Below are 121,896 nucleotides of genomic sequence, written 5' to 3'. Positions count from 1 at the left end.
CGAGTGAGGCTGTGTTGTTTTTTTTCCCCCTTCCTTAGTTCTGTATCTTAAGATAAGTTTTACTTGGCACAGAATAAGGCCTCCTGATGAACTCATTGTTTATATAAATGAATAAGCAGGTCTGGATATGTGATGTAATGTATCTTTGTTTCTTTGTTCATTTGCTGTGAATCGATATTTATCTTCACAGTTCACAGTATGTGTTCACTAAATAAGAGATATATTTCCATTATATGTTCAAGTAGAAAACTTGCTGCAAGCATAGAAAAAAAATCTGAATTGGACAATAGATCTTTATGGAAGATCATCTATGTCTTGTCTCTTATTAATGCATAAGTGCCTTTAATTCATGTGCATCTCTTTAAGATGCTCAAACATTCCCTTAATAAAGATTTTATGTGAATACAACCTGCTGCACAAGCTGTATAGTGGATAAGTTGTTAGCACAGTTACCTCATTCCTTCAAGGTTGGGAGCTGGAATCTCACCCCTGGTCTGTGTGTGGAGTTTGCATGTTCTCCCCCATGCTTGGTGCGTTTCCTCCAGGTACTTCAGTTCCCTCTTACAATCCAAAAATATGTGGTGTAGGCTGATTGCTTTTTGAACGTACTACCTTTCAATCAGTAGTCCAACACCTTAGATACCCATATCACTGAGCTGAGAAACTGGTTAACCAGAGTAACTTCCCAGTGTGTCGCTTATAATGGAGACTTGAAGGGATGCTTAATATTTACTTTGTACATAGTGTAACGTACATAGAGAAGATTTCCACGCCATAAATAATCTGCACTGATCGTATTTTAAAAACTGCACTGTCAAGTGATCGATGATAGAGGGCGCATCATGACTAGTTCCTCTCAGTCACTGTTTTAACAAGACAGACCTTTTCTGGATCTCTTCCAAGAAATATAGTGAAAGTTTAAATAAGTATTTCTGTATTCGGTGTATTCATTTTATATGCACTAACTTTGGATTGTGCAGTTTAGCTTACATTAATTTAGGGTGAAATATGGCTTTTTTTCCCCCCATAAAAATCTCAACTGTTTCTTTTAAGAGCTAGCATGACATTACCTCATTTTGGGCTAGAACATAATGAATGTTAGTTTCAGCTTGTTCAGAATGACCTTGCATTTGTTTTCTACGAGTGGTGTTCGAGTCAAGCCAGGATTTTCATTGTGCAGAATAACAGAACACACTTAGGAGTAAAACCCCCTTTATTTCTCTATATAATCACCTGTTACAGTAATGCACTTATCCCATGAGTGCTTGAATACCATGAAGGTAGACAGAATTTTTCAGTACCATGACTGATTCTCGTGCCTGCTTCACGTCTGAATCACTGGCCTCCCAGGAATTCCTTTAATCGCCCAAACATGTGATAATGGTTTGGAGCGAGTTCAGGACTGTACGGGGGATGTGGTAATAACTCCCAGCCGAGTTCTTGTAACGTGCAACTGGTGTTGGTGAATGTGATGGTGTGTATACGACAAGTTATCTGTTGTCGAATGTTCACAGGAACAACTGCCTTGTTGTTCGTCATTCATGGACGTACAGTGTCTTTAAAATGTTTGAACCATTTAAATGTTTTGCTGCAGCTAAGAGTCTCATCACCGTACTGTGCTTGAATTCTTTTCTAAATATCAATCAATTTTACACCTTCATGAGAAAAATCACAGTCCTGGTTTGACTCGAACGCCTCTTGTAACATCATCTTGGATCGATTATCAGCCAGTATTTGTAAGGTCATACATTTATCCACAATGTAAGCTTTCATTAAATGGTTTTAAAAAGATAAGCATGCTGGTTCAAGATCCTGACCCCAGTAAATCCTGGGTTTGCAAATTCCTCACAAATTGGGTCATTTTTAACATTTTAATTATTACTTACAAATCTTTTTCTAACAGACATTTTATGTTTATAGCTTTATATAATGTTTCAGTGTGTAAAGATCCTGACTCCCATTTTTTTAAATAAGAGAAAAGAACTCTTATCTTTTATTGATCTTGTATGACATCATAATTGACCATGTGCTACTGGACACTAAAAGGCCACATCGATTACAATTCTGAACTTTCTCGTTATCATCAGTAGTTACATAAAGCACCATATAATCATAGTTGTATTCATTTTATATGCTGCTAATTTACTTTGTCTGAATACAGCAGACAGATCTATACAAGAACAACAAGTAGCCTGGGGATGAATTCTGGTAGCTGCAGGAATCCTTTTAGGGAACAACTGTTAATGAATGTTTAGATTTCCCGAGGCTAAGGAATTGAGACAATGTATGTTGAAGGCATGTCTGTACATGAAGCTCCAGTCTGTCTCAGACAGGAAAGGTGGAACCGGTAGATGACTGAGGGTGTTGACATGCCATGCGCATTTTGACACTGAATGACAGGTCAAATTTGTCGAGACAAAAGGTTGATTGATAGCGAGCTGCAATGATAGATGCCCGCATAAAGCAAAGCATTTGGAGGGCTGCGGAGAGAACTGTGTAGACAGAGAGATAAAAACCTCCAGTAAAGAGATGGTGGTTATTTATTTATTTATTTATTTATTACTTATTATTATTATTATGTTTTTGTAGGACATGCTTGAATCTCCTGAGTGATGCACGCTGATATAAAAGGTGTTCTGCATAAGAATTATAATGGTTCCAAGCTATTCGCATGAATCCTGCATGATTGAGTTAAATCAATAAGAGACTACACATATTGATTGTCAGCCTTTGATCATTTAAGACGGCTCTCAGGGAGCAAACAGATGCATAATGTAATTAGGATAACAAATGTGCCTTTCTGTGTAAAAGATAACCACTGGTTAGGAATAAGCTTTAAATGATAGCATTCTTACTGAGGATTATCAGCTCCTGGTTATCAGACTGTGAATATCACTTTCATGCCATAGATAATGACATTACATGTTATTTTTTTCTGTCTTAGTTAATAATAATAATTAAAAAAATACACACACACACACACACACACACAGAAAAAAAAAAAACTTTCACTCACTATGACACGTTCCGGTATTGTTGTTCATACCAAAGTCTTATCAAATTCTGCAAACTCCATGCACACAGAGGCGGGAATCGAACATGGCCGGGAATCAAGCACGAACCCTAAAGGTTCAAGACAAGGGGACAGAGCTATCACTATACCACCGAGTCAAATTCTAATATGGTATTTTTTTATGTTAATAGCTGATTCACATGTATTGTTTATGTATTGTTATTTAATAAAACTTTTGTTGAGATGATGACATATTCTGCATTTATGTAAGGAGTCTCCACTGTCAGGACCTTGTAACACTTTCCAGCACGTGGCAGTGTTCAGGACAAAAGAAACTGCACATTCTGGTTTTATGGTACAATGACAAGAGAAATATTAATGCGTTACACATACTCCTTAGTCCTGGGATATTTTCACCCAAAACTTTATCAGAGATTGATGACTCAACAGGGTAATGACTCCAAACATACAGTACAAGAGCCATCCCTCTTTTTTTTTTATTTTAAATAAAATTAAACAATGTAGATGAAATGAAAGAGATTGGAACAAATGTTTTACTGCAACAGGCTGCACAGTGCCTAAAGATACAATTTCAAAAATGGGTTGTTCATCTAGAAGCTTCAGCAGCAACCTCATTTGCCCTCTCGTCCGTTCCAACCACTCAGTATAATCATCACCGGTATAATCCTGGGCTGTCATCATCTTTCATCATCTGCACCTGTTTCTCACTAGTTCCTGCCTTATAGTTAGATGTTTTATGACTGAATGATTTATAGGTCACCGTGTGGCTTAACAAACAAGAAACATTTCTCTAAAACTGCTCACATTTGCTAAACTTGCTGAAAAAGGAGGGCCGAAAAAGTCCCTAAGGAAGCCTGAGGAATTATTCCTCCTGACTACATTAGAAATACAAGAAAGTTTGTTTCTTTGAAGGCGTCGCAACACTTTTGCACAGTACTTGTATGTCCAAATTGTGTTTAATTTTGCAACGATCAGGCTTTATTAAAAAGTCTGGAAAAAAAACACTATTTGAAAAGGGTGCCATTTTACTCCCATGACTTAAGATAAACTTGGAAATATGTTGTGTCAAATAAGTTTTAAAGCAAAATTGGTAATTGCAAGTGATTTTCTATTGACATTCTCTTATTCATTTTTTTAAAACGTTTGAATTATTCTGAAGTCCACCATGTGTTGTGTGAGAAGTTGAACAAAAGCTTCAGATGTTTACGTGGGGATGTGGAATTTAGCACTTAAACTGTAGTTAAAATGGTCTTCATTGAGAAATCACTCTAAATTGTCATTTAAACTCAAACCTATTCTAGAAGCTTCATAGTTAGTTATTTTTAACAGCACGTTCGGCTAACAGGATAACAGTTTTACTGCTCATAAGGAATAAAGCCTGAGTAAACTTAAAGAGTTCTTTATCCAAAGGAAAGAAACTTAAGCTGGTTCAGGAGTTTAACTGGAAATGAGTGAAATTGAATTCTGTTCTATCTGCTATCTTCTAATTCTATCTACCCTCTTTTGTATGACCTCAAAGATGGCTATGATTGGCCAGTGTCGTTATGATTAACAGGAGAGATGAGTAAGGGTATGCCGTTTCTCCCACTTAGAGAACATAACCCAATTTACTGCACTGACTTCATGCCACAGGTGGCTGTGGCCTCACTGGGATTTGAACATTCCATCTCCAAACACTTTTCTGTTGCATATTTAGGACCCTGTATTAGTTTCAAATTAGTTTTAAAAACACTAAAAGGTCTTGTTCCTTTAGGGCTTTTAGGCATTTTATTTAAAATAGTGCCAGTGACGAACGCGTAGGTCCTGTTCGGTATGTGCTGGTTTAAGAAAATGTTGCGCAAGTGTCAGTTATAGTAACGTAAGCCTGTACAGCTATAAATTCTTAACATCCACTGCTATTCTTGGTTTTCTGACCGAGGTATATTTAACCTGGCTTTTTGGCCCCTTTACACACACCATGTAATGGCTATCTTCTATTTTATTCATAGCACTAAAGATTCATCATCTTTACTGGTTAGGATGAGATCAGTAAAGGAGCTCTAAACATTTTGTTGAAAAATAAATAAATAAATGGGTTTAAGACTATGTATTCTCAGAGAGCAGAAAACTGAGAAAGGCAACTGAAGCCTTTGGGGTCTTAGATATAGTTGAAACAATATTTATCTCTTTACATGAAGACAAAAAAATACACACAACCCTATATGCATCTGAAGTTATAAAATTTCTTTCTTTTTTATTTAACTTTCACTTACATTATTTAATGTTATATATAAGAATAACATTGAATAGCTTAAGTGTAGCTTTGTGTGTGTGTGTATATATATATATATAAACAAAAATATAATAATATTAAAGCTGCTTCTTAATATATATTTTATAGTGTTTTAGCACACACACACACACACACAACATATGATTTCAACACTAATTTATAAAGTTTTCATACACGGTTTGAATTAATAAAGGTATTTTTAACATTTTAGATTGCTTTTGTTGTGATCAGGCTCTTATATAACGCACCAAACTGTTTTATTTCTCATCCTATAGATACAAAAAATAAATCTGGCCCTGCCTCCTGGCACGCCTTACTGACTGACGGGGAAACTGACCAATAAGAACACTGTGTCCTGTTACACCACGCCCATGTATGTCGTAGTGATCTGTAGTCGTCTTTTCATTGGCTCGGCGGAATATCAAAGACTTTCTCGACCGGAAGTAGACATGCAAACTTTTCTTTTTTTTTTTTTAACGCTGAAGTTCTCTGACTTGCGCACTAGCTGGCAGGGTGTAGCCTGGTCAGATGTAGGACTTTTCCTCTAAAAGTTTTTTTTCTCTTCCATGGCGCAGATCAGGAATAAATAAACCGAGCGAGTAGAGTGGAAGGAAGTAAAATCGAGACAGAAGAAGAAGAAAGAAAGGAAGCGACACCCGTATGGTTTTATTATTATTATTATTATTATTCTGACACCGCAGAAGTTTTGAGACGGCGCGCAGGTCGAAGAGGAGAGTGTTTTTAGGGGACAGGGCCAGGACGCACGGAGACAATAATGCGCTGCTGCGTGCCGCTTCTTCTGAGTTTACTGACTTTGTGCGTGACGCGCGCGCACGCAGCGATGGACGAGTGCGTGGACGACGTAACGCACCGGCCGCAGCGCTGCATGCCCGAGTTCGTGAACGCGGCGTTCAACGTGACCGTGGTGGCCACCAACACGTGCGGCTCTCCGCCTGAAGAGTACTGCGTGCAGACCGGCGTCACCGGAGTCACCAAGTCGTGCCACATCTGCGATGCCCGAGATCCGAGACAGCATCACAGCGCAGTCTACCTCACCGACTACAACACTCAAGCGGACACCACCTGGTGGCAGAGCCAGACCATGCTCGCAGGCGTCCAGTACCCCAGCTCCATCAACCTAACCCTGCACCTAGGTACGTGTGCATGCTCGTCTCTCTTCTTCCCATCTCAGTGCATCCTCTTCTTGGTCTCTGTGCATTGCATATGCATGCTCGTGCTCGTGCTCAAGAGACATCACGGTTATCCTGTTGGTCAGCGCTGTTGCCTCGCACCTCCAGGGTCAGGGTTCGAGTCCCATCTCTGGGTCTGTGTGCACGGAGTTTGCATGCTCTCCCACCAGTGTTGCGTGAGTCAGTTTTCTTTGGTTACCTGGAGCGGAAAAGTTTAAGGGCCCTGCCTTAATTTCCAGCAGGGACTCCAACCGGTCCTCCCATCTGGGTTTTTTTTTTATATTTTTTTGACTATCTATGTACAATTTCTACCATTTCACTAGATCTCTCCATGACACTGTCTATAGATTCTTTTCCAAGCTTATTCTAGAAGTGCTTGTTAAAACAGTGAAGTCCAGTGGAGAGCCTTCCCAGAAAAGTGAGTTTCATCTGGCACACCTGGGTTCCCAACAATGGGACTCGAACCCCAAATCCTTGATTGTTGAACCACTGTTTTCCCCTCTAGTACAATTTCTCATTAAGAGAATCCCCCTACCCGTCTTTATTTAGTCTGTACAGTTGTTGAATGTATGGGGCGTCACTGTGTCTCCTCGCACCTCCAGGTTGAGGGTTTGATTCCCCTTAAGTTTATAAGCTCTTTATAATTTTCTCAGGTTACCTGGCACACCTGGAGTAGGGCGCGTTAAAGGGCCTTGTTTAAGTTCCCAACTGTTCTTAACCGCAATGGGATTCGAACCCCAAATCCTAAATGGTTAAAGCACCATTCCCTCGCCCCTCTGGCTGTCTTTGAGTACCTATGTACAGTTTCTAGAGCTTCACAATATCTCAGCGTGATGATATCCATGTGCAGACCTGTAGATAGTTTTCCAAGTGGTGTTTGTTTTACATTTTACGCCATTTGGCAGACGATTTTATCTCCGTCCTCAGCTCGCATTTATCTTATTACACAGTTATAAGCAGTTTAGAGTTAAGGGCCTTGCTCAAGGGTTCTTGCTCTTGTTCCTAATGTTTTCACAGAAAAGGGGAACTCGATCTTGAATGAGCTGATCAGAAAGCACATGAATGTAACGTTTAACTTAGACGTGTGAAAAATACAGCGTTGTGCATCTCAATACATCAAGAATCGACTGAGACGACTGTCGTTAACACTGATCGATCACCCTTTCACAGTCTTGCTAAGATCAATGCAGGGTCTACTTTCTGACCCCCGCAACAGGTTGTTTGTTGTTTACGAATGATCGACCTTTGGTGTTTTTGTGGCAACAGGTTTTGAGAAAATGGGCCATAGTAAGAAAAAGTCTGAATTCTTTCCAGGCCAGAGTGTAGATTTGTGTAGTGTCAAGCTGGTCATGTCAGGTGGTGATCGCACTCATGTGAATGTGAACGAGAGGGGTTATTAAGTCAATCGTGATGTTTTCTGCAATAATACTTTTGGAGGAGAAACGAAAAATCGATAAATTTACAATTTAATTTGCACAAATCTAGAATAAAAGAGTTACAGCTTTACTAGAATAAAAAAAAAAAACGACAGTACAACAGTACCATGTGTTTTATATACATGAACAATAACTCGTACATTATTTTATCCTGGTTCATGTTTCTTGTGTCACACATGAGCCTCTAACTCTGAGTGTTAATGGTCTCTACTACAGCTGTTTAAACGGGAAGCTGCTGTGACGGCGATTGTCAGGCTTAACACGGCGTTAAGGACAGCTGGACGTGGTTTACAGAGTCATGTGTGGTTTACTCCTGATGAGAAGGCTTTGACGTGAACTTAAGTGCAAGAAAAATAGACCGTAATCACATCAAGCCTTATGTTTATGGACTTGAAAACAGTTAAACTGTCTTTTTTTGGCCTTTTTAAAAAAAAATCCGGCACAAAACAGGGATTTTTTTATTTATTCAGCCTGTTATTTTTACCAAAGACATTTTAAACACGTGTTTTTATAATTGCCATCAAAAAAGGCACATGGCACACTCTTCACTACTTTCACCATGTGTGGGAAACTACTCGAGCGACTACACTGATTACATTTGTTTACGCTGCACCAACCAGTTCATTACTGCCAGATTTAAATGATAGGCCAGAGGAATGCGAGAGTGAGGAGACATTAGAGAGTTAAGATGCAGGAGGACGACATGGTACGCTACCTGATCCAGAGTCAGCACACTGTCTGAGACTTGATCTGTTTTCCTGTAAAGTAGGAAGAGGATTTCCGGGGGTTATGAGGTTATGAGCTGTGGCGTCCAGGGAATACTAATGTGAGTAGAACGCCGTGTGGAGTTTCAAACAGTGAATTTCTAAATCAATCACAAGCTAAGATAAATCTAGGGATTGATCCTGAGGTGATTGCTTGTGATTAATCAGTCGTTTTCACTTTTTGTAGCTCCACCCACACGTCCATGTCCTGACGGCAGCTGTAATATTTTTAATCAATCTTTTATTGATCGATTCAGATGAATGAATCTTAGGGCCGGTGTTCACTTCAACATCTATTCACACTTAAACATAAACTTAAATCATAGCACTTGCAGGAAATAGAAATTGTGTGGATCTTCTTGTACTAAAATACTTGTGTTTTACAAGAGTATCGCTGCTTCTTTGGTTGAGTTTGAGAGCTGGGGTGTGGAGCAGACGCTTGGTGGCGGTAAAAAATACCTCGGTACGGGACATGACATTTATAAACCATCAGAAGCATATCTTGCACATCGGTTTAATGTTTATTAGTGTACCAACTGTAGGATTACAGAGGAACAGCAACATTTCTCCCAATATGTTGAATTTAATACTATAAAAGGTTTAAGAAATCAATCAGACAGTAAAACTGCAGTGTGTTTGAATCAAATGGAAATGAAAATCACATTGCTGGAAAATGTAATCATAAAGTTGGTCCAACTGTGATTCATGGTTTTAGTTAGTACTCAAGTTATTGCCGGACATTTTGGTGCCATTGTGACCAAAGGCAGTCACAAACTCTCATGGTGTGATAGTCGCTATGAAGGTCTTATTAACGCCACCGATACAAGAGCGCAAAACTCAACAAATACAGTAAGGGTAATGGCAAAACACGGACATAAATGTAATGGACAGAAAATGCCTTTGTTTATCTAGCTCATGCTGATTAATGATTTAAGCAGAATGTAGTCATGTTTTTAATCACCAGTCTATCGTCAAAGGATCTTTACTGTAAACCAGGCTGTCATCTGCATGTAATTCAGCCAAGATCTTGAACGGTTTTGTGTAGTAACGCTCTTAACAGACGGCTGTAGTTGTCTCAAGGTATAAAAAGCCTGTGTACATCACCTGCCAATGGAAATCATAACAAAATGTTGGCTTTCTGATTGGCTGTGAGCTTTGTAGCCCTCATTGCAATTTTGATTATTCTTTTTTCCTTGTTTTGTTTTAATGAATGATCTTTTTTTTTCTTTTACTCCCAAGTCTTTCCATGTGAAATCGATTTCATTTAATACATAGTTTTGGTTTCGGATGAGCCTAGTCCGCTTCATTTCGTGCCCTCAGGGACCTCATTGCATCTGAAAGGTTGCAAGGTCTTTCAAACGGATCAGCTGTCTCGTTTTAATGCTGGCATGGCCAGGGGCGCTAAAGAGACCCCCATCTGTAATTACAGCTGACTTAGCTGTTAATGACGGGCGGAAGTGGTCTCCCAGGCAGTTCCTCATACTTGGACTCAGACGCTGTAGCTTCCCTCCCCTCAAACCCCCCACCTCCACCACCCCCCAATCGTCCTGCATGGGAAGCCTTTTTTCGATAGGATGTTGTGTGTGCATCTCAGTAGGTGGGAAGCCACAAGAAGTCTGGGGCTTTGAGCCATAAGCTCTTATTTTTATATACTTTGCCTTTGATGGCTTTTTATCTCTATTCTGCCGGGTTTGGGCAGGAAGCAGACATGTCCCGACCTGACAGTTCCCTCAGTCTTCTCCGAACACTGGAGATGAGGCCTGATCTAGCAGCCAGACGGAGCGAGAGATGACTCTGTTCGATAAAAGGAAGTATTTTATATATAACGTGTGGTTTTAAATACGTTAGACATCAGATGTGTGAAAGCTTTCTGTATTGTCTCTTCCACACCGTTCGTTTGCGCAGGAGGAATGTATAACTGCTTTAAGTGTGAAATACGACACTCTGGCTCTTTGTCTATACGTTTATAGTGAAGTGATGCATATTGGATGCCAGTCAGGGAGACAACCCGACCTCCACCCCCACACACACAAACTCCATGAATGCTTCAACGCCAACATTTTTTTTCCCTTTTCTCTCTAACACAGACCAAAGTTTATATCCGTTAAATGACATTGTTTTTTTACTTCTTTTAGAAGTTTATTTTTTTTAAATTAGAAATGTTTTCTGAAAGCATCTGTACTTACTATGCTTCACAGTACTGTAAGAGCTGGGAGGTTTTACTGAGCGTGCTGGAGAATAAGTCCTTCTCGTAACTTTCTCACACTTTCTCCTTTCAATTTTCTTGCAAAATGCAGGAGCCTACAGCATACTTTTTCTCAATCCTCCCATGTTGCTTTCTTCACAGGCATGCAAATATTCTTCTATGTTATTTATTTATGCTTTTTTAAATTGTTTGGAAATAGCAAATAATTTTGAACATAATTACGCAGACATAATAAACATATAACATGTATAACATATATAAAACGGTAACATTGTGCATGCTTTGCAAGACATCGGCACAGCATTAATATTTATGCGTATATACTGGTAGTGTATTGTATTTCATAAGGTTTTGTTGAAACCTGGAGTTCTAATCTGTTTAAGCATCGTGCCCAAAAAAATTATGATAACGTACTTTAATTAACCAACACCATTGAAAAATCATTGTCTCCTCAGTGTGATCACAAAGACACACGTCTCATTAATCTCAGCTGCGATGAATGAATGTGTCCCAGTGGTGCCTTGGCATTCTCAGCTTATCGGGCTGTATTTCCTGGCGGCAGAGGACCGACAGAAAGGACTGTTTACTCCTAGATAACCACTATCTTTTCTCTAATCATGTGTCATTTGCCGTCAAATTACATCTACATACACCAGTTCTGCCCAAGGGAACGAGGACGCTAATGAGCTGAAATCCCTTTCTAACAGTCAAAAGTCAAGGGTTTGGACACACCTTTTAACTTCTGATTTCCATTTCTCTCTACATTGTAAAACAATATTAAAGGCGTCCAAAATATACAATAACCTTCCTTAAACCGTTGATATTGAGGTGTATCTGCTACGCACGCTCCATAAACCCTTTATAACGCCTCTAATCCGAGGTGCTGTTTGTTAATCGGTGATTTTTGAGGCTGGTGACTCTAAATGAACTTCTCCTCTGCAGCAGAGGTAAGTTTTGGTCTTGCTTTTCTGAGAAGGTCTTCAAATGTTGTGATGTAAAAAATAGATGTGGTATTGCACCAACCACCCATAAAATCAGAAGTAAATGTTTTTTTTATAAAACGTGCGTAGTTGTGAAAAACGCAAGCGGTTCATGTTTTCTGCAAAAGCTGAAGGATATTTTAATCATTTAAGATCCTTTAACTTTCTGTGTTTTCCTAGTTTGAAAATTATATAGTCCTAATTACCTTCAATTAAAACCAGACTGTCAGTACAGAGTGGAAAATATCAATCATCCTTGGCTTATTGCTGGCTACGTGAACAAAAAAACTAAATGAAAAACAGGATGTGATGTCAGTTGTGCGTTTTGAGTGATGCTTGGCAAAATCAGTGCAGATATTTTATGTACAAAACTCAAAAATGTGAGAAAACATAGTCTTGACTCTTTGACTTGGCTTAATCAAAAAACTATAATGAGTAATGAATGAAAATAGATTCAGATTTCCTACCTAACTTTTTATGTAGTTCTAGGTGTAACTTGTGATTACCACAAATTAATCTTAAGCTACCCTGATAATTCTCATAACTTTTACTGTCACACAAACGACAACAGTTAAACATTATGTATAAAATGATCAATATTAGTTTTGCTGATTAACTCTGATGGAGGCTTTCATAGTATAAATCTACTGTGTTGCCACACCTAGTCCTAAAAAAAATGTGTCAGAAGCAGAAATCTGTTTTTTGGTGGTCAATTTACCACAGAAGGTCGATTATGCAGCTGTTTTAAATTTTTGTCCAACATTTGTCTTGTAAACAATATCTGTCCTGTTTTCAGCTGTCTTAATTTAAAGAAGCTGGCCATACATCTGGCTAACAATGATCCAGATCTGGGAATGTCATGAGCCTCGTTTATACCAGTCACAGCACAAGCCATGCCTGTCAGGACTAAGCGTGTTTGTGTCGGTTTACTCCATAGGATTCCGGAGTGTCTCCTAGAGTACTTCACTAGGGTCAAGCATTTAGGAAGAGAGTTCTCTTCCTGTTCTCGAGCTTGCATCAGTACAGTACCCCCCTTTTCCCAACTGTCCTCTGCCACGGCTCCGCTTTTCTATTGGCCGGGTGTTTGGAGAGGGAGAAGCCCTACAGTGTGGGAAAGTAGATCTCAGAATGTTTCTTGGGCCCTAGGGTCCTTCTCCTTCTTCCCTTTTCCACCAAGCTCAAAGACCTTGTCATTTCCGAAGGGGACCAGCTGGGCCAAATTATACCAGTCGCACTTGAGAAGGTCGGCGTGAATGCGAGTTATCTGTTTAGTGCCTGGAAGGTATGATCTCACTGTGGGAAACTTGAGCAGATAAATTAAAGACTGAAGTTGTGCATTCTAAGTGTGCACTCAATTCTTTGAGTTACACGCAACTGATAGTGTTTGAAGAAATGGACAAATTGTTGCCAGAATGATTCACAGAGAATTTGGTTAGGACTTGATGTGCACGCCAGGGAACTGGGACTGGGATCTTGTGGGACACAATATAAAAAAACATTATCATGAAGGTTCTTCTTTCCATATTATCACGAGGTTAAATATGAAACAAAGAAAGATCTGCGAAATGCATTTACCCGGATTACTTTAAACCAGTAATAAGTTTATAACTAGTTAACAAATGTGAATTAGTTAGACGATATTATGGAAAGGAACAAACCCTATAACAGGCCGGTATTAGACTTGAACAAACTGCACTCTGTCAGGGTTTAAATCTTATAACTGTAACAGCGCTGAATGGATGCGGATACAGATAGGTGCATTTTCTAACCGCCCCATTCGGCAGGCAGTGTCGTCGTCTTTGGCAGTAAAAGAAGTCGAGGCTGCTAATTGCTTTTGTAATTGTGTTGCGGGAGGTGAAACTGGAGTATCAGACCACCCAGTGTGGCCAAAGTGCAAAGCGTTGCCCCATCTCCTGCTGATTCTGGCCAACATGGCCAAACACTTGAAGAATGAGCTCCTGCTGCTTTCAGATTGTACCTTGTATGAGCTGTCAAACACACTGCCCTTGCTATTGTCAGTGGACAGAGCTGTTTAACCATGAAAGGAGCGAACCCCGTGGCCAGACTATTTACCTACCATCTCTTATGACAGTTGTTTCGAAAGAATGGAAATAATATTGAGAAATTTTGACCCATACTTCAGGTCATTTTATTAAGAATTTTGTGGTAGCGGTGAGCGTGATTTATTCATAGATGACGAGATAAGCCTGTCCTAGAAATGACCCTGCCTTATTTCGTTCCCACCCTTTTGGCACACATGGCTGTGAAACGCACATGAAACCGCCGCACTCTTGCAAAAGTCTCTCACCTTCAATTAGTTTGTTTGAATTCAGCCTGTCTTTGTTTTAACTAACTCTTACTTCAACATGAAAAGGGTATATTAATGGGAAACTTCTAAATAATAAACTTCTGCCTCTAACGGTTAACTATTGGTGATTAGCCAACTTGTAGCAATAAACTAGTTTGAAAAGGTTTCATTGTGTTGTTTGGATGAATTTTTACCTCAGAAATTTGTCTCTTAGATTGTTTCTTTAATCTGACGCAACCATGCTATCAAAAACAAAAAAGTCAGACCATTTCCACCCACTAGATCTGTATTAGGCTAAGAACATTTCCAACATCACTGTTCACTGTTTTTCACAAAATATAAAACACATTAGTCATTTAAAACATTTCATTTTTGTGTTTTGTTTTATTATCCTTTTAAATTTGAGAAGTACCATTTGTTAATCTGTTAGCAAGCTTACTTTTTAGCTTAGGTTTTACTTTAGGTTACTTTTGAGTCATACTTCTACATTGTCTTTATGAAAAATCCCGCCTTCCATTATCTGATTGGCTACAAGAATTTGAACTCATCTGTGATTGGTTGGATCCTTAAGGAATGAAACGCGAGCCAATCCATGAATAACATGAAGGCGGGGCATAAACTGTGGTGTTTCTTTAGCAACTTTTAACTTTAGATAATGCTGTGTCATGAAAACTGCTTTATTATTACATTTTCATGTCAGTGTAAAATACTTTTACATATCTAAATAAGAAGTTTGGTTAATAACGAGGAATATATTCCAAAGTGAAAGACCCAATTTCTTTTTTTTTGACACATTTATTTCACAAAAAAACTATTTTTTTCTTTGGGTAATTTCTTTCTAATGTGGGGAAAATGGGGAAGAATAACCCTGTACCATTGCTATTCCTACCAAACTTTAAATAATCCCTATTATTTTTATCATATGTACTTTTTTCCTTTAGCTTGCACGATGATTTTATCTTTGCCCTCATGTCCTCGTCATGTCATCGTGCCGAGGCAGATGGTGTGGTGCGCTTTCTAATTTACTTGCGCATCTTCTGAGCAAAGGCACTCGCGTTTGAAAGCATATCCACCACCACTGGAGCTTTTCTTCTTTATTTCCCAACAAGCAGCTCTTCAAAGGCTTCAAAGTGAAGTGCTTGAAGTGTGAAACCGTGCGGGGTGTCAGTGGCCAAATACAGCTGTTTTTACACATTAATGAGGAAATGGGTAACCCTGAAAAATGAGAAGGTGTCAGGTTTTTCTTTTTGTTTGTGTTTTTTTTTTTTTCTGTGACTGTAACTGGTACAATGCTTGTAGTCAGTGTGACTGCTTCGTATTATGATAAAATGTCCACCCTTAGGCTGTGATGCTAACACCTGCTTTTACACTCCAATGTTTTTTTTTTCTTCTGCAAAGGTAGTGCTGCTAATGATGAGAGCCTTAATCTATATCCATGGAAAAAAATGTTTCCAGGAAAGGATATGTTTTCAGCATGCAGCAATAAAGCGTTTTTAGGATGTGTACTTTCCCCATGCCTAATTTTAAAGCATGTTGATGTTCAGCCAGTGTCACATCTTCATTTTAAATCAATCTCTTCACACCTCGTGCTTAGACATGCTTTGTCCTAACGAGCTCCTGTGTCGGCTTTGTTGCTTTCGGAGATGTTGTGCATTAATAAGTTTTAAGCGGGTCAGAGTCTGGAGTTATTGCAGTTTCCTTATGCGTTCCAACCTTTCATACTGATCCAAACATATAACCAACCTGAAAATGCAATATTAGATTATTTTAATATAACACAGCATCAGAAATGAAACATCAAGAAAATCTGAAAACAAAAAAGAGGTAGGTCCTAGACCAACATGGCATGTTTGCTGGAAAATGCGTTGGGTTGAGAGACAGAGGAAAAACAAGAAACTGAAAGATATTTATTTTTAAATAAGACTTTAATTGATGCTTTTTTTGCGGCTGTCTTTTATACAACAGCAATCATATGATGGTATTGATGGTCTTAATGAGTATATAATGGTGGAAAAAAAATACATTTGTTCCAAAGCTCAGTTGTTCAAAAGCTAAAAAAACTCTTAAAATAGCATGAGTAACTCCTCAAAAATTTCTTTTTGTAAGAGAAGCTGGATGACGGCAAATGTTTTTAAAAGAAAAAAAGCAATTTGTTTCTTGTTTTGCCTTTGCATCTTTTTTTATTTAGTTTGTTTTGCTGTTGTCTTTTGTTGTTGTTTTTTTGTTTGTTTTTGCAATACTGTTTTTTTCTCAGTAGCATTTTTTTGTGATTGCAGTGTTTTTTCTGTTTCAATGTTGCATTTTCTGTTCCATTGCTGCGTTTTCTGATCTGCTGTTGTCTTTTACAGTTGTTGCATTTTCTTTGAACCACCTTGTTTATTCAAAAAGGGGTCCAGCTTTCATTTTTTAGTCAAATTTGACTCTGCCTTCTACAGACCACTTTGTTTTTCTTGTCTTGTATCGTTCTTTCATATTGCTATTTTATCTTGTGTGCATTACAGTTAAAAGCTATTCTAAGCTGAGTGTTGCCAAACACAATTTTACTGTATGTAACAGTGTCATAAAGCGTTTTCTTTGATGTTGCTTTTCCCCCCCCCCTTTATTAGAAGTATAGTATACAGTATAGCTTTCTATGAAAGCTGCCTGTTGGGCCCCCAAGCTGTTCCTTTTTGCAGTCTAGATGTCTCTGGAAAAAAAAATACAACCTTGACTGCGAAAGTAATGTAGGCACCGTTGACATCTAAATGCATTTATCATAATCTTGTCTTCACCATTAGTCTGTGAAAGTGTTTTTGCCTGATTGCTGAGACTTTAAGGGCGAACACAGCTGTTTGTACACATTAACAAGGAAGACACTGAAATATGTATCTCTGAAAGATGGGTGTTTGGATTACGTTGGTGTAGGATGTCCTGAAGGAAGTGTTGAAACATGAACATGTGCAGCAGAAACACATCTACTGTTACTTATTATTTTCTGGATGACTAGCCAAACCTAGCAATACCTCAAGGACATTCATGGTCTAACAAGCTTCGATTTGTAAGAAACTCTTCTGATATAATAATAAAGTGTACCTAGCTTCATGAATGGGTGCAGTTTGGTCGGCCGGTCATTGTAGATTTGTGTGACATGAATTTATAAACTATGACTGGAAATATTTCCCAATGTTTGAGTAAAGCACTTCAGCTAACAAACAACCCAATGACAAATGGGTTTCCTCATGAGACAGGATGTCCACTTTTCCAGGGTTAAACTAATTTCACATGACCCTAACCCTCTCTCTTTTTTTTCATCTTCTCCACTGGATTCATTCACTTCATGTTCGCTTGGTCTTCAACTGGGAATTAGAAAATCAGTTTGATATTCATGCAGTGCACTGTTGGAGAACTTGCGTTCACATATTTTGGAACTTTAAAGTTCTGCTAAGAAAAGACAAATCAGTAATAGCGTATGATGTGAAACCCAGGGGATGTACCGTACTTAACAGCGCAGTTCCTATACTCGTCCCACGAGCTGCAATCTTAACTGGAATGGCTTGGATTTTAATTTTTAACAATTGCCCATTGAGTTATTAAATATTATTAGGTTCTGTTCTAGACTCTATAATCAGCAACTAACATTTCAGGATGCTTAAGTTACCAAAAAACGTATAATTTTTAAGAAGGCTGATGTTCCACCAATCAAATTACTGACAATTATTTCGATTGTTTTTACAAATCCTTCCTCTTCTGCATCAGGTACAGGTGATTTAAACTGTAATTAAACATGTAATTTAATAAGTATTTACATAATATTACTAGTTGTGGAGTCTTGTTTGAAACTTGTTTGCTGGCTGTTATTTATTTATTTTTTTTCTTCTAATTTTAAACTGCTCTATTGGACATTTTCAATTGAATACTTTTACAGATTTGTCCTTAACCTTTTTCGCTGTCTCTTGTTCAAGGTGTCCAGGAAAAAAAAAAAAAATCTGCCGAACAAACACAATGATCTGATGATCAGCCCCGTTATATGATTTGTATAATGTTTATTATAGGCCTGTTGAATTTATTGAAAATTGTTGAAAGGTCAAATGTGCCAGTTTCTAATGGTGACTATATATTTATTTAATGTTAGCTGTTCGAGATGCGTGAAAATCGAATCATTTCGTGTGCCAATTCATGTATCGCCACACTCACTTCAACATTTTTTTTTTTTTAATAGATTTTTAATTCATATATATTTGCATTTGAGGGGATAAAATGTTGCGGTTCCTCTATAATCCTGCAGGTGGTGCACTCTAAACTACTCACACTTTGGCAGGCAGCACATCATCCTGTCATTGAACAGAAATATTTGCAAAGTTTGTTTACATTTGTATTCATAAAAATTTTGATACTAACAGAATCGCAATACAGATTGAATCGTCACCGAGGTATCGCGATAATATCGTACGAGTCTCATCCCTGTTAGATTGGTCAGAAATACATGGATTGAATTTGTTTCACATGAATAATTTGAAAGCGATGTCCGTTTGCCTTTACAAAAGGGAGACAACAGAGATTGGGAGAAGAGGGCAGGGCCTTAAGGTGCACTCGAGTTTACCTGAGAGAACAACTGCTCTTTTGGTGTTTATGCAGCATTATTGTACGCTTACGTTAAATAGTTTGGAGAATATATCCGGATTAAACATGACTGGATATCAGAGATGGGGGGGGGGGGGGCATTCAGTTATGAATCGCGATTCTTTTGCGTGGAGATTCATGCATCGCCACACTGACTCCAAAAAAGGTTGTTATTATTATTTTGTATTTTTTTTACATTTATAATAGAGGTGACAGACGTATGCGCTGCTTTATTAAATGTTAAACTTTTGTATTTAAAGTTAAGTACGTTTGTATTGTGTTTACATGTTAAATGAGAAATTTAAAATACATTTAATTAATCATTACACTTTTTTAAAGGTTTAAAATTGTAACAATCAGGTGAAAATGTAATATCGAATCGGGATACGTATAAAAATCATCGAATCGGATATGATGATCTCGCATCGTATCCCATCCCTACTGGATATCCTAATAGCGTGATTTTGTGTAGAGACTAATTATCGCTATAATCACATCAGCCTGAAATAAACTCTGATGCAACCGAAGTTTGGTCTCCAGCGGTATTTTTATTTATTTGTTTTTGTTCAACTCCACCTTTACAGTCATCCCCCTCTTTCCTGTTGTCGAGCCAGAGGTCAATGGGGCTTCCGGTGCACCGGAGAAGTAGAGCCGGGCCTGTAATTGGATTCCCCTCGGTCGCTTCCTTTTGTCTGGCTTGACTAAACATGCTGTCCTTTTATATGTCAGCCAGGCAAATTCTACACTTTGTTGTGACATTCCAGCATGCTTTGTGCCCTGAGCGCACCGGGCTCATACGCTCGCCTTGACATGGCTCCTTTGGATTTTCTCCTGGTGTTTATTCAGTATCGCGCCTCAGGACCGTACACTCCTGTTTAAAGGTTCTCCCAGTGAAGCGGCTTCTCTTTTCAGTGGCGCAAAAGTTATTGGGAGTTGTGATGAGCTTAATCTGGATCCCAGAACTACACTGGAAATGTCTTTCTGCCAGGAAAGGGAGTGAATGTTGCAATGGCGAAGACGTGGAGGATGGTTGCAGCCGAGGTTCACGTCTGTGATTCAGTAAAGAACTATAAGATGTTAACTTTAAGGAATGTATACTTAACAGTTCCTGGAGAGGTGGCCAATGGATAACATTGAGAAGTCAATGGATAACTTAAAAAAATAGGTCTAGTCTGTCCGTTTTTCTTCTTTAAGCAAAAAAAAAAAAAAAACTTCCACATTGTGATGAGGAGAAATCAGAACAATTCGTTCGTTTAAAAATAGTTCTAAAGCCTGCAGAGTTTTATTAAGAGAAATATTCTACTCCGCTCCGTACACGCCTGAATAACGCCAGGATAATCACACACACTGTTAATCATCCATGCTCACATCAGTTTATAGCCCTCGAGCTAAAATTAATTTTATAAACTCTCAGATAAGCGCTTACCTTACCTGAAATGTTAAGTGACACTTCAAGAAGCTGTGTGTGTTTGTGTCTTTGTGTGTGTGTGTGTACGTAACGAGGGCGGCAGAAAGAGAGAGAGAGTACAGAGACAGAAAGAGATACAGAGTTGGAAAGAATACTGAGAAAGAGACACCCGTGGACATCGAGCAAGGGATGCATGAGCACAGAAGGAGACATGTATGGAGGAAGACACACACAGGCAGGGAGAAAGACATCCATACAGACACATGGACTGGGAGGCACAGAGACGCACAGTCGAAGAGAGACGCACATAAAAACAGAGAGAGAGAGAGAGAGACAGACATAAAGCCAAAGGGAGACTGGGACATGAGAACAGGGAGAGGGAGACATGAGGACAAAGATGGAGACATAAGAACAGACGGACAAGAATATGGAGAGAGATGCATCTGAGAGAACAGAGAGGGAGAGAGAGAGACGCACATGCGAGAGAGCAGATAGATAGAGGGAGACATGAGAATGAAGGACAAGAGAGACATGCTAAAACGCACAAGTACAGAGGGAGAGAGACAAGAGAACAGCAAGAGACAGACACGTGAAAACAGCAAGATGTAAGAAGAGAGAGAGAAAGACCGACACACACAAAGACGGAGAGAACGAGGGACGTAGGTGATGACGGGGAGACAGACGTGGTGGGACACAGGTAAACAGAAAGGGACATATAGAGTGAGGCGGGGGCTAAGACGTTAGGGTCCTATCTTTAGATCTGAGGTATGGCTTGTCTCTCCCCCTCTGTCTCTTGCCCACCTCTCTCAGCTCTATAACACCACAAAACCCCTTTGTCTTTTTCTCTGTGTGGGGGAGGGGACGTCCTCTCACTGAATTACTCTTTTTGTTTGCTCATTCCTACTCATCTGTCGACCTCTCGCTCTCTTTTTTCCTCTTGTCTTCTTTCATTTTACTGCTGTCCATCTCTCTCTCTCTCTCTCTCTCTCATGCACGCACACACACACACACACACACACACACACACACACGAGAGACACGGGTCAAGGCTTCATCTCCTCCAGATTTCTCCCGCTTAAGAGTTTTTCTGTCCATTCATCAGTATTTACTTTGAAGTTAAAACTTCACATTGTCTGGCACTTGAAGCTGAATGAACATTGCTTCTTTTAGACTCCGTAAAAAAAAGGTCCTGTGACACGCGTCCCGTTTAATTAATTATTGGATCTAGTCGTAGATCACTGCGTTCACGTCGAACCCCCTCTCTCGTACAACCACCTTTCCAGTTCAGAGTACTCCTGCGTGGTCACGCGCTATCACTATCCCGGTGTTCGTCTCGCACGATCATCCATGAAGGAAAAGAAAGAGCGCAAAGTCTGTATTATTTATTTATTTATTTATTTATTTGTGGACTAAAGGTGCTGACCCAAATCTAACCTGAGGGATTGCATCATGCAGGTAGACGGCCGGCGTGCTGAGACTCGTTAAACCGTGTGGTGTATTGCTGCCTTCAGGATCGAGTCGGCCAGCAGCCATTACCCGAAAGCTTTCAATTAACTCCTGACCTGTCTTTTGTTTTTTTTTTGTGCTGAGTACAACAGCTTTTGTTTACGATTATTACACGTTCTTTGTTTTAAAGCAAGACGGAGAAGACGAAAAAAGATTGATTATAGTAGCTAAAAGCTGTGCTGTGTTACTAGAGAATGTAAAGATGTTACATGTGGGGGAAAATCGATTCAGTTATGAATCACATTTTTTTTTTTTTCACGTGTGTGCCGGTTCATGTATCGTCACATTGACTCCAAAAACAAAACAAAAAACAATTTTTACATTTATAAGTCATTATAGTTAGTGATCAGAACTGGCTGATTTCTATATAAACGATTCTGTGCCGAGAGAAAAATCTTCCGAATGGCGCGACAAAAGCGCATTTTTATGGTTACGTTATCAAAAACTGTGAGAGTTAAAAACATCCAATCTGTCTCACCAGTCTCAAAACACTGTAAGGGCTAACGAGACGAAACTCGCTTGTGTGAGAAGCTTCGTGTGGTCGCGTAAGAACAGTCACACGCTCGCCTGCTCGCAGCCACTCACCTTTGAGTTCTGAGATTTTGGAGGCGTTTGAGGCGGGATTCTACATCCACCTAAGATCCTTTATAATCCTACAAGTAAAGTATTCGCACATTTTTGTCCCATGTGGAGTGTAGGCGTGAATTATTTTCCAAGTATTAATTATTATTAGAAATACAGAGACACGTGCTGGTCAGCAAAATGTTAAAGGCTCATATTAAATGATCAGGGCTACATTTAATTACTCACTAAACTTTTTTTGAAGGTGTTAAAATCGTGTAATAAAAATGTAATATCACATCGGGATATTTATAAAATCATGATACTTATAGAATCGCAGTTTTCATTGAGTCGGCACCGAGATATCGTGACACTATCGTACCGGGAAGTGACTGGTGAATCCCATCCCCAGTACAAACCATTTCCACACAGATGGACTAAAAGCTTTCCAAATGAAGCACCCGGTCTTGATTTGCCTGCTGAACTCTTAAAAAGAGTGAGTGAGTGAGTGAATGCGAGCTACCTGCCGTGCTCTCTCCTCATGTCATAATTACATGGATGGATATAAGCAGGATTTACAGGCTTTCCACAGCATGCAATATTATTGGCCCCGTACAGCACTGCGAGTCCCTTCTGGAGCGGAAATTTGCTCGGATTACAAGCCTGTGTAATGGTAGGGGAAGGCTGCCAGCTCATTCTCTTTTTTTTTTCCCCCTCTTTGCTCCACTCATGATGGAAACATGTCATGCCCAGCAGTGTATTATTACATTTGTCACTTGTAATAAAAGTGAAATTAGGGAGAGTTTTCTTTTTTATTAACGTTTTACTCCTTCTTGGCGCTTTCTTTTGTGCTTCCTTCCCCCCTTCAGGTGAGTTGAATAAAGGCTCATTATTGCTGATGAAGAACAGACCTTCATCTCAAGCCTGTTGGTCAAAGATAAGCCAGGCTCAGACATGAAACTAGTAGCACAAAGGTCTTCCAGCTCAGATTGCCTTGTCAGTGGTTACTGATTAAGATGGAAAGGCATGGCACATGGCTGCCATCGTGGTTTGGCAATGTTTGTCCGTGGAACCAGAGGATTTATTTCATGGGGCATCTGTTTCTATTGATCATGTTCTCAGACTTTCCACCAACTTTTAAGTCTACCCTACCAGGTGACAAAAATTTGTTGAGTCAATTTTGGCACCGAACAGAATTACTGACATTGGGACAACATCATTTCGCCAGCGATGGGAACTAGACTTTTAAATCCACTTTGACGATGTTGGCATAGTGTTGGCATCCAACAACAGTCCCAACAGAATGACTGACATTGGGCCAACATCATTTTGTCTTTGGGGCCATTGACGGGTACTAGACTAGACCTACTGAAGTTACTAGGCTTTTAAATCCTCCTTGCCAATGTAAATTCTTCATCTGCCATTCAATTAAGAAAGGTTTTGTTGGCGATGCTGGCTCACCAGAATTTTGTCTGTTGGGTAACAAGTGGCAAGGGATTTCATTCCACCTTTAAATTCACCTCGGCACACAACTTGGCACAAATGTATGACTTAGTAATTTTGTCCACTAATTAAAAATCAATTCAAACATTTACTTAAGAAATGTCTTATAAGAACCTCTATTCTTGGGAAGACTTTAAAACAATTTGAGATTTTCAGGCCCAACACTGTCAGAGCAGCTTTAAAATGAAGCAACGAGATACTAAATGATAATCTCAACATGTGTTGGAGATCATTTATCCCACTTTGGTTCACTATGATATATTGCCAAAGTTTTTTCCAAACATCTCAAGATAGAATTATGGCCCTGAATTATCATCTGAATGAAAACCAGACAATAGATCTTTGTGTGAACTTCGTCTCTGATCATATAAAGGGAATGTCAGTAGACGTTTTATAAATCACAGCATTACAAACTGTAAAAGAATGCAGTTGTACATGGCATTAGAGGTGATAATTATTGCTCTTTACATCTCGTGTGTGTAGTTACTGTATAGCAGTCAGGACCGAGAATGCAGTTTACTGTATTATTATCCGTCTGCCCTTTAGCCATCTCGCGTCCTGGAGTAGTGGAACAGCGGCTGATTTTTCCCCGTCGCTCCCTCAGCCTTGTGTTAGCGCTAACAGCTGTTCAATAGCAGCCTGTCCCCTTTGAGTCTTTTCAGAGCTGTATTTAGCACCAGCAGATAAGGCCACTCCAATTAACCTCGGAGTATTTGCTTTTGAGGGATTTTCAGGGCTCGTTTGTCCCGGGCTGAATCGCGCGCTCGGGTTGATGCTAATTAACATGCCTTGCGAACTTCAGCTAAGCCTTCACTAAGCTTTTCAAACTGGAAACGTGTCATCAAGGCAGTTCTTATAGACAGGAAAGTAATTAAAACAGATCTGTATATAGATTTAAGTAAAACACCTTGAATTTGAATTTATGCAGTTTCGTCAGACCAACACGTTGCTGTGAGCTATTCAAATAACAAAAATATTTCACGTCTAAATTGACTTTAATTCAAGGCAGTTTTGCAGGATTTATCTTGGTACTATAGGTTTATTTTAATGGATTATGAACCTGATTACTGAAATATACAGGCATGTTACTTCTTGAAAAATAAAAAAAAGCTGACCACTGTGTTGTGATATATATTTAATGCCGAAAAACTTCCTGTTTTTAATAAGAAACAAAATGCAAAATGCCACGTTTAAAAACTGAGCACTTCTTTACTCTTAAGGTGTGATTTTACCAGGTAGGATGGGAAGTTGATCCCTCCAATAATCGAAACTGTCTGATAACACATCCCCGCAAATAAAACTCCCTCAAAGTTATGGTCCCTTGAGCATGTCTGTTAGTTTAGTCCTTTTACCATTTGATATTTAATATCTTCAGTGCAAAGTAGTTTGTGTTGAGAAAAAAAGTTTAAAGGGCACCTATTACGTAAAAATCACTTTTTAGTCATTTTCAAACATCGCCAGTGTTTGTGTACAAAAACAAAAATGCTGCTTTTTGTCCTATTTTTATTTTTGCATTGATCATACTTTTCGATTTTCACCCCAATGTGACCTCATATAAGAAGAGCCCCTCCCCCGGCTTGTTGCTCAGCCCTCCAGTTCTCTGACTTCTTTACATAGACAATGAAACGGCACACCTCAGATGAGGTGTGAAAAATGCGAGAGAGTTTTTTTTCAGCTGGATCATTAACAAACGCACTTTGGGCCAGCTTGGATAACTTAAAGAAATAGCAGCATACGGGATCTTTAAGGTGGCCTAATGCAGGTTTTTGGTTGGCCGTCATTCCTGGCTATCATGTACATTTTTTTGGTGGAATTGTCTTCATACGATTTCTGATAATATTTTACAAATCTGGCTCATTTTTTACTTGTTTCTTTTGTATCGCAGTCCCCATGTCTAAAAGAAAAGAACGTCTCTGTAGGTCATACTTCCTGTTATACATTAAACTAAAGTTTGTATAGAATGTTTAAAACTTCATAGGGATAAATGCTGATCAGCTCGAGCCAGGTCCTTCTTTTAAATCAGTCCCATGCAGGTTCAGACTAAACACGTCTGAGTTTTATGATGGCAATCTTTAAACCCGAATACATTCAGCTGGTGCGCTTTATCTCGCGGCAGCAGGTAGCCTGAGCTCGTCTCTCACTTTAGATTGGTCAGGTGATAACGCTCCAATTATGGCTTTTCTTTTGGGCTAAGTGACTTGCCTTGTGGTTTTTTTTTTTGTTGTTTCCTCACCAACCTTGGGTCAATCCTTTTTCATGCTCTCAAGCTGCTCTTGATATGTATGCGCGCCTGATGATTTCAGGACACTCTTTCTTTTGTTAATCATGAAGAATTCAGCAAGGCTGAGCACAGAAACTGCTGGGTCTTGGTGTCCTCCTTCGTCCTCCTCCTCCTCCTCCTCTGTTGACCCTGACCCTCGTTCCGTCTGAGTCAGCCAAGGTTTCCAAAAGCGTAGGTAGAAAGAGCGGATGCTGTGTGTGTGTGTGTGTGTGTGTGTGTGTTTCTTGGCTTAGTTTGGCTTGGCTTGGCTTGGCTTGTATCCATGTTTGTATTTTTTTTTTTTTTCGTTTCACAGGAAATACTACATCGCTTCAGGGAGTGGAAAACTGTTGACTTGAGAAAAGTCAGACCCAGGCTGGAAGAATACTTGTGCACAAGCGTGTGTGTGTGTGTGTGTATGAAACATGAAGCAATAGTTGTACCCATGCTGGTTTAATGTATGATTTAATTTAAGCTCAGTAAACCAAGACATGAGAGGAAGAAGTGCAGAGAGTTTCACATCATCGTCACAGTTAATACTGGTCGACCTTCATCTCTTCTAATACGCAACCCAGCAAATGGAGGAATCCGTATTTCCAAATGCCGATCACGACATCGTAAAGCCTCTTATGTTTGCATCCTCAGCAAAACGCGATAACGAAAATGCCTTGTTATGTCTCTCATACTTCTTTGTCTTGAAATGAGGGTTGTTTGTGGAATTAAAATCTCATTGAAGTGTGATAACCCTGCAGCCCTGCAACCTAAACGCCGCTAGTCTTCACCCAGACTACGCTTATATCCTTATATGGAAACAGTTCTAAATAAAGCGTTTAGGTTCCTTCATTTTTGAACTTCAAAGGCAAAATTTGTTAGACGTATCAATGCGACAGAAAAACTCTGCAACAACAAAGTAATATTTCTAAAAACAAATAAAGAAAATCGCTGTTCGCTTTACCTCAGAAGGAGGAAGACCGAGTCTGGATTAGCCATTTCCTGCTCTCAAACTACTAAATAAGGAAACTCTTTTATATTCATGTATTGTTAGCAACAAGCTATCCTGTTAAACTCTGATAAAAGACGTCTGTTGATTTGAGGGTACAAGAGCAGGAAATCTGAGTAACGTCACGTTTTATACAGCAGTAGGAACCCGGTTTAAAATTCCCATCTTGGCTTCTTGCGTTTAGTTTTCTGGTAAACTACATGATGATACGACCTACCTTCTAAAATCAGTGTGTGTTTGTCAGATAAACCAGCAAAAAAAGTTAAGCAAAGATAGCTAAGAATAGAATAATCCAAAGCTTCACTAGTTAATATGATGGCATATTTTCTGAAATTCCCTGTCGTTTGTATGTATTTATTTCTTTTATTTTGGGGGGCGTTCGAATCAAACCGGGACTTGTCCTAAACTTTCTTGTGAAGAGGTAAAACCGACATTTACGGAAGACTTCAAGCAAAGTACGGTGATGAGACTCCTAGTCTCAGTAAAAGGTTTGAGTGGTGCAGATGTTTTGAAGAAGGCCGTACGTACAGTACGTGATCACGCAGTCGTTCCTGTGAACATTCAGCTAGTGGAACGTCTGATCCTTAAAAATCGACAAATAACTTGTCGCCAACTTGTGGAAGATAAAAAATGCATCTAGTCTGTGGGAACTGTACATACAATCACCACTTGCATATTATAGGAATTTAAGCCATTTTTTTTTTAGCTACTAAAGTAGTTCCTGGGAGGAACATGACGTCAGGAAGATAGTCCAATCAAGGCAATCAAAACTTTTTGCACTTGGGGGATAAGTGCATTACTGTAGCAGGGGATTATATCGAGAAATAAAGTAGGTTTTTACTCTCATAACCGTGTTCTGTTATTCTGCACAATGAAAAGTCCCGGTTTGACTTGTACTTGAAAAACAGTGACATCTTTTCCTCCTCTTCCTCACAACCAGAGCCTTAAAATACTTCATTCTCCTCCTCCCCCCACCCTCTCTACCCCAGAGCAGGTTGTGCTATGTTGGGATCTTCTCCTCATATGAAGTTTGACAGAACCTTACACTGTTTACGCAGCTGTTCCATGTTTATCACCGATGTTAAAATAAAAGTACGCAGGCTTGGATTTATAGCAGGAAAACTCGTCAAGTCAAAGAAACAATTTGTTTCTTCCTGTCCTCAGCATGCAATTTCAAATTCACACTGCTATCTGGAACGGGAGCCTTACGTGCGGAACGAGCTGGAGGTTAATAAGCAGCGAAGTAATAGCACTCCCTCCGGAGAGATTTCACTGCCGTGCCATTGCGGACGTGATTCGGAGTTGATAATTAACCGCTCAGATATAGGTTAAGCTGAACGCCGTTAGGAAGCTGGTCTCGGGTTGCAACACGTAGTATTTCAGGTTCTTTCTTAATGCCTTATCTGTATGGGCTAAACTGCATTCTGGATTTTGAATGTCTCGTTCCTGGTATTCACAAGAACTTCCAAAAGCATGTGCTAGCACGTCGGAACAGCTAACAATTAAGTGCAACTTAATGACACTTATTCAATCTTCCACAATCTTCGTTCTCATTGTAATCTTTGGATTCTTGGTTTCATTTAACAAAAAAGGAACCTGATGTTATCTGGTATTGTTGTAGGCCTCAAGGTTCGAAATGTTGCGGATCTGGGATGCTTTTCTTCTTATTTTGGTTGTAAAGACAATTTAATTCAACTTTATTTGTAGAGCGCTATTAGTAATAAACGTTGTCCCAAAACTCAAAGTTTTACAGAAATACTAAATCAAGATATATATTTATAAAAAAAAAAAAAAAACAATCTCTATAGCCGATGGTGGGAAGGAAAAACTCCCTGAGACAACATGAGAGAGAAACCTTGAGAGGAACCGGGTTTAAAAGTGATTTCATTTAACATCAAATCCATTTTGTAGACGTTAGCAACCGATGGAGATACAAAAGTTTTAATAATTAATCAGGATATTAAATTTTTATTGTTCTCTACAATTATTAATTATTAAGTTCCGGATATATGTAGGCTTTATGATTTCCTATTTGTTTTTGTCCAAACTTAATCAGTGTCTCAGTGCCCTGAGATGCTTTTCAGCTCACCACAGTTGTAAAGAGTAGCTGATATTACCAATTAAATAAAATCACAATATAAAATCGGAGGCCTTAAATTCTGACCTCACGGGCGTCATGAGAGTCGAGTATAGCTCGCCATTGATGTCAGCAGACCGGATGAGCTCAGACTCCCCACTGCTGGTGTCCTTCAGCTGTCTTCAACTCAACAAGTTACCAGCATGTGTGTAGCTGCATCAGGCCGAAAAGCCCATTGTTATGACTAGTCCATCACAAAGACTTGTCTGTGAATTGTCTCTGATGTGGTTCCTGAGTATATGCGGCACACGTATATACGTGTGTTTGTGTGTGTGTGTTTGCGTGGTGTAAAGACCAGCACTCCCTCCAGGCTGCCCTTTTAAAAATGAATGGGTTCAACATTGTGTTTGTACTAAACACTGAAACGCGGTGACGTTATACGATATCTGAAATAAAGGACGTTGCGGTTTGTTTTGAGAAACTGTTCGGGGTTTTAAAGTGTCTGAGTTCGAGTGTCTGTTCTTTTGAAATCAATAGTTGTAAATGTTAAAATATTCGTCCTGTTTTGAAAATGTTTCTGTGTTTAAGACATAAAAGATTTTCATTTTATTATAGAATGGCGGATGAAGTTTTTTGTCCGTTTATGGTTACGCATTGTGATTCGGATTACCCGTGAGAGTTAGTGAAAGTTAGTTTCTGGTAGTTAATATTATATAATCGTTCACACTGGAGCGATTTAATTGATTAAGAAATTGAATCAAGCGATTCAACAATTTTTCTTAAAATTTCTTAAAACAGACTTTTTACAAGAACATTGCTGCTTCATCTATCAAGTCAGTGAGTGTTCAATGGCAGGACATAAAACCCTGACACTGTAGACTCCTTCAACAAATGTTAATTAAACAACTTCTGTATGGAAAACGTCCACCCATCAAGTCCCTGTGAATGAGCTGCTGTTGGGAAATTAATCAACGCCTTCTGTCCAATGAGATCTGAGACTTCACCAGCACTCTGGTGTTAATTTTACCCCCTTGGTTTCCAGTAAAACCAAGGTGTAAAGGCCGATATGCATCCTGAGGTCTCAGTTGAAGAAAGGTTCAAATCTCATCAGCCACAGGATTAACACTGAATTCAGCACACAACAGGAAGTCTTTCAGTTGTGTTGTTTGTTCCTCTTGTTTTGTTAGCCGTCAGGGTGGGCTTCGGGTTCCATTGGCGCGCAGCTTTGTTCCCAAATTGCTCGAAGTGGAAGCAAATGAAGCCTCAAAAATGTGAACGGATTGAACTCGACTACGCTAGATGAGATCTTGTGTGGAATTCTTTAATCTAGGGGAAAAAAAAACCAAAAAACAACAGCTGTAATTATCGCCTGTTTGTTCCTTAATGCCCCCTTTATGCCACCCCGGGCCATTATCGATTCTCACCCCGGCGTTTTCTCAGTCTGTCTGCTCTCTAACAAGCATTCCTGTCAGTCATTAGCAGGCCTTTTAGTCGTCCTGTTTCTTCCCGCCCTGCCCAGAGAGCCACCCCAGGGGTCTGAGCACCCTCCCGGGCCCCGGGGCTCGGCACCCTAACGTTGTTGACTTCTCACCGAGTCAGTATGAAGCCCTGAATAGCCACCCGGGTGTCGGCTGAATAGAGGATGATGATTTAAGAGGATTTCTCCAGACGGAAGAAGTGAGGAGCTTAAGGTGCAGGCGCGAAGCCACACACACACACACAAAAACCATACACTCCGTTTTTTTTTGTGCTAATGCAAGTTGAATTTGTCCTTTAATTATCTTACCATAGTAATTAAAAGCATGCAACTCCCATATTCACCTCTGACCTCTTTGCATTTGCGCCGGATGTTCACGTGAACACCGAGACAGAAGACTTCGAGGACTGCACGCGAGCAGCCCGGAAGACAAATCTGGTCAAATGTGGAGATTAGAAGAGAGACAACGCTATCATTTTTCCCTCCATAATCCCACCCTCAGATGTTCTCTCTCATCCACGGCGTTTAGCAAAAGACTATCAGCTCGTCCTGAGCGATGTGTTTGAGCGCATTCCACGCATTCCTCCATTGTAAATGTGCGCCCTCCTCCTCTCGTCCTCCTCCTCCTCCTTCTTCTTGTCCTGCTCCACTTGTGATCTCCAAATAAAACCTCAGTGTTTGCTCACTGCTTAATCTAGACAAGACTTGCTTTATTCCTTTCATTCCTAATCGTAGCAAGTGAACATCGTAAGTGTCTATACTTTACAAATGGCCGACAGAGAAATCTTTTCTTTTTTTTTTCTTCCCTCAAACAGGCCATGGTGTATGAGCTGGAAGTTAAACCAGGCATGCACGTTGCTGGGAAGCTGTACAAGTCAAGTGGCTAATGTGCAAAGGTTTTTTTTTTTTTTTTTTTTTTTTTAAAAAGTATCCATGACTCCCAAGCTCCTCCAGCCAAAGGTACACCATAAGTGTACAACAAGGCATGGAGGGGAAAAATAATGTAGGAGATAAATGAATAATAATAAATAAAAAAAAACACGCAATCAGAATTGCAACAGTTCGCATAGTGTAAGCTTGGAACTTGAAAGGATGAAAATGTCTAAAAAATTTAAATATAAAAAAAATAATGTAAACAATGTCAAAAGTAAATTAATTGTCTTATTTTAAGTAATTGTTGTAAAAATGTAAATATAAAATCTTATTTTAAAATAGCACGTTTTCTAGTAACGAGCTCGTTTATAGTTTTGTTCTATAGTTTTTGTTTAATCAAATTATATTAAAAGAAAATACGTTTTTGTGCATTTGTTTATTAATTAATTATGAAAAATAATTAGTTTTCATAAATGAAATATGTCATATTTATTTTCAATTAAAACATTTCCAAAAATTTCCCCCCAAAATAATCGAAAATGTATTAATCTACTTAATAATTTGCTTGTTTTTTCTATTAATCTGTTTGAACTTTGATGAATTCCGAACCTCACTTTCCATTCATTTTTCATCATGACGGGACTTTCCAGTTTTAATCAGCTGGACATAAACAAACCAGTGATTAGCTGATCCTTGCAAATTCTCCCAACTTTCTTTTTATTCTTGGCTCACGGCGCTGACGAGGAGATCCTTGTACGCCGCCAACGTGGACAACTTCAGTGAAGTGAGGAGTTCATGCACATGTTTGCCGATCATGCTTACGTTTGACATGAGCGGTCGGATGTATATAGCTGTAGACAGGCTCATTTTTAAACGCTTAGTCTTGTTTATGTATCGGAGTACTGTATGCGTCAGTCTCCCGGTAGGTTCCGTGGGAGTGAAGAGTCAAGCAGATGTTCTGCATATCTCCCAGCTGGACAGCTGGTGCAAACTTTTGCACAGGGAAAGAGAGGACAGTCATGCCCACTCGTCAAGAAAGTCAAAGCTGCAATTGTTCGGAAGAATGTGATGAGGTCATGGGAGGAAATTTTAATCGAGGCAAAGCGTTGGACTGAGGCGTCCCTCTGAATTCTCACAGCGCCCCCTAATCCTGGCTTCTCTCAGGGGGTCTCTCTTTCTTTCTCTCTCTCTCTCTCTCTTTTTCTTGTGTGTGTGTACGTGCATGTGTGCACTCGTAGAGTTGCACTTGGGCCTCTGACGAGCGATGCTTCCCAATCACCTCCCTACTTCTAATCCAGCAAACACACATGACCAATCAAAGAGAGGAGTGTGTGAGCGGCAGGAGGTCCTACCGTCTTGAATTGAAAAATACTTGAGTTCATGCAACAAAACACAATGTTCACATCTGGGAGTATTTTGACAGGAAGTGTTTTTCTCGACTGAGACAAAGCGCATGGACGGAGTCTAGCTGAAGCGAAACACGTCACCCGCCGATGAGTCATCCGAGTGTGTGCTTTGGAGGTTTTTAGACATTTCTGTCTTTCCAAAGCCGATGGTGAAGTGTTTGAAGCTCGCTTTAATCTGTAGCTCACCTGTTCTGGTGAGTAATGACAGAGCACAGTGCTAAAGGATGAGCAGACTCTTGCCTGGCTTCAGCGGCCAGACTCGTGGTTGGAGGCGGGGCGAGGAGTGTTTCGTTTTGTTGTTCTCGCAGATTACCTTAGATCTGGTATCTTTTACTCACCAAAGATTTTGTCAATCTTCCATTGTTGTTTGAATAATATAAAATAAAACACTTGACATGAAAACAACTTACAGTTTAGATTTTTTTCACTCTTTATCATATTTTATTTATTTTTGATTGCTTTGCCAAATATTATAATATTATCAGCTTATGCCCCCTAAGTATTTACAGTTATATTACACTATAGCAGCTGTCAACAGTTGTTCTGTCAATCTTCCCCCCTACTCCACTGTACCTTGAAGTGAACAAAACACAGCTTGTCCTTTACCGAGAACCGTGAAGTTTTCATAAGACTTTCCCATGGTGAAAAATCTCAAACATCTACTTACAGAAAGCTTTACCATATACTGTGTGAGTGGTGTTCAAGTCAAACCAGGACTTTTGATTGTGCAGAATAACAGAACACAGTTATTTCTCTATATAATCCCCAGCTGCACTAATGCATTTATCCCCACTAGCGCTTGAAGCCCATCAAGGTAGAAAGTTTTCTAAGTATGCAGGAGGCATAATAAAACTGGCTGCTTTGGCCTCCCAGGAACTCCTTTAATGTGGAAATGATTTGGAGAGAGGTCCGGATGTGGCAATAGCTCCCAGCTGCGTTCCTGTAAAGCGCAGGTAATGCTGGTGAATGATTGTGTGTATAGTTCCCACAGTCTGATGCGTCTCTTCTGGGGGTTGGCGACAAGTTTTCTGTCGAAGGTTCAGACACCCCACTCGCTGAATGTTCTTGGGAACGACTGCAGTGGGCTCTGAGCCACCTCGGACAGATCGTCGTTCAGTGAAGTATGGCCTTTAAAAATGTTCGCACTGTTCAAATGTTTACTGCGGCTATGGGTATGTTCGCGATTCATTGTACCGTGGCCAAATAAACCAGATTTAGGGGTCAAGTGTTTTGGGAAATGATTCCAGGGCCTTTCCAAGAGTCTCATCACCGTACTGTGCTCCAAGTCTTCTGTAGATATGAATCTTTTCCTTTTAACAGAAATTTCTACCACAAGTCCCGGTTTGACTTGAACATCACTTGTATTGATTTGTTAAGCTTAGAATATGTGATTAGCTGTCAAGCCCTTGTTTATGAATTGTTGCTGTGGAAACAAATACCATAACAAGCTAAAGCTAGGAGATTTGAGAATTCATCTTCGCTGAGGTAAAAGTTGAAACAACAAACAAAATGAAGGATCTCTTTTAGATGTAAACAGGAAAGCAGAGCTCGCAGGTGCCAAAATGTCGACATCTACGTTTTAGCCATAACATTTATGATGGTTGATCCTTGATGTGGCAAAACACTGGCTTTTTTCAGTCAAAGCAAAACTCAAACCCAGCATGCGCTGTTTGGTCTGACGCTTCCGCTGTTAGCCTCAAGCACTCTTGTCCATCTTACGTTAGGGTTTTTGTGGTAAAAGTTCATTTATTTTTTACCCCAAGCAAGATTTTTTTTTCTCCCCTTCAGTAAACGTTCTAGATTTGTAATTCGTGTGAGGAATCTTCTGACGTCCTGTGAGGATTCTTGTGCGTTTGTTCTGTTCCGTTGATTCTGCTGGTTCGGCCAAGTTATCTCAGGAAAAGTTACCTGTCTATAGCCTTTGAAGGTCTCTGGCATGATTCTGAGGTGAACTGAAAAGGCGTGAAGTCTTTTGTCAAGTCTGGGAATGTCCACGCTCGAAGGAATTCCTGTAATGAAAAAGGCGGGATTGACCTTTAAACCTGAACGAGCAGGAGGGAAAGCGCTAACGGGAAAACACACTATTTTTAGTCAGGGCTAGTCATGGGTTTAAGTAGAAGATGGGATAACGATCCTTTAACCTCAGTGTTTAATCTAGCCTAAAAAACAGGCTTTAGTCAGGTCGGTACATTTCCTGTGTCGCACTCAAAACCAGCATGTCATCTGATCTTATCCTGCAAATAGCACCGCTTGTTAGCACCTTCTTCTGAGCGATGATTAGTGGACGTTCTGTCAGGACGGACTCTACACTGAGTCAGAGTCAAATGACTGAATGTCTCTGGCACGTTTTGTCTCCTTCGAAACTATCATGTCGAATTCAAGACTCGACTGAGGCTCTTATTGTTTGTTGAATCGTTTTCCTCAGACATTCTGTTAAACAGACAGTTTAAGGAGGAGCATCACAATTGAATACTCTGTTAATGAAAGGCAGGGAAACAAAAACCCAAGTGTGCAGAGCGTATAGTATGTTTCGGAAGCTGTCGTATTCTCAAAGTGTGTTGAAAATGGGTTGAGAAGCGTGGAAATGTTTGTATTTGTGGAAAGCAAAGCCGGTTTTTAGTTCTCCAGACACTCATGACAAGATTATTATTATTTTTTAAACTTGCATTATCATAAATGAAGGACTTTTTATCGGAGTTATTGTCATTCTTATATCTGTTTAATAGTAGATGGCATTGCTTTCTCACAACTTCAGGATTCCAAGGTTTGTCTTTCTGAATGTTCTATGCACCCCCCCCCCCCCCCAAACCCCCTCAGCACCACCTCCATGTCTTCATGGCTTTTACAAAAAAAAAAAAGAAAATGTCCCAGTGGGTAGACTGGCAAAGATAAATTGCTCCCAGGGTTAAATATGCACACAGGATGCCCTCCGACAACCTGGCGTCCCTGCCAGGCGGGGGTTCCCCCATCGTACCCGGCGTTCCTGAAATAGACTCCGGATCCACAGAAACTCTGATGGTTAGAATAAACACACTAAACGTTTCTAAGTGAGTTCCTGCATTAAATGGTTTTAATCCAAAACTCAAATAGCCTAAGTGCTCTGTTATGATCTGAAGTTATGAAGTTACATTGCTTAAATAAATACGGTATAATAAGTTTGTACTGAGGTGAATTTATCTTTACGTTGTCTACAACAATAAAAATCAGAAACTCTTGATGTTCCTATGCATAAGTTGAGCCAACCCCCCTGCCTCCACCAACCCATGCATAAATTGAACCCAACAAGAAAGATTTTTTTCTTCAAAGTAAAGGACAGTTTAATGTTTGCTGCTTTTCAGTTAAACCTATGCACAAAGTATGTAGAAATAATGTTGGAAAAATCAAAATTTTCAAAAAAATTACCTGTCAAAGTTATGGACGTTATGGCGATTTATTTAAAAATCCACCTGGTTGTCCATCAGGAATGGAAATCGATCTGTTTTTCAATTCCAGATTTACTTTTTTATAAACTTTTGTTACATTTCTAAACCAATTTTTCCTTCCTACCACACGGGACGCTGTCCTGCCTGTCAGTGTGTGAATAGTTTAGAGTGCGCCACCTGTAGTGATACAGAGGAACTGCAAAGTTTTCCAACTTCAAATTTTAATTTTGTTTAAAAATAAATTCCCATACAAAAGAAATGTGATGTGTAACTGAATCGGGTTTTCCCCTCATATCTAAGGTCAGTGCTGAGATGTCAGGCGGGTCAGTCCTCAGGTTGTTGTTGTGGTGGTGGTTTTGAAAGCTTTGGTGCTTTCACAGGCATGTCCTAGATCAGACGGGCTGAGAGGCCTGTATTTAAGCTCGGTATATAAGCCTCAGCACGCTGCTGTAGCATTTTTCCCATGTTCTTTAATGAGCAGTTAAGCCTCACTAATACCACACAGCGGGCTTTTTGTTTTGTGTGTGTTTTTTTGTTTTTTTTGTTTTTTTGACTGACTTCTAACATGGAGTGACTAAACCGTCTTCTCTTGTCCACCTGTTGTGAACGGACTAATTTAGGATTTAAGCTCATTAATTTCTGCAGGACAGTCTTGGTATTTCGCCTCACTTTATACCAAACAATGGGCCGTATTCAGTTTTTTTTATCTTCGAGCTCCTCTTCTATAATCACCGTCTCTTGTAGTCACTTGTCACCCGCTTTCTTTTGATCGTCAGCCTGCCCGTCTTCCCCCCTGTTTCCCCGGCTGGCGTCACTCTGCTCTGTGGAAGCGCATTCCACTAGGGAACCAGAGACATATTACAACCCCCTTCTCTGTCTCGGAGCTTACAGACACAGAGCAAGTCGTACAGTCTCAGAAAGTTGTGGAGGAATCCCGGAGTTTGCCCCGAAGGCTCTCTCTGAAGCTTAATAAACCGTCTCATACAGTGTGGTGGGTTTATCCAAAAGTTAAAAGGGAAATAAAGACCGCTAAAGCAATACTGTGCTTAGACTATTTATTCTTATTTTTAAAACAAATCCTTGGACAACACCAACTTTTGAAATCTGGGCTGTCAAATAATGTTGCATTGTCTAACAGTATATCTAATAGTATTTCCAGATGTTATTATAAAAATTTGATGGTTCCGATCGTTCTTACATGGACTCGTCTGGCGGTGAGCTCCAGTACATAAACCAAGACCAATAATAATAGACAGATAAAAACAAATGCAGTCATTTAACACAAGACAATCCGTCATGCGTGATGTAGTAATGTATTCATTAAAAAGATGTTTATGTAACATTAACAAGGTGTCGTCTCTCCCATGTCAGTAGGTTTTCCACCATAGGAAAATCTTCGTCATAGGCTTTCCCATTACTCGGTAACATGATGCCCTACAACTTTTCTTTTTTAAACTTACTAACTTTCCAGGAGCAAGACGAGAGGCTGAGAGAAGACTATAACATGCTGAAAAAAACATGCAAAAAAAACATGCTGTTTTAGAATAGAATGTAGAATATTTCTTCCTCTCTGGTCGATGATCAGTGACAGTGACAGAAATGAGGTACAGTACGACTAAAATCAGGTAAAAATTTATTACTTACATTTAGGGCTGAAACGATTCCTCGAGTAATTCGATTACGAAAAATAATCGAGGCAAAATCTTCTGCCCCAAAGCTTCTTTAAATGAATTTTAAAAGCTTGCGTTATGTTTTTGCGCAGTTATTTGTTTGGCGTGACATCTGAGAAAAGGCTTTAAAATAATAATGTATTGCACTGTAATGCACTTAATTCATCTCAGTCAACTTTATGACAATGTTTATTTTTTATAAGATTTAAAAAATAAAAGTTGATTTTTCTAAAAAGAAAACCAATTAATCTTTGTTTTTCTTATATATTTTACATTGCCTGTTTAATTAAGCAAAAGTACATTTTATACAATTAATCGATTAAATTTTTGGTAGTATACTCGATTACCAAAATATTTTATATCTACAGCCCTACTTCCGTTTTTATTTTATACTTTATTATTCACTCACTCATTCACTCACTCATCTTCTATACTGCTTTATCCTGTATTCAGGTTCACGGGAACCTGGATCCTACTTTAACTTTACGTATTTTATTGTTTCCGTTAAGCCTAATCAGATTCATTGTTCTAGGATTATACACGTGTTCAAGGTAAACTGGGACTTGTGATGCTGGAAACTGGGAAACTGGGAAATTTCTCTTGAATGAAAGTGTTAAAAAATATTGACATTTCCAAAAGACTTTAAGGACACAGTACGGTGATGAGACTCCTAGCCGCAGTAAAACATTCTGAATGGTGCTTCAAATGTTTTAAAGAAGGCCATACGGACGTGAAGGACGATCCTGGCCAAGGTGGCAGTTTAATGGAGTTCCTGGCAGGCCAGTGTGTCAGTGTGACCATGACGCCGACGTACTGAGAAAGAGGAATAAAGGAAGTTTTTACTCTCATAACTGTATTCTGTTATTATACGCGAGCCAAAGTCTTGGTTGAACTTGAACGCCACTTGTATTTAAGTCTAAATCCTTCTCGAGCACAGTTCAGATAAGGTTCAGGCCATAATTTCTTGCTCACTTGGTTCTCTCAAGCTGTCAGCTATTATTTATTAAACATTAAATGCGTGTTAAACAGTGTAGAGAGTTTTACTGCAGTCCTGCTACATGCTTGATTCTCCCTCCTGGGATCCGGAGCAGTAGAACCTTTCCCTCAGGCTGGTTCCCAGATCCAGGGAACACCTATCGCTGCTTCCCGTGCAGCTGCAGTAAAGAACAGCACAGCTTTTTTTTTTTCCCCCTCTCATTCTGGTCTTGCTGAGTTTCCAGCAGCTGTTCTACAGGAAGTGATACATAGCTCTCAGGATATGCACTGTTTTCCGGTGGACAATCTGTGATCGAGCGTGAACTTAAACGTTTTGTACAGTGAAAGTATAACAATATTTGGCGGTGACTTTTTTTCTTGAGAATGTATACAAATTGTAGAGAAGTTTTCTGACATTTTTCGGTGCTCTGTAAACAGAATGCGTAAATAAAACCTGCACCTCTTAGCAAAGTCTTGGAGTCACAGCTGGTACCAAAGCAGGATGTTACCAGAGCTAAGGTCGGTGATAACGCTGCCGTTTGTGTTTCTACGGTGCACAACCCTGGCCATGCCTCAGCGCTCCAGCTTTGAGCACCTCGACTGCTGAAGTACTCTTTTTACGTAGATATTAGTCTTGAACATGGATGCCTCATGAATAATTCATATTTCCTTACTCAGAACAGTGAACTGTATAATCAGCATTTTTTTCATGTTGATTTGAACTGAACTACAAGTGTTCAAGTCAAACCGGGACTGAACAGACCAGGTATGAGAGTAAAAATTCCCTAGTATCTCTAGGCCGAGTTCCTGTAATGTGCAAGTGGTGCAGCGTATCATCGTAGTATCAGGTTGTGCGTTGTCTTACAAAAACAGAAGGCCTCAATTAGTTACTGGATACCAGATCGTTTTTTCCTAGGAGCGTTCCAGTCACTGGAACGGTTGTAGTGTTCTCCAAACCAGCTCGGTCCAGATCATTGATCATAGGTGTACAGCTTCTTAAATTCAATTCATATTAATTTTATTTTTATAGCGATTTTAACAGTTGTCATTATCGCAAAGCAGCTTCACACAATCAAAAGAAATGATGGAAGTTTGAAAATGATTCACTGATGACTTTGTCAAACTTTGGCTTGAACGACCCTCATGGTACTGTATATACAGAAACTCATTTGAACATAAGACATGCTTAAGTTTTCTTCTCATGCTTTGAGCCACCATGTTCATTCGACATCCCTTTGTAAACAGAGTACAGATTTCTGTCTGCATGGAGTTTGCATGTTCTCTACCATACTTGGTGGGTTTCCTCCGGGTTCTTCGGTTTCCTCCAAAGACCTACGAATTAGGCTAATTGGCTTTCTACAAAAAAAAAAATTAAGAATTGCCTGAAGTGTGTAAGTGAACGTGTGTGTGTGCCTTGCGATGGATTGCGTACGATGGAAGTGCTTCGTAATGCTGATACTTCAGTCATCTGCAATAATACATTGCTTTGAGGGTCATTTCAGTAAAGGCTGTGAGAAATAAATAGCTGTCCCACTGCCAAGTATTTGTATAGAGTGGAATTTAAAGTCCTCATTAGAAACGTGAGCACCTCCTGGATTAGTTCCTGCATTGTTGGAACCTCACACTCACTGGTGTGAGATTTTCACCTGGGTCTCTTGCTCAGACGCTTTGACCAGCTCCAGTCCTCAACAGGTTTCTAGTCTTTTTCTGCTTTTATTTGTAAAGTGTTATATGATCTGTCTTTATGTCCCTATAAGTTTTTTTTTTCCATGTTATGAATGAAGCTGGCTTTCTGTAAGCCTTCTGTTTAAATATTCTCTCGCTCCAGCTGAACTTTGTACTTTACAGGTCACCGTGTGTGCCTGAAAGTCAGCGAGGTGATTGTCACGGTAACCTTCACAATACGGTCAAAGGCGCCTCCGATAACGGTCGACTTCAGCCTGGACAAACTTCCTCCTCCGCCTTTCAGTCGCAGCTTTTTCCCTTCAGTCTTTTATATCCACATAGTTTAAGCCTGTTTGCTCAACAAATAACTGGTTCTCCCTGCTAGCTTTCGCAGATTTGTTTGGAGAGCGAATTCTTTGCCAGAGCAAACACCGCTAACTCCGTCGCCCCCCGCGGCCCCGTTGAAAGACTGCTTCGTTTTTTTTTCCTTCGCGCAAAATAAATGACGTCCCTCCATAAGGTTTGTGTTTGCTTGCAGTGTATAGATGTATGCTCATCCTCTCGAACATGCCTAGCCTGCTCGGGCTTGTGGAATACGTCCCTGCACGCTCGGCGGTATCGCTCCGGGACCCGGCAAGCTGCTTAAAGTCAGACCTGAAAAAAAGAGGAGAAGAAAAGACATTTCTGTACAAGTTCAGCACTTTAGGACTGCAGTTCCATGCTTATTCTGTGATCGAGATCTAATTCATTGAAACACTTTTTTTTTTTCTTTAAAACTTGACTCCGTTTTTATCAAAAAGGCTCTGCGTTATGAATAGATCCTGTCTTTTCGTTGTTGTTCTTTCTTTCCTGGTCAATCGTAACAGATGTAAAAACTCACAACCGTGCATAAACTGTAGCTCCATTTGTCGTGTCTACTATATTTTTTCAGGTCAAAACAAAAAATATGACAAAATATTTCATTTTTTATTTTATAAAACACTTTCTTGATTTCCAGATGACATGCAGAACTGTGGGGAAAGAATTTAAGAATGTAAAAAGAGGGAGCAATAATTGTTAAATTGTTGAGAAGTGAACAGAAATGAAGCATCAAATCAGCTGCTGTTAATGCCAGTTTGTAATCATTTTTACAAACAGTCTTGTTGGTAGTTACAGTGTTTGATTGCTTTACAAAAAATTGATCTATAAAAAATATGCATTTACACAAACCCTAATATTCTACTAATAATCGGAATAAAAATGCATCAATTAAAGACCACAGTCAGGATCCGTCTGATTCGATCCGGCCCAATCACAATGGATTTTTAAAGCGGAATGTAAGTGAGGTATAAGCTTTTGTTGGAATAAATCTATCACGTTTGCCCCACATGGGGGTAGTAATTGTTTCAGCTGGGTCAAGTGTACCCTCTATGTCTTTGACTGAGGAAGGAGCCACTGCTTGGTTCGCATTTCACATGCAGTAAAGCATCTAACCAATCGGAGACGAGAATGAATTCTTGTAACCAATCCTCACACAGAAGGCGGATTTAGTTAAATGTCGAAAAGCTTAACCTCAAAATTGGAGAAAAACAATACTACTTCTGTTCCACAGCAGACAGAACGACTTTGTGCGTGTCAAAGTTATATTTTGAGTAAATGCATTTTTTTTTATCTCGTCGGATTAAAGAAATATTGTATGTGTAAATGCAGCTAAGTTGCCGCGAGACTGATTATTTTCCCGTAACCTCTTGAGCTGCACGATTAAACTGATTGTGATTTAAGGGATCTTTAGTTGCTTGAGTCGGTCCATTGGATCAATTGATCTTTTATTTGTTTCTTTTTTTTTTTCCAGAAATTATTAAAAACTTTAAAATTATTTAATTAAGCATGCAACCATTAAATATACTTAAACTGACATGTTTTTAAAGAAATGCCACCAGTGTAAATCTTGTCTGTATCACGTTGTTGCGTTTAAAGGCTGCTGGTTCATTACTGCCACCTACTGGATTGGAGTGTGGAGCAAACGTTTGGCGGGGAGAAAAACAGGAGATTATGGCTTTGTGCCCAACATGACATTGAAACAATCAGCTAAACAAGTCATAAAGCATTTTAATGTTTATTAACTCCTTTAAATTTTTTTTTAATACTCAAAAATCGATACTCTTGAATAGTCCTAGTAATCGCAAGTGTTTGTTTTTTTTGTTGTGGGAAGTTTGTGAAAACACGCCAAAATCTGTCCACACGTACGCGGCATAACAGATCGTGAAAAGTTTAATTTGAGGTCTAAGACCGAGATCCTGAACAAAAAAACAACAAAAAAAGAAAACCTATCAGGATTGACTTTTTTTCCTCTCATTAACTCTCACGCACGTGGGGGCGGCCGGCCGAATCCGAAGCCCAAAGGACAAAGAAAGGTCATGGCGATTACCATGAGAGCGCATTAGGTCCTTGTACGGCGCTTTGATTTATTCATTCATCACTAACTGCTTAATGTTGGACAGAGTCACAATGGATCACAAATACGTCTTTGTTTATTATCCGACAAGTTAAAGCCACAGAGTTTGGCATAAAAAAAAACTCACGTGCAGGTGCACACAATAATAACTGCAGTCGGGATCGGCCCAGAGCGTCCGTGAGAGCGGCTGCGATGGCTCAGGATGCTTGTGAGAGCCGACAGTAATGGGATTCGTCTGTTCCTTTTGGGGGAACGCTGTGTTCTGAACAGCTTGGAACTTTCGCTATGGTGATTTTGCAGACCTGATGTTTAAAGCGCCAGGTTTCTTCCCTTGAACAGTATTTTTACAACTGAACGTCTTCGGTCCAAGAGTCCATATCGTCCGAGCCTGATGAGTACATTTCCAATGTTTGCACTTCAATGTAGTACCTGATATTTATTTATTTATTTATTTATTTTTCTATTTTACAGGGAAGGCCTTTGACATCACGTACGTGCGCCTGAAGTTCCACACCAGCCGCCCGGAGAGCTTCGTCATCTACAAGCGCACGCGCGAGGACGGCCCGTGGATCCCGTACCAGTACTACAGCGGCTCGTGCGAGAAAACCTACAGCAAGGTGAACCGGGGTTTCATCCGCACCGGCGAGGACGAGCAGCAGGCGCTCTGCACGGACGAGTTCAGCGACATCTCGCCGCTCACCGGAGGAAATGTCGCCTTCTCTACGCTCGAGGGACGTCCCAGCGCGTACAACTTCGACCACAGCCCAGTGCTTCAGGTAGACAGGCTAGGATGTCCTCGTTAGGATCGTATTTGGTCATGCTGTTTTTGTCTAGGTCTCAGACAGGCTGGGATTTCATTAGAAGTGTTAAGCGTAATTATGAAAGGTAGTTATTTTTGGCAACGAACACACACACAGGCACACAGTTCGGGTTCAGTTTCGGGTTTCCTACAGGAAACTCTTGTTCCTAGGCAGATCCGGGAACGTAGATGTGAGGGCTTTATAAGAAGAAAGATTTCAATGGTTGCGTTTTTTCTCAAGGCAGTTTGTAATGCTACTTAAAGATTAGGTTTTAAACATAGACCTGGCAACCCTGGTATCACTTGTGAGTCTCCCTTTTGTTGGACCTTAATACATAAACACAAGCTTTCCCTCAGTCTATTTACGTCGGTGACGGAGGTGAGAACTGTGAGTCAGCGAATCGCCTGGGTGCGAACGCGCCTCATGTTTGTGGAGGGCGGGGCGTGCGGAGAAGGGAGTGCAACCGGCCCCAGACTGGTGATAACAGAAGCTCCCACTGTACATGCATGTGTGTAGGACATTATTCTCAGGAGTTGCAGCACGTTGCTAGGTGACGCCTCCAGCTTTCCCACCCCGTTTCTCATTGCACTTGGCAGTACGTGGCCACAGCTGGAAATCGTTTGTAGGTCTGCTTGTCGTTTTGTGCGTCCGGTGCGAGCCAGATGTTCTTACGAAACATGTGCAGGCTGTTGCAAACTATGTGTGACTAAAAGCGTGAGACTCGTGGAAATAGTTTGGTTGTTAATTTGACACCATCAGAATTTATGATGCGCTTAAGTAACTTAAATAAATAAATAATTTATTGCATGAGATGGACGTTGCAAAGCGAGTGAGGATCTTTGCTCTCAGGAGAAACAGCAACAGTAGAGTGTTTGTTGTTGTAGCACTTGGATGATACTTGTTAATGTGAATCATGAATCGTCAGCTTAGTTATAGTTGTAGTTGTATACAAAACTCAAGATAAAGTATGATTCAAGTCAAACCCGGGACTTTTGATCGCGCAGAATAACAGAATACAGTTATAATAGTAAAAACAACCTTTATTTTTCGATATAATCCCCTGCTACACTATTGCTACACTTATTCAGAGTTCCACTAGTGCTTAAATACCATCAAGGTATGAAGTTTTCATGATCAGAAAACCTGCCTGCATCACGTCTGAAACCCTGGCCTCCCAGGAACTCCTTTAATGAGCCCTAACATGAGGGAATGGCTTGGAGTGAGGTCAGGAGTGAGGTTTGTGAAGGATGTGGCAATAACTCCCAGCCGGGTTCCTGCAAGGGTGTACAGTTCCCACAGACAGATGTGTCTCTTCTACAAGTCCGCGACAAGTTTTCCATCGATTTTCAAGGATCAGGGGTTTGACTCGCTGAACGTTTCACAGTTACAGCTGCAGTGTGCTCTGAGCCACCTCGGCCCGGATCGTCATTCACGGCCTTCATTAAAACGTTTGCACCATTCAGATGTCTCATCACTGAACTACGCTGGATGTCTTAGTTTTGATGATCAGCTTTTTAGACTGTTTTAATTTAATCTGTTTATCTTGTTAGTTTGTTCTGCATGGTTTTGTTTTACTTTATGACGCCATAGTTAGAAATGAATGTAACTATTGCGATTGATCAGTTACTTGCAAATCTACATAATCGATTACGTTGACTTGTGGTGGTTTTTTTTTTTTTTTTTTAAGAGTTTGACATTCCATATATATCCACTTTGGATCGGAGCTTGACCTTTAACCTGTCACTCTGGTTTTCGGGTTATCCTCCCTCTTCCCAGGGACCTGGTGACTCTTAATAAGTGTGATGTCGGACTTACACTGTGTTCAAGCTGGAGGATGGTCAAAAACGGTTTGAATACCTCGTGTAGTGATTTGTGGATTTGACGCGGGCTGTGAGTCTCAGGGAGCTGCGTATATCTGATCCAAAGCATCTGAGCTGGATGGACGCCCGGTACCCGCGATAAAGAGGGGGGGGTCTGACGCTTCCTCGGATGCGTCATTATCTCTCTTTTTATTGGCTCGCAGCACCGTTTTAAGGTTTTAAGGAACCTCAGCTATTTATTTGTAAGCCATTATGTTATTGTGCGCAATTGAGTAGTTTCAGACTAAACCAGCATTACCTCTCATGCTTTCGAGATTACTACTAAGTGCCAATGACTCAAACCCTGCGTGTGTGAGGGAGACGGAGAGAGAGAGAGAATTTGGCGTCCTGCCTGAGCAGGAACTCGCACTGGATCGCAGCTGTGTGCTGTGGATGAGGTTTCAGAAAGCCTCCAGGGTTTTGTTCTGCTCTTCAGCAGCTGGACGTTACACATTACAGATCGTTTCTCATGCTTAGATACATTGCGTGAATATGAACAGAACTAACATGGCTTTTTACTTACTAAGTCATGTGATCAAACCCAGCGTTTATAGATAATCCAACCAGAACAGCGATCAACATAATATTTAATCACGCATCAGAGAATAAACTCCACTTGTTCGATCCACATGACGATCTTTCCGGCCCGGCCTTGTCCATGAAAAACTGTTTTGTGTTTGTGTATTTTTTTTTTTGTTCTCTCTCCCGTCTTCTGACTCATTTTTTGCCTGTGTCTGTGAGAGCGTCTAGCTTAAGCCTACTTGTGTTTGCAGGACTGGGTGACTGCCACAGACATCAAAGTGACCCTGAACAGGCTGAACACGTTCGGAGACGAAGTGTTTAACGACCCCAAAGTCCTCAAGTCGTACTACTACGCCATCTCCGACTTTGCCGTAGGAGGAAGGTGAGAGCTTTTTTTTGTAAAGTGGAGTGTTCATTTCACAGGTTGTTTCTGATGATGATGATGACGATGATGATGATGCAGCATCTGCCGTGTCTGCCACCAAGAATGCACAAACGCATGAAAGCACATGGTCATCTGGACTGATATAAATTTAGGACACAGAAATTCATTAAACTGTCCAGGCAAGGATTCTCACTTTCCCCAAAAAAAAAATGGATTCAACAAAAATGAACCCAAGCGCTTTTCGTCCAAGTTCGAACACGTCTAAAAGCGATGATGTAACCTCCCAGCTGAAACGTATACGCTGCGGAGTGCGCCGCCAGCCTGCGGACGTCTAGCACAGGTTCCTGATATGACTCCTGACTCACATCCAGGTGTTTTTTCTTTTTCTTTTTACGACCCAGTAAGAAACTGGAATAAACTGTTTTTGAAAAATGAAAAATAAATCTTAAAGGGCAAGGCATGAATCAGGCTGGTGTTGAGAGTGTGTTAAGCAACTCCCTCGACGCTCTGCATCACGTCTCCTCACCTCGATCTGTTTGAAATGTCGATCAGATTTCCATTACACAGCCCGCATTCCTGACATTCCTGCACAGGAGAGCGGGATTACAGCAGATCAGAGCGGGCGGGTGGATCCTGTCTCCGTGTGATAGCCCGAGGTGTTGATAAATCTCACCCCAAAAACCTAGCAGTTAATCATCCACACGGGGATGTTACCGTTTGGAAGATTTTACTCTTACGATGACTTAATCTATTTCTTATAGGTTATAAAATGTATTTTTTACCTAACCTAATTAGTTTCATTGTTTGAATAAACATGCAGCACATGGGGTGAACGGAAAAAAGGACAATTTTTCCATCGTGTCTTGATACTAAAAAGTTTCACACGTTATATTTCTAATTTCTAAAATCAGACTACTGTAACATGCAAACATTTTTATATCATCATAGTTTGAATTCATTTTCTACATTCCAGAACCATACTGGATTTTTGTTCAAAACTATAAAAGAACACATGGCATGAGGTAATTACGTAACAACAAAAACAGTCAGTTGTTGTTTTAAGATGTGAAGCTCAGCTGTTCTGGAATAGTTCTAGCAAGAACAGTATTGTGTCGAGTTCATTTCCAAAACCCATCAAGCACCATGATGATGAAACTGTCTCTCATGAAGACCTTCCCATTAAAGGCAGACCAAAACGTACCTCTGCTGCAGAGGAGAACTTCATTTAGAGTTACAAGTTACCTCAGAAGTCACCAATTAACAACTAGCACCTCGGATTAGAGGCGTTATGAAGGGTTTATAGAGCATTCGTAGCAGATACACCTCAGTATCAACTGTTCAACGGAGATTATTGTGTATTTTGGTTATCACGCTTTGTGTGTCCAAACGTTAAGCTGGTAGTGTAGGTGTAACATAACATACATACATGTGACTAAAGTACGAAGTAAAATTCTTCGTGTTTATTTCCCAGGCCAGTATTAAGTAAGTGTTATGTTTGTTATATAAATATAATCCATTCACACACTCACTGAGCACAGTATGAGCGCGTCAAAGATGGAACATTTCGGTCTGTTTCTGTCAGGTTTCCATCCACGTTGAACTAAAAAAATAATTACAATGCTAAGCACACTGAGCATGTCGGCGTTGGTACATCCCAAATTAAAAACTCTGACCTTACACCTAAAAGTCACGGCTAAACCAAATCAACGAAAACAAAGCCCTATTCGTGTTCCAATATTTATGGACCAGGCGCTCTCTATATATATATATATATATATATATATATATATATATATATATATATATACTAGCAGTCGAACGTTTTGGACACACCTTCTAATTCAGTACACTTTCTATTTTTTATTCCTTTCTCCATGCTGAAGGCGCCCCAAATATGTAATAATGTTCTTTGAACAATTGATATTGAGATGTTTCTGCTACTTATCTGTAAACCCTTCATAATGCCTCTTATCCGAGGTGCTGCTTGTTGATTTGTGATTTCTGAGGCTGCTGACTCTATATGAACGTCTCCTCTTTAGCAGAGGTAAGTTCTGGCCCCTTGCTTTCCTGGGAAGGTCTTCATGAGAACCAGTTTTATCATCATGGTGCTTGATGGGTTCTGCAAATGACACTTGACACAATACTGTTCTTGCAGGAACTACTCCAGAACAGATTCCAGTATTGTTTTAGAACGTTGAAAATAAATCCAAACTTGTGTCCAAACTTCTTTTTCCTGGTACTGTACACATTTTAAGTTCTGATGTAGGTCTCATGCGCTGGTGGTTTAAATCAGAATATTTTAAGCACTGAACATGTGCGGGTCATGGCATTGCATTGCACCACCGTGTTCCCGATTCGTCACCGACCTTAATCATAACACGCAGTGAAACATGACCTGTGCATGGTTTTTTTTTCCTTGTTCCTTTTCTGTTCACTTTTTCCATAATCCCCTGCCAAGAAACACCTGAGACAATAGCTGACTAGCCACACAAGTCCTCTCTTGTTTGGCGGAGCCCCTCGTCAAAGTGTCTGCAGGAGAATGTTCCTGCTGCCTCGTGCTTGAGCAGCAGCCAGGTGCACAAACGGAGCGTTGTACCGCGGCACTCACGGACTGCTCCTGGACCCCCACAGGACGCTGACCAGTCGATTTGGTAATCAGGGTGATACCAGAAGGACCTACTCTGGTTGTCGTCTTTGGGTGCTCCTTGTAGCGATGGGTCGTTCATGAACGATTAACGAGACTTAAAAAAAAGCATTGCGAAACCTCCGTAGGTTATGTACAGGAAACAGAAATGAAGAGTTACCTTTGAGTCTTTTGGTCCGAGTCGGTCGTTCCTTTGTCACGTGACTCCCATAGACACTATGCCGTGCAGTAGATTCAAAAGACCGAACGACTCGGACCAGAAGATATGTGAGGTGAGCTGCTCATTCTGTTTATTATAATATGTCTTTGGCTGCATTGTAATATTTTACATGCAAAATTTGTGTATGTAGATGTGTTGAGGGTCTGTTTATTGAAAATGTAACATTTTATTTTATTTCTGAACAAAAGAACGAAATGAACTAAGTGAGTCAAAGAAAAAAAAGATCCGTTCATTTTGATGAACGAGATTCAAAGAACCGAGTCACTACAACGTTTCAAACCTCCCATCACTAGCTCCTAGTAACGTTTAATTAAAGAAGTTTGTAATACAAATGGCAAATAAATAGTTTTCGGTGTTCGAGTACTGTATTTAGCATGCAGGTGTTTTGATTTAGTCGTATGTTTCGAACAGCCCAGAGTGTCTTTAAACCGAGCCTGTTAGCACAGAGCTCTCTCTTTCTCTCTAGGCTCGGGAGAAGTAGAAGACAAAAAGCTGCGGCTGCTCTCGGTTACTGAATCAAAGGTCAGACTTCTAAAGAAAAGTGATTAGCCGCGACAAAGGCGTGGTGACATACTGATCGGCTCCGTAAACACTGCGCTGCGTGCACTATTTGCACACTTCACCGTTTCATGACCGTGTCTTTCCGCTCTTGTCTCACAGCCTTGAATCTATGTTAAACCCAAAACACAGACAGGATGTGTACACACACTGCAAGTCTGCTTTATGGTAGTGCTTTAGAATATGGTCTCTGTGTGTGTGTGTGTGTGTGTGTGTGTGTGTGTGCGTGCGTATATATAATAGGTTTATGACCATTTGCTTTTCTCGGCTCTTTCAGGTGCAAATGTAACGGTCATGCCAGCGAGTGTGTGAAGAACGAGTACAGCAAGCTGGTGTGTGACTGCAAACACAACACAGAGGGTGATGACTGCAACGTGTGTAAGCCCTTCTACAACGACCGCCCATGGAGGAGAGCCACCTCTGACGACGCCAACGAGTGTCTGCGTGAGTGTCGACTCGAGTGTAATAGACCGTACAGTCCGGCATGGTGCAGGTTCTGACTCGAGCTCGGCCTGTAGTTTTCTCTGTAACAGTTGAAAGGAGGAGGAGGGGTCTCTCAGATTCACACAAAGCAAAATAACAATGTCGTTATAGTGTCACTTTGTCTTTACTGTAACACTGCTACACCGCCGTTTTAATGTCACAATGTCTTCACTATAAGGCTGCTACATTGTCATTATAATGTCTCAATGTCGTCAGTGAAACAATGCTACATTGTCATTATAATGCCGCTTTGACTTCACTATAGCGCCGCTACAACATCATTATAATGCCTCAATGTCGTCAGTGTAACAACGCTACATTGTCATTATAATGCCACAATGTCTTCACTGCAACACCACTCCACTGTCGTTATAATGCCTCAATGTCGTCAGTGTAACAATGCTACATTGTCATTATAATGCAGCTTTGTCTTTACTATAACGCCGCTACATCATTATTTTATGCCACAATGTCTCCAGTGTAACAATGCTACATCGTCATTATAATGCCGCTTTGTCTTCACTGTAACGCTGCTACATCATTATAATACTGCAGTGTCTTCACTGTAACAAAACTACACCAAAGTGTTATATATGCTATGTCTTCACCAACACTCCGATACGATGCCGCTATAATTCTGCAATGTCTTCACTACAACACCACTACACTGTCGTTATAATGCCGCAATGTCTTTACTATACCACCACGTCAGCTTCATTATAATGGCGCAGTGTCTTCACTACAACACCTGCACAATGTCATTATAATGCTCCAGTGTCACTATAACACCGCTATGATGTTGTTATAATGCTGCTTATAATGTCTCCACTATCACTCTGATTTGACATTATTATAACACCGCAATGTCTTCACTGTAACACCGCTCCAGTGACATAAAGATGCTTATCTATGTCACAGCTACGCAGTCGTTATAATGCTGCTATGTCTTCACCATATTGCTACAACGTCGTTGTAATGCTGCAATAATTTCACTGTAACCTTGCTACAACGGCGTTATAATGCCACAATATCTTCACTATGATACCATCATTATACATGCATACGTCATTATAATGCCACTTTGTCTTCACTATCTTAAAAGCTACGTTGTCGTTATAATTCCACTGTCTTCACCATTCGACCTCATTATGATGCCGCTATGTCTTCACTATAACCCACGACATTGTCATTATGACGCCACTATGTCTTCACTACACCAATACAACAATGTTATGATGCCGCTATGTCTTCACTAAAGCACTCCTATGATTATAGCGCTGTCTTCATTATATAAATTTTTTGTCATTGTACATCGACCTTGCGTTTCTAGAAAGGCGCTTTATAAAATAAACCTATAGTAATAATAATAATACCACCTCTACGACATGGTTATGATGCCACTACATGACCTCATAGCGGCACTTGTGGTGTTGTAGTGTTGCTTTATTATGACAATGTAGCGATGGTACAGTGATGATGGTGGAGTTAAGAGTAATGACATGTTACTGGTGTTATAGTGACAAACTGGGATAATAGTGATTATGATGCAGAGGAAACCTGTAATCAATTCATCCTGCTTCTGTACAACCCCTTAATGTCACCCCCTTAATGTCACCCCCTTAATGTCAATCCCTAAATCATTTGCACTCATAGGGGACAGTCAAAAATGTATTTATTATTATTATTATTTTTTTGATAACTTTGCACCGTCTTGTCATACAAGCATGCAGTTCCTATAAACACGTGACTAATGCACACGTCCGTGTGAAGTGTCCCAGTGCACAGCTCTCCCACACCCTGTCTGTCCTCTCCTGTTCCACTGTCTTTCTTTCCAAGCTGCTCCTTTTCATCAGAATATGTTCACTTAGTCATCACTGACCCTGGAACTCATTGTGTGTGTCGTCTTAACTCACACTTATTCCAGCTTGTTTATCCTTCTCAATTCATCTTTATTTATCACCTGACTCATTACAGCGTATGTCTTTCTTTCTTTATATTTTTGTTTGTGGAAAATGAAATGCAATCGAGATAAGATGGAGATTTCTAACGTCTTTTTGAACGTGTGTTTCAGCGTGCAACTGCAACGGTAAGAGCGGCGAGTGCTACTTCGACCCGGCGCTGTACCGCGCCACGGGTCACGGAGGACACTGCCGCAACTGTGCCGACAACACGGACGGACCCAACTGCGAGCGCTGCTTGGACAACTACTATAGAGTGCGTCCGGGCCAGCGCTGCCTGCCCTGCAGCTGTAACCCTGTTGGTGAGCGATGACACATTGTGTGTGTGTGTGTGTGTGTGTGTGTGGGAGAAAGAAAGAGAGAAAGAAAATTAGTGATTGTGTGTTAGATTTTTTTTCCCCTAACAGATTTGCATTGTTTTTGGTTTGGTTCCCCCTCTTCAGGTTCCCTGAGCACTCAGTGTGACAACACGGGACGTTGTAGCTGCAAACCGGGTGTGATGGGGGATAAGTGTGACCGCTGCCAGCCCGGGTACCACTCGCTCACCGCGGCAGGCTGCAGGTACGGTTTAAGCTGGAATGCTAGAAGTAATTACAGGGATTCATTTGTATTTTTATTATTCCAGTTTAATTTGTAAGAATTGCCTTTTTTCCCTCCATCCTGTAAGATGATATTTCCAGGTGAGTTTAGTCTCGGGCTGTAAGTTTAGTCACGTTTCCTTTTATCCTGCTCGCCCGCAGCCCCTGCTCGTGCCACCCGGCCGGAAGCACACAGGAGTGCGACGTCGGTACAGGACGCTGCCAGTGCAAAGAAAACGTGGACGGCTTCAGCTGCGACAGGTCAGCTCTCACCGGCGCATGCTCAGACTGCCCGCTCTCTCTCTTACTCTCTCTCTCTCACACCCACACACATACACACACACTCGCTCTCAGCACAGACTGGGACATGCCGCGGTGCTGACGCATGCCACAGAGGAAAAGACCAGCCAGTTCACATTGTTCTGGAATTAGCTCGTGTCACCAGAACGAACTTGTCATGGAGGTGTTGTAGAGATTCCCAGCGGTAAAGTCCGTCTCCGAGGAAAAACTTCTGCTAATCAGCTGTTGGGGATTCAAAGGTTTTTTTTAAGGTTGAGGTTTTTTTTTTTTTTTGGAAAGTCCCTGCATATGTGTGTGTGTGGGAGACAGACAGACAGCTAATTGGGGAAGAATGTGTGTGAGACAGAATTAGGGTCAGCGTTGGAGTCAGGAGAAAATAGCGCAGAGATAGGAGCAACTGCCCTGAGCACTGCCATGTAAGGGGTTCAGACGCCGAGCTGCACCAGCCGCAGCACTAACTTTACACACCGTCACGCTTTATTTATACATGCATACATCCACACACACACACACACAAGAAGCATGAGTTTTAACAGGAAAGCGCCTTTAAATCACAGTAACTTTGCTTCCTGTTGACGTTAACAACATATACAGTGTGTACAGAGTTCTTGTTTGTAAACGAGTAAACATGCCAGTATGGGACAGGACCAACACCCTTCCGAAGCATTCATCATACAGCATATATCATCAGGGATTCCCGTCCCTGATTCTCTCTCTCTCTGTCTATATGTACAGGAACCACCAGGGACCGGCCGATTCGATGTTATCGCGATACCTCGGTACCGATTCAATGTGTATCGTGATTTTTTTTGTAAATATCACAGATATCTTATAAATATCCCAATTTTTTCCCTTTGTTTATTTTGTTACAATTCTAAACAAACTTTTCAAATAATTTGCTCCAATTACACATGATGCAGTTCTGTGTGAATTGTTTAGATCACGCCATCTGCAGGATTCTAGAGGAACAGCAACAGTTGGCAACAACATGTATAAAGCTTAGAGTGAAAAAGATACAAATAAAATTTAGAATTTATATACAGATATACGTTTATAATCTCGATTATTCGTATAAAATATATACTTGTATATTGGCATCACAATGGCACGGTGGTTATCACTGTGGGCTCGCGCCTCTAGGGTCGAGGGTTCCACTCCTGCCTCTGGTCTGTGTGTGTGTGTGTCTGTCTGTGTGTGTGTGTGTGTGTGTGTGTGTGTATATATATATATATGTGTGTTTGTATGTGTATGTGTATATGTGTATATGTGTGTGTGTGTATGTGTGTGTATGTGTGTGTACGTGTGTGTATGTGTTCCATGTAATGGATTGGCGTCCCCGTGACCCTGTACAGAGGATAAAGCGCTATAGACACTGGAGATGTAGACAGTTATTATATGATATTATGTGTGTGTACTGTACGCTTTAAAAACATACTTACACACTAAGACTTAAGTATTATTTTGCCAGTACATTCGGTGTGTGCAGCCTTTTTTTGGGTAATATACTTCATTTTATTTTTCCTACCCGTTTTATTTATTTATTTTAACTGATTTTTTATTTAATTTAACATAATTCCTACACCATGTTTTCTTTTTTTTTCTTCTTTTTTCCAATCCTTCTTAAAAAAAAGTATTATTTTTTCATCCGTTCCGGATTCTTTACTGTTTAGCAAATTTATGAGATTTCTGTATAAGGAAGCACAACAGCACCACTCAATGGAACGAAGAAGTGAAGCTGGGCTTTTCTTCCTTTTAGTTCGGATTATTATATATATAAATATATGCGTCCCATCTTAGTGACTGAACACTTGTCTTGGCCACTTGCAGAATATTGTCTTTATATTTGGCTTTACATGAACTGCACACACACCGCTTACACACACCTACAGAGAGACACAGCGTTGGATTTCTGTCTAACGGTTTGAATTTGAGTTTGTTCGGTTCAATAAAGGCCAGCTGTGACGCGTGACCTGGACAGACCTGCACCTTTCTCCAGGCACCACTAAGCTGTTTATTAGTTACTGTACCAGCAGCGCCATGTGACCAGCCTTTAAAGGGACCAGTGAAGCAAAGTTCACTTCTTTTGAGTTATTTGAAGACATTTGGGTCTCCAGTTTGCATGTACTACATAAGTTGAAATAAAGACAATTTTTGCAAATTCTTAGACAATCTGAGGCTCAGTGTTTGTCTCGGTATATGAACGCCATGCCTTGCAAATTTTCTCCTAACTTATTTCTGGGTGGCTGGAACAGATTATATGCATTTAAATTATTCCCGATGGGAAAACGCGTTCCGTTACGAAATTTCGCCTTAAGAACTCGTCTTCGGAATGGATTAAATTCGTATGCCGAGGCACCGCCGCACTTTTGAATGTTCGGTTCTCTGAGTTTGAGTTCCTGAGGAACTGTGCACACAGCCTGGGACACACTTTCCTAACCTCCTGTGATGGTCTACCTCTCAGGTGTAAACTCGGCTTCTTCAACCTGGACCCCCAGAACCCTCAGGGATGCACGCCGTGCTTCTGCTTCCATCATTCCACCGTGTGCGAGAGCGCCGAAGGCTACAGCGTTCACACCATCACGTCCACCTTTGACCGAGGTGAGTCTCGTGTGTGTGTCTGTGTGTGTGTGCATGCGTGTGTGTGTGCGTGTGTGTATATGCACATACACACGTTTGAGAAATCACGTTCCTGGGCGTTCTCTTTGTGTTTCACTTATAAACGTGTCGCGTATTTATTTATGTTTTTGCTGTTGCTAGGTGACGAAGACTGGAAGGGGCAGCAGAGAGACGGCTCCAGCGTGCCAGTGGAGTGGTCTTCGAGCTCTCATGAGATCTCGCTCTCTTCAGAAGATTATTTTCCCATGTACTTCGTGGCTCCAGGTACAGCTGCTGGTTTATTCCGATACAGAAACTTAGGCTTAGGAACGCATCTACTATCAACCATACGTAATAATGAGGCCCGTTGTTAGAGCTCGAACATCAATCCCATATTTGTGTTCAAATCAAACCGGGACCTGTGGTGACATTTCTCCTAAAGGTGTCCACTGCAGTTTACCCTTAAAGTCTTTTAGCACATGGAAGGAACTCCTGATTTTTGAAAATCGACAGATATCACCAGATGTCACCGGATTGTGGACGAGACGCGTGTGTAAACTGTACACACAATCATTTACCAACACCACTTGGACATTACTGAAGTTTGGCTGTGAGTTATTGCCACATCCGGGCCTCTCTTCAAGCCATTTTCACATGTTTAAGGAGTTCCTGAAGCAGGCAGTTCTATCATGGCTCAGGCGTACTGAGAAAACTTTGTTATTTGATGGTATCCAAGCACAAGTGAATCCCTGGGATAAGTACATTAGTATAACGGGATTATATAGAAAACAATTCTGCATAAAAAAAACAGCATGATGCGCAATGACATGATCATAAGACCGAGAGTACAATTAAATGGAAAAAGAATTTTCCAATAAAAGTAATAAGAATTATTAGGGCCCAAGCACTATAAGCAGTGTTTGCCTAAGTATTTTTATTTCACCCTTTTCTGCTTTTTGGGAGTCTTAACAGGTTGAAATCCGCTGCCATTAGGATGCCTGAGAGTCGCGTGGCTCGCTTTTCTTCCAGCATCTGTCCCCTATTTATTATTCATATAAAAATGATAAAGATGCTGGCTGAAAATTGTGCAATATTTATCGAGGTTACCTTAAAAAAAAAAAAATACAGTTTAAACTAAGGCACATAAATTATTCGGGATTTACAGTGTAAAAAAAGTATAAAAGTGTCAGAATATAGAAGTGTTAAAGCATGTCATGTGGGTGTGACTGAAGTATTATTTGACTTAAGCGCCCGTCGTACGCGCCAGGTTACAAAGAGGACAGTGTGCGCTAACCATTTAACGCTTTGCTCGTTTCTGTAGAGAAATTTCTGGGCAATCACATGTTGAGCTACGGTCAGAACCTGACCCTCAACTTCCGGGTGGAACGGCGCGACCTTCGCCTTTCAGCCGAGGACGTGGTGCTGGAGGGGGCAGGACGCCGAACTGCCGTGCCCCTCATCGCGCAGGGAAACGCTTATCCTAATGACCAAATGCAGACGTTTGTTTTCAGGTAAGCAGATGTTAGATACAAAGAATGTCATAGCCAGGGCTAATGTTATTAACAAAACGCTTATGCTGTAGTGTTGAGTTTTATGTAGCAGTTAGTTCTTGTGTATATATTTTGTGTTTGCATGTTCTCACCGTGCTTGGTGGGTTTTCTCTGGAAACTCCGGTTTCCTCCCACAAATACAATCACCATTGGTTCCTAGAATAATGATGATGATGATTAAATGGTAATAGATGCGAGTTAAAATGAGTATTTTGTATTCGACAGGCTCCACCACACCCCAGAGTCTTCCTGGAGACCAGATCTGAAACATGCAGAGTTCCAAAAGCTTCTCCACAATCTTACTTCCATCAAGATCCGAGGAACCTACAGCGAGAAAAGTACGTCTTCATGGTTATAACATTTTACTGACGTCCTAAATCAGGATGCCAGGTGTAGCTTTAGGTCTCCAATCGACCATCGGGAGCCAGGGCTATACAGTATATTTAGGCATCTTCAAGGTAATTTGACCGTCTTTTTGTCGTCTAGGTACCGGATATCTGGATAACGTGTCTTTGGTGACTGCGCGGCGAGGACACGGTGAGCCAGCGCGCTGGGTGGAGAAGTGTTCGTGCCCGCCGGGATACGAGGGTCAGCACTGTGGGAAGTGCGCTCTGGGGTACAGGAGGAGCCGCCCTGAGCTGGGTCAATTCAGCCCCTGCGAAACGTGCAACTGCAACGGCCACAGTGACACCTGTGACTCTGTAACAGGTCACTCACATTCGTAACACATCACTTCCTTTTACGTTTATTTACATCGTCCTGGTGGCCACATTATCTCATTTTGTATAATTGTTATTATTTTTTTTTTTAATAGGAATGTGTGACTGCCAGGACAATACCGCTGGCATGAGCTGCGAGAGGTGTAAGGACGGTTTCTATGGCGACGCCACAGCGGGTTCGACTTCTGATTGTAAACCGTGCCCGTGTCCTGCTGGAGCCACCTGCGCTATCGTACCCAGAACCAATGAGGTGGTGTGCACCAACTGCCCGCTCGGCACTACGGGTACGGCCTTCAAAACTGAGAGGATTCCAGGCTCATTATTTAATTTTTTACTATATTTTGCTAAGTTTAAAACCTAGTCAGTAGATCCTAATGATTTCACGTCTGTGCCCAGGGAGACGCTGTGAGCTGTGCGACGACGGATTCTTCGGCGACCCGCTCGGTAGTAACGGTCCCATGAGGCCGTGCCGCGCGTGCAACTGCAACAACAACATCGACCCCAATGCCGTGGGTAACTGTGACCGCGATAGCGGCGAGTGCCTCAAGTGCATCTACAACACCAACGGCTTTTTCTGTGATCGCTGCAAAGATGGTTTCTATGGCAACGCCTTGTCTAGCAACCCGGCGGAAAAGTGCAAGCGTGAGTACCTTCGGAGCCGCCGCTTTTATTTAAACCAGCACATGGACAAGGATTGTTTCCTCCCTGTTTTTTGGTAAACTCGTGAGTGGGTTAACATTATTGCGCAATCTTAAATACTTAAACCGATTAAGTTAACAGAGTGAATTGTATGGGAGAAGAATTTCTGACCCGCGACTCTCTCCTCCATAGCTTGTGCGTGCTCCCAGTACGGAACGGTGAACGGAGCCCATAACTGCATGATGGTCACGGGGCAGTGCGAATGTCACCCTCACGTCATCAACCGAGACTGCAGCGCCTGCGAGCCCGGCTATTACAACCTGCAGAGCGGAGAAGGCTGCCAACGGTAACTCGACCCGCCTCACATTAACAGTGACGCCGTTTCAATTTTCTGCAATTCTGTTTTTTTCTAATAAATGCTCGGTCTTTAGGTGCAACTGCAACCCTGTCGGCTCCGTTAACGGGCAGTGCGACATCGCGAGCGGCCAGTGCGAGTGTCAGCCCGGGGTCACGGGTCAGCACTGCGATCGCTGCGAAGTCAACTTCTTCGGCTTCAGCTCGTCTGGATGCAAACGTAAGAGACTTTATTCCGTTATTATTCCAGAGATTCTGTTCTTAAGCGAGCGTCCCAGTCATCGTGTTACTCTCGTCTCTTTTCACAGCCTGTGAATGCGACCCCGAGGGCTCGCGCACGGCTCAGTGCAGAGACGACGGGCGCTGCGAGTGTCGCCCCGGCTTCATCGGGACTCGATGCAATATGTGTGAGGAGAACTATTTCTACAACCGCTCCGTTTCTGGCTGCCAACAGTGTCCCAACTGCTACAGTCTTGTGAGGGACAAGGTAAGACCCGTCCGAGGCTAGAGAAGAGAACGATTAAATAGATGGAATTAAAGATTCCAGCTGTGATCAATTCCAAGATCAAATCAGGTTATCTGCTAAACCCCACAAACATTTAACTACTTGTTTTTGTGAAGTCTTTAGAAAGTTATACAAAGTGGCAGAGTGTTACAAAGTGATAGTGAAGTATCTTATTATAGAGGCTCACTGACACTGGCTCAGAAGAACATTCATACACAGCCGATGAAGGTCAGATGTCCAGTTTTTAGGGTTCAGCTTCCTGGCTGATAGGAATAAAACCTGAAATGCTCTGATGCTGTTCTGATTTGCTTTTCTGCTCACCATGACCGTACAGATTGGTTATTCAATCCCGTTATTTAAAATAATCTGCCAATTTGCTTCCGTCTGTTTGCTCGCTAGGTGCGTAAACTGTAAACTCTGGAGGTTGTTCTTGTTTGTGAATACTACAAGAGATCTGATGTGTATCATCTGTATCTGCACATATTATGTGGCCGCCGTAGTATGGAAAATTAAACAAAATCCATTATAGCGCAGACTCATGTTGCTGTGTCCCGTTCCACAGTGGACTTCAGAAGGTGCTCCCTGTGCTCCTCCATAACATTTAAAACACCCTGCAACGTCACGTCACTTCCTCCGTGCGTTACAGATACCCGTCGCTGCTGTATTGGGAATTTCACACTATAGAAATTAAATATTGAAACGGAAACTAGTACCGTTATAAAATATACTAATGAAATGTGTACAAGTCGTAAATAAATTATTTATTATAATAAATATAATATGTCGAGAGAAAATATTTTCTACAGATTACTAGCTGAAATTATTTGATTAAATTAAAGAAAAATTGATTTCTATTAATATTATGCTGTTCTCTTTAATAATAGTAATAGATATAATAGTAATAGCTCCTTTTTTTTTTTACACGCTCCAGCGAGGCACAGTGTCTGATGGGAAATTTCTCACTTCTAACCCAATGTACATTTGTTCCCTACAACATTTTAGTTCCCTTTGAACTGAGTAGTTTCACTCTCTGCAGTTTGGAATCGCACTTAACACGGTTTGACAGCGTTAAGATGAAATTTCGTATTGCAAAACACATTTTAACAAAGAAAATAATGTAAATGCAGATAATCCGTTTCAGCCACCAGAAAATAATTACCAATATTACTAATTTCCAACACTATAATCATATTTCCTGCATTAAAAAAAAAAACATTTAAAAAAGACGTGTAAATGAAGTAAAATATACAAATATACATTAAACCTCATTTATCCGTTTTTATCCAATAATTCTAATCTTCTTTCTCTTGGCACCCTTTGCTTCAAAAACAAAGCTGAAAGTGACCGTTTTCTTCTTGCTACCGTCCTTGCTAACTTCCTTAAAAGGCATGGTGCCATGTCCTCATTAAATATTTAACAAAATACAAAAAAAATTATAAATTCGCTTTGCTTGGCTTTCCACTGACATAAACACGTTTTAATAGAGGCACGCATGATCGATTTGGTCACTCGTATGCCGGAAATGCTTCGTATGCCGAGGCAACTATCTGGCAAAATGTTCTTGAGGTATAAATTTGAAAAATTTGGGAACTTCAAACTTGTTTAGCTTTTAAGATCCAATATGTAATGATGTCTTTACATGTCTTCACACTTCATAAATAATAATAATTATTTTTTTTTTAATGCAGGGCACCTAAGAATCTTTTTTTTTTGTTTTTGTGTTTGTTACACAGGTGAACCAGCAGAGACAGAAGCTCCATGACTTGCAGAATCTGATCGACAACTTGGGCAGCCAGGATACCGTCAGCGACAAAGCCTTCGAAGACCGCCTGAAGGAAGCTGAGAAAACCATCATGGATTTACTGGAGGAGGCTCAGGCCAGCAAAGGTAGCGCCACACGATCTCGCTCATGTCCTGTTTAACTAAAAATTTCCAAGTCTCCCCTCGGCGCTAACTCCGCGTGTCTTGTTTATCTGCTGCAGAAGTAGACAAGGACCTCCTGGATCGTCTTAAGAGCGTCAACAACACGCTGACGACGCAGTGGAACCGCCTGCAGAACATCAGGAACACGGTGGAGGACACCGGAAACTTGGCAGACAAGGCACGCGGTAGAGTGAGCGAGACTGAGAAACTCATCGAGCGGGCGCGAGAGGAGCTGGACAAGGCGAAGGACGCCATCAGCAAAGTGGTAAGATGTTTTAGAAGACAGCATGAGTTAAGGTTAATCGCTGCTTGTGGACTGATGTGGTGATGTAATGAACGTTTTCCCTCATTGTACCAGGATATTAAAATCCCGACAACCACCGGAGAGCCGAACAACATGACGCTCCTGGCTGAGGAAGCCCGCAGACTGGCTGAGAAGTAAGAAAAAAAAGTTAGGACAGCTTGCACCTACAAATCTTACCCCATCTGAATAGTACCTCACTTGCCTTGTTTCATTTTCTTTAGGCATAAGGCAGACGCAGATCAGATCGAGAAGATCGCAAAGGACGCCAACGACACTTCGACTAAAGCCTACAACCTGCTGATGAAGACGCTGGACGGCGAGAACAAGATCAACAAGGACATCGAAGATCTGAACCAGAAGTACGTGTCTTTATACAGTGAGATTAAAGTGCGAATCTCTGTACACGCGGTGCTCTTCACGAAATGTAACACTTCTGCAGGTACAACGAGGCCAAGGATCTGGCGAAGAACCTGGAGAAACAGGCCAATAAGGTACAATCTGAAGCAGTCGAAGCAGGAGACAAGGCTATGAGGATCTACGCTAACCTGACCAGCCTGCCTCCGCTCGACATCAAATCACTCGAGGTAGAGACGCTGGTTATCGTAGAGTTTAAGGTTTGAGCTGAAAGGTTTTTGAAGTGTTAATAACGATGGATAACTTTCAGGACGAAGCCAATAAGATAAAGAAGGAGGCGTCTGACCTGGACAAGCTGATCGATAAAACTGAGAAGGACTACAACGATCTAAGAGAAGACTTACGAGACAAAGAGAACGATGTCCGCCGGCTGCTGGAGAAGGGCAAGACCGAGCAGCAGGTCCTTTTTTTTCTTTCCTTCTTTATTCCTTCCTTTTCTTTTTTTTTCTTTTCCTTTCTTTCATTTTTTTTTCCTCTTTCTCTTTTTTTCCTTGCCTTATTCTTTGTTCTTTGCTTCTTTTATGTCTTCTTTCTTCTTCTCTTTTTTTCCTTCATTTCTTCCTTTCTTCCTTGCTTTATGTCCTGTTTTTCTTTTTGTCTGTTTCAAACATATATTTAACGTCCTTTTTTTATTATTCTTTCTTTCCTCCTTTTCCTGCTTTATCTTTTCTTTTTTCCTTCTTTATTTCTTTTTCCTACCAGCTTTCCTTTTTCTTTCTTCCTCCTTGCTTCATCCGTGTTTTATTTCCTCCATTTGTTATAATTTATTAATATTTATATTAACTATACATCATTCATTTATATTAATATAATTAATAACATTAATTGTATATTATATATAAAGTAATTATTATTACTTTTATTACTTTATCATCCTTACATTAGTTCATTGCTTTGTTTTTCTTTCCCCCTTTATTTGTCCTATTTCTTTTTTTATCTATTAATTTTCTTTCTTTCTCTCTTTCATCCTTGCTTCCTATCATCTATCTTTTTTTTTTCTTCTTGTTTCTGTCTTGCTGGGTTTCTTTCTTTCCTTTCATCCTTGCTTCCTGCTAATTCACTTTTGATTCTCATATCGTACGTTTATATAAACTCTCAGCCACCACTTATGTCTGCATCCGGTTTTGCGCATTAGTGATAATTAGTGTTTAAACTCGGCACGGTTCTGTGGAAGGCTGCAGGGAGGTCCGGGTTTAAAAGTGATGAAAGATGATGAATCTTTTATTCTGCAGTCTCGACCTATTATACCTGAGTGAAATGTCACAGTAATGAAAGAGCTGAGCCCTGAACACACACACACACACACACACACACACACACACACACACTTTACAGCAAGAAGATTACACTGCATGGACCCACACCCTGGCTGTGTAAAATGATCCTGGCAGATTAAATCAAAAGTCATGCTTTCATTTCGCTGCTCCTTCAGGTTTTATTTCATTTCCTCGTCCCTATAATTATAGTTGAACAGATCAGTGAAATGTCTTTACTGTCTTTAATTACACGGATAAATCATCAAGATTTCATCCTTTACTTATTCAGTTTGTTTTTTATTTTTTTATTTAAGTTTATTTGACTTTATTTTATTGTCTTCTGTTCAGACAGCGGATCAGTTGCTGGCGCGGGCAGATGCAGCCAAGGCCCTGGCAGAGGAGGCAGCTAAGAAAGGCCTGTCCACATACCAGGAGGCAAAAGACATTCTCAACAACCTCCGAGGTAAATGAGGATTGCTCGTGGTAAATAAGGTGTTTTTGTGTGTGTGTGTGTGTGTGTTTAGTTTATTGATATTCAAAATTCAGTTTTTACCGTAAGTTTCGATCACAGAACATTCAGCTGGTTTAGAGCGCCATCTGTTGGCTCCACACTGTAACACTTGCATGATGGATAGATCACAACCACTGAGCTACCCCTAACCCACTATAATTCATCATAAGTCCTGGAAAAATGTTTCATAATCTTGTCTTGGACCTCATGACTGTTGCATTGAAATATTTCTTATATTTATAAATGAAGCAGTGGAGGCTCTGGTTTGCGCCTCGTTAATGCCAGTTCGCCGCTGTTGGGTCTCTTGGCCTACCCCTTATCCCATATACCCCAGCCCCAAATCCAGTTAGAAAATGGGTGGGTTTGACAGACCTGCGCCAAATTTTGTGTTTCAAATGATCTGATGTTGCATCCTCAGGATAAAGGGAGCAAAACGCTTTAGAAAAAAAAAATGGTTTATAGAAAAAACATATATACAGTATATGTATTTTAAATATACATGTAAAAACTAACTCAGGAGGTCAGAAACAGACGCTGGGTCTATTCTGCTATTCTGATCCGAATCCATTTGAAAAATCACGTCTTATTTCAGTACACATCCTTAACCTCAAAATTATAAAGCTATATAATTCAAATTCCCTAAAGACATTCCTCTCAAGATTGCACCATTCAATTTGCGTGACTAGACTTATGATGTTCTCGTCTCTCTGCAGACTTCGACAGGAGAGTGAACGACAACAAGACCACAGCGGAGGAGGCTTTGAAACGTATCCCACAAATCAACGAGACAATCAATGCAGCCAACGAGAAAACCCGCCAGGCTGAGGCGGCCCTCGGCAACGCGGCGGCCGACGCCAAAGATGCCAAGTCCAAAGCAGAGGACGCTGAGAAAATCGCCAGCAACGTCCAGAAGGTATCCGCTGGTGGTCAGATAGGACCGAGTTCATGCTCGAGGTGATATCACACACACACAGTAACACACAGTAACCGCTTTCTCATTCTCCCGAGCAGGGTTCAGCTAAAACCAAAGCTGATGCAGAAAAAGCCTTTAACGACACGATGGATCTGGACAAGGACGTGATGGACATGATGAAGCAACTGACGGACGCAGAGAAGGAGCTGGAGAAGAAGAAAGAAGAGGCGATGCAGGACATGATGATGGCTTCTATGGTAAGTCTCCAGTGTTTCTGAAACACGGATACACGTAACATGAGACATGACTGAACACTGGAGTGATTTTGGTTTTAGAGAATAATCTAATAGACTGTCTAGTCACTCGTGGTGTTATTGTTTTTGTTAGTGATGGGATGCTAGTAGTTCTTTTTTTTTTTTTTTTTTTTTAAACAAAATCCCACTAGACATCTAGAGACCGAGAGAGAGAGAGAGAGAGAGAGAGAGAGTATGTTGCTAACCCCAAAGGGAAATTGTAATATTACAGCAGACAGTTCACAGATTATACAACATATAACTCACAAGGTGTGAAAAAATATTAAGAAATAATTAGAGGGTAAAATTATTAATAAAATTAAATTGGGTGCCAAAACATTTGTCATCATTTGAAATATGAATATCTGAGTAACTACATGCCGTATGCAAACGAAATCAAATAGGTTTCATGGTTAAAAAAAAATCAAAGATTTATAAAAATTTCGACAACATTCAAATGAATATAGATTTTATAACCGATTTCACAAATGGTTAATATTAACACGACACGCGTCAAGTCAGTAGTCACTTTACTTTTTGCGAGCCATTCATGTGCTCAACTGTATCATGGGGATTTTCTTCCTCCACAAATGTAAAACGTGGCCTCATCACTGAAAAAAACAGGACGCTTTTCCAATTCCTCATTGTCAATTTTCTGTTGCGACATCGAATTATATGTAAAACATTAAACTTAGTTAATTTTTCACATCTCGTTAAAAATTTTAGATGATTTGAGCGCAAATCGAGTATGTTGTTGTCTACAAAATTATGTCCAATTCTTTGGGAGACCCTGTATACAGTATGTAATAATTTCAAATATATATATATATATATATATATATATATATATATATAATACACACATGAATAAGCTGAGGACCATTGTAGTCCGAATTGGAAAGTAAGTACTTAAGAACAGTTTTCGCATATCTTTTTTTTTTTTTTACATCTTACGACAGATATCTGTACTTTCTACTTCACTACATTTGCACAAGGTGTTGCATTAGATAACATCAGTGGTGTGTATTATTTGAAAATGTGTGAGAGAGAGAGAGGGATACATTCATTTATGACTTGTAAGCTACAGCAAGCTAATGCAAGCTCAGTACTTTTGATACCTTTTTGAAACCCATTATGTTTGTACTTTTTCTTAAGTAGAAATGTAAATTCATGCATTAATGCATTTTAATTGCTATTCTGAAGAAGGCAGTAGTGAGGTAATAATACGCGTCAGATCTGACCAAGTGTCACATCCACATGGTGCATCTCATCCACAGGCATCAGACAACGCGAAGGAAGCAGAAGAAAACGCCCGCAAGGCCAAGAACTCCGTCCGCACCGTGCTCAACATGATCACAGAGCTACTCGGCCACCTGGGTGAGCTCGCCGTACAGCGTTCTCTTCATTTTCACTCAAAGATTAATTTGATCCTATTTTAACGCTGCCTCTGTGTGTGTTCGTCCACGCAGGCAACATTGACAAGGTGGATCTGAGCAAGCTGGACCAGATCGACAGATCCCTGAAGGAGGCCAAGGACAAGATGGCAGGCAGCGACTTGGACAGGAAGCTGAAGGAGCTGAACGACATGGCCAAGAGCCAGGAGGACATGATCAACGATTACGACAGGCAGATCCGCGAGATCCGCGCCGACATCACCAACCTCAACGACATCAAGAACACGCTGCCAGCGGGCTGCTTCAACACGCCGTCTCTAGAGCGGCCTTAACCTCTTCGCTCATCCTCTCATCCCCCCCATAAACACACACACACACACCTGTCGTTATCTAACATTTGGGCCAAGATCCCATCCTTTACCAAAATCTCTGTTTGTTTTAGCTGTGTCTTCTTATTCATCACTGACAGCATTTTTTTTTTTTTTTAATCATAAAAGCCCAGACACTCGCAGATATGCAATCATACTACCGTGTGAGAAGACAGGCTTGGAGAGGTGGCTTCTCGAGTTGTGTGACCTGACCGCACCACCTCCATCCTGCCTACACTCTCAGTGCCATGAAGCAGTTTTTTTTTTTTTTTTTTTTTTTTGTAAGCTACTATCCAACACTTAACTTTATAACTCCAGATATTTACCATCGGTTCAGAAAACGGACAGTGAAGGAATCTTGTTTGCTGTTTTCTTTGTAATCTGCCTCTTCTTACTTTCTCTCTCTCTCTCTCTCTCTTTCTCGAAGTCCTAGACACCAGCGAGCTCTCAGTGGCCGTGGAGAGAGAGTCAGTAACGCGCGCTACACTCCTCCAGTTCAGTATTCAGCTCATCACGTCCTGTCTCGCGACACACAAATGCGGTGTAGATTCAGACTTCACGTTAACTTCACGTCACGCTCAGCTCAGCGGTCTAAACACATTTCACGTAATTATTGTACAACACTACAACGCCGTTTTTTTTTTTTTTTTTTTTAATAAAAGCTGCTGCTTATTTACTTACAAGTGTCCTGCGAATCACACGATAGCGTTTTTATTTTTCAAGGCAGAAATCCAACACTATGCAACTTTGTACATTTGCGTAGCAAGACTTATCTGATACACTGGTGCTAATAATTATTTCAAATGTTATATTTTTGTGTGAATGTTTTTTTTAATTATTATTATTATTATTATAATGATATAGAGTGAGGATTTTTTTTTTTTTTTGTGTAAATATATTCTTAAATGTTTCAAGAATGGCTGATTTTATTAAAACTCCACCGCCACCCAGCCAGCTGTAGGTTATTTCACAAGAGATAATCAGCTAAAATCTCCACCTTCATAATATATAAATTTATATATAAGTCCTGTGGTATATAATATGCTTGCTTGTATACATGGCTATTTTTTTTTCTCCCTTATAGCGCTGTCATTTATTTTAATTGTGTTTTATTCTCAGCGGGTGGTTAATAAATAATAATAAAAAAAACAGAAAAAAAAAAGATATAATGCTTTCGTAAGCAACACTTCTATAACTAAAACTCCCTAAATATGTACACTATGTCTAACATTTCAAGAAAAGTGTTTCACCATCAAGCTGGTCACGTGACCATTTTAGCAGATATGATGTGTGTTTTGTGCGTTAACTGCTGGAGAAGATGGTCAGCCCACGGTTTCCATGACTTGTTATAATGATGTGCACACACCATGCAATTTTATTTTTTATACAAGCTGTTGAAGAAGAGTATTACACACTCCACTACAGATACAGCGCCTCAGAGAAATTTTTATTATTATTATTATTATTATTAACACCTCATTTCTGGTCGGAAGTCTTTAACGGCTCTGACACTCCTCTCTTCTCCTTTTTTGTATATTATCTGGTGAACGCTTCCTCGAAACCTCTCGCCTTACCAATGTGGACACGAGTGCAACATGTACACAGCTATATGTATATGTACAACAGTATTTTTAATGTAACAAGTATTTTTTTTAAAGCTGTTCTTCAGTATGTGGGTGTGTGCTGCTTGCAGTCTTTAGCTTGGCTTTAAACTCCAGCTTTGCTCTGTTCATCTTCAAGGCACTCTTTAGACACACACCACACACTCGAAAGGGCCTGAGAAACTCCAGTTTGTCACTCGTGTGCTTATAACATTTGAATAATAAACAGTGGTTATTTCCGGACCTGATAATGTGTGTGGTCATGTTCATCATTTAATTGTTAGTCACCGACTCGTCTAGACAGCACTGATTCACTTTTCACACCTTAACTACACAATGGGAGAGTTATTAATTCCTTCTTTTCTTCTGTAAAATGTGACAAAAATTTGCACAAAAAATGCAAATCTAAATATTAAAACCATATATTTCTTGGCCTCCTGCATAAGTTACACTATATATATATATAAGAACTTATGCAGTTTGTATAATCTGTATCATTTGTTAGAGATGCAGTCAAGTGAAATCAGGACTTACGATGAAATTTCTTGTGATTGAAAGCATAGTGCTGATTGACAATTATAGAAGACCGCAAACAGTACAATAATGAGCCGCACTAAAAAATTTGAATGGTGCAAACGCTTTAAACTAGGCCTTACATCCATGAAAGACAATCCCTGCCGAGGTGCCCCAAGAGCCCACTGTAGTCGCCATTCATCGAGCCGAGCACCTGATCCTTGGAAATCAACATTTATCGTGCCGCCAACTTGTGGAAAAGATTCATCTATCTGTGGAAACTGTACACACAAGTGTTTACCAACACCACTTGCACATTACAGTACAGGTTTGGGCCTTGAAAGAGTTCCTGGGAGGCCAGTCTGATCATGGTCTTGGTCATGGTCTACTGAAGAAACTTTCTATGTTGATGGTGTCCAAGCAGTAGTGAAGCAGGGGCTTATTTAAAAGAAATAATGGGAGTTTCTACTCTTATTGTTATTCTTTACAATCAGAAGTCCCTGGTTGACTTGAACACTCATAAGCACCCTCATCATTGTGAACTCTCTTAAATAATTTTGCAGCAAAACTGTTAAAAACCAGAAATCACATTGAAATTATTGAAATGAAGTCGACCTGTGTGCTTGGAAGGCTCAAGTTCTCAGGAGAACATACCTAAAGAAATGAGTAACACCATGAAATCATGAACACTATGGAGATGGCAAAAACAGTCCTGGATGAAATTCTGTAAAAAAAAAAAAAAAAAAAAGCAATAAATTTCTAGACAGACAAATTGACTCACTTGAATTTAATTACAAATTTACTTACCTACTGACTGACAGACTTTATTGGTCCCCAAGGGGAAACAAGGTCAAACATTCCATATTTTAAATACCCTTATTAAATTCATTTGAAGTTGGGAAGAATTTGGCACAACCACCAAACATCTGTGACTTCCATGAATGAATATGCTGTAGAGTCACTTAGGTCAAATGGAAGGAGCTGTTCACAGAACATCTCAGTAGCCTGGACACTATAAAGCTAGACATTGTGGTAGACCAATGAGCCATATACAGTACATTTGTCTAAAAAATGGTTTAAATGGTTCTCTGGTGTGAACATTTTGGCTATGGCTAAAAAAAAAGCTATAATTGGTGGAGACCAAACACATTTCAACACCCCAAGAACACCATCCTCAAAGTGAAGCATGGTGATGGAAGCATTGTATTGGGCATCACCCTTGGCTCCTTAATTTTTTTGCCTAATTCTCTTTTTAATCCATAATAAATTTTGAGAAGACATCTACTTCTAGAAAGAGTTGTGTTTTTGCCATGTTCTTTCGGTTGCTAAGTGCTGGCTGCTTGTTTATACGTGATTCTAGATGAATGGGTCACCGGATTTGGCTAGATCGATTATAGCAGCTACAAAATAGGACTGTTGAACAAAATCACTGGTGTTAAGCATTAATCATAATGAGCTGCACAGTCTAATCTCTGACTCAGCAGGTATGGTTATCTTGTCATGGTTATGACTAGCCGCAGGCTGTGTTTCTACTGGATTCGGCTAAAAAAGCCTGTAACACACATCACAAGGGCCATTATTGTTCCATTTTTGGTCTTTGCAGACTGTACACCACTTATTCCTCCAAGTCATTTACATTAATTTAAATAAAGGGTTTCATGAACATGCTAGTCTAGTCATTCTGCATAAAGATTTCCCTGTTCAAAGAGCCATTAAATATATGACCATTAGTCTATAAAAAGTGTAATGAAATTCACCATGTGATACACGGAATGTTGAATGTTCCCTGACGTTTGTGTCACAAACCTGACATGGTATTAATCATGAGCTATTTGTACTTGGTAATTTTTCAGCATCCATTTGAGCTCAGATTTTCTATTTCAGCTAGACAGGTTGTTTCTTGTATCCTTGTCCTTTATCGCTGTTAAAACACAAACAGTGAATGGTACAGGCTAAATCATGTATGTATAAGAGCTTGGCTTTAAACTATGGTACACAGAAAGGCGAGTCGTGTGTGAGACGTGTGTTTATGCAGGGTGTGGTATTGACAGGATAGATCTGGACAGGATGTGACTCGGGACACTCCATGAGTGCGGTGTGTGTGAGTGTGTGTGAGGTGAAGTTCAGGTGCGGCACGGTGTGTTCAAACCGGGCAAGGCGTGGCTGTGTGTATGTGTTTGGGTATGCCTGGAAACCTCTGACTCAGCCCATGTCTAAAGTACGTTAGACTCTGACTCTGATGTTTGACACTCAGGGCGTAGCTTCTTCTGCACGGGAATGAAATCACAGCCTTTGGTGTTGCATTATTTTTTTCACCCAGCTGGAATTTCTTTCCTTGCTGCAGGCTATGTCTTTATCCTGATTAGCTGGCAACTTTCCCTCATCTCTCTTATAATTCTAGGTGTGGCTGTACATGTATAATAACAAACCAAACATGTAACACAAATATGCATTACGGTCTATATTGTGCCAAATCTAATGATGAACAATATTTGCACATTTATTCATGCAATGTCACTCACTCGTCGTCTATACCGCTTTATCCTGTTTACAGGGTCGCAGGGGGCCTGAAGCCTTTCCCAGGAGACTTAGGTACATGAGGCCCTGGTACACCTTGGACACGGTGCCAATCCATCGCAAGTTATGCCATGTCAGTATTCAAATTACACCCTTTACACAAATTAAGAATTGCTTCATGTTGAGTTTTTCATTTCAAACGCAGCTTTAATTCTCTTTGTATCTATCAGCATGCTGTATGTTACCCTTACATCAACTTTTCCTTCAGTACTTATCAGTTTATATAGGTTTCCCTGCAGTTTCTTTTGTGTTTTTGAATCCTGCTTCTGTGAGATGTTTTTTAGCACATTATAAACCACTTATTATAATTAAAGATTAATGTTGCTTAATGTAGCATAACAACCAAGACATACATTACCTCTCTCTCTCTCTCTCTCTCTCTCACACACACACACACACACACTCTCTCTCACTCTCATTTACTATGTCGTAAACATTGTCCAATGGACAAAACTGTACTGGAAATAAAACTGTAATAAATAAATAAAAACAAAAATAAAAATAATATGCATGCTCCAAGATGGTTATTTGTTTAAAACATGTGTGAAAATGATTCCTCATGATCACGGAACCACTCTTTTGAAATATGGTCGAAGCATCAGCGACCAAAAACTCCATACATGTAATAACCTGGTCATTCAGTACATTTAGCTTGTCAGCTGACTTCATTTTATTGTCACATAACGTTGCTGAGCCTAGACCAGAGCAACTGAAGCAACCCCATGTCCTAATACTACACTATCCTCCAAGGTTTTTTTTATGATGTGTTGGACAGTTCATAACCCAATTCAAGGTTAATAAATTTTTAAAAGAGATTACTCTAAAAGGACCTGGAGATCCGTTGGGTCTGATTTCATCCATCCATTTAGAAACCTCTGTAGTCCAACTAGGGACCATAGAGGCCAGTGGTGATCATTGTATTTATTCCCTTCTTTACAGATGCGGTAGGACATCCAATCAACAGTCACACACTACGTGCAATTAGCTTAATCTGTATGTCTTTGGGATGAAATCCACCAAGCATGTGGAGACTATGCAAACTCCATGCACATAGACCCTGAGGGAATTAAACCCAGAACATATCTTAGCTCATTTAAAAGCCTCACTCACTCACTCATCTTCTATCCCGCCTTATACTGTATTCAGGGTGGCGGGGACCTGGAGCCTATCCCGGGAGACTTAGAGACAGGAATCGAACTCGGTCCATGGAGGTGCAAGGCGACAGTGCTAACCACTACACCACTGTGCCACCCATTTAGAAGCCTGCTACATTCAATACCATGTAAAAGTTAATAATAAATAAAGGTAAAAATATGTATTTAGGCTAACATGCCAATGACACGAAAATGTACAGTTTAGTATATATGTTTCCTGAGAATTATATCACACAACTCATAGCTTAAACATATGGGGAAGTAAAATCTAATGTACTTTATTAAATTATAAAATGTATAATTATGCTGTTGTTGTTGTTGTTTTTCAGTTTATTTAATGTGCTGTATGTTACATATGTTTAACTACACTGATAATAAATGCTTGTGTCAGTTCATGTACTCACTCACTCATCTTCTATAACGCTTTATCCTGTATTCAGGGTTGTGGGGACCTGGAGCCTATCCCAGAGGGCTTAGGGCACAAGACGGGGTATACTCTGGACAGTTTGTCAATCCATCGCAGGGCACACACACTCTACAGTACTCTCCCAATTTTGGGAACACCAATAGCCTAACCTGCATGTCTTTGGGAGGAAACGGAGTACCCGGAGGAAACCCACCAAGCACGGGGAGAACATGCAAACTCCATGCACACAGAGACGCCAATCGAGCCTGGCTGGGAATCGAACCCGAAAGTTGCATGGCGACAGTGCTAAACACTTCACCATCGTGCCGCCATTCAGTTTATGTATTGAAGCCAAAAATAAGAACAAAGTTTGATTCTATCAATGTTTGTTCTAAGAACGTTTTTCAAGCAGAACCATCTAAAACCTAAAATGTTCTCTGTTAGCTAGGTATAATTACCACAGGACATAGAAAATACTTTGTGACTGCCTTACAAACTTAAGACTTAATGAACTTAACAAAGAGAAATCTGTTCATTAGGGTTGTCTGTGTTGGCTTCTTATTGGTCAATCAGTGTAGTCTTAGAAAAAGGGAACCTAATTTTATTGTCTTTGTGGAATTTTGAAAGTTTTAAAGGTAATTAAAATCCAGTTATGTACAGTAACTTAAATTGTGTTTAAAGTTACACAACTTCATGATTTCGAGTGAAACATACAGTATGTACCCAAAGTACAAACGTTGTACCGCTCAGTATCTCACATACAGTACTGTTCGAGTACCACACAAATCAGAAGGAAAGGTTTTCCTAAAAGAAAAAGGGTCTCTACTGTGACAAATAGCACAAGTAAATAAGGGTTTATATCATTTATAAACCATGGGAAAATTCGGGAAAAGAGACATCTGACACACCTTTTGCATTTGTCCAGCACTCTTCATTTAGTGTCCTGTGACACAAGAACAATTCCAAATTATTAAATGTATTTCGACACAGTGACAGAGCTTGGGGTGACTGATATTTATTTTATATCATTAATTATAATCAATTATCGTTACATGATTTTAGTGTTTCAACTATTTTACAAGATATTGATGTTAGTGTGAATACAAAGTATATAAGAAAAAAAAATTGATGAAAACAATATGGTCCCACTTTGATATATGATCCCTTTGATATATGATCCAAGTGACATGACATTTGCTTGAACTTGGCATTTAAAAAAATGCTACAATTGAATAGGAAGTATTAAATTAAAAAAAATATTTCATGACCCTGAACATATACAATAGTTTGTCTGTTATGTTAAGTTCAATGGTTTTGACATCAACAAAGCTACAGTAAGTGTAAGCACTTTTCATCATTTTAGTAGAAAGACTTATGGGTCTTTCTACATACACACACACACACACACACACACACACACTAAACATTACTAATTAGAGATAGTTTTAAGAAAAGTTTCTATTTGTGTGTGCTAACCGCTAACATCCATAACATTCAGTCAGCAGATCGCGCGCGTTTGAATCAGCTCCTAGTCACTACGTCATTGAGTAAGGCGCGCGCGGCGTGTTGGCGCATGCACGAGCCTCTAGACAGTTTAAAAGCTCGCGCACTAAGAGACACGGGAACAAACAAGCGTGTGGAGAGGCTTTAACTACAGCACGCGCACCACACCGGGACTTTATCACAGTATCTGGAACATGAATAGCGCGTGGATCTTTTTGTGCGCGATCTGCATCTGGCATCCGGTTCAAGGAACTTATCCATGTAAGTGCAGATTTATTATTATTAATAATAATTATTAATATTATTATAACAAAAAAGAACCATAAAAACATGTGATCATGTGCACCTGTGCTATTTCTTTGCCTGTGTGACACATTTTCAATTTAAACAATTAATAAAATTATGTTTATTTAGTGGGTTGAAATAAATAAGATAAAAATCACTTGATCATATTCCTTGGGTTGTGCTGAAAAAGGATCTGTCACTCAATACTGCACTATTCTGAGCCTTATTTATGTTTATTAAAAAAAACAGCAAAAACAAAAAATGGCTAAAATGCTTTATCCTTAGTTTTAGTTTTAAGGGCAAATAAAAAAAACTTTGGAGGGTGTGCTGTTATAGAAGAACAATCCATTATGGTTGTGTTACATTGACTGTCAATACACCATAGCTGATTATTTTTCTATACCAGCAACCACCAGGTTTTAAATTATATCAGTCCTATCATGCGTAATTTATTTATAAGTTTAGACTATTTTAATTTTGCCATCACGGTTCAAGGGTTCAAATTTGAGTCTGAGTGTGTGTGGAGTGTGCATGTTCTCCCAGTGCTTGGTGGGATTCCTCTGGGTACTCCAATTTTCTCACTCCAAAGACTTATAGGTTATAAAGGATAATTGGCACTTCCAAATTGCCTGTAGTGTGGGTGTGTGTGTGTGTGTGTGTATGTTGGTGCTCTCTCTCTCTCTCTCTGTCTCGCTCTGTGATGGACTGGCACCCAATCCGGGGTGTATCCTGGGTAGTGCCCAATATTTTCTGGGATTGGCTCCAGGCCTGCCATGACCCTGTACAGGATGAGCGGTATAAATTTTGGGAAAAGAACTTTCTCTAAACATCACTTATAATAAAAAATCTAAACATAAATCAATCCGTCTTCCAATATCTGAAAAGTCCTGAACGACACAACCGTATATAAACTTTAATATTATACCAATGTGCTTAGAGTTATCTTTAGTGGAAACATTTTTCAAATAAAATTTTATTGAAGAGTTTCTTTTAATGTAAGTTAATACAAACGGAAAATGACAAAAAAAACTTGAGATCTTAGTCTAGTTTAAATTATACTAATGGTCTTCAATGATTTGGAGATGATATTTGATATTTTTTTTTGTATTTTCCTAAAATAATGTTTTAAATATTGAATTGGCATCATGTCCAGGGTGTACCTCGCCTCATGCCCCAAGTCTCCTTAAAAAGATGCCAGGCCCCTGTAACCATGTACACAGGACAAAGTTGTATAGATGATGAGTGAGAGAGTGAGTGAGTTTAAATCTATTTAGGTGGAGCAAAGTTCTTTACTTCAACAAAGCCAAGATGAAACATAAGTTTTCTAAATTAGACTTGTTACTACAGATCTCAGTAAACAGCTGCCCTTATTACAAACCCTGGCAGAGAATGAATCAGTACAGTCTGGGTATGTTAGTGATAAGACTATGTTTGCCGGGAGCTAAAAATTGTGCAATTGATCTTCATTAATACTTAGCTTATAAATCCAAATGATTAAATCAGCCTGGTGCTAAAGACCTCGGAGTACAAGAGAAGACCTGCCCAAAGACACTAAATATCTATTGTTCAGCATACAAAAAAAAAACAATATCGTTTCAGGTTCTTACTGTATGTCGGCACACCTGTGATTAACTCACTTAATAATTCTTAATGGTCCTGGACCTGTTCTTACCCCTTCTTCTGTATCCCTTTCACATTCCTTGTGTTTGCACAGCATTGCCTGGTACTGTTTGTTTTAGGGCGTGGCTTAACACTGGTCTAGGAGGTACAATAGACATACTAGTTTGATTGATAGAGTTTATGTGATTATAAACCTTTTCCTAAACTTTAAGCATCATCAAGAGTAATTGTCAACTTCTTTTAATGCGTTAGTTTCCTGGTAGAACCTGGCACTGAAAAGTGTCACATGATCTTAATATGAATGTGGCTGGGATTAGTTAAAAAAATGACCCCAATCATCCAATGAAACACTATTAAATAGATTGTCCAGAACTAATTAGAACATGTCTCATCCTCAGCTCTTTTAAGAGAAGGCCGTAAATAGGATAAGACTGTGTGAGCATAATGCAAAATAATGCCACCACCACCATGCTTGTGGGCATCATGCATTTTCTCTAATAAACTCTGAGGCCTTCTTTGAATAGGGGTATTTATAAACACCATTCAATTAATTATACAAGCTTTGGTTTCACCCAAACTGGGGCGTTCAAATCAAAAATCTGCACTTTTTCGTGAATGAAGGCTTAAAATCGATTGACATTTACAAAAGACTTGTATGGTGATGAGATTTTTATCCTCAGTAAAATATTTGAATGGGGCAAACATTTAAAAAAACGATAACCCCTGATCCTTGAAAACATGGAGCCAGCATGTTGACAAGACTAAGAACTGCACTTGCATATGCATCCATATGACTTTCTGATTTTTGTTGTGTAATTGTAGCCACGGGCTGCACATGCAACGGAAAGGCTCTGTACTGTGTGCGCGACTCCTTGGGCTTGCGCTGTGCAAACTGCCAAGACAACACTGAAGGCCGGCACTGTGAGAGCTGTACGGAAGGATACTTCCACCAGAGAGCTGGAGAGGGCTGCCTGCCCTGCTCCTGCAACCCTGTAGGTAGGCAAACATCTGGATTCAGCTTATTCCTTCAATCATCTGCTCAACCGTTGAATGACACAAATGCAATGACAAATATTTTAAGCATGTTACCAGCTGCTTTAAAGTAATCTGTTTTCTTTTATTTAGGCTCTGAGGGCCCAGGATGTGACAGTCAGGGACAGTGTGTGTGTAAGCAAGGTGCTCAGGGGGCCAAGTGTGACCTCTGCGCTAACGGATCTCCAATCACAGCCAATGGTTGTGCATCGCTGCAGTGAGTAAAGGATGATGCATACGAGCAGTTCTGTCTGTTTATGTATCTATTACTGAACAGATTTTTTTATTGTGTACAGGCAGAAAACCTGTTTCTGTAACGGTCATTCAAATGAGTGCTCCCAAGCCCAGGGTTACTCAGTTTACAACATCATCTCAACATTTGATCAAGGTCAGTGAGCTAATATTAATGTGGGTTAAATTGCATTACAAATACATAGTATTTACTCAAAATATTGACTTTATATACAGGGATGGACGGCTGGAAGGTCATCACTGCTCCAAGCGTGAGTCCGTCCCACGTGGAATACCGCTGGTCTCCAGCACACCACAGCACTGAGGTCTACTCTTCAGATGTGTTACCTGTTTACCTGTCTGCTCCAGGTTCTACATTTTACTCAATTAACCCTTATCACCATTTATCAGTGTGATTGTAGTGATAAAATAGTTTTATAAAATACATTTTAATGTTCTTTCATCTCTGTGTCATGCTCAGCCCAATATCTCGGAAACCAGGTTCTGAGCTACGGTCAGACTCTTTCCTTCGTTCTCCGGCTGAGCCGAGGAGTTCGCTATCCTTCTACCTCAGATGTCGTGTTAGAAGGCTCTGGACTGACGGTTTCTGCTCCGCTGGGAAATATGAGATCTGCCATTCCCTGTGGAAAGAAAATCACCTACACTTTCAGGTAAGCACTGCTGGTTTGCTTTAGTAATCTGAATTAACTTGATCGCTGTATGGCTGATGAAGACCGCATGCTGTATACGAGGCATCATACATGACAAGAAACGGCAATTAGTTCGTTAATTATTCAGATAATTAGACAATTGGCATGATAATGAAACCCCAACTAGTTTAAAAATTCCAATCATGAAATAAACTTGTTCTGTTGAAACATTTATGTCTAGAAGAAGAAAACATAAATGTCAATAAAAACAATATCACACGAGAGGGAGTGCTATTGTAGAGAATATCAGCACAGCTGTGATGCTTTTGCAGGCTTGAGGGTTGATATTCAGCACAACAGCATAACCTTGAGTGTGATATTGCTTTTCACAAACAATTTATTAGCAACAGATTATGATTTTCTTCTTTTCAGGTGACTGACAGTTAGCGACCAACAGTGTAATTAACAGGGGTGAAAGTAGTTTTAAATTCTTAACAGTACTATGTAGTAGAAAGCTGAGAAGAATATACCATGGAGGTGACAGACAGTCCTGAAATACTCATTCTGGTTTAGAATATCAGCTACATTCTGGTTTTTAGTGCTAAATCCCAAATAGCGTTAAATGAAAGCTTGTGCAGTAAACAATCCCTTGTTCCACATATCAAGTAGTGCCATTGATCAGGGGTTAGAGAGGGATCTGGGATTTAGCTTTGTGTTAGAAGCTAGTTAGCTTTTTATCTTGCGTGAGCCGCGGATAGAACAACACTACGACTACCGATAAGACATTTGGTAAGCTGCTCTCCCCTCTTTCCAGTACAGATAGTGTTATTAACGGTTATTAGAACAACTGGGACGAAGAGTGATACACAGCGTTAAACGTCCCAGTGCTGTTATGCTCTATATCATCACTCATGGAATCCCTCTCGTCCAATTAGATTACTCAGAACTAACCGTTTGCCTAATTTTAAGATCTTTTCAATTGTCAAGATGTCTATCTGTTACATTTGTAAGTAAAAGACTAATTACGTTACAATATTCTTAATGATACTTCGCTGCATGGATGATGGACATGCATTAGTGTGTTTGTCCCAGCTTCAGAGTAGATCCTGGTTGTATTTTCTAAATAAAATATTACTAGGTGTGTTGCTGTTTCTTTGTATAAATTCAGTCCTGACGTGACTTTTTTTTTAATTTTATCCGAGAACATTATAGACAGGAAATTTGCTGTTTAGCGGGCGCTTAAAAAAAACCTCAACTGGTGCATTGCCAGTCTTAATAGCCTTCCAGCTGCAGTACTACCTGAGTTCAACCCTTTCAAAAAAAGAAACAAGTTCCAACAATATAAGGAGAACAACACATTAACCAACAACCTGTACATACAGTGGATGAATGTGTTGCTGCTTTAGTGGGAACTTCATGATACCATACAAGTATCACTTACAAACACTGGCTGAATAAATATTGGATTTGATCTTTATTACAAGATCTCATATCAGATCGATTAGAACAATTTCTGCATGTTGTATTGATCAAGGTTAACAATACTCCTCATTACACAGCATATTTGCTTATTTTATTCATTCTGTACATGACCATTCTGGTATTGTTGTTCATGTTATAGGCTAGACGAACAACCCAGCAGCAAATGGAAACCCCAGCTCTCAGCGCAAGCATTTCAAACCCTTTTGAGCAACCTCACAGCCATCAAAATCCGAGCCACTTTTGGTGAAGGAGGTACGTGCATTTAAACCGATTAAGTTTCCGAGAACTCTTGGTTAGCTCGTATGTATTAACTGGTTATGTGTTTTACAACAGGACGTGGTTATTTGGACGACGTCGTTCTGGTCTCAGCCCAGTTGGGTCCTGGCTCCCCTGCATTCTGGGTGGAGAAGTGCCGTTGTCCGACAGGTTACGAAGGACAGTTTTGTGAGCGCTGTGCTGCTGGGTATAAAAGACGCTTCCCAGAACAGGGTGTCCGTAGCCAGTGTGAGCCATGTGCCTGTCTGGGAGGAAGCTGCGATCCTGAAACAGGTACTTTACTCAAAAAACTGTTAGTGTATTGACGGTTAATGGATAAATTATTTACATTGTAAAGTTGGGGTTGGAGAACTTTTTTTATTAGTCATCCAGTGATTTACAAAAGTGGTAAACTACATACAGTTAACCAAACCAAAACAGGTTTTGGGATTCAGGATGTGTGATTTGAGCCTACTTAGAAAATCCAGTATTTTATGTTACCAAGTTATGGATGCAGTGTGTTGTTTCCAGGGGACTGCTACTCAGCTGATGAGACTTCTACTGGACAAGTCTGTGATACTGGTTACTACAGCGACCCTGAGCTTCCTGGGGCCTGCAAGAAGTGCCCATGCTCCACAGGGCAGACCTGTTCGCTCATTCCAGGGACCCTAAGAGTAAAATGTAAATGCCCATCTGGGACCACAGGTGAGTAGCAAGCAACCTGACCGGAGTCATCACTAGAAAACCAGATATACTTTTCCCATCAAGCTATAAATAATGCCTGTTTATTTCCCTGTGTTATATGACAGGCTCTCGGTGCCAAAAGTGCATCGATGGTTTCTATGGCGATCCTCTTGGAGAGAGTGGAGTTCAGCGACCCTGCCAGCGCTGTCACTGTAATGGGCACTTGGACTTAAATGCCGTGGGCAACTGCGACCCTTTAACGGGGGAGTGTTTCAAATGCCTGAACAACACCACAGGCTTTCAGTGTGAGAAGTGTCTGGAGGGATTCTTTCACAGCAAAGCTGGCGATTCATGTCGAGGTGAGTTAGACGAATACTGTCACTCAAGAAGGAGTCTAATCGAATCCTGCAACTGTGAACAAACCCGTCATTACTTCTTTCTTTCTTTTTTGTCTTTTAGCTTGTAAATGCAACCCAAAGGGATCAATCTCCAGCTTGTGCAATGATCTAGGCCAGTGCAAATGTAAAGAGGGTTTTAATGGACCAAAGTGTGTCAAATCCACATGCCCATCATGCTTCAACCCGGTTAAGAGCCAGGTGGGTAAAATGGTTCATCAAGTAATTGTCCCTTTTGCACAATACAATAATTAAAAAAAGCAGCTGTATAAAGCTAAACTGCATGAACTTGGTTATCCAGTAGTGATGCTAGATTGTGTAATTGTTTGGTCAACTGTAAATGAGAAACCTGGTTAATGCCTGTGATGTGATGTGCTGATCAGATTCAGATGTATGTGAAGAAGCTGCAGCAGGTGGAAGCTCTTTTTAATGAAGTGGGGAACGGTGGTGTGGACATCACTAGTGCCATGGAGGAAGCAATCAGCACCGCTGAACAAATGGTCAAGACTGTGGAAAGTGAAACAGACTCACTTATTGGTAAAACACTCGCTTGTTTGTCTAGATTTTTATTTTTGCTAAAGTTCATCCTCTCCAGATTATTTCCCTTCCATGTATATATATATATATGGAAGATTAATTGTATAGGAGTGCTTTCTACTTTTGCTGTATGGTAATCATTTTTATAATTCACCCTGTAGAGGCAGAGAAGAATCTTCAAGCCCAGCTGTTAGCCATTGGCGGCCGTCAGTTGCAAGATGAGAAAAAAGTCCAGAACCTCTCGAAGATCGTAGAGAAGGTTGTCTGGCACGAGCGGCAATATCAGAGAGAAGTGGCTGACATCCAAAAACTCATCAGTGATATTAGGCAAAACCTGCAAAAGGCCAAACAGGACATCCAGGCAGTCGTGAGTGTTTTCAATTATAGTATATTAACAGTTCGAACAATTCTGTTGAACTTATAAAATGGAAGATGAATGTTTGATACCCCCCTTATGACAATACTGTTCCCATGGCAACAAACACTATGTTTTCACATACATTATCATTTCGCTGCCTTATTATGTTCATGTGTTGATTCATTGGTACGTATATCTGCTCTATTGTAGGACATCCCCTTGCGTGATGCGGTTCCAGGCACAAACTTCGTGTCTGATTTGGTTCAGAAAGCAAACGATCTCGCTCAGAAGTAAGTGCAGCATGGATCATGCCACACTAAATACTGAAAATCTTATTGATTTCATCAATAATAAATATTATCCTAAAAAGTCATAAATCAGGGGAGAATTGTATAGAAATTTTCTTCATATAATATGACAATGCAAGTTTTACGAATTACAGTATTTATTTTGTTACACCATTATTGACCTCTGAGTGTTATTTTCCTCTTTAGGCACATGGGTCAAGCAGCTTCAGTGGAGCAGACAGCGAAGAGCTCTCTTTTGGAGTCTGAGAACGCTCTGGCTCTTATGCGCAACGTAATCAGCGGAGAAAACAAAGTGAGAGAGCAACTTAATGGCCTCAGGACGCAGTAAGTCACAATGCTTTGCTATCAGCATAATCTATCACAACATGTATGTATTGTATTGTAGAAACGGTGTATATAATATAATCATTGTGGCAGGTACGATGCAGATATGGACCTGGTCAATGCCATGAACAAGCAGGCGGCTCGTGTGAGTAACGCAGCGGAGACAGAAAGCTCAGTGGCACTGGGTACCCTGAAACAGATCGCTGACCTGGAGAAAAACCTTCCAAAGGTTCCAAAGGTACGAAGCAGAGAACTGTAGATATAGATTTCACCTTGTCATAATGAATGAGTTATGTTTAAAGTATTAGCCTTTGTAGTATTGTAGTAGTTTATCCATTCACCATACTAACTTAACATTTTAGAAGACTAGCATATATCTGTATAATAAAAAAAAAAAGCTCTCACTTCAATATATTTTGTGACCCCTCAATCCTAATGGTTTAGACTTTTCAGTCATAGTTAAAAGGTTAGGTGTGAATGCTCTGTGAAGTGGGATGCACTCTTACACTTAACCACCGCTCTGTCTACTGAAGGACATCACTGGCTTGGTTGCCTCACTTGATGGTCTGAAGAAATCCTACGGGAATGACGTGTCAGGGTTCCTGGAGCTGCAAGAGCAGTTTGGGGCTGATCAGAAAGAAGCAGTGGATCTAATGAATCAGCTCAAAGGCGCTCAGGAGGTAAAGAAATGACACCACAATGCATAATAATCAGCATAACCGTAGTTCTTGGTTCAATAGTCCTAAGCTCACCCTTGCTTTGCGCTGTCTCTTCTAAGGTCCAGAATAACCTGCTTGCCAGGGCCAACATTGCCAAAGGAGATGCGGATAAAGCTCTGACTCTCTTTAACAATCTGGGCAGTGTGGATCAAGCTCTGGAGAAGCTCAAAGGTTAGGACACATTTCTGTCTCATATTTTACTGTGCTTTAGTAGGTAATGCATGATTTCAGCCCGAAAACTCCCTCTGTTTCACTCCTCCTCTGTCACCTAGTGGTGACGGGGCATGAACTCCGTCTGATTAGAAACCCAGAGCCTCAGCTGCTTGAGTCACCACATAAGGTCACATTAGGGATATAATTGGCTTGTTTAAACCCTGGCTGATACCTAAATACAAGGAAGGTGTAAAAAATATTTTTGCCTAATAGGTGTCCTTTAAATTGTATATATCTTGCTTAATTTAATTTTAATTTTTAATTTTGGTGGCACGGTGGCTTAGTGGTTAGCATTGTCGCTTTGCACCTCCAGAGTCTGGATTTGATGCATGTTCTCCCCGTGCTTGGTGGGTTTCCTCTGGGTACTCCAGTTTCCTCCCACAGTCCAAAGACATGCAGATTAGGCTGATAAGGCTAATTTGGGTAAAAATATAATGGTAATCATCTTTGGCCTCCACAGTCCCTAGTTGGATGGGTGATGTTTCATTTTAGTATTATTACATTTATGCGTTGTACCACTTATATAGTAAATCCCACTCCTGAATTTGCTACCATATTTGGTGGAGGGGTGACTCTACATCTCTCAGTGGAAATGTTGTATTGTAGTAATATTGCCAATAATAAAAATCTTTACATTTTGTCTAGGATTTGAAACCCAGATCGATAATAGTAAGGCGCTGGCTGATGATGCTCTCAGTAAACTGCCTATGATTAGTGAAATCATTAAGACAGCTGTGGTCAACAATGACAAGACCCAGGGCATTCTGGACCAGATGGTTGACTACAGTGATACTTTCAACAACCTTAACCTCTCTCTGGCCAAACTGGAGGTATGACATTACTTCTCATTTTTACTTTAAGGTCTCATTAACTCATGAGAATGAATTAAATAACAAAATGCAAATGTAAGCTCTGTTATCGAGTGTTAATTATTATAAGGCTGTTCTCTCTGTCTCCGCAGAAATTGACGGGTTCCCTGCCGCCCTCGACTGATCTTTTGAAAACAGCTTCGACACTAAGGGGAGGTCTGGAGGGGCTAAACAGCCAAGCAGACGCAGCCATGAAGAAACTGCTGAATGAGAAAACAAATGCAGAGAGAGACCTGAAGCAAGCTGAGGAGGTAACACCTTCATGTCTACATTCATGTCAACTTTACCTCATGTTAAGTCATGTTACGTGTACTCAATTTCATTTTTATTATTATAATTATTATTATTTCAGGTTGAATGGGGGGCCAGTGGAGCATATATTAATGCGAATCTCACTAGAGATGCTGTCGGAGATGCTTTGCATACCGTTAATAACCTTTTAGGATTACTTGGTGAGTATTGATGACAAATGTGTCAATTATTTAATGTAGTAAAGCTGTATCAGATATAGGTCATCATTTAAAACTGCACAAATCTGTGTCTAAAACTCCTGATTTTAAGCAATGAGTTTTCACTCCAAATATTGACTGTTTATTTTATTTTTCTTTATTGCTCTTTATAGAAGTTTCTTTTATGCAGAAATGTTTCTTTTGCTTATGCCATATTTTGTTATGTGCCCAAGACTTTTGCACAGTACTATAAGTAAAACAGTTGTTAGGTTTTACTGAGCTTGCTGGAGAATATGAGTTCTTCTGGTAACTTTGTCACACTCGCTCCTTTCTATTTTTGTGTAAATCCCAGGAGCGTACATTAGGTTTTTTGTTTCCATCAGAAATTTAGTCGGTCTTGTACTATATATTTTTTTCTTTACAGCCATGAATCTATTCTCCTGTTATTTATTCATAATTTTTTAGGTTATATATGAAAATACTGATTGATTTTGTACATGATTATGCAGACATGATAAACATATATAACAAAATTGTTACAGCATATAATATGGTGCCTAAGACTTTTGCACAGTACTGTACGTCTGGAATGTTTTAACGTCTTCCACCTAATCAGTTTATCCCTGCAGTTAGTTCCCATTTAATTATCATATTTATAAACGTGTTTATTTATATAAGCTACTGTTGGGTGGGAGTGACTTTTCTGTCTTAACTCCTTTTTAAAAGTCTGTTTGAGACATGATCTAGTTTGTTCATTCCTAAAATCTGGCTCTCGTCCCACAGGAAAACCAGGAGCTGTAGATGAAAAGAAGGTGTCGGATCTGGAAAAGGCTATAGCTACAAGCCGTAGACGTGTAGATACAGAGCTCAGGCCCAGGCTCAAAGACCTAGAGGACAAAGAGGCTTTGCAGAAAGCTTCCATCGCTCGCATGATCAACGATATCGACACCATCCTGGCTGACATCGACAACCTCGAGCACATTTACCGAACCATTCCAGACGGCTGCTATAACACTCCGCCCATCGAGAGGGCTTAGTGGTCTAATATAAGAAACGGACTATAGAAAAATGCCTCAGAGACTTTTTGAAATTGACATTGCTTTACATTTAATGTGCATTTTTTCAGTAGATGATACTAACTATATTTATGAGTTTCTTTAAAAAAAAAAAAAAAAGACGAAAGATTAGGATACTGTTTTATTTTATTTTTTTATTCACACATTCATTTTGTATAATGTCGTACTTAAAGCAAGTGTGTCTGCAAAGCCAACGTGTGCAAACAGTCATATAATTTTGCAACCTGACAGTATTTATTGTATGTATGGTGCTGTTGAATAAAATGTTGAAGATATTTATTATAATCATTGGTCATTTCAAAAATTGTTTAATTCCAGAAACTGTTGAGCTGCTTGTGTGTAACCTTCATTTAGAATTTTTGAAGTAGAATTTAAGAAGTTTTGAGTTGTTGGAATTCTGCAGTAATCAAATCATCACTTTGAAGAAATCACGATTTAATAAAGGAAGCCCTTTTATGCAAAAGACACTCTTCAGTCAATTTTAGACATCAAGTCAGGGCATGCTTACAAAAAATCAATATAGTCTTTTGGCCAGAGACGTATACAAGCCAATTTTTTTTCACCTCTTAATCCGACCTCATGTGAAGAAAACTTTACTTTGGCTTGTTGTTCAGTTCTGCAGTTCTGGGTGGGGCTCAGTAGTACTGTAGCTCATTACACACAGACACTAGGGTGTAACGTTTTGCATATTTTTATAACTAATTGTTAAACATGTTGAGGATCAATCATCAATTAATTATTAATAATTAATGAATAATAACCAGGTGCACACGTCCCCCTCAGTTTTAGTTTCAAAATTGAAAAACGGCACAATCCAGTATTTCCCCATGCACTGATTTATTAATGCTATAAATCAATTCATTTTCCACAAAATGAATTTATTGTTTTGTTATTGTTTATAATGGGTAAGGCCTTATAAAATTGCGCACAGAGCATCTTAGCCTCTTAACCATTTCTTTGTCTGGTCTGCCTGTGAATAGTATCGCCCCTCCACACACACACACACACACACATCGGCTGTGCACGTGAAACGCTATTGAAACACTCACAAACACGTTTCACAGTTCACACCCAGTTTGCTGGAGTTCATGAAAAGATTCATATTAGCGAGCATGTAAGGACCTGGCTATAAGGAGAGCTGAGCTGATGTAATATTACAGCTGGGATGTTAAGGTTAACATTACATGCAAAACAAACCTTATCAGTTATTACATTTTTAATCTGTTCAATTCTTGCAGCAATAAACTGATTAACGATTAATTATTAACATCTCTAATAGATACTTAAATGGCATGACTGAGCAGTTTTAAATGTTTGTTGTATTGTGTTTAATAAAACAGGTGCGCTCCTGCACATGATAACAAAAAAAGCATAATGGAAAAATATGGATTGAACAAAGGATGCGGGTAATTATTATTTCTTAAATTGTCGATATATTGTACAATGTTTGCTTTTCTTTTTATAAAATCAGAAATGACGTTACAGGACCTTGGAAGTGAATGTGGCACGGGACGTACAGAGAACTAGAGAGCTCAATAATAACTTTGTTTTAATGTCTGATTTAATAAAAACTCTAAACACAAATAAAAATATTCATGCACAAATCCCAAATCTTCACAAGTCCCACACAAATGCTAACACACGTATGGTTGCAACATTAAACTGGTTTAAAACTGCAAAAACAGCCAGAAACGGGAAATTCAAATTGTTTTTATTCGTGCAGAATGAAAAGCAGGTGTCAGAAAACATGAAATTCATGAAAGCTATTGTAATATAATAAAATTCAAATTCAAATTTTATTTGCCACATACACAGTCATACACAGTACGATATGAAAATAAACTAGTGTAATTATAAGAACAATTTCAATAGCAGTACTGTAGACCAACAAAATAGAAATAGGTACAGTTTCCTTTTTCGTAAATATATCAAACAAGTATTTTTGTCTACAGTACAGTTTTTACAGGGTCCACTTGTAATACTTTACACGGTCTTAAATCCTATCTGCAAAGGAATAGTGTGGCTGCAAGTAGCTTCTATTATAATCAACCAAGAGTCACAGCTTACTGCATTTGGTTTAAATCAGTTCATCTCGGTATCCAATATGTAATATGAAGTGAACCTCCCTGTTTGGCTGGAATAAAAGCCTGCAACCACACGGCCCATTATCCATTATCTAGGATCATATTGTTTCATTTTATACCTATAAACATTTCTGAATGTCTGCACGATTGAAACCAAAATGACACGGTAGAGGTTTGGCTCCCATCAGACCACGACTGAACATACTGTATGTTCTACCAAATTAAACATTTCTCTCCTAAGTTGATGAAGACTATACGTGTTTGCCAATAAGAGAGGTTAAAGGTCTAGCTGGTGTTTTCAGGTTAGTTTTCTCCCTGTCTGAACAAAAGTGATTTCTTTTAGAGAAGCTGTAAAATAGGTAACGATTTGTGGACAGGGTTTTGCAAAAAAAAAATAATAATAAAATTTTGGAAAAATATGTATGGTTGCAAACATTAATCTAGAATTGGTTCCCTTTTGAGTCTGGTTACTTTTAAGGTTTCTTAACTTAACTCAATTTAACTCAACTGTATTTGTATAGCAAAACAAGAATGCCCCAAAGTGCTTCACATAAATAATAAAATAATGTAAAAATAAAATCACATCATCACACACATCTCTAATCCAAACACAATATATAACATCAACAGCTCATGTTGGTTTAAATGCCAAAGAAAACATATGAGTTTTTAGATGGGACTTGAACACCCTCAATGATGTGGCTTCACGGTTAGGTCATTCCAAAAATGTTCCTTCCTCATGTCGTCTTAGATAGTTTTTTCTTGCCACTATTAAGCTATAAATATATACATTTTTATGTCTATTGTTAAAAGTGCTATACAAATAAAATTGAATGAAATCAAATAGAATTGCCTTTATGACATTCGGCAGAAGCTCCCATCCAGAGTGACTAACATTTTATCCTGTTATACATCTGAGTAGTTAAGGGATTTGCTTAAGAGCCCAACTGTGGAAACTTGGTGGTGGGGTTTGAACCTGAAACCTTCCAATTGGTAGCCCTGCCCCTATTAAACTAAAGTGAATTGAGCTCTCGGCACAGTGACATAAAGGTCAGCACCTTGGCCTGCACCTCCATGGTCGAAGGTTAGATTCCTGCCTCTGGTTTGTGTGTGTGAAGTTTGCAGGTTTTCTCCCACAGTCAGTCAAGTCACGCATACTGACTTGACATATTTTGATTTCTGTGGACAGAAAGAATGAGCAAAGGGTGTTTGTTCAGCTCCTAACCAATTTATCCATTCTTCCAAGCCATCTGATTTCCCACGTCATCCATGTGAGAGTGTTCAGTTTCTTCTTAAGGAAGGAGATTTTCAGGATTCTAACGAAATAATGTGACCATACATTACATTGTTTCTGCTGTGCCCAATGCTGGAACACTGTGGTCTTTTCTTTGCCCATCCAGCATAGACAGCTAAAGTCAGTGAGGGCTAGAAATCACTTTGTTAGTGCCAAGACATTTGCTCATATTGCATATTTTTAGATTTGTAGGGTACATTCTAAATGCTCTCTATCACCACAATACAGATCAAATATCTGCAACACACATTTTCCTCCCAGGCTGACATATCTGGCTGACTTCCATGCATTGGGGTTTTGGATAAACAGGGCTGCGTTTTGGTAAAATCATGCTCCTGTCAATTTATCTGTCTCAGTGGCCAGCTGGATGAACTGATTGAGAGAAAATCATGCTGTGAGATTTTTACATTTCTTTTAAACCCTGTCCAAGCACAATCTTTAGAGCCAGTTTGTTCTGCCTGCTTTGCACTGCAAGTGGATAAATGCTCAGAGAAAAATACATGTCTGGGAGTTTTAGCCGCTTTTAGCTGAACATGTCTCTAACCTGTATGTTTTATGGAAACTGGGTGGCTGAAGAGCTCTCTAAACCTCGCTCTCACAAAAGAATATCTTAAATGATAAAGGTAATGGCTTTAAATCAAACACGGTGGATGCCCAGGTAAAGGTTCTTCTGGTATAAAAATATAGGATCTGATTTTGTCTTTGTTGGGCCTCTGGATTATACAGAAGGAGAGCTGGGGCTGAAAATAAAGCATTTCACAAGAAAGTTATTGCATATACCAGGAGAACCATTGTACGTTTTGGAGAGGTAAATAGATGGCTAGAACATGTTTACTTCTTGGTTTACAGAGGGAAATGAATTACCTAATGCTAGTAGCTGGATGTTGCTTGGATGTTGAGAGGAACTCTACTCTTCAGGCCTGAATAAGTTCCTTTACAGTGTGGAGAATAAGGTGGAACTTCTCAGCGTAAGCACAAATCAACTGACCTTGAGAATTATAAAACCTTCGGTCCTCACCTCTTTGCAAAATCCAGTGGTCCATGGTCCCTCCTCCCTGACCCGTGAGCCATGCACACAATATCTCATTGTCACACAGTCACACTTGACACCCTTGTGCTCCCTCAACACTGTACGTTTCTAATTGACATGTGTTATTATAGAAAACAATGCTATTAATCATTTTGCATCAGTGGCATCAGGCTCATTCAAACAGACCCTCCACTACCAGATTAACTTAGTTTTACAATTATTTTTATTTAAATGCTGCATATGCTCAGATAATCCCTCTCATACGTTCAATATTTAGTCAGTAGTCATTGTTAATACATTATTTTCATCATTTTATGCCTGAGAGACTAGATAATAATCATCTGGCTTTAAAAGTGAGTGGCCCCAGTCATTTCTGGTATATGGCCTGACTTCCTATATAGTGATTTTTCAATAGTATTGTTGATACACTATACAGTGAAACCTCGGATTGCGAGTAACGCAGTTTGCGAGCGTTCTGCAAGACGAGCAAGGATTTTTAATACATTTTGACTTGAAAAACAAACAAGTCTTGGTTTACGAGTACCGAGTATCAAGTATCATGCATGCGCTTCTTGTTTTGACGCTGAGCATCACGTGATCTCTGTCTTGCACTGCGGAATTGTGGGTAATCGTCTCCCCTGCTGGGTCTTAGTGCGTGCCTCTTACTGGTATAATCAACATCCATGCACGCGTGTACTGTTTATTGTAACACTGACCACATGTGTGTGTGTAAAACATCTTTTATTTTGTGTTTGTAAGAGTGTGTGTACAGCGCGCATGTATTGTTTCTCATAACACATGTATGTGCGCGCGTGTAAAGCAAAAGAAAGTCTCATTATATGGTAAAAATCCATTTTTTTACTCAGCCTCACGTTATGTGTGCGCGCGTGTAATTTGACACTGTGCCGGTTCACTCTCTCTCTCTCTCTCTCTCTCTCTTTCTCTCTCTCGCCTTTAGTGTGTGTGTGAAACCCCCTCTCTGCTTTACATACACACAAACACACGCACACTTTGCTCTACACAGACATAGTGCTCTGTTGCGATTCTTTTCAAAGGTAAAGTGCAGGTTCATTTGTTTGTTTGTTTTACTTTACAGCAGTGATTCAGTTAATGTGTGTGTGTTTGTGTGAAATTCAAATAAGGGAGGAAAAAGGTTAACTGTGTAAGATAAGAAGGGGGGACAGGAGGGGCTGAAAATAAGTCACCTCTTATTTTAGCTTCACACACACACACACACACACACACACACACAGCGCCTGCGCGCATAAACGGAAACACTTATCTGTCAGGATTTATTTTTACTTTATTTTAAAGGTAAAGTGCAGGTTAATATGTTTCATTTTTACTTAATATTTTGTGTTAATTATTTTTATGTATAATTTTTTGGGGGGCTGTGGAACGAATAATTAAAGTTTCTATTATTTCTTATGGGAAAATTGTATTTGGTTTACAAGTGTTTTGAAATACAAGCCCGCTCTCGGAATGAATTATCCTCGTAATCCGAGGTTCCAGTGTACATCTAAACATATACTAAACCTGTAAAGTTGGCACATCTGTCCATTAAAGTTATTTGCGAAAAATTATTCAGGGGGATATTAGATGAGTACAGTAATAGAACACATCAAGATCTTTTTTGGAATTTTTGTCTGTTTGTTTGTGCACGCATCACATAAAAATTACTGAAAGCGTTTTAATGGGGTTTTTACAATTGGATTTGGCCGAGCTTGAGGTAACATGTAGGCTTTGTTTCATCACAATCGGCCCATGGGAAAAGGAGATATGCTACTTTAAAAAATTTAAAATGCTCTTATTTCATAAAAAACTTGACCTTAAAAAATTCATTTGTTCATCTCAGATTTCAAGATGGTGATGTACATTTTTAATACGCACTTATAAGTGTGTAATTTAAATCTGCCTAATAAATGTCATCTCACACTTACATTCCACACACTTCACTGGAACACTTAAAAATCTCACTTCATTCCAAAATGAATGGCGCTATACATTTTTTAAAACACGCTTATGAATATGCAATTAAATTCAATGTGAAAAAAGTTGCGGGTACATCTAGTAATGAATATGCTGATTAATTAAAAATCTGAGAAATAGCCTTATGTTTTTTCCAGCATAAACTGACAATTCTATTGTTCAAACTTCACAAAGAATATCTCTAGGTAGAGAAGGAAAATGCATTACTTATTAGGTTAAAAATGGCCAAAATTTTGGTTTGCAAACCATAAGAAAGTTAATCACAATTAGAAATAAAGTGACTTAAAGTCCACATAACTTCCTAACGTATATGTGTGTTTATTCTCCAGCTGAAATACATGAAAACTCTCTTAATGTAAAAAAAAAACCTGAAAAAAAAAATGTAATGGAAGTAAATAGAAGTTTTTTAAGACTGCATAAGAACTGAACCAACCCTACATAATGTCACCCATAGATTTTTTTTTCAGAAGCTGAAATTAAGCTCTGGGAGTTCTGGTGGTCGCCATCTTAGCAGGAGCTGCCTCACTCAAGACCTCAACCATGGCAACTTGGCAGGGCTCAAACCCGCGACCTACTGCAAGCTAGCTACCTTAGCCTTTGCATTTGATTGAACTCGGTTTTGCATAACCTAAATGTTGTGCCATGTTAACTCTTGAGGTAAGTTCAACTGCAATGTTTCCGGTTAGCTATTAGCTAAAGTTATGCACAGCAGATAGCACCAGTTTGACACCTGCAATGCAGTTGTCACTCAAATTGGTGACACCCCTAATTACGCATGATTTTAATGTGTAACATAATCATAACTGTTGAGTTACATAAAAATTCACGCCTGTACACTTGTTATCAATGGGAAATCTATCTATTGAGACCAAAACAAACTTTCTATATTACCTGCAAACAGGTTTAATTCTATTATTTCTATTTATAAAGTTAGACATTTTAACGAGTGGCAATGAGGATTGACTCACTTTGGAGCCAGCATGGATCATTAGAGGAACTACACAGTTTGGTACTTCCATTAGCAGTATACTATTATTATTCATAATGTGTATCATAATGGCTCCCTTGTTCTACACATGGTACTTAAATTAAAGCATGACATGTCAGAAAATAAAACACTGATACCACAATATGTTTTTTATGTCGGTTCCATTATGTGCACATCAATAGACACATACATTTATAATTAAGCATTAAATAATAAATGTAAAAAAAAAAAAATAATAAATAAATAAGATAATCTGTATAATCTGAATATAATCTGAAAGGAAAACGAATGCGTACATAATGATTTGCACTAAAGTCATAGTTATGTGTAGGAAACTGAGTGAAATATATTACTACAAATATGGAGGATCACGTAAGCCATGCAGAGTGAGATGCTTAGCATGAGTCTCTTGTAACTCTGTTATTGCATCATGCACAATGATTTGATGACAGAGATTGCTGTAGTAACCTTACCCTAATTCCCTAATCTAATTTATTCACTGGAGTTAAGTACAGGCACTGGTCACAGTCTTTAAGTAATTTAAGTAGTAGCAAGTATACAGTATAATACATGTTATAGTTTGAATTCATTCGTCACAAAACAGTGAAAAAATAGACCTTCTACAAAAGACAATACAACCGCCAATACAACCTAGTCAAATGCTCCATCCTGTCAGCCTTCAGGTACTGTGGGTAAAATCACTATCCTTACTTACTTATTGCACAAATGACTACAATGAACTTTCAAGCTTAAAATTAATTTATAACTTAATATTACATGAAAAAAGACAAACCTAATTAAGATATGTGTACTGTATGTATTAGACTCCAAAGCCGTTGCAGAGGAAAGGAAATATCCTGAATAATATGACTTCATGATCTGTACACTCATGCAAGCCATTTAAGTCAGCTGTCATCTAATTTTGCCATATTAGTAACATTGCCATCAAAAAGTTTAAAATAAGCAGGAATGATCTCTTACCTCCTGCTCTAAACCTCTAAAACTTCACTGACTGTCACTTCGGTATTTCTAACCGCAGAGCATTGTTAAGCAGGAGAAAAAGCACGACTCTGACGGGTTCATTTAAACATGGCATTGCCAATATAAGCTGATTAAACAACTAAGGTATATAGTTATAGTGTATAATAATGTTATCTGACATGCATACAGGCATTATATATTATAATATTTACCTATTATTACTGTAATAAACTTTAGACGTACTGTATATTTTCAAGATTCCAATTGAGCATCATTTAATAGTAACTGAAATTTTTATATCAATAATGTTATTTTATGAAATATAAAATCAGTTGCTGCTAATTCAATTAACCAACTGACCAACCATGTTGCAGTAGAGCAATGCATAAAGTCATGGAGATGCAGGTGAAAATCATCACATCAATGTTCAAAGCAAACATCAGTACCATTAGAGATTCATCAGAGAATGATGCCAAGATAGAAATACAATTATATAAGGAAAGGTAAACCTCCCTGACCTTGACAAATGTTCTTGTGCCAGCTTACTTACAATAAATAAATAAATAAATAAATAAATAAATTAATTAATTAATAGCAATAAATATATTTAAAAGAAACAAGAGTTTTATACATCAAACAACATATGGTTGCCATTAAATAATGGAAAGAATCTTAACAGTTTCCATAAAGTGGAGATGAAAGTGTAAAAATATTATACTTAAAATGAGGTTTTAGAGATCCCATCCTGGCAAAATTCTGGAGTGCTATAGAATCAAATTGCCACTGGAATAATAATAAAAAAAAAAAAAAAGTCATTTGGCTTTCAGTGTTGCTGAAGGAAGAGCTGACAAGAAGTGAATAGAACTTATATAAGCACTTCTAACTCTTCCTTTGGTGAGCGTAAAAAGCATCTCAATGCATAACCCATCAGACTTGTCAGCTTGTGTCGGGTTCCACACCTGATAAGAACTAGTATTTAACACCACATTGGACATAATCTCACTAAAAGTAATCAAAAAACAAAAAACATTGGGTCTTTTTCCAGTCCACTAAGCGTCAGCCCTCTCGACCTGCATTTGCATGCTCTCTGCAACGGCTGATTGGATAATTGCATGAATGTGAATGTTTACACCTGCACCTAACGGCTAGTCAGAATATATTAAGGATGGAAATACCAAGCATCTTCTGATACAATATTCTCATGATATCTAGGTCACAATTTGACTTGTAATGTGATTCTGTAAGTATCACGATTTTATAAATATTCTAGTTAATTATATATATATATAAATTATTGCATAAATATATTTTTACAGTCGTAAAACTATAAATTGAATGGACTATAGAGGAACTGCAACTTTCATCATTTCAAATACAAGCATTTATAAATAATTTCTTCTTTTTTTTTGCCACATAAAGAATCGATTTTTTTTGCCCATTGTTAGTAAATATGTTTAACATCAGTTATTCTCAAGCTACTAAATAAATCTTCAGATCTGAGATCTTGAAATCAAGTTGGAATCAGTACCATGCTTCGACTCCTTTCGTTAAACAAATTATTAAAGTGATTAGATTCGAGTGGTCAGCCTGTAAGTGTGTTTGTCTTCAAAATAAAATGAAAATGTCAGCCACGAGGTATGCAAAGTTACGGCAGTGATTAGTTTTTACTCAAAGCATTGTATTTTCTTAAGCATTTTGGCAAGCAAAGACAGCCTTAATAGAAGTACTGCGCAAAAGGAAAGGTCATTCTTTAATGTGCAATCAAATACAAATGTCATATGCATGAATGCACGCTGAAAACAAGAACAGAACAGTGCAGCAGAAAAGTTGCAGTTGCAAAAATGACAGCAATCCAAATTCTTTTGTACACAGAGTCATATTAATACAAAATGAAGTAAGGGACGAGATGCGCTGAAGCACTTTTTTGTTTTGTGAACATCGTCACAGCAGACTACAGTCTACAAGGCTATTCAAGCACCCGTGCGATAAAAAGAAAACCTCTAGACATGCAATTAGAGGGAAAGACAGTATCAAACTGACAGCAAGGCCAACATTCAAGCCGGTAACATTTCCCGTATCACTCACTTTCTTTTCCAATCTCATTCCTTCCCCTCACCTCATTAGACCCCTATGTCCTGCATTTTTTCAAATCACACTGGTTCAGGGCAGATCTGTCTGACACAATGCAGTGCGCCCTTACTCCTGACAAGTCACTATGATACAGTTAGAAAGGATGAAAGATAGGTTACACTCCTCTATATGGAAAAAGCAGTGGTAGAGTGTGGCAGGACTACACTGTTAATCACACACAGGGAGACAGACAGGGCAGCTTAAAGACAGGCGTCCGGTTATATCCTCTGTCCTATCCAGAGGCGGTGATGTAGAGCTGGTTCTGCAGGATGTAGTCAATCACTGGCTGAGTCAGGTAGTCCACCACGTGGCCGTCTCCATGCTGGAGAGCCAGTCTAGAGAAAAAAAGAAAAAAAAAGTGGACATGGTTTCATTCATACACAATTGAGACAATGCGTATTACTGAAGGTTGGGGTAACCCTAGGCTGGTGTTCGTCCAAGTATTAACACCCTAATTTACATTTAGGCATTTGGCAGATGCTCTTGTCCAGAGCGACTTACATTTTTATCTCATTACACATCTGAGCAGTTGAGGGTTAAGGGCCTTGCTCAAGGGCCCAACAGTGGCAACTTGGTGGTTGTGGGGTTTGAACCTGGGATCTTCCGAACCGTAGTCCAATGCCTTAACCACTGAGCTACCCCTGGCCCTATTCATCTGACGTGACACTGATAGGCTGAATCTACAGTCTGGGCAAGAAAAAACTCAGCCCTACTATAACACCTTACACTACATGACTGAAAGGACAGTATGTGGACACATGACCATTACAGATCTTATGCAAAGTTGGCTAAAATGTCTTCTTTGGAGCATTTAACTTCCCTTTACTGGCACTCTGGGGCCCAAACCTATTGCAGCATGACAATGCCCTTAAATACATGGTTTGCTAATGCCTATGTTCTCAAAGATGGGTGAACACAGTACAAGCTGTACGAGGTCTCCCTTGATGTGAGCTGCTGCAGGTTTTTTTTGGACATGCCTGGTCGGGATATTGTCGAAGTAAAAAGCAGAAACAACTTAGCGTAATACAGATGTAGTAAGGATGGCATTGATCAGGTAATGGTGTAACTTACACCTCTTACTGCAAGCAGGATGCAAACAGCAGATAGGAAGACTGGATAGTGTTCTGACTGTCTAAGTTGTCCATGGGATGTTGCTGTGTTGTTGCTTCAACAATGAAGATCTCAGAACGACCCTTTAAGACTTGGGCTATGACCATGGTAGGTCCACAACACATTGTAGAAGAACAGATGATCAGTGCATCTATGTCATGTCCAAAGAATGAAGTATAAATACTGGATCTAATTCCTCAGACCACCACATCGTCGTGAAAAGCACTGTGTGTGTGACGGGAATTTATACCAACCCTGCTGGATGCAATGCCAATGTAGTAAGTGTGTAAGGAATAAGCGCCCTTCTAGAGAGGAACGCGATCTCATCGGACATAGTAACAGCTCGGTTCTTAGTGGACCTGGTGGACATGTGATTATGTACCTGATAAAAAGTTAGTGACAACATGATAGACACATGAAGAACCTGACAGGAACATGGATAAGAAATAGCGTCGACATTTTGACCCCCTTCCCGCTGAGTTCTTCAATATTTGCAGTAGGAACTTTACGGTCTTCATTGGAGTGTGACCAGGGCACAGTGGAAGAACTCAATTCGCCTAGACAGAGCTCTTACCTCAACACTTCTGGATTGAAAGGAAACGGTGAATACGTGCCAGGCCTTCTTGCTCAACATCAGTGCGTGACCTTATTGATGTTCTTGTAGCAGGAAAGACTAATCTCTTACAGTCTATAATCTAATCTAAAGCCTTTCCAGTTATTAAAAAAGTAAAGGGGACTACATCTGGAATATGATGTTGAGCTATGACAGAAGTGTCTAAAACCATGTGGACTGAATTGAAGAACACAGCTGAAAAAGTAGATCTTATAAAGAAACATTTTTAATACAAAAAAGGAAGACTTTCTGTTACGTTCTTGAAAGGAAGGCTTTCACTAATTGTATTTTGCAACCAGTGCTTTTCAAGGGTTCCAATAATTCCATTAATTTAATTAATTCCCTTGTTTAACTGCTTAAGATGCCTAAATCAGCCACAAACTTATAACTTGTTTTGTAATCCTTGGCAAAATGCTGTAGTTTAAAAGGAATTATACTCTTGCAGGCATGCTATTATGGGACAATAGAAAATGACAGGATGTAGGTGTAGAGATGTGAAGAAAGAGAGGGAACATATTCCTCACCTGCTCTTAGTTGAACTGACGACTGACATCGGATGGTTCATATCGTCCTTCACCACAGTGATGTTGCCCTGTCACAGAAAAGATGCAGAAAATTACATAGTTCAACAAAATATAATACTAAAATAGTCTTCTAACAAATCCAGATGTGTGAAAAACCTCTGCTGGTGCAGGTAGCATCTGTAGTACGTTACCTTGTGCTTACGAAGCACCGAGGAATGATTCATTATCCTTTCTGTGTCAACTCCATCCCGAGGCACCACCACTATCCCAAAGTCACCTACAATCACCTCCATCTGCAAAAACATAATGGAATCTTATCTACTTCAGTTTATACTCGTAGCTAGTAATACAGAGGATTGCAGTAATATTCATTCACTTACAACTAAGCGTTTGTATTATATATCATGAATACACACAAATAACCACGTAATGACTACAGGGCAAAATTCTGAAAAAGAACGAGGGGTGGGCATGTCAAAACCGAGACTTGTGATTATGTGCAGAAGAACAGAACACAATGATGAGAGTAGGAACTACCTTAATAACTCTACAGTAATGCACTTATCGCTGCTTTTAATACTTTTAGTTTTAGTACTTGGATACCATCAAGGTGGAAAGTTTTCTCAGTACACTGGAGTACACTGCTTCATGTCTGAAACGCTGGCCCCCCAGGAACTCCTTTAATGTCCCAAACGTAAAAAAGGCTTAAAGCAAGGTCAGGACTGTTAGGGGGGTTGTGGAAATGACTCCAACCCAAGTTCCACCCAAGATTGTCATTCACGGATTTCTTTAAATTTGCCAAAGACATTGGCAGATTTTTCCTTAGAACCTGACTAACAATAAAGAGAGAAGACAAAGGAAGATGCGGCTTGGGATGGTGAATTATTACTGCATTTACCCTACAGTACTTCTACCAAAGAAAAACGACAGTGCATGAAGGGAATGTGCTTGGATAAATTTCAGTACATACAGGGCTAACATCTGTATTTTACATTCTAGCACTGCGGGAGGCACAGCAGTACAGTTCTGTACAGTATACAAGTTTAACTTACATTCAGTTTTTAAGAGTTAAGCTGATTAAGCTGAGTTTGAAATGAAAGTGGTTTACAAGCATATTTGGGGGAATACTTAGGATTTAAACCATAAAAATGGGCATTTATACACATTGTTTTGACCACATCCAAAATTTGCGTTTTTTCATGATTTGTGGGTGCTCTAGGAATGCAACTCCTGCAAAATTTGGTGGGTCGTCTGTTTACACGTACAGATGAAAACAAAACCTTCTGATCTGTTATGCTGATAGATCCCCATTTCTGGTCATTCCTACTGTGAGGCATGATGGTGGTTGGATTATGAAATCTGCTCTAGGCTGTGGGAAAGACTGATGGAGCCAAAGGAGGTTACACTGGAAATTGAATTCCATGAACAGCTCAGACCTCAATTCAAATTAGAATCTATGGCAAGGCTTGCTCTTGAGAAATTTTTTTCAGAGACAAAATGAAATCGAAATGTCAGGATCGAGATGAATAATCCGATTACAGAAGACTTGACCCTTATTAATTCCATTTCAGTTCTGGAACTGAATCGTTATGTACAAGACACAGGATTTCAGTCAAGAACAAAACAATGTAGGTCAACATGTCCACAACTAAAGCATGAATCACTGCGCAGATATAAATCAAAGAGCCTCAACAACATCACACTGTACACTAGATCTATTGAATTGTTCAAACTTGTTTGAGTTGTTACATGTTCGGATCTTTTGTACGCGTGGGCGTTGACGATACTCACGTCACTCTCGTTCCACAGCCCAGGAATGGAGAAGGACTCCAGTAGATCACTGCCACACAGGAGCAGGATACGCAACTCTATAGAAGACGGCACGATTTCAGTCATACAGTGCAACACAATGCATTCACGCTTAATGATTGAGGAGTGCACTGTAAATATTAATCATCGCGCTGGTGAAGCCAAAGACTGAGACTAAAGATGATCAAATTTGTTCCTTTATGAGGAGAACACTAGGAGGCAAAATGAATGTGTATCTGTTGATCATCACCGTGTCTGTCAGTGACTCACTACGGCAGCGTGTGCTGAGCTAAACATGAAAACCGAAGATAAAATGTACCCACCGATTTCTTCATAGCGCACTGCGGTGCCGAGGTTTGCGTTTTCATCTGTTTAAATGAAACAGAAAGCAATTGACTGATCCATTACTTGCTCATGTAATATGCATGCATCCTGCTCGTCTAATTATAGGCTGGACATATCAGTTAGAAAAGGAGAAACTTTTATCATATCTTAATATTTTATCATATCACATGGTAATATTCTAGTACACACCAACAAAGGTGAAACGTTCCACGTGTGGACGAACACAGCAGATTTTTCCCAGACTCTCACTCATCTTTCCCCACAGTTTAACTGATACAGACAGAGAGAGAGAGAGAGAGAGAGCAAGATAATTTCATGTTATCATGATAATTTCAATGTGCTACACTGAAAATCAAGCTTTCCCAGTGCTCTTCATTTGTCATTATAAAAAAAAAATCAGCAGTCATTTCCTTCTTTTATTAAACACATGCTTTGTTTCAAAATTGAAAGTAATTCCACTGTGTTTCACTTTCATCGCTGCGTTGCAATCACGCCACACAAAAATGCAATCACTGTCCAATCACAGCACTAAGCCATACCCAGAGGCGTGGTAGTGATCAGAGTCAGTTAGAAGGAATTGTTTTCTCATTCCTACCCATTAAGCTTTTCATAAGGTCGATGTTCATTATAATGTTTTTTGGCCCTCATGTCTCACTTTGTCCATTTGCCTAAACATCACAGTCAACCTCACACATAACATGCAAGAGTTTTCATAAAAACCACGACCGGTCATATCAAAGCAGGATCGAGCCTTAGAAGGTGTCTAATAGGTGCAGAAGGTGGAATCTCTAAAAATCATAAAGACCTTACCTTCCTGATGCTTTAACAGAACTGAAACCCCTTAACATTGCACTCTAATTAAGACTCTCCACTGTACAGAACTTTTGTCCATGCGGTGTATAATGACTGTAAAAGTCAAATGCATATAGGAAGACATTTACCAGCTGTGGGTTTGTTCACTGTGTTGCGGTTCTGATAGATAGGAGAAGTGGTGTTCTGGGGCTGGCCGATCACAGGAGTTGTAGAGGGTGTGTTCACATTAGACAGAATACATCCTGTTACTCTCTGCAGGAAAAGGGTTGAGGAAAAGTATTCAGTATTAAAGTGGAATGTCACTGTCTGGTGCGAATTCAACAATTCGGTCGACACTTCTCACCTTCATGAGATCTCTGTGGTGTTCCAGTACGCTACAGGTTGTCTGCCAGGTGTCCTGATAACATTCCCAAGGGTCGACCCTGCCGAGAAAAAAACAGCATATTGATCACCTGGAGCCTATCCCAGGAAACTTTGGGCAAGAGGCTGGGTACACCCTGGACAGGGTGCCAATCCATCACCAGGCACACACACTACGGGAAATTTGGAAACGCCAATTAACCATAATCTTAGGACTATGGGAGGAGAGAGCACGGGGAGAACATGCAAACTCCATGCACACGGAGACGAAAATCGAGCCTGGCCGGGAATCGAACCCGGACCCTGGAGCTGCACGGTGACAGTGCTCACCACTACACCACCATGTTGATCATATGTTGTATAATTTTTACATATTAAATTTTTTCATATTAATGATCTTTCAAATATTAAAATACAAAGAACACATTGTTCTGTCTCTTTGACACATACTGTACCTGATCCAGTCAGATGACTGCACTGCCAGCTGACACATGGTGAGCCGGTGCCTGCTAGAAATAAGACCCTAAGAAACCACAGGGATGAAGCAGTTCATGTTATTCCCACACGCATTATACAAGCAGAACAGCAGCAGCATCAAGCTCAGACTCTGGTCTATATTTAGACTCGAGTTAAGTGCACATAGTGAGGAGTTCATACCGAAATTACTCACATTGATATTCAGATCTCAGACATAACTATAGACATGAGTGCCATCTTAAGTGGATCCTAACCTTGAACCTAAGCACATGTTTCTTATACAAAATTGTTTTGTGCGCTATTAAGTCCAGCACCACTGACTAACAATTTGATATAAGTACAGTACAGTACAGTATGTCATGATGAGTCATCTTTAAATGCATGGGCACAAGCTTAACATTCAAAAAGCAACTAGATAAATCCATAAAGCAAAGTACAGCAGGAGGGGAACATAGTGAGGCTGGGTCGCAGGTGCATTAATGCTGAGGATGCTGCAAAAAAACCTACAAGAAAGAAAAAAAAAGAAACAGCTTTGGAAGTTTGCGCTGTTTTATTTGATATAATTAATAAAGTTTTGCACTTAAATGCAGGTATTATTAAACCGAATAAATAATGTATGTGCTTGTATGCACAGTTGTGATTATCTGCATGCTATTTGCTAAGACGTTCTACTTTACTCAATTATTTACTATACTTATTATTTATTTATGATATTGATATTGATTTTAGTTTTAGCTTTTTAAAAAAAAAAAAATTCAAATGAAATCAGATTGTTTTTATGCTCAAATTATAGCAAGTTTGACTATATATAGGCTACAGGCTAAACATACAACGAATAAATAAGAATGTTCAGACTAATTTTTGTTACCTATGTTGTTCATACTGTATGCAACTCTGATAAATAAGGACCAGTGAATCGGAGCCTCTGTAGGTCCATTCTTGTCCATTACATTTGATTTCACTTTATTAATACATAAGATATGTACCATACATGTAGAATGTTAATTCTATGGGAGTACATACAGTACACTTTTTCTTAAAACATGTAATATTTATGTTTAGGGTGCTTAAAAGATTTTCTTGTGTGCACCAACTATGTTTAAACTTCATAAAACATAATTATGTACTGGGTTTTAATATACTGTACGTCAGTGTTTCATTTAGTCCTAATAAGAAACGAAGATCTCTTGGGGCTCATGTGAAATTAATGAAATGCTTGACCTAGTTTCTCTCTGTCTCTGCATATCAAAACACTTATTTAGTGGATCATTTTTAACCTTATAATTCAGTAATCAGTATAAAAACCGACAGAGCCTTTCTCCTGGTTTTTTTTTTTTCACTTACCGGTTTGCCATAGGAGTCATGTACAGGAGAAATAATCCCGCCAATCACTATGAAGCGTCCCGTCTTTTGCAGGAACTCTCTGGCTTTTTCTGCAAATCACAAAATTAGATAGTCCGAGTTACATCGAAGTCAACGTGCTTGTAATAAAACACTTGAGGCTGTGCAGTTATAAGCTACGAATCCATATAAAGGTGCTGTGACGCTGACAATATTTAAAATAAAGTTGATTTTGTTCCAGTAAGAGCACTTTGTAAAATTTTGATTTCTCGAATAGTACAGTGAGCCCCATCTTATCCCGTATAACCACCTCTATCTTATCCACACTGCATTGACTGCAAGGTAATTTTTCATTCTTTTAAAAATGCTCCTATTATTTATTAACTATAATGTGCCACAGTACCCATGTGAACAGCTAGTATTTTATAATAAATCACATCTACTTTGATCAAAAGGTACAGGCTATTTGTTAGTACCTCTAAGGGACAGTGTTTCACAGTTGTTCAGGACTCAGACACAGTCTCAGAGTTTAGGTCTAGGCTTAACATAATTGTTTAGTCAAGCCTTTTGTGTATAGTTAATTAAAGGAGCCGATTTGTGGGATTTGTGGGCATAGAGTTTTACAGTAATATCGTATGTTAGGATGCTGTCTACCTTCACTCCGGCGAATTCACTTGTTTATGTTGATGGAGGAGTGGCTGGCTGCTGTACTTCCTTCATGTCTGTGTTTGTGTTTCCTTCTGGTTCATTTTAGTTATGCTAATAGCTAGTTCTGCCAGAGTTCCTCCTGGCACTCTGCACAAAAATTACATTGCCTCTCATTGATCTCTCTCCCTCTCTCTCACACAACACACACACACTCTGTTTCGCTCTCATCCCCCACCCCCCTTCACTGTCTCCACTCTCTATCCTGCTGCACATGAGCATATGACACTCCTGAGACTGCCATGTGCTTGATCCCCTCTACCCTCCAGACCTGCCTGAGCCATCCTGATGCCCCACTTCTGGTTCTCATTACATAAAGGCCACTTACTGCTGCTGAAGATGGCCCCATATGGTCTGCTTACAGATGTGACTACTGAGGACATTTCCACTTAATAATTACAAAGATGCATTTTTTTTCGCAAACCATTTTGCTATAATGGTTTATGACTGCAGTTGCTCCGATAGTTTTAGGACTGAAACTGCCTCTAAAACTTTCATACCCAAGTCTCCATCAGTGAGCAATCTCAACAAAGTAGACTTCGTGTTAACTGCAATGAATTTCCTGTTATATAATAGCACTTTTGACCTTTGAACATACAGTTACAGACTGGGTTTATTTATGGTCGCGCTATCCAGTTTCATCCAAATGATGATGATGGGTTCCTTTTCGAGTCAGGTTTTTGTGGAATGTCCACGAGACACTGGACACTCATTCCATAAATGCCAAATAAACATCTCTTTTTAGAAACATCATCATTTCATCAATTATACATTTTGCAAATACTTAATACATTATCATTAGATTTAGTTTACATAGATTACAAGGATGACCCTGAGAAAGAGCTGTGTAAGAACAAGTACATTAATATCAAAATATATGAACCATAGCTAGAACTATTGTCTAAATTACTTCAAAACATTAAACATACTATTCAACAGCGATGGGGTGTAATTTCAGCAGCTCCTGGTAGATAACTGACTTTGAACGTAAGACTTTGCTATCTAAAGGAATGAGGACTGTCGTGGCAAATTTTGTGAACTGCACCAATTCTCCAAACAAAAACCCAACAACTACTTAAGTATTGAAAGAGCAAAAAAAGTTTTTTGCAACCAAAAGTAAATGGACTGGCCAGCCAAAAGACAACAGACACCCCACGAAAATTCCATAAGCTCCCTCACTTCCCCAACTTTACATGACTTATATACCCTTACTTAGCAATAACCTCATGTTTGCTCCTCCTCAAGTCAAATAATTATTAAATATTCATTGGATGTAAGCTACTTTTGTTCCGGTCAGATTGATGTGGCACCTCCCAGTTACATAATTTTCCCCTCTCATCTCATATTTATTCATCTCTGGGTAGGCCTTTCTTTTTTTCCCTTTCTGGATAAAGTTTTGTTTGTTCCTTTTTTCTTAACCAGACTATTGACCACTGTTGGTGAAGACTTGGGTTTCTTCGTCAGAGCCGCAATTTGAAAAAAAATCTCCCTCTTCAAGATGCGCAAGTACTCTGTCCTTATTATTCCCATCTTATCTGATTTGTCTGAACTGTCCATAGTATGCCTCAACATATATAGACATTATTCATCTATTAGTACTTTAATATTTGTTTTGATTATTCATTTTGATTATACATTAAACATAATCATCACAAGTGACAAGGAACAAAGAAGAAGATGGGTGGAACATTTTGAAGAGATCCTGAATCGACCACCACCACAAACAGTTCCACATTGCCACTATACGCATCATCATTGAGCAGTCCACCGAGTGGCAGTCCCCCTTGGATACAAACTTTGTCGACTTTGAAAAAGCTTTTGACAGCGTCGACAGGGAGACCATTTGGAAACTGATGCGACACTATGGAATTCCACAGAAGCTCATCAACATCATCCAACAGCTGTATGAAGACTTGTCCTGCCAGATCATCCACAATGGAAAACTGACCAATCCCTTCGCAGTGAAAACCGGAGTGAGGCATGGCTGCATGCTGTCATCGACAATCTTCCTAATCGTCATGGACTGGATCATGAGAAGAACCATAGAGGGCAACAACACCGGTATCCAGTGGACCCTCACCAAACAGCTGGAGGACCTGGATTTTGCAGACGACATCAGCCTTCTGTCCCACCAGCAGAAACATACACAGTCTAAGCTTACCCGGCTCGCTGAAGAGGCAGGAAAGATCGGTCTGAAGATCAACGTCAGAAAAACAGAGGCGATGCAGCTGAATAACCGACAGGAACACTCACTGCAGCTACAGGGAGAAGACTTGGTGAAAACTGACAGCTTCGTCTATCTAGGAAATGTAGTCGGCAGTGATGGCGGTGCGTTAGGAGCAAGATCAATGAAGCAAGGTTTGCATTCAACACCCTGAGACCCATATGGAATTCCAAAGCCTTATCTCAGCGCAGCAAGATCCGCATCTTTAACACCAACGTGAAAGCAGTTCTCCTGTATAGATCCGAAACGTGGCGGGCAACCAACACCATTACCAACAAGTTTCATTAATAAGTGCTTGCGGCACATCCTTAACATCAGATGGCCTGAGAAGATCTCAAACACAGATCTGTGGAAGAGAACCAGCCAGAACCCGGTCGATCAAGACATCAAGAAGAGAAAATAAGGCTGGATAGGCCATACACTTCGAAAACCATTCGACAATGTCACAAGGCAAGCATTGGAATGGAACCCACATGGAAAAAGGAAAGTGGGGATACCTAAATAGACGTGAAGAAGATCTGTCGAGCAAAGTGAAGGCCGCCGGAATGACGTGGACCCAGCTGAAGAAAATGGCTCAGAACAGAGTCTGATGGTGTGACATTGTTGCAGCCCTATGCTCCACCAGGAGTCTACAGGCTTAAAGAAGAAAGAAGGAATCACATCGATCTGATTACTGGCTTGATTATTTATATTATTCGTTTTTGAACCTATACTATTCAGACCAGAATTATTTACATGATTTTATTTAGTTATCTATATAGTAGTATATAGTAGTTATAATTGGTAAGGTAAAGAATAATTTCAGTTGTAGAATGCGTATTATGTTAATTTTTTGGAGTGCAATTTTCAGATTTTTCTTTGGGCCCATGTTTCTTAAAATTCTCTCTTTGTTTAATTTTAGTTTGCAGGCAGCGCCCTTCTCACTCATCTCGCATGAGGATCCTTCTGAGAGCAGGTTCTCACCCCCTTCCTTATGCAAATCGCCACAATCATCACCTTATTAGAGCACTTATTCCTCTGAGGAGGGTATTGCTGAGGATTAGTGATTTATTCGATTTTTCCTTTCCTTTCCTTTTTTTTATATGATAAATATGATATATGTTGTTTTTGTCCGCTCTTAAAAGAGGACGTCTCTCTTTGCACTCTATGTCCCAATCAAAGCAGAACTGAAAACAGATTTTTTTATATTTTGCATCTCTGCCTGCATTTTCTGTATTTTTCACTTCATTAAAGTTCCTCAATTTCTTGCACTCTGTGTGTACGGGTCGTTCTTGGGTCACACTTCGCATACTTTTCTGCTTGATTATCGTTACTTATAAGTATACACCCATAACATAAAATAAAAAGGAGTAAATATTATTAGTATTAGTATTATTATTTTACTTATTGCTTTGTCTCCTATCCCTGCCTTCTACCTGTATATTTCTCACTTCCCCAATTTGTCCTGCAAGTGCCTTCTCTTTTATTTTAACGAGCGGATCAAGGCCTCTTGAACAGAGGCCTTCTGGGTATTTTGTACCTTACACTTGACTACAATCGTAGGCCAATAAAATTTTTCCACAGGACATGAGAACAAGAACAGATTGTCACAAGCTTAGAAACTATAGCTGTGATAGCTAAAGACAAGGACAGACAGCTCTGTGTGCATGGACTGGGTTTTTTCTGGGTACCCCAGTTTCCTCCCACAGTTCAAAGACATGCAGATTAGCCTAATTAGCGTTCCCAAATCATCCATAATGTGTGAATCCTTCCCACGACTGCGCAGAATAAACAACTATAAAGAATGAAAAATGGGACAAACAGACAAAACTCAGAAGTCATGAAGAATGGATGAAGATGTTTTAGGACAGTTACTGAATCTAGGGGATTCTCATCTCATTCATCATTTTGAGCAATAAAATGGGGAGGGTGTACACAGGGAATAGAATGGCTTCATGAGGTGTGTTTGTGAAAAAAATCACACGCTTTTATTTTAGCAAGGAAACTATTTGAGGATTTCAAAACCATTATGTGCATGTTATGAAATCCTGTACTAAGGTCTACAATCATACAGTTGTCACAGAAAGACTCTTATATTTAAAGATGTATTTTGATCCTATAAGATTTTTATGAATACATGAAATTAGCTGCGTAAAATACTTTTTTAAAAAAGAAATATGATGCAGACAAGTCACATTTTTGTTTTGAAATGTACAGTAGATGACACCTTACATCAAAATCATTCTACTTTCACCCAAGGCTTACAGCCATCAAAAAGGGGTATTAAAAAGTGGGTCAGAGATTTTAAGGAAAAAAAAAAAGGCCAACAAAAGCCTTGGGTGAGTGTGCAGCACAAAGCTGTACCAACCTGACCCTCAGGTACAGCTCAGTGTGATATCACCTGGCTTGCACACTCTGTGACCTTTTGTCCTAATGACTTAAAAACCTTTCAGATCTGAGCCTAACCTGCATATTAATAGATTTTTTTCTAAATTATTTGACCAAATAATCTATACATGTAATATACTATATTTATAAAACTGCAATTGGTGGGCACTTTTTTTTTTTTATTATTTACTGCCAAGAGAGCTGAGTAAGGTTTTCTCAAGGGACCAGCACTGCTTATCTGGAATATTTAATCTGTCCTTAGTCTATATGCTATGGCCAAATCCCTGCTTAAAATACATTGCAGCACTTTCTCCCTGGCAACTACTGATTATCTATCTGAGACGATGAGACCTTTTAAAGGGGGTTTTAAACACTCACAGTACATTAGCATGCACAGCAAACACCAATTACTAGAGATGCATTGATCCTGATACTAGTATGGTGGGTTGAGTCAAATACAGTGCTTATTTACATTTAAAAAATGCTCCAGGACCATCATTTGATACCACATGTTACTATATGATGTAAGCCTAGTGTATGTCGCCCTGTTAATGAACAGATGACATAATTGCAGCATAAATACCAACAGGAGCATGTTCTTATAATGTAAGTTAGCTGATAAAACATCTAATGTTTAGTAGCTTTTTTATAGACAAAATGGCATCGGAACTGAGTGAACAGAGCATTCTTGGCCCAATAAACAAAGCTGAAGCAGTATCTCAGTTCTGTGAGCACTAAGCATGTGCACTTTTTTCTCAAGTTCTAAGTTGGATCATCTACTCTCGACATTATTTTGAATGCACTTTTTAGGGTAAGATGATTAACATTAATAAAGGCAAGATGAGTTTCATTACCCAGCACCAATTAACGTGAACAGCATTGCCAAAAAAGTCTCCATAAAGCCCCTGATTTACTAATAATTATCTGTATTAGCAAGTATTCACAGTAATTCTCTGAGGGGGAAAAAATGTGATGCTTCCCTATGAATTGCAATTAAATATTGTGATACTTAAGATGTATGTAGTTAAGGTCTTCCTGGTATAGAATTCAAGATAGAAACTTTAAAGGTTTGACCTTTTTCTAAGCATATGGTAAGACTCCAAATGGCTAGCTTTCAGGTTCTTACAGTGATTTGAATTATTTCGATATTCCTCTAAGCGTCAGTATCCTGGTCAATCCTAGTCATCAAATTCCTAATTGATTTTTTAATCACATCCGATTGAGCAGTTGAGAGTTTTATTCAGTGCACCTACAATAGCAGTTAATGATTTTGAGGATTTTATCCCCAGCTTCTGGTCATTAAAGCTTAATTTTCACTCTAGGCCAACTATTATAAAATACAATATATTATGAGCTGAGAAAAATATAATAAAATGAAAATATGATTAGATGACATACAAATACAATCTGAGCAGTGTGAGATTGTATAATGTTTAATTATCTGATTTAGTACTCACTGCAGCTTTCATTGCCATTCTATTCTAGTTTGTTTGTATAGCAGTTTAAATAGTATTAAAAAATAAAAAATACTATATGTTACAAGTCAGCTAGATTTAGAAATCTGGATGTTAGATCCCAGAGCAAGTCATGGTATCTAAAGCATGTTTTTTTAGAAATCTAAATGTACAGTACATTGAAATCCCTAGTGAGCAAGCCAGATGAAATCTTGACCAGGAAAAGAAATAAAGAAACTAGACCTAAACCCACGCTTATATGTGGGATTTTAATCTTATCAGAGGAAATCAATAAGCCGAGCTTTGTAATTAGGATCGGATACTGGCAGCTTATTTTATTCCTAGTCATGCCTGGATGTCATCTTTTTGGGGGGGTGACTCAGAGGGGATTTTCAAAAGGTTTGCTATCATCCCAGACAACAATTGCAAAATTTAGCATTTACTGGTCACTAATGCTAGATTCACACGATCTACTTTGTGTTTTTCGAAGGTCACAGCCTATCTGAGGCATGTGCACAGAAATCTGAATGTACAGTACATTTAGATCTCTAGTGAGCAAGCCAGAGGTGATGCTGGAAATTAAAACAAACAAACAAACTGATAGGAACCAGACTCAACTCTTCTGTTTGAGATGATTTTATCTCATGAGAGGAAATCAATAAGCCATGGCTTGTAATTAGGATCTGGTAACGGAAGCTTATTTTATTTCCGGTGATGGCTTAAATGTTTTAAACAAAAATAGATTTGGGATCTTTTTCTTTCTTTTTTTTTTAAGTAAATTTAAATGGCATGCTTTATATTTTGGTGTAAACCGCATTTCGTGTGAAAAAGGGACAAAACAAAACACATTTTTCTGGGTGATTTGCTCTCTGGTGAGAAAATCAATAAACTGATGACATCCGGTGTTAACTGGATGTCACTTCTCTTTAAGTCATGCGAAGTAATTTTTGGAAACATTTCAGGCAAAAAAACAAGAAAGGAAGAAGGAAATAAACAGTTTTTTTTTTTTAAATCCTCGCTGTGGTAATGAAGTTACCTGTAAATCATGCTTGGTTGAATATTTTTGCGAGACCAATGTCATCTATTACAGTTCTGTTGACAGTAGATTTTGTAACCCGGCCTGTAAAGCATTGTCAAAAACATCTCATCGCTCGTAACGAGAGAAAAAAAAACCCTTGAAGTGATAGAAGTGATCACGAAACCGTGGAGGCCTGGGTGCGCCACATGATCACGCTACGTGGATGTTGTTTGACGTGTCAGCAGCCGTCGCCCATTTCAGCACCGCGATGTGGACAGCGACCCGAAACCCGCGTTTCTCCTTCCACTAAACCCAGTTCACTCATCACTAGTTTCTCATGCGCAAACACTACACATATAAAAGTATGAATAATAATAATAATAATAATAATCACGAGGATAAGGGTGTGTTGCGGGTTTCCCTCCCACCTTTTCCATAAGAAACAGAAATGACTTACCGAACATATGAATGTGTCCCTTTGTGATGGGGTTGAAGCTCCCGCATGAGAGCAATATAACGTGGGTTTTGGTCGTTTCTGTCATGTTGATTGTCGTCCACTTGGTCTCTTTCTCACATACGTGCTCGATTTGCAGGCCTTTTGTTTGGTTGTGTCAGGGAAAGGCGAGGTTTGGTTCAGCTGCGGCAGAGTCGCTCCACTCCTCCAGGCGCAGAGCTGAGCCCTGATAGGCTCTCTGCCCGGCTGTCTTAAAGCAACACATCTCTCATTTCATTCTGTTCTATATATTTCTACTTGTAGAGCTACTGTGTCTAACATTCTAAATTAAAACTTGTAAAAAGTGATATGCAAACCTGTACAAACCTGAACAGTTCCCAAAAGCATCATCATGTTCAGATCATCACTGAAAACAATAAGTCATTCATCAACACATTTCCACCCACGTGCAATATGTAAGTTAAATAAAAAAAACTTGTGTTTAATCCATTTAATTGACTTACATACATTTACAAACTTTATTTATTGTAGTGACACATCAGTCGTTCCATGATTTAAAACTAAGGATGTAACGGTATCAAAACTCCACGGTACGGTAATACCTCGGTACTATAAATGGCACGGTACGGTATCTATTGAATCATTTACAGGAAAAACAAACGAATGAAGAGACTGGAAAAAGTGCCAGAAGTGTTTAATAAACAGTATACATGAACACTGAACATATCAATGGCATACAAATTAGCCACCTGTCTGTAAACTTTGAAACAGGAACTTAAATTTTTTTAATTTTAATAACAAAACAGTATTAAACCATGTAAAAAAAATAAAGTTTCAATTTAGTATTCTTTAAAACTCAGAAAAAAAAAATAGCAGCCTACCTATTGCAGCTGGCCCAATAAGCCTACTTATGGTGCTGAATGAGTATTTGAGAACACTCACCTCATTCACTGACTTATTCAGACAGAGATAGGATTTTTTTCCCTTTCTCATTTCTTTTCAGAGAGAAACCGAAATGACTCGATAAAACGTTAGGTCTTCTGAGAAAAGTTTGCTTAGGCGAATGGAGCTAACGGGAGGTAGCGGGAACTACAATTCCAATGACCTAATTTGTATGTCTTTGGACTGTGGGAGGAAACCAGAGTACCCAGAGACAGATTCTTGTAGTATCATATACAAAAAAATAAATATGGAAAAGCTACACAAGGCCAAATCCCCAAATTACATCATTTTCATAATTTACATAATTTCTTCTGTAGGCTGGTTAATATATAAGTATATTTTTTACAAACAAAATAGGTCGGTTTAGGGGCAATTACCCTAAATAGGCCCATGTAGGTTTGAACAGATTTTCTACCTTAATAAATGAAATCATCATTTAAAAACTGAATTTTGTATTTAATTAGGTAAAAAATAGTTGATTATCTAAATTTGAGTGTGGCAAATAAATAAATAAATAAAATTTAGGCAAATACTTTTTTACAGCGCTGTAGGGATGGTTTGTAATATTAAAATAAGATAATATAATGACAATACAAGATCATGTTTGTGCATTGGATAATCTAAGACATTTCATGGAATATTGACAGATTTACAGTTGGCTGTTATGCATGAGAGAATATGCATGACCATATGCATAGTGACGATGTCAGAGAAGGAGATCTCTCCCCTGACAGAAGGGGCTCACTTTGAGCACACAGGCATTGTGATGCTGGCACAGGTTTTAAGCTTGGCACCCACCAAGTTATTCCAAGTTAATGTCCAATAAACAATAGTCCAGTTACTGCTAATTATTATAATATAGTTACTTTATTGTTTCACCACAGCAAAGAAAGACTTTTTACACTATTGTGTACTTCCAAGTTTTAGACTGTGTGTTTTTTTTTTTGCTTGTGTCCAGATGTCCAGTGTTTAATCCTTGTTTAGTTCGTCTTTATTTAACTTGTTATATTCTAGTCTTGCTGTGACATCTTTCCAATGTTATTACTAGCTGCTTTTTATACCCTGTTAAATAAGGAAGAGGGATGAGCAATTGAACATATTTTTGTATGGCAACCACGCCTTCTAAAATATTTAAACATTTAAGGGAAACTGCTACAACTAAACTGCTAACTTGCTAATCTTATACTTTATTTCATGTTCAAAATTACATTGTGTAATTGAATTCTACTTACTCTAACAATAGCATGCATTTTTTTCATCTTATTTAGTGTTTGCATGAAATTATTACCAAGATGTGTCAACACAGTTCACATTATGTACAACAGAGTAACATGTATGTTTGTTACGTGTTACAAAATTTAAATAATAATATAACTGACACATAAATGTAACAGCATTCACAGAGTATAACAGAAGGGTAACTGACATGACAGATATTAATGTGACATGACAGACATACAGTAAGTCTAACGATTCATATACGGTAATTGTAACAGAATTGGCATGGAAGCATACAACAGCTGTAACAAGACTGACATAATAACACGTCACAAAGTGTTGACACTCAGAGAGTGTATCAGGGTTCACACAAAGAGAAACGGGGTTGGCAGTGTGAAATATGATAGTATGATGAAATGTAACAGGACTCAAGTTTAACAAGGCTGGCATATAATGGTAACAAGAAGTGATACACATGTTATCATTAAGAAAGTGTTACAGAACTAGTATAAGGAGTAAGACATGTGTAACAGTATTGACGCAAGTATTACAGGATCAACATGAGAGAACTTGGCTGACGAAAGCGCAACTGGATTGTAACGTGATTCATATAAATGTAACTGAAAGAAAAATAACACGAGTGATATTCAGTACAGGTGTAAGAAGATTTACATAAGGGTAACAGAACTGACGTAAGTGTTACAATATTGACATAAGTTTTACAGTAATGACAAAAATGTAACAGTGTTGATAGATGGGTACAGGTACTGTTACTGGATTGACATGAGTTTAACATGAGTGTCATTAATGTAACAAGATGTACATACTGTATGATAGGAACGGGATGTAACAAAAAAATGTAACAGGATTGTCACAAGGTTACCACTATTGAAAGCAGGAATGAAAGCATGATATGTATTTTTACAATCTACACACTGTAAAACTGTAGATTTATAATTTTCTTCATTTAACAGAGTTCTATAATAGATGCTGGTGTTTGGGTGGCTGGTGTAGTGGGCATTCCTCACTAGATGTTACAACAGGTAGTGTCATCATCAACTTTTATGCCATACTGTGAGTGTGTCACAGGCGTTCATCACTGGATGTTGAAGCAGGTAGAGTCATCATCGACTACTATGTCATACTGTGGGTGTGTCACAGGCATTCCTCGCTGGGTGTGACAGCAGGCAGCGTCATCATCAACTTTTTTTTGCCATACTGAGGGCCTGTTACAGAAACTCCTCACTGAATGTAACAGCAGGCAGCACATACAACACACTTTTGAAATAATTTATTGACTTTTTTCACCTTTACTTTGGGAATAAATTAGAACAAAACAGTATGTAGATGTCATTTTAGATAAGATGCAACACTTTAAGGAAGAATTTGACTTTGTTCAGCGTTTAAAGCTCACTCACTCATATACGGGGTTATGGGGGGCCTGGGAGACAATAATGCCAATTAGTTTAATCTGTATGTCTTTAGACTGTGGGAGGAAACTGGAGAACCCAGAGGAAACCCACCAAACACAGGGGGGAAGAGCCTCCCGAGGCTGGTCTGGGAGAGTCCCGGAATGGTTTATATGACTCTTCATACTGCAGACAGAGATTTAGCTCAGATAATTGGCCATCTTAAAAAATGACAAATATGATACACTTAGTGGTCCATTACGGTTCAACTTGAAGTTAAAAATAAATTTCACTGCACCATTCTCAGCATGCAGTCAAACTTTATTCTATCTAATGTATGTAACTGTTACCCAAATTTTAAATAAAAAGACATCATTGCATGGAAGTTTGATTATAAAGTCTTTTCCCCTAAATATAGTCAATAAACTAACTCTTTTGCGCAGCTCGGACAAAGGGATAGCTCATTCACTCCCTCTAGAGGACTATTCCTGCTATTTTACTTCATACTCGTCACTGATATTCGAAAAAGCCCCGCCTCCTGATGTATGACTGGCTGACGGCTTATATTGATGGATCCTCCAGCCAATCGTTGCGCGAGTAGACGGGATGTTGTCGAATTATGGGTGTGAAAATAATCAAGCATTTCTGCCTGTTAGCGAGCGGTGGACAATATGGCGCCGGGTGTAGATTTAGCTTCTGGACCTGCGGTTGTCTAATAGTCCGGCAGGATGAACCTCTGTGGCCAATATTTGCGGTAAGAAAGCGTTAAAAACATCCCCACGCTGGTTGACGTTTGTATTTGAGGTCAGTAGATTAAAAACGATGATATAGCTACGCTGAGTATGCGGCTAGCTAAGCTAAGCTAATTAGCAACGCTGGTGAGTCAAACCGTAGCCGCGGTAACGAGCGATTTCGTTTTATCGACCTGTTTGTCGCGGAATAGGTTTCTTTTTCTGTACGTATTTCGATCTGATTTTGATAATGTTGCCTAACCAGCTGTTTAACCTGTAGCATCGTGGGTAGGTTTTCAGACTCGCTAACACAGTTTATAGCTAACGTTAGCAAACAAAACGACGCAGCATGCAAAAAGGTGTTCGCAGGCGCACGAGCCATTTTACAGCCCACACAAGTCATATTAATACTTCTGATTTTAGCGGTGTATGTTATTGTTGTTGTTGTTTTTTTCGACCTGTTTGACATTGAACATCGTGGAGTCAGGTTCACATTCCTGTGGTCTAGCTAGCTAGCTGTCTAGCTTTATTGCTTAGTTAGTTTAGTCACTGTTTTTGTTTTCTACCTTCTCACGCATCCAGATTTTGTGAGGTTGCGTCAGGAATGCGCAGAAATATTCATTATATTTATTTCTGCTCGACAGCTTGTGTGGTTAAACTTTGTGTGTTGGTGTTATTCAGTTTGGTTAGATGTGGATGTTAAATGCATACACATGCGCGCGTGAAAGGTTTACCTTTTAACTTTTAGTCCGTTAACTACTAGTGAGTAGTGAGGGAGAAAGTCGAGTCTGTCACGAGCCCTAATAAATAATTATTACTTTGACTTTAAGTGCGATAATAGAGAAATGCTTTTAGATCGGTGAGGAAGAAATCATTTCTAGGCATGCCGTTATAGGAAAATAATAAACAGTGCGTAAATTAATAATTATTTTAATAGTCTCCCCAAGTGAAGCACAGGTAATTTTCTTCTTCTTCTTATTATTATTATTATTATTTCTTATTAATATAACACAACATATTCTAAATTGATCTATTCCTGGCATATCACAATAATTTGGCACAATACAAATGTTTGATTTTAATAATTCATCGTACTAATTATGTTGCATTTTTCATTACATTTAATATCCTCTTGTTTTAAGATATGCGAAGTTTACAGCACCTTTTAAAAGTTTGCACACAAATTTGCATTTATTTTCTACATTGGAGCAATAAATGGTTTAGATTTTTTTTTTTTTCAAAACTATGTGATAGAGATGGGAGAGTAATCGAATCAGTTATGAATCATGATTATTTTGTGTGGTGACTGACATATATCTACACTGACTCCAAAGCGATAAGGAAAAAACCCGAAACAAAAGTATATTTACATTTATAATAGCGATGGGCCAGTAACCAGAATTGCCTAGTTTTCAGTTTGATTGACCGGTAATCGACCAGTCAACCTCAGGTATAAAGGATTCTGTACTGAGTGCAGAAGCTTCAGAGTGGTGCAACAGAAACTGATTTTTACCCACTCTTTACACACATTTTTACACCTGTCTCAAAACGAAGTGAGTGCAAATTGGTCGAAAATCACAGCGCTAGTCTCAACTGTTCAAATAACATTTCAGCAACTGTTTCATTGTCTTTTCATACCCGAATCAGTTTTTAGTTGTCTCTCCTTTGCCAAATTTGCCATAATGTATGTTTCTCAAATACTTCAGCGATCCATATGCACAAGAATAAGTTGACCCTTTTGAAAAATGTGCATGTTAAAATGCTTCCAGTCGAGCACATTTTTTATGGGGGAGGTTTGTTTGGTTATTCAAATTGTTAAAGTAAATGCAAAAGGGAAATATATCTTTAGGTCATATTTGGACTGGATTGTATTGTGTGGATACATGATCATGCATCGTTCACAGCATTGCAGTTGGAACAGCTGGCAGCTTTCAGATGTTTTTCTGGTGAATTTTATTCCAATTTAGACAGAGCCAGGCGTCATTCCTATTTTACAAATGCTATCTTTTAATTTTGTCATTGTTTGTCTACAGGCAGAATTACCTGTTTTTGGCCAAACTTGGTCATGTGGTAAATTTAGACTGAATAGAAATGTGATTTACCCCCCCCCCCCCTTAGATTGGCTGGTTTGACTGCAGCTGTTTTTTTTTTTTTTTTTGCTGTATTTAAGCTAGTATTTGACACCACAATCAACCCTGCCAAATTGTGAAACAAAACAATGAATGCTCTATGTAGACTTTGATTATTGTTTCATAGGTTTGTTTAGGCCTTGGTCGACTTCAAATCAGAAACAAGATCCAGCGTCTCTTTTTAGTCCAGTGCATCTTGGCTCGGCATGTTGGGAAACGTCCGTGATCACAGGACTGTCTGACGCAGATGAAACACAACCTGCTAGAAACTCGGTCATTCTGTAATGATTTTCTTTCTGTCCAGGTTTGGGAGTTTTGTCACTGATGGGTCCGTGTAAGAATTGACTGCAGATGTCCGAGTGATAAAACTAATTTAATCAGATTAGGACATATCGGACAGTTGACGAGTTCTTGCAATGTTGGAATTTAAAACAAAAATAAAAGCTGATTATTGCTTCGATGCTAAGATAAACATCATGGTGTTTACATGGACAGTGCAGGTTGACGCGAAACTCTTGGGACGCCTACAATAGCGTAATGCAGAGGCAGGACTGTATGTCGGGGACATGGTTTGGTACCTACCTCAGTTTTGCAGTCACAGTCTGGTACATTTTCAGAGGAAAAAAAAAAACTACTTTTCCCCCCCAATTCTTCAGGAATACAACTTGGGGTGGAAAACTGCTCTTTATTTGCTAAACACGTAAGGAACGAGCAAAAAAAGGCACACACTTTTGTCTAAATAAAAATAAAAATCTATCCACTGAAGGATAATAACAGCGCTGTCGGTAGCAAATAGGACAAGCGATGGTTCTTTAGACCAAGGCATATTTATACATGATGCTTAAAAAGCATCATAAATAAAGTCTTACCGTTAAAGAAGTTCTTTATATAGTTTTATGTTAATCAACACCCATACCTTTTTGTGTGTTAAATTTGACCCCTCACCAGAGTTAACTGACTGATATGGTGCTAATGAAACGCAAAGATGAATAGTTTCAACAGTTTGCTTTTTAAACATGCCAATTTGGAAAATGACGTAAATTCAACCAGCAAATGAGCAATTATTACGACGTTGTGTAAAAAAAAAAAAAAAAAGATGGAATGCGGCATTGTATTTTAAATAAACTTGTTCATCTTCCCTTTTTAAATCAATACCAATTCCATAGGAGGATTGCTGGCCGTAGGGGTGCTTATCTGATTAAGGAGGCGTTTTTTTTCTTCCTTCTTTTTTCTCCCTCCTTTGATTTTGATTTAAACGTTTGCGTCCTTCATTGATTGAGATTTTACTTAAAGATGCGTATAAGGAAACAACGTACAATCTCAATTACAACATCGTGACATTGGTATTAAAACATGAATTTGAAATACCAGTTAAATCTAGTGTGTGTTCACTCGGATCAAGCAGCATCAAACTGATTGTCCTGTGTCGAAAGACACTTCAATTGAAATCAAACATGATGTATAGAGTACTTGAGTGGTGGCACACAGAAAACATAAACGGATATCTTCATAATTTTATGTTTTTTTTTGTTTTTTTGTTCCAAATAGGAGTTATATAAACGTTTGATCTGTGTATGAGTATCAGCCCGCATATCCATTCATTGCAAAGCTGTTTTGCTCTTGTAGTCCTCACTTACACTAGCTTGTTGCTGCTGCTTGTAAAGTTAATTTATGTATCAGCATCGACTCCTGTTCTTTGCTGGCATGGACTCATCCTACTTTTTTACATTTTTGATACAGTGCTCATATTCTCACAGTAACCAAGCTTTGCAGGTTTCTCTTGCCAAGTTATGCAAAACATTAGAGGCCTGCTGGTGTCATCCTTTGACAATTTGTGTCCATATTATTCATGCATGATATCTCTTGTGCCAGGTCACTCTTACTGCTTTTCGTCTGGTAACGGAGACTGATAGTCAGAGAGAAATTGATACTCTACCATGCTGAAGCCAGCACTGAGTTTAATGCTTAAGGATTAGCCGTAGTCAAAAGAAATTTTTGTCGCATTCTGAATTTAATTTTATTTGCTTATTTTTATAGGCAAAATTTTGTTCACACATCCAAATGAATATCTAGGACCCATTGCATTTGTTCAATGCTACAGCTCTGTCGTTTGGACAATTTTCATAGAATTTATTTACATCCTGCATTAGGGTCGATTCAGGATTCTATCGCTTTCTCAGCAGAGATCAAAGCCGCAGCGAGATTACGTCAGATCGCTTTTGTTTTGCAGGAGAGACTGGCTGGGAAAGTGTTCCAGTTATTGAATCAAATAGACTGCGTGTGAGACAGCAATCCTTAGTCAATATCATAACACCACCACATGTTCACTGTGAATTTGGTCACTAATTACAGTATGTTTAGATATTGCCTGAGATTGCATATGACATCATAACTCCACAAAAGACTAAGTTATGTTTAAGGAATATTCCTTGATGGCACATCAAACTGGTTAAATGCTTTTCAACAGTTGACATTTTTTTAAAAAATTGTTTGTAAACTATTTAATGTTTAATTAATTCCTGGCACTTTATCATTTACTTTTTTTTTTTTTTTTTTTTCATTTGTTGAACTTGTAGCACATGCACTTACTTATCTTGACACTATGCCATGGTCTTCTTTCATATTCAAGTGGAACAGTATCTAATAAATGTTATCTGTAACAGGAACAATTAAAATTATTCTGTCAACCTCTTAAACTTGTTTAAGTGGACAAAATTGGAGGTAAATTTCCTCAAATGCAAAGCAAACCTTACACACTTTGATGCAAAACCATGCTTCCTATGTGATCATGTAAACATCCAAGAGTCATATCCAAATTATAGCATTAGTGAGAAGAATATATAAAATTTTTATTTGAATCAAGTTTGTTTTACAGGATGGCTTGATGCATTACATGTAGACACGAGTATGCAGTATTTTTGCTAAGTGATTGTTTTTGTCTTTGAGCAGGCAGGCAGAGGCCCTGAAGGCTGACATGACAGGTATGGTTGTCAGTATTTTACATATTTACATATTACACTTGGGTCTAAAAAAGTATTTCTTCTC

General features: G+C 39.4%; 4 protein-coding genes across 6 annotated transcripts in view; 3 read left to right on the top strand and 1 right to left on the bottom strand.

Annotated features, from left to right (window-relative positions):
- The first annotated feature begins 5,801 nt into the window (after nt 1-5,801).
- lamc1 (laminin, gamma 1) lies at nt 5,802-68,923 on the top strand. Its single transcript, XM_053493484.1, has 28 exons — nt 5,802-6,460; nt 43,498-43,802; nt 46,459-46,589; nt 50,292-50,458; nt 52,569-52,757; nt 52,899-53,016; nt 53,196-53,294; nt 55,795-55,931; nt 56,091-56,213; nt 57,250-57,439; nt 57,704-57,816; nt 57,965-58,186; nt 58,293-58,481; nt 58,594-58,839; nt 59,029-59,182; nt 59,268-59,410; nt 59,499-59,677; nt 61,429-61,582; nt 61,678-61,883; nt 61,977-62,056; nt 62,144-62,281; nt 62,362-62,506; nt 62,587-62,736; nt 63,941-64,055; nt 64,817-65,016; nt 65,115-65,273; nt 66,587-66,686; nt 66,779-68,923. The coding sequence occupies exons 1-28, from the start codon at nt 6,082-6,084 to the stop codon at nt 67,033-67,035; spliced, it is 4,788 nt and encodes a 1,595-aa protein (XP_053349459.1). The 5' UTR covers nt 5,802-6,081; the 3' UTR covers nt 67,036-68,923.
- A 6,043-nt stretch (nt 68,924-74,966) lies between these two features.
- On the top strand, nt 74,967-86,587 carry lamc2 (laminin, gamma 2). Its single transcript, XM_053499296.1, has 22 exons — nt 74,967-75,086; nt 77,553-77,726; nt 77,856-77,979; nt 78,059-78,150; nt 78,231-78,362; nt 78,475-78,664; nt 80,265-80,377; nt 80,459-80,674; nt 80,912-81,085; nt 81,190-81,423; nt 81,524-81,660; nt 81,843-81,996; nt 82,158-82,363; nt 82,565-82,644; nt 82,849-82,986; nt 83,080-83,224; nt 83,520-83,666; nt 83,765-83,876; nt 84,564-84,748; nt 84,880-85,038; nt 85,140-85,239; nt 86,020-86,587. Exons 1-22 carry the CDS (start codon nt 75,020-75,022, stop codon nt 86,271-86,273), a joined length of 3,333 nt encoding a protein of 1,110 aa, XP_053355271.1. The 5' UTR covers nt 74,967-75,019; the 3' UTR covers nt 86,274-86,587.
- Nucleotides 86,588-96,402: 9,815 nt separating this feature from the next.
- On the bottom strand, nt 96,403-112,626 carry nmnat2 (nicotinamide nucleotide adenylyltransferase 2). Its single transcript, XM_053499650.1, has 11 exons — nt 112,426-112,626; nt 104,204-104,292; nt 102,838-102,905; nt 102,366-102,444; nt 102,151-102,274; nt 101,399-101,479; nt 101,188-101,232; nt 100,847-100,923; nt 99,247-99,348; nt 99,056-99,123; nt 96,403-97,143 (listed from the first exon to the last, which is right to left on the bottom strand). The coding sequence occupies exons 1-11, from the start codon at nt 112,508-112,510 to the stop codon at nt 97,041-97,043; spliced, it is 921 nt and encodes a 306-aa protein (XP_053355625.1). The 5' UTR covers nt 112,511-112,626; the 3' UTR covers nt 96,403-97,040.
- A 4,018-nt stretch (nt 112,627-116,644) lies between these two features.
- Nucleotides 116,645-121,896, top strand: part of smg7 (SMG7 nonsense mediated mRNA decay factor) — an 18,222-nt gene continuing 12,970 nt past the window's right edge. For 2 of the 3 annotated variants that reach the window (XM_053495661.1, XM_053495662.1), the window contains exons 1-2: nt 116,654-116,745; nt 121,801-121,832. In XM_053495661.1, coding sequence (XP_053351636.1) covers nt 116,720-116,745; nt 121,801-121,832 — 58 coding nt within the window. In that variant the 5' untranslated portion in view covers nt 116,654-116,719. Of the gene's footprint in view, nt 116,746-121,800; nt 121,833-121,896 lie in introns of all 3 variants that reach the window. The other variant, XM_053495660.1, reaches the window with a different exon arrangement.

Source organism: Clarias gariepinus, chromosome 1, assembly GCF_024256425.1.
Source record: "Clarias gariepinus isolate MV-2021 ecotype Netherlands chromosome 1, CGAR_prim_01v2, whole genome shotgun sequence".
NCBI classification, from domain to species: domain Eukaryota; kingdom Metazoa; phylum Chordata; class Actinopteri; order Siluriformes; family Clariidae; genus Clarias; species Clarias gariepinus.
The sequence above is the reverse complement of the archived record's forward strand: the minus strand, read 5'-3'. Positions and strand labels throughout refer to the sequence as shown.

Bases quoted from the DNA above. Each gene is read 5' to 3' on its own strand.
- lamc1 (XM_053493484.1), top strand. From the start codon at position 6,082: ATGCGCTGCTGCGTGCCGCTTCTTCTGAGTTTACTGACTTTGTGCGTG. The intron at 46,590-50,291 runs GTGAGAGCTTTT...CGGCTCTTTCAG, and splicing joins GACTTTGCCGTAGGAGGAAG to GTGCAAATGTAACGGTCATG. The intron at 61,583-61,677 runs GTAGCGCCACAC...TATCTGCTGCAG, and splicing joins GGAGGCTCAGGCCAGCAAAG to AAGTAGACAAGGACCTCCTG.
- nmnat2 (XM_053499650.1), bottom strand. From the start codon at position 112,510: ATGACAGAAACGACCAAAACCCACGTTATATTGCTCTCATGCGGGAGC. The intron at 102,906-104,203 runs GTAAGTGAAAAA...GTGGTTTCTTAG, and splicing joins ATGACTCCTATGGCAAACCG to GGTCTTATTTCTAGCAGGCA. The intron at 102,445-102,837 runs GTACAGTATGTG...TTTTCTCGGCAG, and splicing joins CAGTCATCTGACTGGATCAG to GGTCGACCCTTGGGAATGTT.
- lamc2 (XM_053499296.1), top strand. From the start codon at position 75,020: ATGAATAGCGCGTGGATCTTTTTGTGCGCGATCTGCATCTGGCATCCG. The intron at 80,378-80,458 runs GTACGTGCATTT...GTTTTACAACAG, and splicing joins AGCCACTTTTGGTGAAGGAG to GACGTGGTTATTTGGACGAC. The intron at 84,749-84,879 runs GTATGACATTAC...CTGTCTCCGCAG, and splicing joins TCTCTCTGGCCAAACTGGAG to AAATTGACGGGTTCCCTGCC.